Here is a 144,179-nt window from a genome sequence, read left to right as displayed (position 1 = left end):
TCACCGTCCACCTAAGTTTCTACAACATATCTTCTCTCCATTCCTACACAACCCTGCTCCTTCTGCTTTGAATGTTCAATAGCTACTCCACTGTCTTTGTTCTAGCCATTCTATACGTTACTGGTGGTAAAGAACCAACCTGCCAATGCAGGAGACACAGGTTCGATCCCAGAGCCGGGAAGATCCCCTGGAGGAGGGCATGGAAACTCAGTCCAGTATTCTTGCCTGAAAAATTCCATGGAGAGAAGCCTGGGTGGGCTACAGTCCATGGGGTCATAAAGAGCTGGACACAACTGAGCTACTGAACACAACGCACACATAAATACCAGGGAAGTTGCCACTTCCTTCAAGAAGTCTCCACTGACTTCTCCAATCTGGGTGACACACCTCTCTGCTGGATTCAGCAAATGGAGTGTTTACTCCCACTTTGCTGCTGCTGCTGCTAAGTCGCTTCAGTCGTGTCCGACTCTGTGCGACCCCATAGACGGCAGCCCACCAGGCTCCCCCGTCCCTGGGATTCTCCAGGCAAGAACACTGGAGTGGGTTGCCATTTCCTTCTCCAATGCATGAAAGTGAAAAGTGAAAGTGAAGTCGCTCAGTCGTGCCCAACTCTTAGCGACCCCATGGACTGCAGCCCACCAGGCCCCTCCATCCATGGGATTTTCCAGGCAAGAGTACTGGAGTGGGGTGCCATTGCCTTCTCCCACTCTAGCCCTTGTCATTTTGATTGTAATTCAAAGTTTCCCCGTGGAGACGTTCTCTGTAAAAGGCCACATAGTAAATATCTTACTTTGTGGGCCACAGATGGCTTGGCATGCTCTTTTTCATTTTAACTCTTGTATTTTATTTTCCTTAGGTTTTTTTTTTTTTTTTCCAACCTTTTAAAATAGTAAAGCCCAGTTCTAGTTCACTCTGTGTGTGTGTGTGTGTGTGTGTGTGTGTGTGTGTGTGTTAAATGCTCAGTTATGTCCCACTCTTTGTGAACCCATGGACTGTAACCTGCAAGGCTCCTCTCTCCATGGAATTCTTCAGGCAAGAATACAGGAGTGTTGCCATTTCCTCCTCCAGGGACTCTTCCCACCCAGGGACTGAACCCAGATCTCCTGCATTGAGGGAAGATTCTTCACCTTCTGAAGAGGCTGTTTGTTCCCGCTGGCCATAGTTTGCTGATGTTTGCTCTGGAGGTAAACTTCTTAAGGATAGGGGATCATATCTTCTTTTGCTTTGCATCTCCAGTGTAGGCACCACCCCTGCAGAGTGCTCAGAATGTAGACCTGAGTTCAGCTGCGAGCTGTATGTTAAGGCTGACTTTTCCTAAACTATTCTGCTTCCTTGAGTCTTTCTCATCTCCAACCACCCTACAACTTTTTGCCACTTTGTGTGTTTCAGTTTATTAAACTAAGTCCTTCAAGTTCAGCTGCTCCTCTGTCAACATGATGCCTTCAGTACAAGGCTCTGCCATGAAGTCTGTGAGTTTTTTTCGTTTTTTTTTTTTCTTTTTTTTCAAGAGAGATTATAGAAGCGTGTACATGGCTGCCTGTTTTCAACATGGAAAAGGTTATTTTGGCATGGCCAGTCCCTGAGAACTAATGAGTGCTGAGAAGGTTTTCTTTGTGGGAGCTCTCCCAACCCCAAGTTATAAAACCCAGTTTCAGCCAGGAATCTGGTTCTTAAACGGATTATGCATTTCACTTCCTTCTCTGTTTTAAAAGCATATTTCAGTAGATTTTTTTAAAATGGAGATATGCTGAGTTTGCCTCAGGAATACAATCCCTCTAGGACCCAAACAGGACTATGATCTGGGGAGTTAAAGGCAATCTCTCCTATTATCATTGCATCACCTGACATCTCTGGACATGTTCCCAACACCTGAGAAGTAGCCACCTGTCACCTTGACATGGTGAGAAGAGATAAACAGGAGCACAGTCACGGAACTGTGGTCTCATAAAATATATATATAGGACTCCTAATACAATATGGCCATACAATCCATAAAAATCCCTCATATCCATTTTTACAAACAGTCTACATCAGTGACTAAAACAAAGCAAGAAGCAACGACAAAATGTACACCTATAAAAGCAGGCTCCGGGTGATGAGAGATTCATCATAGGTAAACCCTCAGCACAAAACCCTCAGCCAAAAACACTTGCTGCCTTTCTCTGTAGCCGGTTGGAGACTCTTTCTTTCCGGCCCATCTGTACTGCTTTTACAGCAGCCTTGCATACTTACAGAGTGACAGCATGCCGCTTTGTTGCTACAAACAGCTCCCATAAATGTTGGAGCCAAGCGTGTCTAAACATTACAGCATATTAAACACCTTTAAGCATGATCCATAACCTTGTAATTGGTACCAAAATAACAAGACTTGTGTTTTCAATGGGAATTTGACTCTGTGATTGCTGCTGTCGATCTGTTCCCGGAGCACGCAGCTGGGAAAGTGGGTCACGGGAAAAGAATGGCTGTGATTGAGGCAAGGCACCTTGAACTCTTAGACTCTAAAAGTCATCTGGGCTGATGCCCATCTTTGATTGATGAGGAAACCGAGGCCAAGTGGGTTCTCTGACTGAGTCAAGGATTCCTGACTGTCTTTCAGCTTTCTTTCTCTTTCTTTTAATATTTATTTACTCATTTGGGGGGCTGTGCTGAGTCTTCACTGCTGCATGGGCTTTTCTCTAGTTTCAACGAGTGGGGGTTACTCTCCAGTTGTGGGGCACGGGCTTCTCATTGCAGTGGCTTCTCTTGTTGCAAACACAGACTCTAGGGTGTATGGGCTTCAGTAGTTGCAAGCATGGGCTCAGTTGCCCCAAGGCATATGGGATCTTCCTGGACCAGGGGTCAAACTGTGTCAGATGAATTGGCACCTGACAATCCATCCATTGGCAGATGATCCTGAACCACTGGACCACCAGGGAAGTCCCGTGCTCTTTTCATTTAACAAAATGCTTTTCTAGAAAAAGAAAAAAAACTTTTCTTGGTGTAAATAATAATTGCATCAGGTTGGAAATGACACAAGTTCAGTTTGAAATTCATCTCTGTTGGTCTAAGAATACGATGAATGGGATTTGGCTTTTGTTTTTGATCGGCAGTCTCCCAAAACATTTGTCTTTCTAAAAACATCTTTCTGAATCTGCTCCAGGTCCCCAAATCGTAATCTTTTCTTTAATTGTGATCTCCACAAGCCTTGACTAAGAGGAAATATGTTACTAAGAGGAATTGTGAGGTGTTACAAAGGATGCAGGTGGACATACAAATTTGAGCAAGCTCCTAAAGCCCACTTACCCACATTCATCCACACATTTATGTACAATCCACTTTGTACCAGTCTCCTCATCTGGAAATGAGAACGAACCCTAGCTATCAGGGTCATGAGAATCACATGAAATTACATTTAGAGATATCACCTGATTGTTTTCCACATAGCAGGCAGTTAATTCTTATGGTAAATATCAAGAGATGTAAAAACAGATGTGTTATAATGTATATAATTATTGTACATTTAATTTAAATGTGTTGCTGGTGGGAATGACAACCCTTTTTTTTTAGACTAAATTCAACAAACATATAAGTAGGCCTCAATGAACAGGTTTTGAGAGATCAAAAAATAAATTCAAAAATTACAATATAGTCCTAATTCATGACACTCTGGAGCATGGAGACTGGTACATAATTGGTTCTCAGCCAGTATTAGGGAAATTATAACACAAGATGTTACCACCACACTAACTGGAGTATATTCTTAATTAAAGATAGGTTGACAGCTCCCAGTGAATCTTTAAACATAGTTACTGAATATGCTTGTTAATTGACATCACATCCTATTAAAACCATTTTCACTGTATGTTGTAAGTTCTTTTGAGGACAGTGCTTCTGTTGAGTTGCTCAAAATAAGTGATCACTTTTCTGAAACTTATAAATCTTCCCCACATACTTTCTCCATCCTTCATCCCCTATTCCTGTATCACTTCGTTAAAAAATGTTAAAAAATTTTTTTGTTTTACACAGAAAATTGGCAGCCCAGTTTCTGAATTCACCACCAGGATAAAGCCCAAGATCCTTGGCTTGGATCTCCTTGTGATGGATGGAAGGCAGAATGCATGATGTCCTAACACTGATATTAATTTGGGGGAGTCAGGTTCTGATTTACCAGGGTCTTGTGAACGAGAATTGGTCATTGAAAGCCTTAATGTTTTTGTTTTATTTTGTCTTTTAATCTCCATCCAGGCTTGTGATTGAAAAATGCTTTCAGGACCCTTGCTTTTCTGGCCAGCAAAAAACTTACAAAAACGATTCTCATGTGGGGAACACTCAAGGAAAAAATGGATGTGTTTTCTTCAACACCTGTTTTCATTAAGTAAGGGGAAGGAAACGAAAGAACTTTTTAATGCTTATCAAGTAAGTGCCAGAAGCTTACATATGTTATCCCACTTTATCTTTCAACTCAGAGAGGTGTCGATACTGTGGTCCTTGTTTGGGACACCCTCTCTAAGATTTTAATGAAATAAGATTTATCTTTTAGAATTAAACTGTTAATGAATTTTACAGGACTCAAGTAGAAATTAAAAGTTACAAGAAAAAGAGAGAATAGTGTTTAGATCAGCACAACATGCAATCATGTTCATGTTAATTGATGTTCTGACTAAATAACAGTGTCCTGGGATAAAGGTACAGATCAGCCACAGAAGTTCAGACAAAAGAGGGACCCAGAGATAAACAAGAGCTGTCAGGGGAAAAGGAGAAACTCGACCAATGAATCGGGAGGAATCTTGGTTCGTTGCCAGGTTCTCCATTTTGTGGAAATGTACACCTGAGGCTATATTAACTCGATTCCATCAAACACCCAACCAGCTTCCCTTTTTCTGATTTCATGCTCAACAAACAAACCCCTGGTTGTAATTTGACTTCCACGTGGGTTTACCTACAGGAAAAGAAAGTTGCTGACCAAGCAGCTGCGAGGATTCTGGTCCAAGTCTTATTTATCTTGGGAGATTAATAAAATGGCTTTCTGATTTTATATGTTAGTCTTGTGATTGGTTACTATAAATAGATCCTCCTGGCATAATCAGGTTTCTGAATCTACCAAAGAGAGACCCACATCGTGGATGGGAGAGTATTTGTCAGGCAGTTCATGCCAAGTTGTAAGATCTCACTGGAATTAACCACTCTACCTGACACATATTACTTCAGCCAGGTGATAAGACTTGGCGTCAATATTGATACTATGTAGGCTTTTGACAGTGTGATGGAATTGCACTTTATCTCTGTGGTCTTCCTTCCAAATAGCTAAAATCTCTGCCTAATCATGAGGAAAAGATCAAACATTCTACAGAATACCTAACCCAAACTCACTGAACTCTCAGGGTTGTCAAAAACAATTAATATCCTGAGAAGCTATCACAGCCAAGAGGACCTAAGACAACACACAACTGAATGCAATGTGATATTTTGGGTGCCTACATGAGATTGTGGAACAGAAAAAGAATGTTAACTAAAAACCAAAGAAATCTGCATAAAATATGTGTTTTAACATCAAAGTATTGACATTGGTTCACTAACTGTAACAAATGTACCACATCTTTATGGTGGCCCAAGAAATCTGTTTTGATTATGCTGCATTTAGGAAAAAAGTACTTCTTATAGACCATATGTCCTATTAAAAAAATTGTGTTGGAAGTTGTGTGTAAATCTTCAGCCTTATTATAGTTAAGAAAACCATATGAAGAGTGAAGAAGGCTTACCTAGACCTCACAAGAGAGGAGAGGCTTTGAACAGAAAAGAACTTGAAAGGTCAAAGCTCACCCTGAATTTGTCTGATATGTTTTGGAGACTTGTAACTGAATTGCTTGGATGAAACAATCTGTGATGTGATTCTCTGCTTAGTAACTCAGGCGTTTGGGAAAGACATCGCTGTGGGTTAGTGTGACATGCTGTTTGCCTGGAGGAGGAAGGTGATGAAATCTAAGCTAAGATCAATGCTTGTGGACTACAGATGTGGTTTTCTGAAAGGCAAGTAGAGACTATTTAAAATAAGAATAAAAGAATATACTTCTCTCAGAGAGAAGGAAAGGAGGCTCTCAAGATAGAGAACAAGATTGTGAACTGAAAGATACTTCCTAAAGGATACGGCAAAGACCTCCTCTTCATCACCCATCCACCCATCCATCCCTCTAACCCATACATCCATCCACTCATCCATCCACCCATCCACCCGCCCATCCATCCACCCATACACCCATCCATCCATCCACCCATTCAACTGTCTTCTCTTCATTCATTGTCTTATCTGGGGCTCTGGGCACAATCCTATTTCATATTCCACTCTAAGTTATTGTTTCCTCTGTTGGATAAGAATAGTTATTCCCAATGCTGTCATCATATCTGCTATAAGATTTGTATGGTTGGGCTGGAGGAATTAAGAAACACAAGAGGAAAGGGAAGTAGCACTCCACATTTTCCAATCCCCTGATGCCAGCATAGCAGCAGCAGAACCACCTGAAGGAGGGTGACAGTCTCAGAGTTTCTGGTACCAGCTGGAAGTGCAGTGAGAGTTGTCCAAGAGGCAGCAGAAAGCAGCGGAGAGGAATATGCAACCCAGAGAAGCAGCTGCCCGTTGGAGCAAGAAACCGTTTTAAGACAAATCCCCCTCTCCCAAAATATGGAGGAAGGTAAGCCCAGTACTTGGGTTACACATGGATTATGTCAGATAATATATATTCTGCACATAGTAAGCACTGGATATATGGTAGCTATTAAAATAATAATAATAAATCTAAACGAATTCCACCTGTGGGACTATTTATCTGCGGAGGAATCTGGAGAGAGGTATAGCAGATCTGGGGGCCTCTGGGAATGGAGTAACATTATTTAAAACATCAACAAATACTGGAAACATAGAAACATTGAATGCCAGAGCTGGGAAACCTGAAGAAGCATTTTAGGTCAACACTCTCATTTTACAAATGTATAGACTGAGTCCCTGAGAAGTCAAGTGACTGGCTTGAAACCATCCAACATCTGTAGCAACTGAGCTGGACACGCTGACTTCCAATTGACTGGGACTTTTTAAAAATTGTTTTCAAAAAAATCATCCAAATCTAAGGTCCATAAATAAATTCAAGAAAATTCTGGATAATGGCTTTCTTAGATTTAGCTTAATGGGAAGTTATTGGCAGATATCGTCCCAGAAAAGTGGAACCATTCAGTGGGAAAGAAAGTGTATTAGGGTTTCAGTGATAGACATGAATTCTTAAAGGAATGAAAATTCTTCCCCAGAAAATGCTGTAAAGATGCCCATTTTGTGGGTGTCTTGAAAACTTGATTTTCTGTTTTCCATCTTCATACAGTCAGGAAATCTTGCTGAGATGCTAACAAGGGTCTGTAGACCTTCTCCACCCTACAGACATGGGAGCATGCGCAAGGAAAATGGACAGAAGCCCAGTGTCATCAGGCTCGTGGTCCATGGGATAAGGAGGGAGCCCCAGGCCAGCAGGTCCTGAGATCAGCTCCAGGGAGAGAGGCTGGTCTTGTGTGTCCATCAAAATCCTCTATCTTCACTTGGAACCTTTCAACTAGGACCATCTTTTGTCAATAAACATTCATCCTGGGAAGCAACCTTACAAATAGAGTAACACCATCACTGTCAGGAAGTCCTTGACCTCAAGTTTCAGAACCAAGACTAGCACATAATTTTTTTATTTCTAGATCTTCTTGGAAGGTCATGATGTTATAGCATCATTGTCAATCCCAAATGAAGGGATTGTTGTTGTCAATCCCAATTGAAGGGACCAAATTGAAGATCAAGATATTACAGCATCACTGTCAATCCCAATCCCATCACACAAAGGTCATTGTTATGTCTGGTCCACTGGTGTATTTGCCCTTTAGGTCTGGCTCACGAAATCAACTCTCTCTGAAGTAGTGGAACTGAGTAGTTTAATATGTTCTCTCATTACTCTAAATCCTGGTCAACCTCTTAATGACCCAAACTAGCCTATCTCCTGAAGTTTATTATCCTAACCTACAGGTTCCCTTGGAAATCATGTAGGTCGGAGCTCATACAGCCTACCTGAGCTTCTAAGTATGCAAGCCTTGTCTTCCCTTGTCTCCTAATTTCCGCGCCCCCCCTCCCCTCGCTTTGGTTGTACCACACGAGTGTTAGTTCCCTGACCAGGGATCAAACCTGGGCCCTTTGCATTGGAAGTGTGGAGTCTTAACCACTAGACTGCCAGTGAAGTCCTTAGGTTTTCTTTGTACTAAATGTCTTGCCAGGTCAGGGCCCCTCGACAGAGATCCTTACTTCAAGTGCTGCCTGGAAACTACTAATTGATACCAAAGGTTTTTATTATTGCCGTTGTTGGTTTTGTTTTGTTTTGTTTTTAAGGAAAACTTCCCCCTACAACAGGTGTTGGACAGGTTATACAACCTTGGGAGGGATGTGTGTGGTATCCTCGGGCATTTTTACAACTATAACAGCTATTCATGACATCCCTTGATTGACATCTAAGTTTGGTATGAGATCTGGTGCTAGCCAGAAATTCCCAACTTGGCAGATTTTAATGCTGCTTTAAGTTGCCAAGGATTTTGAGGCTGCTGAGTGTGGAGGGGAGTCTAAGTGATGCATGTCTTCTCATCCCATCTCTGTTATTTATTCAAAAAATACATACCGAGCTTATAGCATGTGTACAAGGCCATGAAAATGCAACATGGGGTCAGATAGTCTGGAATCCCCCCACAATGACACTCATGAGAGTCTACAAGAGCATTTGAGGCAGGCCACAGAGCCTTAGAAAAAATAAAGTGATTCCTCATCAAAGAACATGTGGAATTTCAAATGCAACTCACTCAGCCATTAGGCATGCTGACATATTTACTGAGGGAGTCAAAATTTTAGCTGTAAATAACATGACTCTCGCCATCTTGGAAAGTCTTATGAAACCCATCAAATGAATGTTTGGTGAGTATCTGGATCAAAGGAAGCCATCTTAGGACATAAGAAGAACCTTATAGGGGACCCAGACAGGAAAGAGGCTATGCATGTGAAGGCCAGGTTCAGAGGGCTGCCCCGTGGGAACTGTTTAGGCTCAGGGAAGCTGTCCTGAAAGACTTATCTGGGATGGCCTTTGGAATCAAGTGAGATATGAGGTGGGAATGAGCTAGTGATGAGACAGTTCTGAGCAGAGACATCAATGAAGAGCAATGGAGACCAGTTTTGGTCATGGAGTGAAGAAACCCTGAGCATATTTGCTTTGTACAAAAGGAGACCATACAGTCTAAAGTTCTGCTTCGAACACCGTAATGGGCTTTTCTATATCTAATATCAGTTTTGGCTACAGTATTGCAAGCTAGTCCTCTCAGGTGGCACGGTGGTAAAGAATCTGCCTGCCAACGCAGGAGACGCAGCTTCGATCCTTGAGTTGGGAAGATCCCCTGGAGAAAGAAATGGCAACCGACTCTAGTATTCTTGCCTGGGAAATCCCATGGACAGAGTAGCTTATAGTCCATGGGGTTGCAAAGAGTTGGACACAACTGAATGTGCACTCTGTTTAAAAACAGTTCAGTTTTATTACATTTCTCTAGGGACTGGCAGAAGCATTGATTACATGAATGACTATCTTGTGCTTTGTTCTGAACAAAGTATAACTTACAAAATCTTTAAAGTTTATTTACCATCAATTTGGAACAACACCCTGAATAGCCATTCCCTTAATATGCAAAAACTTACACAGTTCAGTTCAGTTCAGTCACTCAATCGTGTTCGACTTTTTGAGACCCCATTGACTGCAGCACGCCAGGCTTCCCTATCCATCACCAACTCCTGGAGTTTACACAAACTCATATCCATTGAGTTGGTGATGCCATCCTACCATCTCGTCCTCTATCATCCCCTTCTCCTCCCACCTTCAATCTTTCCCAACATCAGGGTCTTTTCGAATGAGTCAGTTCTCCACATCCGGTGGCCAAAGTATTGGAGTTTCAGCTTCAGCATCAGTCCTTCCAATGAATATTCAGGACTGATTTCCTTTAGGACTGACTAGTTTGATCTTCTTGCAGTCCAAGGGACTCTCAAGAATCTTCTCCAACATCACAGTTGAAAGCATCAATTCTTCAGCACTCTGCTTTCTTTATAGTCCAACTGTCACACCCATACGTGACTACTGGAAAAACCATAGCTTTGACTAGATGGACCTTTGTTGGCAAAGTAATGTCTCTGCTTTTTAATATGCTGTCTAGGTTGGTCATAACTTATCTTCCAAGGAACAAGCTTCTTTTAATTTCATAGCTGCAGTCACCATCTGCAGTAATTTTGGAGGCCCCCCCCCCAAAATGTCTCACTGTTTCCACTGTTTTCCCATCTATTTGCCATGAAATCATGTGTAAAGTTTACACATGAAAACACAATTTAAGTAACTTGAAATGTATTGCTTTCCATATATCTTAGTGTATTTTTTTGGTCATATTCGATTTGACTTGTGTTGTTGTTCAGTTGTTAAGTCCTGTCTGACTCTTTTCAACCCCATGGACTGCAGCATGGCAGGCTTCCCTGTCCTTCACTGTCTCCTAGAGATTTGGCTTTAGAATGACGTTTTTCATTTGATGAGAGTAGTGTGGGAATTGCTTTATTTATGCAATACATATTTAAGGGGAAAAAATATCTTTGTTTGTATTTTTTACTGCAGAATCATACAAACATCCATCATGGAAAAGAGGTTTCCATAGATAGCCTACAAATCAGTACTTTGCCAACAAAGATCCATCTAGTCAAAGCTATGGTTTTTTCCAGTAGTCATGTATAGATGTGAGAGTTGGACTATAAAGAAAGCTGACTGCTGAAGAATTGATGCTTTTGAATTGCTGGAGAAGACTTGAGAGTCCCTTGGAAAGCAAGGAGATCCAACCAGTCCATCCTAAAGGAAATCAGTCCTGAATCTCCATTGGAAGGACTGATGCTGGAGCTGAAACTCCAATACTTTAGCCACCTGACTCGAAGAACTGGCTCATTTGAAAAGACCCTGATGCTGGGAAAGACTGAGGGCATGAGGAGAAGGGGGATGACAGAGGATGAGATGGTTGGATGGCATCACCGACTTGACGGACATGAGTTTGAGTAAGCTCTGGGAGTTGGTGACGGACAGGGTGGTGGCATGCTTCAGTCCATGGAGTCCCAAAGAGTCAGACACGACTGAGTGACTGAACTGAACTGATACCCAGACCTTGTGTCATCAGAAGGTGCTATGGACTCAACTGTGTCCTCCCACCAAATTCATATGCTGCTGCTGCTAAGTCGCTTCAGTCATGTCCAACTCTGTGTGACCCCACAGACAGCAGCCCACCAGGCTCCCTTGTCCTTGAGATTCTCCGGGTAGAACACTGGGGTAGGGTGCCATTTCCTTCTCCAATGCATGAAAGTGAAAAGTGAAAGTGAAGTCGCTCAGTCATGTCTGACTCTTAGCGACCCCATGGACTGCAGCCCACCAGGCTCCTCCATCCATAGGATTTTCCAGGCAAGAGTACTGGAGTAGGGTGCCATTGCCTTCTCCACCAAATTCATATACTAAAGCCTTAACTCCCAAGGTGACCATATTTGGAGTCAGGGCCATTTTGAAATTAATTAAGGGTAAATAAGCCTCTTGAGAAACCTTTATGCAGGTCAGGAAGCAACAGTTAGAACTGGACATGGAACAACAGACTGGTTCCAAATAGGAAAAGGAGTACGTCAAGGCTGTATATTGTCACCCTGCTTATTTAACTTATATGCAGAGTACATCATGAGAAACGCTGGGCTGGAAGAAGCACAAGCTGGAATCAAGATTGCCAGGAGAAATATCAATAACCTTAGATATGCAGATGACACCACCCTTATGGCAGAAAGTGAAAGGAACTAGAAAGCCTCTTGATGAAAGTGAAAGAGGAGAGTGAAAAAGCTGACTTAAAGCTCAACATTCAGAAAACTAAGGTCATGGCACCTGGTCCCATCACTTCATAGCAAATAGATAGGCAAACAGTGGAAACAGTGTCAGACTTTATTTTTTGGGGCTCCAACATCACTGCAGATGGTGATTGCAGCCATGAAATTAAAAGACGCTTATTCCTTGGAAGGAAAGTTATGACCAACCTAGATAGCGTATTGAAAAGCAGAGATATTACTTTGCCAACAAAGGTCCATCTAGTCATGGCTATGGTTTTTCCAGTGGTCATGTATGGATGTGAGAGTTGGACTGTAAAGAAAGCTGAGTGCCAAAGAATTGATGCTTTTGAACTGTGGTGTTGGAGAAGACTCTTGAGAGTCCCTTGAACTACAAGGAGATCCAACCAGTCCATCCTAAAGGAGACCAGTCCTGGGTGTTCATTGGAAGGACTGATGCTGAGGCTGAAACTCCAATACTTTGGCCACCTCATGCAAAGAGTTGACTCATTGGAAAAGACCCTGATGTTGGGAGCGATTGGGGGCAGGAGGAGAAGGGGATGACAGAGGATGAGATGGCTGGATGGCATCTTCGACTCGATGGACGTGAGTTTGAGTGAACTCCAGGAGTTGGTGATGAACAGGGAGGCCTGGTGTGCTGCGATTCATGGGGTCGCAAATAGTCGGGCACGACTGAGAGACTGAACTGAATTGAAGGTCATAATTATAGGACACTGTCCTGATAGGGTTAATCTTTATAAGAAGAGGAAGCCAAGACTAGAGCTCTCTCACTCTCCACACACAGGTGAAGGAAGGACCATTTGAAGACACAGCATGAAGGTGGTTATCTTCAAGCCAAAAAGAGAAATTTCATCAGAAACTGAATTGTGACGGCACCTTGATCCCAGACTTCTCGCCTGCAGAACTCTAAACAATTAATTCTGTTACTTAAGCCACCCAGGAGAAGGTGTTTTGTTATGGCAGCCCAAGCTAAGACAGAAGGCATTTCAATAGATAAAAATTTCCAATTTAAGGACAGTCAATAACTGATAACAGTGATTCAGAAACCTGTGCCTGTTCATAAGGGCTATAAGTGCAAATATACCATGTGATGTTGCTAATATATTTATTTGTAACACATAGTAATATTAATGTATATTCCTATTTACATCTTTATAAACATAAAATAGGAAATAGCCTTTCACACATAGAATATATGGAATCTTTTTGTAAAAAGAAGGAATCATTTGTGTAACCGAATGATGAGGTTCCAGTGGTTGATCTTGGAAGCATGGTTCTTTGGGGAAAATTCTTTCATTTTGTGATTTCTGCATCACTTATCTAGACCAGATCTCTTGAGTGTCATCTTAAGAGCTCTCCATAACATAAATCATGCCAAATGGGTAGTAAAACGTGGTAGAAGGTAATAGGCTGATTTGAACCATTCTTCTTTCTGACAGTTCATGATGATACCTGCTCTGTGATGGTTGTAAGTCACAGAGCTCCGGTCTGCTCATCAAAGTTCTCTGCACACACTCCCATGTAAACCAAAGGGCTCATCAAGACTCATACAGAGCTGCAGAGCTGTAGCCAAAATTCAGCCTCTATACACGCGTACCCAGAGGAATCTTGGAGACAGAGTTTTGGGTGAAGTAGAAAAGAATAGTTTTATCCATAGTGGCTTAATGTCCTCAAAATTGCGAGTCCCAACCTGGAGAGGGTACTGAGGAGATTTACATCAATAGAAATGGCTCAAAGAGGAGCGCGTGATCAGCTCGTGGACATTCTTCTGATTGGTTGATGTGAGGTCAGCATCATCAACCTTCTTGTTCCAGCCAGTCTGATGTCTACGTGTTTGTGGGCTGCACACAGTTAACTTCTCCCTTCTGGAGAGGGTTTATCTGCAAAGGGGCTCTGTGCATATCTTGAGGTGGAACCAGGACCTGCCTCAAGGCTTCACTACTGTTTCTTGACCACTCCTCCCTTGTCTCCACTTCCCCTCCCTTCCCTGATTTGCTAAACAGTTGCTAGTGTTTGGACCTGCCCTTTGGAAATCAGGGGAGATATGGAGGCTGTGATCAAGTTGAGACTCACCTGGGTCACACATCTAGTTAGTGGCAGGGCCAGAATTGGACCCCAGGACTCCTTCTTGTTGTTGTTTGGTTGCTCAGTGGTGTCTGACTCTTTGCAACCCCATGGACTGCACCATGCCAGGCCTCCCATCCTTCATTATTTCCCAGAGTTTGCTCAAACTCATGTCCATTGAGTTGGTGATGCCATCCAATCATCTCGTCCTCTGTCATCCCCTTCTCCTGCCCTCAGTCTTTCCCAGCATCAGGGTCTTTTCCAATGAGTTGGCTCTTTGCATCAGGTAGCTGAAGGATTGGAGCTTCAGCTTCAGCATCAGTCATTCCAATGAAACTTGACTGGTTTGATCTCCTTGTTGTCCAAGGGACTCTCAGGACTCCTACCCTCCTGTTTACAGATGCTTCCCACATCTCACAGCCTCCTGGAAAATGCAGAGGAGGGTTTTAAAGAATCCACCTGAGTTTCAGCCATGAGACTTTTACTGTTGGACTCAATATGTAAGCAGAAAAGTTATGTGGTTCTTATTTTCCTCTGTTGAATTATTAATACCAAGAGCTGACCAGCATGACATTGAAACAACGCAAACTTAGTGTCAGAGTGGGTGGGGCAGGTGCAGAGAACAGAGAGGAAGAGAAAAATCACTGACTTTAGGCAACACTGCCTTGGCTTCAGGGCTTGCGGGCCTAGGACCAATTTTGGAAAGGGCTTTTGATTCCTTCCATGTTAGCTCTTGAGAGTCTTGGAGAAGATGCTGAAGCTGAAGCTCCAATACTTTGGCCACCTGATGCAAAGAGCCGACTCATTAGAAAAGACCCTGATGCTGGGCAAGACTGAAGGCAGGAGGAGAAGCGGATGACAGAGGATGAGATGGTTGCATGGCATCACTGACTCGATGGACGTGAGTTTGAACAAGCTCCAGGAGGTGGTGAAGGACAGGGAACCCTGGCATGTTGTAGTCCATGGGGTCGCAAAGAGTCAGACACGACTAAGTGACTGAAAACAACAACAACGTTAGCTCATCCGTGTGCCCACTGCTCCCTTTGCCTCCAGGCATAAGTAAGAAGACTCCATGAATATCAGCAAAACCCTTGCTTTATCACTTCTTCAAGCAGAAGCATTGTTTCAGATGAGAGGTCAAATTGTAAATGAGATGAGGGCTTCCCTGGTGGCTCAGAGGGTAAAGTGTCTGCCTGCAATACAGGAGATCTGGGTTCGATCCTCGGGTCGAGAAGATCCCCTGGAGAAGGAAATGGCCACCCACTCTAGTACTCTTGCCTGGAAAATGCCATGGATGGAGGAGCCTGGCAGGCTACAGTTAAGTGTATGTACTGGGATTGCAAAGAGTCGTACATGACTGAGCAACTTCACTTTGAGGCCTATAGATGGGATGGTAGGTATATGTGTTTAACAGTTTAACCAATTAAAGAACAGAGGTTTCACATTGGAGAAAGAAAAGAGCATCCAGGTTTTTCTGAGAAATGAATACACACAGCGATATAGGCTTTGCATTGTGACTTGATGACAGCTGAATTAACTCAGTTTCTCTCCTCCATTGCTTCACGCACTCACATTACTTGTCTCCTCAGTGGACAATTGACCTGGTGGCCCTTGCTTTAAAAAATGACATGAATTACATAATATTATTTTCTGCTTACAAGTACAGCATGCTCTGAAATTTAAAAAAAAAAAAAAAAACACTTTAAAATTAGATTTCTTTTTTGCCAGTTGATGCTAGTATTTGCTCCACTGGACCTGGTCATAGTAGAACTCATATATATATACATACACACATACACACACCTGCACACATACACACACCCTCACACAGGCACTAGTGGTTAGATCTTTTAAGCCCTTCTTTTCTGCACTTGAGCATCACTGATTCTATAGTATTTCAGCTTTTAGTCCATTGCCAGTTGGAATATAGGTGTTAAATACCTCACTGACATCTTCCTGCTACTCATTCTGAACACTAAATACCTTCATGGGGATTTAAAATTCTGTGGGCATCACCCTTTCCCTAACAGAGCCAGTGGCTTCATGAGTGTAACTCTCAGCTTCTACTGGACCCAGCTTTCAGCTCTGACATCAACACCAATTTCCAAAAACGACTGAAAAGACTCTTGAAGCACAATGTTGACCTCAGTTGTCTCCAGTTCTCTCTCTCTGTTCAGTGAGGGTCACCAAGAATGAGATGCACCTTGGGTCAAAGCAAACTGCCACAGAAATACAGATCAGACTCTCTTCCTATGATCTGAAACTAAAACATTCCTCTACCGTAAAATCTGAAGGGTCCCGAAGTTTCATCATTTGAAAACAGACAAACATGTTTTTCTTTTAAGAGAAGGCAGCGGTGACCCAAGTGTTTTATATTCATTCTCACCCTGGGGAAAAATATATTCTTGGAAAGTTTTTACTTTTTTGAGCTCATTCCAAGGATGCGATGAACACGGCTCGATTCTGCGGCTGTATTTCATGAAGTGTCATTATCCTTCTGTCAGAGCAACTAATGGATGGCTGGGAGGAAAGACACAATTTGGAGGCAATTAATTCTGCTTCAAGTCCCAATTCACTGATGCTAAATAGCATTTGAAACGCAATTCAAGATTTAGAGGCCAGTGGAAGTCTGCCTGAGCTGCTGCTCTTCTGGGCTCGTTCTGCAAGGAGCCTGCCTTTTGTTTCACTTCCTCTTGGTCCTGTGCTTGGGGCAATTAGATGGGTGATGGGGCCCCGGGCTTGTTTCTGCCCTGGTTTGCAGTGGGGAGGGAGCCCCAGGTGAGCTGGTGCCAAAGATCACTCCACAGGACCCATCCACGTCAGGACACATGCTGCCATCTGCTTGCAACACTGCAACAAAAACACATTTTGTTTCCTTCAGTGAGGCTGCTGGGTCCACTCTGCCCTGGAGATGCACCCAGCAAGCCAGAGAGGCTTCACACCAGCTGGCCAGCATTATCTTGAACCCAGGCAGAGCCAGAGGCCAACCCGAAGATATCACTACTGGGAATACAAAGGCATCAACTTCCGTTCGTGATTTATGAACAAGCGGAAATAGTCATAAAGCAACCTCTGCTGAGAGAGCAGCCATTAGCCCACCTCTTTCCTTCTTCCTCTTCCAGGACAAAGTTGCTGCTAGCAGCCCTGGGGAGCAGGGAGTCTGCTAGGAAACCAGCTCAAGTCAAGTGGCCTCCCCTCCCATCAATGCCTTCCAGAAAAGCCACTGGGTAACCCCTCACTTGCCCTGCCTCTAGGGTCTCACGTCAGACTCGGCCACTCCTTGTCACCACGGACTCCTCACTCAGCATCCTGTGCCTCTGTTTCCTCGTCTTTCTGCCGTACCTGTTGTGGTTGTTGTGCCCAGAACGATGGACTGCATTAAACGGTGCACACACAGCAGAAGCAGGAGATGTTAGTTATCATCCCCAGGTGGGGTTCCACTCTGACCACAGTGAGCGAGCCAGATTGGAACAGGGGGGTCAAGCAAATCCAGGGCACAAAGTCCCAGGGATGGGTTAAAGCCAGTGCTTGTGTTCCAGCGCCTACTGAAATCAGTGCGAGGTGGACCCATGCCCTGACAAGGGGGCCCCGGCTAACACATGGTGGTCCTCAGTGCCTGGCTCGGCTCCATGTAACTCACATATATTAACTGCTTGCCAATTTCACCACAGCCCTGGGAGGTTGTAACTGTTTGTATCATTTTCCTCATTTCTCTAATGAGGAGGTTGATGTCTTGTGGACATTAAGGAAACTCCTCGGGTCATCTCGGATCCTATGGCTGCCCGACTGGCTTGTAGCACGTGATCTCAACCACACCACCCTCCACCTCTCAGAGTCATGGAGGTGGACAGTCCTGGGGCCAGACGGTCTGAGCTGGGCTCAACCTTCTACAGCCTAGTTGCATTGAACTCCTTCGTTTTGCAGAGGCAGGAACTGGGGGTGAAGAGTCGGTTTTGGACGATGCCATGTAGTAGGGCAGCCTGAATCAGAGAGGTTGCTGAGAGTTCTAATTGTGCCGCAAAACAGCCCCTGACTTCAGAGGGCTCACTAATCACTAAATCACCCCTGGGTTTAGATTCCCACACTTAGGGTCCTGCCTCCTGCCTGCCTCACAAGGTGCAGGGAAGACCCCCTGGGTGACGTGCTGGGCATGGTGAGTGCTACCTGGGCGGAGGTGGGGCAGCTGTTCTTACCCAGTTTCATGCAGTTGAAGCGGTGGAGTTCAGAAGTCTGACCTGAAGACTGACTCCAACTCCAGGAGGCCTTCCCCTGCTGTCTACTGTCTGGAGAACAGAAATGAAAAACAAAGCCAGAGGTCTAGTGAAGCCCCCTGCCTGGACTTCACCCAACATGGTTTCCAGACCCTCAGAGCCAGGGTGGGTCACAGCAATGGGGGCAACAAGAAAAGGGGCTGCCAGCGTAACTTGCGGCTGCCACTATGGTAAACAGCATGAAAGTTTCTAAAAATAGAACTATCATATGACCCAGCAATCCCACTTCTGTGTATGTATCCAGACGAAACTGTAATTCAAAAAGATCCATGAACCCCAATGTTCATAGCAATACTATTCACAATAGCCAAGGCCTGGAAGCAACCTAAATGTCTGTTGACAGAGGAATGGACAAAGATGTGGTACATGTATACAACTGAATACTATTCAGCCATAAAAAAGAACAAATTAATGCCATTTTCAGCAACATGGATGCAACTAAAGATTATAATGCTAAGTGAAGTAAGTCAGATAGAGAAAGAGAAATACCGTATAATATCACTTTTCTGTGGCTAGGTGGACCTGAGGAAATGGCAACCCCTTCCAGTATTCTTGCCTGGGAAATCTCACAGACAGAGGACCTAGGTAGTCCATGGGGTCACACAGAGTTGGACATGACTGAGACAACTTAGCGTATGTACGCATGGAACAGAAATGGACTCACAGACATAGAGATCAGGCTTGCGGTTGCCAAGGGGAAGGGGGTGGAGAAGGGTGGACAGGGAGTTTGGGATTAGCAGATGCTAGCTAGTATATATAGGATGGGTAAACAATAAGGTCATACTGTATAGCACAAGGAACATTGAAAACATTCAATGTCATGTGATAAATCAGAAAGAAAAGGAATATGGAATGAATACACACGCACACACACACATATACACATATATACGGATAAGTGAATCACTTTGAAATTATCACAGCATTATAAATCAACTATACTTCAATTCAAAAAAGAAACAAGAGGGCCTGCCTATAGGAGGAGCATTGACAGGGCGAGGAGCCCTGAGTCCAAGGCCCGCCCCTCACCCATTGGCCTGGCTCTGTGCCAGAGGAGCCAGTGACCCTCTAGGCATGGCCTGACCTCCCCTTCCCAGATCCAGGGCTCAGGTTAAATTGGTCCTCTTCCTAGTTACTAGACGTCCATTCTCTAAGGCTCAGTTCATTTCAGAGTTCATTGCCAGGTGCTCTGCCGGAGATACACAGAAAGAAGTACACGGGGAACTTAGAAATGGGAAACCTGGAAAGTACCTGGCTACCATGCATGGCTGGGGGTGCACACAACATGGGAATTCTAAGAAGGATGTGGTTAATGCGGTTTGGGAAAGTGAAATGTTGAGCGCTTTGTGTATGTAAATGTGTTTCATCCTGAAAACATTCTCAGAGATGAACTTAGTTAATTTTGCAGATGGAGCTTCAATGACAAAAATCATGTACTCAAAAGGTCAGAGTTAGATGTTGGGATCTAACTATTGAAGCAAAAATCCAAGTCCTTGCTACTATCTCATTATTTCTCAGTGTTTATGGACTATCTACTGTGTACCAAGTACTCTGCAAAACATGTTGCACATATTAGCTTATTTAATCCTCACAGAACCCTTGGGAGACAGATAATATTAGTCCCAATTTCTAGCAAAAGGAAGCTTTAGTAGCTTGCCCACGGTCACATCAGCAAGACAAAGAGCAAGATTTGAACAAGATTTGTGGAGCTCGAAAACTATGCTCCTTCAACTACACCCTCATTTTCCCCTTTCTCTCTCTCTCTCTCTTTTTCCTATAAGTTTTAAACAAAACATTCCCAAATTCCATCAGGAGTTTGACAATAGGCTGCCATTGCTGCAAGTGAGCATAATCCTCACCATCCCTACCAGACCTTCTCTCGTTATTTCAGGGACCAAATATTACTTCTCGAGCCCTACATACCTTCCAGGTCCAATCACTTCTTATGATGGAAGACTTCTAGGTCAAGCAGCAGATTGGTGTTGTGACCTTTTCGTACTTAACCCCTAAGCATGCTGCCCACTGCCCCCAATCCAAAGTGACCACCTGTAACCCTTCCTTCTACCTGTGTCCCGCATCCCATCAGTTGTCAGATCCCTGATGTTCAAAGCCAGGCTCCACATTTCCACAGACTTCCTCAAATTCAGGGAACCCCTCCAACTACATCTCTCTTTCAAATCTCTCCATTGACCTCGGGTGCCAGATACATAACTTCCTAAAGAGCAGCAGAGGAGATATCAGGACAAACTACAGCATCGTAACTGAAATAGATAGTATGTAGAATGGGGAATATAGAGAACCAACTGGTTTAATGATTTTCTCCAGAGATTATGGAAAGGTGACAAAAATATCCCTTCTCATTCTGAGTCCAGGAAGAAACTTCTGAGCCTTTCCTCTGTAAAGGCAGCAAAACCTTATTTGTCAAAGAAGACTTATTTTTTTTTTTTTTTGATACAAAATCCACAGCCTCTGCATCATTATCGTGTTCGTGTGTGTGTGTGTGTGTATAATTTTATTTATACATTTATTTTTGGCTATGCGGAATCTTCACTGCTGTGTGTAGGCTTTTCTCGAGTTGTGGCCCTCTGTTGTATTTGCATTATTAAAACTCTCTCCTTTGATGGTTCTCATTTTAGTATCTTTCTTATCCAACCCAAAAGGTGATGGAACAGCAGTGCAGCAGCAGGCAGGTGGAAAGGAAGGCAGGTCAGTCCAGGAATCGTCAGCCAGACTCTGCTCCTCAGGTGGGGAGACAAACTGTTCCAGTTTGCCTGGGGACTTTCTCAGCCTTAGAACTGAAAGTCCTACATAATGAGAAACCCCACAGACGATCTGATGGACAAATCAGGAGGGTCAGTCACTCTGTCTTTCTAAGGTGAGAATAGAGAGGGGTAAAGATGTAAAATTAGTGTGAAAAAGCTACACTTTTCCTAGAGTTTCTTTTCTTTGGAACTAAGGAGACTTTCTAGAGATGGCAATCCCCTGGAAGATGTGCTAAAAACACAGATTGATGCTTTCAAATTGTGGTGTTGGAGAAGACTCTTGAGAGTCCACTGGACTGCAAGGAGATCAAACCAGTCAATCCTAAGGGAAATCAACCCTGAATATTCTTTGGAAGGACTTACGCTAAAACCAAGGCTTTGGCCCCCTGATGCGAACAGCTAATTCACTGAATGCTGGGAAAGACTGAGGGCAGGAGGAGAAGGGGATGACAGAGGATAAGATGGTTGGATGGCATCACTGACTCCATGGACATGAGTTTGAGCAAGCTTGGAGAGATGTTGAAGGACAGGGAAGCCTGGCATGCTGCAGTCCATGGGGTTGCAAAGGGTGGGACAGGAGTTAGTGACTGAACAACAACCACGTCCACCCCAGTTTCTGCTGCGGATGTCAGGGTAGAGTAGAGAATCTGCATTCCTGGCAAGGTCCCATGTGATGCTCTGCTCCTGGTCCCGGGACCACACTTTGAGAACCACCGCTCTCCAGTTTACAGATCTCCCCTCCAGAAAGTACAGGGTTCCTCCGACTGTGATTACACCAGAACCATCTTGCCACTAGGTCTGACCTTGTACGTGCCCACTGAGCCATTTTATTCTTGCTAAAGTCTTTATTGTTCAGAGAGAGCGAGTGAGTGCCAGGCCAGTGACGTGGCCACCACTGATTTATGAGCCTCCTGCAGCCCTTGCATCTTCAGGAGACCCTGGCATGCGGCTTTTGCCCTCAGAGCCCTGCGTTCGAGGGGGAACGAAATGAGAGGTCTCTTTAGAAAGGCCAGAGGGTGAAGGCTGGAGGGGCCGGGCGAGGCTGCAGATCACTGGAGAAAGACCAACCTGACCCTCTCCAAACCCACAACAAAACCTTTTCTTGAGTGATTAGCCCCAGAGAAAGGTGATTTGTTAAAGCCCGGGGTTCACCGCCTTTGTGTCCCGGGCCTTGGACATCTGGCAGGAGCCAGCGAGTCCTCTGATAGCGGGCTTGAGCCCCCATTCTCAGCCAGTGGACTGTGCATCATTGAAACACTGGCTACTTATTCTCATGCTAATCCGTGAACTCAGAGCAGATGCGAGGCGTTTGGTTCTGTTCTTGCGCGCTTGTAAAGAACTAATGCAACTATTTGAAAAGGGAAGGGCAGGGTTGGGCTGAGAGAAGGGTGAAGGTGAAGGGGGAGAGGGAAAAGGAGGGGACCGGGGTGAATTCCAGAAAGAAGAGTTTACTTAAATGACTTTCTCTCTTGGTGGGCAAGGCACTGCGTGCAGTTCATGCAAACTCCAGCCAAAGAAGTATAAGACAGGAAATGTGAATTAATATTAAAGCTGTGGGACACCTCCAACTGGCAAAGTGGACAATATTCATAGAATGCAAAGGAAGAAAGGCATAGAAATTTCTCTCCCAATAAGCTTTCATGAGTCTTTTTCTCTCTGTCTCATGCAAAAACTTTATCTTCTGGGGCATAGAAACTTTATTCCAGCCACTAAAGATTACAGGTGGCGCAGTGGTAAAGAATCCACCAGCCAATGCCTGCCGCCAACACAGGAAAATCCCTTGGAGGAGGGCATGGCAACACTCCGGTATTCTTGCCTGGGAAATACCATGGACAGAGAAGCCCGGTGGGCTACAGTCCATAGGGTCACAAAAGAGTCAGACATGACTGAGCGCGTGCACACACACCACACACACACACACACACACACACACACACACAGACACACACAGATTGCTTGACAGACTTATGGCACCCTTCGTTTTATAGTTAGAATGCCATTTGAAAATTGAGATAAGTTAAAGGGGAAGCTGGTAGTTGTTCAAAGGACTATGTCTCTATTTTTATATGCATTTCCTTTTTCTATCGATAAAAAGATATGTATAGATTTATAGAGAGAAGGACAGATAAATAACTTTCAAAGCTGTCAGGCATTTAATACTGTTATTCCTGTGTGGTTCATTTGACTAAAGTGCCTATATTATTGATTACATTGTAAATCTGTTAATGACAACATCGATTCTGTGGAATATCTAGATTTGTTTCCTACACTGTCATTAGGAAAATTCTTAAGGAGAAAGACTTATGATGCATTTGCTGATGGTGGACTGTCCCTCTTGCCCAGAATTTGTGACCTATTTAATGCACGCCATGGACACAGGCTGACGTCTGCAAAGCATGCCAACTCAAAATTGTTTACAACTCTCACCCAGATGTCCTCTCCAGGCCACCAGCTAGCATCACTCACTTTAACGGCTCTGCCATGTCAATAGCCTCTTCGTGCTCAGTGACCAGACCGCCACCTTCCACTCTTGAATCTTTCAAGAAGTCTCTGAAGTCAGAGTTGTCTAGACTTCCCTAGGGGTGAGAAGAACCTGGAATGCTTGTTACACAAAGACCTCTCTAGATGCCCCTCCACTACACACCCTTATTCAGTAGATGAGAGCAGGCAGGGGTCCTAGCACACCTGCCAAGAGTCCCAGGTGACTCTGATCAGCAGAAATCTCTGGATCACATTGTCCAAAAGAGCATGCTTGTGACAGTTGTGGGGTGAGCAGGGGTCTCGCATGTAACCTGAGCTGCATGCCCTCTGCCCCTTCTCTGCGAATGCTGTCCTCTTTTGTTGGGCAGGTGTTTGGGTGTATAGTATTTAGTTGTAATTTTTAAAATAACACACCTGTTTCTTTCGTGATCTAATTCTTCTTTAGTACACTTGTGTTTAGCCACCTGTGACTTCTGATACCTGGCACACCTGTTTTCACTGTACTGCCATTACCTGGAGCTTTTGTCTCCTGGTACCTGGTCCTCAGGTCTCTGTCTTGTAGAACGATGGGCACAGGGACATTTGGTGATGAAATATAGAGTACAGTAAGTGTATGGGCTTCCTTGGTGGCTTGGACAGTAAAGAATCTGCCCACAGTGCAGGAGACCCAGGTTCAATCCTTGGGTCAGGAAGATCCCCTGGAGAAGGGAAGGGCAACCCACTCCAGCATCCTTGCCTGGAAAATCCCATGGACAGAGAAGCCTGATGGATTACAGTCTGTGGGGTCACAAAGAGTCAGATACAACTGAGTGACTAACACACACACAGACAGTAAGCGTATAGTATTTAATTGTAATTTTTAAAATAGTGCCCCTGTTTCTCTCATGATCTGATTCTTCTTTAGTACACTTGTGTTTATCCTTCCTTTAGGCAGTGCAGTGGTAAAGAATCCGCTTGCCAAGGCAGGAGACACAGGTGACGCAGTTTTGACCCCCGGGTCGGGAAGATGCCCTGGAGAAGGAAATGGTAACCCACTCCAGTATTCTTGCCTGGAGAATCCCATGGACAGAGGAGCCTGGCGGGTACAGTCCATGGGATCGAAAAGAGCTGGATATGACTGTGAACGCAAGAGTATTTTCTTTGAGTCAGTCATTCTATAAAACCTTTTATATGTATTAACTCATTTACTGCTCATGTCAACTCAGTCATCATAGATATCATATTACTGTTATCCTCCTGACATAGATAAGGAAACTGAAGCCAGAAGCAATTAGGTAACTTGCCCAAGATCAGGCAGCTTACAGGAGGTGGACTCAGGGTTAAACCCAGGTAGTTCAACTCCAGAACTCAGCATAATATACACATCAGTTATCCTTTCATATAACCCCTCAGTTCCTCATCTGTAAAATGGGAGTGTTAGATTTGATCTGATGTAACCAAGTTTATTTCTGTAATGGGTATATGATCAGAAATTCATCTGTGTATAAATTCCAAGGATTTAAAAATAACTTTTACTGAATGAAGCATGTCTACATTTAGTGATTTTTAGATGTGACTCCACCATGATTCAACTGTACAGGGGGTATAATTTATACCTATTTTCTTTCTGTCAGCAATCCTTCATTATGTCAGTTTGGTGACGTCAATTTAATGAAGTGAAAGTTCAGCAGTTCAAGATTGTATGACTAACGACATTGCACTTCAGTTATAATTGGCACTCGATCCAAGGATGCTAGAGGTATACCTGGCAAGGTTAGTTCTGCAAAAGAACCAGTGAGACTGGTGGCAAATACTTGCTGCCCTGTGAGGTCAGGTGTGTTGGCTCAAGTGATAGAGAACGTTTGGTAACAAGCCTCTGGGACACACTGTTGGCCCCCAGGTCACACAAGAGCAGTGGGGTAGAGGAGTGCACAGCCAGGCTGATCAGCAGTGCATCCTTACTGATACCTGCTCAGCTTTCAAAGTGTGGTCCAGCATTGAAGATGCTGTAGGAGACCTGTAAGGTTTGGAGTGGATATAGATAAAGCATCTTGCTAGTATTTAGTGGGGGGTTGTTTGTTTTTTTAAATATCTATTTATTTACTAGGCTGCACTGGGTCTCAGCTGTGGCACGTGGGGTCTTTAGTTGTGGCATGTGAGCTCTTAGTTGCAGAATGTAGGATCTAGCTCCCTGACCAGGGATCTGTCCTGGGCCCCCCGCATTGGGAGGATGGAGTCTTAGCCACTGGACCACCAGGGAAGTCTCATATAGCTAGTATTTTAGACTTGCCAATTAGTAAAGAGTCTGCCTGCAATGCAGGAGACCCCGGTTCAATCCCTGGGTCAAGAAGATCTCCTGGAGAAGGAAATGGCAACCCACTCCAGTATTCCTGCCTGGAGAATCCCACGAACAGAGGAGCCTGGTGGGCTACAGACCATGGCGTCACAAAGAGTCAGACTCGACTGAGTCACTAACACAAACAGTACCAAAAAAGCAGCCTCTGTACTCATAAAAGCCAATTCCTTTAAATAAATGAATAAATAAAATATATGGAGAGAAAAATGGATGTAAAGATGCATATATGCATATGTGTATGGGGTTGTGACTTTTAAAAATGTATTTTTACTCTAGGCCAAGGTCAAAACCAGTTTTTAAAGTACTCCCTTAGGTCTTCTCATGACCAACAATTGCACCATCTCCAAAAGCCCTGTATCAGCACATGTTATTTTTCTAGTCACTCCCCTCAAAACCATTGGTTTTTACCATTTCTCACTGTTTGATGCCCACTCATACCTTCCCTTTTCTCCCACTCAGCTTAGATTCTACAGTTTTCCATGGAGTGGTTTTCCTACAATCCCTCCCTTAACTCCCTTTTCTTCTTTGACTTCAGACTATTTGACAACCTCCACTTCGGGGTCCCTAATCTTGATGCATTTCAGTTGCACCCAGGCAACTGACTGAACACAACTCAAGAAAACACAACTGTGCTGGTTTGTTGTTCATGACAAGTGCCACGTGGGCTTCTGTGCTTGCCGTATTTCCCGATAAACTCACTCTCCTGCTCTTAGACGACACAGTTTCACACCTTTGTGTTTGTTTTCAATCTCAGGCAAAATTCTATCCACAAGGAGGCTAAGGTGCCTGTCTTCATTTTGTTATATAGCTAAAGACTCCATGATAAACAGTGTATATTTTCTGACACTTAGTAAAGGTCTCATGAAAGACTTTAATTAACTGGGTTTGGGACCTTTGCCTGTTCATGAGCCAATTACTATGGCCAAGTTCTGGCTTTTGTGCCCACCCCTCTAAATCAGGTTGGATCCAGGCTTTCCAGGCCACGAGGACCAAGAATGAGGGGGTGCTCATTTCCCAAAGAGATATTTGGGGTGCCTACAATGTAAAATGAGACAGACTGTTCTTGCTTTGCACATGAGGTTCATAACACAATGCCCAGCAGGCAGCAAAGAAACATTAGCTCGATGCAAACAGCACATAGAAAAGCTTTGGGATGTAGACAAAGTTCTACCTAGATAAAAAGCTAAACCCTAAAAACTTGCATCACTGAACAATAAAAAAATGAAAATAAATAAAATATGATCTCTATTCTTGCTCAAGATTCTAGAACAGACAACAAAATACATCTAAGGAAAGAAGAAAAAAGGAAACAATAGAGTTACAAGCAAAAATCAATGAATCAGAAAATAGAAAACGGTAGTTTTACTCCTCAATTGTTTTCTCTTTTTGTTATATAAAATAAATAAATGTATATAACTCTGGCAAGCTTAGTTAAAAGTGATGTGTGTGTTGAGTCATGTCCAGCTCTTTGGGATCCCCTGGACTGTAGCTGCCAGACTCCTCTGTCCGTGGAACTTTCCAGGCAGGAATACTGGAGTGGGTTGGCGTTTGCTACTTCAGGGGATCTTCCTCACCCAGACATCAAACCCAGGGATCCAGCCCGCATCACCTGCACCTCCGGCACTGGTAGGAGATTCTTTACCAATGAGCCACCTGAAGGGAGGCTAAACACGAGTGTACCAAATAAGAATTAGAATCATGAAATAAACAGGTACAATGTTTTGAAAACTATTATTGAATACTATCCACCATTTGAATACTTTGATGAAGAGAATGATTTTAGCATGTTTTTAATGTTCATTGAGCAAATATTATACAAAGGAAACATAAACATATTGTCATAGAAAGAAATCAATTACGTACAGCAAAAACCAAGAATGCTCCCTTTTCCGTCTTTCTAGCACTCTTCTTAAAAATAAATACCGTCAAGAGTCGAGAGTTCATTTTTTCTTCCACTGATGCATTTACATATGTGTGCATTTATGTCTTCGGTGTCATATGGGAAAATCTACCTGTGAGATAATATTATCCACACTGCTCTTGGACTTACTTTTTCACTTAGGCAAATGAGTCGATGATAAATCTAGTGTTGACATGTAGATCTATCTCATCTGATTTTACAGCTTCAGCATGTTCCTTAGGAAGGTAGCCTTTTGTGTGACTTAAACCAGTTCTCTGTTGGACATTTAGGGTGTTAGCAACGTTCCTCTTATAAACATGAAAAATGAGCGTCTCTGCATCTTTGGGCTCAAGAGCAAGTATTTCTTTGGAATAAATTCCTGGAAGATTTTTATTTTGATGGAGGGTGGCAACTTGTCTTCCTAAAGGTCAACAACTAACTCTTTTTGATTTTTCATTTTGTTTATTCTTGAAAATATTCTCTGTCATCAACGTTTTTACTCTGCCAATGGGATGAGGACACCCAGTAATTTATCTCAGGCTTTCACTGCTCCCCAGCGGTAATTTCTATTACATATTGATCAGAAGACTTAAAAGATAAAGCTGCTTCCTAAGTTTTCATCTCTCCAGACTTGGGAATATTAGTACAATTTCTCAGGCTTATGTCCATTCACCAGAATGGTCTCTAAGGATTGAAACGAACATAGGCACAGAATCAAACATTACTGCCCAGCTCTATTCCAATTAGTTTTCCTCTTTTTCTTTCCTTTCTTTCCTTCTGGTAAATTTTGTAATGGGAGAAAAGTAGCTTGTTTCTCAATTTTTACTCATTTCTTTAGGTAATTAGTAAAAGAAATTACTGTGAAGATTTTCTGGGAAAGAGATTTTCTGTGAAGAATTTTCCATCTCAAGGGAGAGATGGAGTTGAATCTTTTGTATGAATACAATATTCTCTTGATCCTCACTGATGGTAATAATTTTGTTACTGAAAAGTGTTTTTATTGTTTCTGTTTTTTTCTTTTCTACAATTTACCTACAGATATTGTTTCTTCTTTTAAGGCAATTGAGTATCGATCTTTCCTGGTGGTTCAAAGGTTAACCAAATGTCATCACTGATGTTTGGCTATTTTGTAACCTATGAAACCAGTGAATTCATATCTTTCAAGTCTTGTGAGATCCACTGTTTCTCTGCCTATGCTTTTCTGTGTAGTTTGGGCACTGATAGGGTTACCAGGTGAGGTGGGCTGGCCCCTTGAGACCCAGAGCCTCTGAGAGCTTCCCCTTGCTAGACCAGACTGCACGCAGTGTGGGTGGGAGGGGCAGAGGAAGAAGGTTGAGCATCTCTTCCTGTCTCGTCACCCTGAGGAATTACCCCTCCGCTTTAAACCCACCTGTGACTGTGGCCTTGGGACCACACCGCAGCACACTCATCTTACAGCATGTTGGGTAGCACTTGGACCCCTGTATCTACTCCATTCTCCTGGCTTGCTTTCACACACTCAGCAACATTTCTGGTCTACTCATTACACTTTTTCCTTTCCCCTCAAAGGTAATGAGTGCTCAGATTACCACATTGATCTAAATTTTCATGAATAATTTTAAGGAATAATTACTGATTCAAGAAATGGTGGAAAATCTAAATATAGCAACCATGATTTTTTTAAATTGTCAATGCATACCCTTCCCCATTAGAGCTCCAGATCCAAATTGCTTTATGAATAATTTTTATATTACTCTCATATAACTTTTTCTACTCTTGCAGAGTGTGGAGAAAAATATAGACTATATAGAAAAATATAGACTTTTTGGATCATTTTAGAAATCCAGATTAGTCATAATAAAAAAATGACAAAATTGAAAACAATAAAAGTTTAGCCTTTTGAAAGAATATTGATATAAGCATCCCAAACAAAATTTTAGCAAAATACATACAATAGAAAAATAAAATAATAATAATAACAGCACTACATTACCAAGAAGGTGAATGTGCACACACTTCAGCATTGACACACATTGATGTCACATGAAATATTACAGAAAAGAAATAAAAAAGAACAGGTATCTCAGTATCTGTAGAATATATTAAACAAAATCCCAGTTAATATGTACTTCTACATTTGAAATGAAGTTATCTGGTTCTTTAATAAGATTTTTAAAAATCCATAATGGAAAAAGAACAAACATTACATTTTTAACCATCAAAATACAGAAGTATTCCATAAATAACATAAACAGAAGGACATCTGATATTTTATTATTATTTTGCATTTTTTATAGTTCTAACCAATTCAATGTGGCAAGAAAAATGAATGAGGCAGACAATGTGGAAAGCAGATTTAAAATTTTTGTCTACTAGAGATTAACTAGAGGTTAACTGAAAAACAATGAAACTAGTAAGAGTGCCCACTGTGGGTGTTGGTTACTGAACACATGTGGAAAAGGCAATAGCTTGCTTATATATCAGGGGGAAATCCTGAAAATATCTTGAAGAAAGATTTATTTACAAAATGATCACACATCTAACTCACATAGAAATAACCATAACAAAAGACGCAGGAATGTTACGAAGACAATGAAAAATTCATCCTGTGGCCATGCAATACAATTCAATAGAACAGAGTAATTGTGGTGCTCTAGAATACGGCATACAGTGTTCTTGGAAGGGATTACATTTATATGTATGTATATATATATTTATGTGTGTTTGTGTGTGTGAATTTCCTCTCAAGTTCAGTAAATTGAATTAAAGTCCAGTAAAAATGTAAAGAGCATATGGGGCGGGGGATGGTAATTGATATAACAAACTTCAAATTTCTAGGAAAATCAAGATGTGAGAATAGTCATCACATTTTGAAATGCTAGTTCAGGGTTTAGAGTCTCAAAGTGATAGTACACAAGTAATACTGCAATGATAGCATGTGATCCTCGTGGGAATAACAGTTGAGTGTGTGTGTGTGTGTGTGTGTGTATGTGACATAGTTGTGTCTGACTCTTTGCAACCCTTTGGACTGTAGCCCACCTGTAGCCCTGCCTGTAGCCCAGGCTCCTCTGTCCATGGGATTCTCTAGGCAAGAATGCTGAAGTAGGGTGCCATGACTTCCTCCAGGGGATCTTTCCAACCCAGGAATTGAACCAGCATCTCCTGTGCTGCCTGCATTGCAAATGGATTCTTTGCCCACTGAGCCATCATAGAACAAAGTAAAATGTTCCAGGACAGATATGAATATGGATCAAGTTAAATGTGGGCTTTCCAGGTGGCTCAGATGGTAAAGAATCTGCCTGCAATACAGGAGACCTGGGTTCGATCCCAGGGTTGGGAAGATCCCCTGAAGAAGGAAATGGCAATCCACTCCATTATTCTTGCCTGGAGAATTCCATGGACAGAGGAGCCTGGCGGGCTGTAGTCCATGGGGTCACAAAGAGTTGGACAGGACTGAGAGACTAATACTTTTCAAGTTGAATGTAGGAGAAACATGTCGTTTCAAGTCAGCAAGGAAAGAATAGTCATTAGGAAAACTAGTTCATCATTTAAGAAGTTTGAAGGTTAACTTGCAATAAGTAGAGAAATTGCTTAGGTAAGAAACATACGCAGAACACCCCTTTCCTGGTAATTTTCCCTGGTCTTGCTCATGATCTCTTAGGATATTTAGTACACTAGATTGAATTTCCCTGTTTATAAAGGGAAAAAAGAGATCTAATGATATACAAAGAAGAAACTACTTTTTAAAATCACTATAGAGCCATTCTAGAAATGTTATTTTTTTTTCTGGGCAAATGGGTCTATAAGAACCACATTCTTATACAGTCCGGGATTTGAATTATCCCACATTCTTTAAAAGGGTGAGAGCTGTGTCAGAGGCTAAGCTGTAAAAAGCTCAGACATGAGTTTGGGCTTTTAGTGTTTAATTAGTAAAGATAAGCTTTATCTGTGCAGCCCCAGCTAATATTATGCCAGAAGTTGAAAGGCAGAATGCTAGAGAGATGGGGTGTGATCAGATGGATAAAATGACCAAGTCCATGTGCAGAAACTATCAGCAGGAATGAATCTTGCACTCAGTTGCTTAATAATATGTCTGGAAAAGGTACACTATTGTGTAGAAACAATAATTGGAACTAAGAATTAAAATAAAAGCCATTTGTTGAAAGTACTTTGCCTCTGTATGTCAAGGCATGTTCTAATGAGCTAACTAAGCCTAGTGGTCCATACCTACTTCAGAGAGTGTGTTGTTTAGTCGCTCAGTCGTGTCCAACTCTTTGCGACCCCATGGACCATAGCCCACCAGGCTCCTCTGTCCATGGGATTTCCCAGGCAAGAATACTGGAGTGGTTTGCCATTTTCTCTTCCAAGGGCTCTTTCAGACCCAGGGATTGAAGCTGAAACTCCTGCGTTGGCGGGTGGATTCTTTACCAATGCGCCACCGGGGAAGCCCTCAGTGTTCAGTTCAGTTCAGTCACTCAGTTTTGTCCGACTCTTTGTGACCCCATGGACTGCAACATGCCAGGCTTCCATCTCCATCACCAACTCCCGGAGCTTGCTCAAACTCATGTCCATCACCGAGTCGGTGATGCCACCCAGCCATCTCATCCTCTGTCGTCCCCTTCCCCTCCTGCCTTCAATCTTTCCCAGCATCAGAGTCTTTTCTAATTAGTCAGTTCTTTGCATCAGGTGGCCAAAGTATTGGAGCATTGGCTTCAGCATCAGTCCTTCCAATGAATATTCAGGGCTGATTTCCTTTAGGATTGACTGGTTTGTAGTAGTTAAGAGAATGTAGTGGGCACAAAAAAATCTCAAGTTGGAAATCAAGTATTCACAAAGTAAATTTTTTATACTTTTGAAAGCTGAACTGAATTTCCATTTTTAGTGCCTATTTTAACAAGTGGCAAAAATGTAATCATAGTCCATTCTGGGTACCCTTGGACTATGATTACATTTTTTTGCCATTTGTTAAAATATGCACTAAAAATGGAAATTCAGTTCAGCTTTCAAAAGTATTAAAAAAAATTGGCTCAGATTGTAAAGCCTGAGGTAGCCTGTAAAGTCTGCCTACAATGCGGGAGACCTGGGTTCAATCCCTGGGTCGGGAAGATCCCATGGAGAAGGAAATGGCAACCCACTCCAGTATTTTTGCCTGGAAAATCCCATGGACAGAGGAGCCTGGTTGGCTACTGTCCATGGGGTTTCAAAGAGTCAGACACAACTGAGCAACTTCACTTTAACAAGTGGCAAAAATATAATCATAGTCCATTCTGGGTACCCTTGGGGTCTCCTCTGTCTCCCCTGCTCCCATCCCCTTATCAATCCCTCTGCTCCCACTCTGTTATCTCTTGTTTGGTCTTAGAGATGCTAAGACATCACAGACAGTCTGAGCTTGGGCCATTGTTACCGTCCATTGGGCGTCTGCCGAGCTGTACTTTGTCCTCCCAGTCCTTGGTCACAGCACATGACTATCACAGTTGCATCATGCCTTGTTCCTGACCTCCAGGCTTCTCCAGACCCTGCATCCTTATCTGGACCCCACTGCCTCCTGGTTGTTGCTTCTTCCGTGGCTCTGGCGTTTGGAGGGGGGAGTTGTTGCTGGTGCTTCCTGCTAAGGAATCCCACAGCCCTTCTCCTTTGCTCTGAGGTGGGGGATATCGTTGAGACTTGCCCTTTCTCTGGCTTTCCCTGGAGGCCGTTGCACAAGTCTTCTTGGCTCTCAGATTCCCTCGGCTCATCTAGAGAGTCTAGCTTCTGCCAGACATAATCTCTGGAAGAGGGCGGACAGGAAGCATCAGCCTGTTCCTCTCCTACTTTTTTTCTGACTCATATCTCCTTCTCCTGCAACACAGGAAAGGTTAAAAGTCTTTGGCACCCCACTCTAGTACTCTTTCCTAGAGAATCCCATGGATGGAGGAGCCTGGTGGGCTGCAGTCCATGGGGTCGCGAAGAGTCGGACACGACTGTGTGACTTCACTTTCATGCATTGGAGAAGGAAATGGCACCCCACTCCAGTGTTCTTGCCTGGAAAATCCCAAGGATGGGGGAGCCTGGTGGGCTGCCGTCTATGGGGTCACACAGAGTCGGACACGACTGAAACGACTTAGCAGCAGCAGCAGAAGTGGAGAACTAAGGAAACTCACTCAGAATCACCTTATCATTCACATCTATTGTTTATGCCTCACGTCCTTCTAAAGTTCACCTAAAAGATTAACTCGGTTTGGATCTTCTACCATAAAACTATGTTTTTTGTTTTTTTTTTTAGGTGGACCAATTTTAAAATCTTTATTGAGACTGTTACAGAATTGCTTTGGTTGTTTTATGTTTTGTTTTTTTTTGGCTGAGAGGGACCTAAGCTCCCCCATCAGGGATCGAACACACACTCCCTGCAGTGGAAATAAAAGTTTTAACCACTGGACCACCAGGGAAGTCCCTATGATATCTTTTAAATAAAAGAAACACCAATATTAGAGTGAAACAGAAAAAATTATGGACCGAGCCTAAAGGAGATCAGTCCTGGGTGTTCATTGGAAGGACTGATGTTGAAGCTGAAACTCCAAAACTTTGGCCACCTCATGCGAAGAGCTGACTCATTGGAAAAGACCCTGATGCTGGGAAAGATTGAGGGCAGGAGGAGAAGGGGACGACAGAGGATAAGATGGTTGGATGGCATCACTGATTCAATGGACATGGATTTGGGTGGACTATGGGAGTTGGTGATGGACAGGGAGGCCTGGTGTGCTGCGGTTCATGGGGTTGCAAAGAGTCGGACACGACTGAGCAACTGAACTGAACTGAGCATCCTCTACTTTCAGAAAAGAAACAGAGAAGAAATTTAAAAAAAAACTCACATAACCCACCTTAAATCAACTTTTAGCTCCCTGTAATTTATGTAAGTAGGCACCATTTTTAAATTAACTGTTCTTAATTGTTCTGATGCTTAGCTTTTATTGTACCCAGGCGATTTTGAGAACTTCAGTGATCAGCCTACTGAAAATGTCCCTTGATCCTTTTGCATGTTAATTCACCTCTTGATAAGGTGTATTTCCAAACCTGCACCCATTTCTTTCATATGTCACAGAATCGGAAAGAATTGACTCAGGACAGAAGCAAGATATGTGAGTAATTATCAACGTTTCCAATTATTTTTTTTTGCCAAATCAATAATTCATGAAAGTGACCATTTGTCAAGACCTTAAAGTCCTATCCCTCAGGGGAGGTGGGTCCCTGGAGAAATAGAACAAAGAAAATTCCAGATACATGGGTGGAATGTCCCCCACCTGGTCTCAATGTAAAGCCAGCCCTCACTATCTGCAGCTGAGGCTGCTGTCTGTTCAGAAAACATTTGTCCTCTGAAGTTCCTGACAACAGCGAGCCTTTATAAAGTTTAGGATTACATTTCTTGAAGTGTGTTCTGAGAACAATGAATGTTATGGGATAGGACGTGGGTAAGAGGAGTCCATGGTCCAAGAGGCTTGGAAAACATTGGACGAAGCAAATTTAACTGGTATCTTTACTAAAACGTCATCTCAGAGACTGTAACATGCTAATGTCTATTGGGAATGCTCAAGAGGGTACAGTCTTTCGAATTTATTCTATTGCAGAATACTTTGCTATGGAACACCCGCCAGGATTCGGGATGTAGCTGGGGAAACTCTGGCCTCTTTCAACACTGGAAATGGCAAGAAAAGGCTTGAGCATCCACTCAGAGGAAGACCTGCTAGGAGCAAGCCCCAGCTCCTACCTGGCCTTTAGTAAATATCATTAGTTTCTCTCCCTCATCATCCTTTCTTTTCCAAACTTCAGAGACTAATACTGGCCACTATCAGCAGTAAGACAGCTTCCCTGGTGGCTCAGCAGTGAAGAATTCGCCTGCCAATGCAGGAGACACAGGTTCAGTTCATGGGTCAGGAAGATCCCCTGGAGAAGGAAACAGCAATCCACTCCAGTATTCTTGTTTGGGAAATCCCATGGATAGAAAAGCAGGGTAGTCTACAGACCACAGGGTCGAGAACAAGTCAGGCAGGACTTAGTGACTAAGCAACAACAAAAACAGTGGAAAAAACACTTCTAAATATGGTTTTATAATAATTTTGCTTGTTTCTCAGTCTGGAAATACCACTATGCTCATCTCCACCTGCAACAATCTTACTCGATCTTCAACAAGGTCCTTCTTCAATTCCACTTACTTTGGGAAATCTTGGCCATCTTTCAGGGCATATCCAGGAGCTGGATATGAATCTGGTGAGTGGGTAGCACTGTCAGTCACTCACTGGAATACAGTGCACTGTTGCATTCTAAAGAGTGTGTGCATGTTTTGTCTCATTGAGATTACACGCCCCTAAGGCCTGTGTTTCCCCACATGCAGGACATTGGCTGCTTGCTCATCCAGATCCATGTCACCCCCTGCTTCTGCTCCAGGAGGCTCACCTGGAGAGCTGACATCAACAGGCTCCCAAGCTCTGTGGCTTCCATGATGGTTTGGCCACTGCAGTGCCAAACACACGCTGGATTTTGAAGACTTTGTATGAAAAGAAAGAACATAAATAACCTCAGTCATTTTTATATTGACATGTTAAAATCGTGTTTCTAGGTATGTAGGATATATTACTAAAATCAACTTCACCTGTTTCTTTTTACCGTGTTTAGGTGGCTACTAGACATTTAAAATGACCTATGGGGCTTGTATTCACGGCTTATGTTTTATTTCTAAGGTACAGGGCTGCCCTAGGGCTAGATATGGTGTGAGTGGTTCTGAGAACCCCAGTCTCCTACACAGTGTGGGTGTTTAATACCCACGTAAAGGAAATACCTGTACTTGGAATGTGAAAGCCATGTTGGAGCTGAAGCTAGAAGGGAACTTGGCCACCACCATTTCCAGATGGGAAAATCCAACCATGTTTGTAAACATTTATGGGATTGCACATGTTTTCAGAATAACTTTAAAATTATCTTCTTCTTCTTCTTTTTTTTTTCTTTCTGGTCTTACTTCTGCAAGTCAGACTGAAACACCTAGAGATAAACTAAATATATTAAAGCTCAACTAGATTGTTGACATCCAGTATTAGGACACAATGAGGCATTAAAGCTTGGCAGGACTTATTGCTCATCCTTGTAAAAGCTCATTGCTTTATAGCAGCAGAACCTAACAAACTCTTCACCAGTGGACAGAAAAGGCTGGGATTGGCACTTCATAAACAGAAAACCACGTCCAGCCCTCAGTATTTATCCAGCTGGCATACATACAGCAATTCCACCCAGGCACCCAGAGTCAGAAACCGCCAGATCGCCCTGGAAAGGTTATAAAGACTTCACTTCCACGTGAGATGGAGCGCGGGAAGGCAGGCGGGCCAAGTTCCCACACTGGGCAGCAGGAGCCCCCCGCACCCCGGCCCCGCGGCCGCGGCCAGCCCTGGGCAGCACACACCGGGCGCCGCGAAAGCCGCCCGCATGGCCTGCAAGGGTGAGGGTGAGGCGGCCAGGCTACCGCCCACATTGCGGGGCATCCTGCTGAGACCAGGAAACCAAGAAATCAGGAACAAATCGGATTGGAATTAAAAACCACCTCATGCAGGTTCCACGGGCCACCTCCCTCCATTAAACAGCAAGGCGATTTGTAGGCCTTTCTGACACGCTCTCTGAGGAGCGCGCGGAGAGGATGTAGGGTCAGGGGGGGCAAGCGAACCAGGAAACCGCTGCTCAGGAGAAAACATTTAACTCCGCATTGGGGCGCGCGCACGGTCGCGCACGAAAGCGCACACACACACACACACACACACACACACACACACACACACACACACACACACACACACACACACACACACACACACAACACACACACACACACACACACACACACACACACACACACACACACACACACACACACACCACTAAAAGAATTCCTTCATCAAAAACTGCGCCTATGGATTTGGAATCGGAGTTGATTTCTTTAAAAAAAAAATTCTGAATTTCTCCATTTGATTCAGTTTTTGGCTCGTTTCCTAAGAGATTGGTCCCTTCCAGGTCCAGGGAAACTTTGATCATCCTAAACTAGCATTCGGGAAACAATGAAATGAAAAAAACAACAAAGCACCAAAAGCTGCTGCGGGCAGAAGGCTTCGCCCGGGAATCCGCAGTGGACAGCAGGGTAGGTGGGAGGCGAAGCCGCAGCGAAGGAATCCAGTTCGCCCCGGACAGCCAGGGGCGCGGCGCGCGGCGCGGTCCCGGGAACCGCCACCAGCGAAACTTCGAAGGTTCGCGGAGGTGGGGACTTGGCGGCTCCGGGGTCAGAACGGAGAGACCCTGGAGGGAGGGACCCCGAGCACAGGCATCGGAGGGGTCGGGGCTGCGCTGGGCTGAGTGGCGTCGGAGTGGTTTGGGAGCCCCTGATGGAGCGCATGCCTCGCGGGGTGGGAGTCAGGTCCCGGGGATCCGGCCCCCGCGCCTGCCGGTCAGAAGTCCCAGGAGCCGCCGCAGACCCGGCCCGGCTCCGAGGGGGCGAGGCAGCCGGCTGGGGTGGAGGGGGCGGGGTGGGCGGAGTAGGGAAGGGGCGTCGCCTCGGTCGCCCCCGCCCTCCCCGCGGTCATTGGGCGGCCGCCGCGGGGTCCGCGCCACCTTCTCCCCGGCGCACCAGTCCGCCCCCCCTGCGCTCCTCCGGGGGCTGGTCCGGCCCCGGCCGCTGACGTCACCGACAAGTTTGCTGCCCTCGGAGCTCCACGTGTGGCGGCGGCGACTGCCCGGGAGGCGGCGGGGAGGCGGGGAGCGCAGTGGCCGCGGCTGCAGACGGGTCCCGCGCAGCCCGGTTCAGCCGCGCCGCTCCCAGGTGGGACCAAGAGCCGCCGGAGCGGCCGGGCGCGCACGGAGAGGGGCGGACGACTGGGCGCGGCCCCTCTGGCTCCTGCTCCGGCAGAGGGACTCGGGGGACCTCGCCCCAGGGCCGGGAGCGCGCACCCAGGCGGGCCGGGGACCGAGCAAGCGGCGGCTTGGAGGCGCTGTCCCCGCCGCGGTCTGGAGCGCGCGGAGCCCAGCGGCCCGGGAGCCGCGCGTACGCTCTCCGGGACCGAGCGAGGGATGCACGATCACTGAGCTGGGACGCGCGCTGAGAGGCTGCTCCTGCCGGGGGCTGAGACGCACTCCTTCGCCACTCGCCGCCGAGATCCCCGTTCCGGCAACTCTCGGGGACCTGGGGCGCCGAGCGCGGCCCCGGGCTGAGGACTTGGGCGAATCTAAGACGATGGTTTCTTAAGCACGGCATCACGTCCCCCTTCCCGCCCCCTCGACCGACCGGAGGCTGGGATCCCGCGCGCGGCTCTGGGCCCTCCATCTCCCGGAGGAGTCCCGGCTGCTGCCGCCTGGGCAGCTCGCACGGCCGCGGGGGCGCAGGGCGATGTGGCCTCGGTCCAGCGCGCAGGAGCCCCCGGAGGATGTCCCGGCACTTGGCGGAGTCCCGGCCTAGCATGGCCCGCGCGCTGCCCGACGTTGCCTCCGGCTAGGATGGCCCCTCCAGGCCCGGCCGGCGCCCACCCCACCTCGGCCGAGCCGCTGTCCCGCAGCGTCTTCCGCAAGTTCTTGCTGATGCTCTGCTCTCTGCTCACGTCCCTCTACGTCTTCTACTGCCTGGCCGAGCGCTGCCAGACCCTATCTGGCCCCGTCGTGGGGCGGTCGGGCGGCGGCGAGGAGGCGGGGACCCCGGGCCGCGGCGTCCCGGCCGGAGGCCCGGGGGAGCTGGCCGCGTGGCCCGTGGCCGCGCGAAGGAAGCGCCTCCTGCAAGTGCGGCCGCGGCCGAGGCGCCGGCCGCCCGCCCCGCGAGCCGACCGCGAGGAGGCCGGGGAAGAGGAGCCCCCAGGGCTGGCGGGGAGTCTCGGCGGCTCCGGGGCCGGGAGCAGCGTGGCCGAGACTCCGCCGGGGACCTTGGCCCTGCTGCTGGACGAGGGGAGCAAGCAGCTGCCGCAGGCCATCATCATCGGCGTGAAGAAGGGCGGCACGCGGGCGCTGCTGGAGTTCCTGCGCGTGCACCCCGACGTGCGCGCCGTGGGCGCAGAGCCCCACTTCTTCGACCGCAGCTACGACAAGGGCCTCGCTTGGTACCGGTGAGCGGACGTGGGGCAGGGAGTGGGCGGCCGGAGCTCGCGGTGGGGGCTCAGGAGCCCTTGGCGACCCTCACCCAATGCATCTCCCTCCCCGATTTCATCAGAGGGCAGAGGGTCACCAGTAGCTGTCCTTAAGACGAGGGATCTTTCCCCCACCCTGCCTCTGTCTAAATATGGCGAAATATTTAGTACTAAACCCCTGTATTTTCGATTTGCCATATAGACATTATTTCCACAATAAAGTGGATGAGGGCGGGGGGTGGATATTTTGGCCTTGGAGATATTTTTCTTTAGTTTTTCGGATTCCTTTCCCCCCAGATAGCCCATCTCTTCATTTTCTCCTACTCTGTGGAAGCAGAGAGAGAGAAAATGTCCCTGCCAAGTTAGAAACCTGCTCACCAATTACTAGATAAGTAACCTAGTGGATCCTTTCCCCAAGGAAACCTGTTTCTATTTCTCGTTTATCTTCTGGGCAGTTCCCTGGGGTTAATGCAGTTTTTGCCATCGCCTATTTATTTACTTATCTTAACTCTTTGCCAGAGAATTGTCCTGGGTGGTAAGTAATATAGATAATTGTTCTGAGTGGTAAGTAATACAGACACTTAAAGTGTCTAGAACTAGACTCTGGGTTTGGCGGTATGTATGTGAGTGTGTTTTAAAAAAGGCTTTGTTGGCAATAACTTTTGTTTAGGGCAAGGAAATTGCACAAAATGCCTTCTGTATTTGTGGGAAAGAGTACCTTTTGTCTCTGGACTGGCAGAAACTTTTCTAAAGATCTTCAAACAATTCCCTTTATAAATGAGGTAGCCGAAATTTTTGTTAAAGGAAGAAAAGCGGGGGGGGGGGGGGGGGGGGGGGGGGGGGGGGGGGGGGAGTAGGAATCTTGGTAACACTGTGAAAAAACCTTCCTAATGCAGTGTAGGAAACAAGGCTGATTTAGATCTTAATCTTAAATTTGCCAGTCTTCTCAAATTCGGACCACCTTTAATAACAGAATAAGCCAAACTCTAATAAATCTTAGTGTCACCTGGGTTTTGTTTGCCATAAAATAGTGGTGCTTTTTTCTCTCCTCGGAGCATAAGGAAAAATACGCTGAAATTTTCCATTTTCTAAAGTTTTATCTTATTCATTAAATGTTCCTTCTCCTTATTATTTTAACTGAAATGATATTAGAAAAGTTACAGCACCATTTAAGTATATTTCAAAAGCCCACTCAATTAGCCATTCATCCCCCAAAGAGAAATGGACATGATTTGACAAGTTTATTTACTTGAGAGTCAAGCACAGGAAGCAAATTTACAGTAACCCAACTCAGGAGAAAACGGTTTCGTCCTAAAAGTCAAACTTGAACATTAAACATGTTTCAAACAGTAACTTTCCATTTGTTGGAAAGAAAAACAAACAGCCTTCCCGTGCTATGGGATATATATCATTTAAAATCATCAGCCACTTAAAAAAATCCCCCTGTGTTTCTGTCATTTCTGTTGTATCCTCTGGGAAGTTCTTATAAAAATGACCTGTTGAATCTGGAAACAACAGGTCCTTCTTCTTAGCACAAAGGCAGCTCTGTTTTTTCCATCAAGGACACAAGAAAGACGTGATTAAAGACCCCCTAAAACTCTTATCTAAAGCAGTTTGCATTGAATGCGGCCCGGTACATGGCTGTAAGTGAACACATTTCAAGCCGACTGCCCCAAAACATCTAAGACAATGTTGGACTCTGAGGTGCTGTTATGTATGGTGAAATATTTAGTACTAACCCCCTGTATTTTCGTTTCGCCACATAGACTTTATTTCCACAAAGTAGGATTGTTTCTTCCCGTTTCAGAGATGAGTAGCTGAGGGTACAGTATATTCAGAGAGCTGGATCTTATTTTCCGTGGACCTTTCTGATCTTGTGTAAGAGAAGGAAGGTTTCAAGGTAACTAGAAACACAAGTTGTTGTTGTTTTTTTTTTAGAAGGGAGAGGCAATTTAGAAAAAGAAGAAAAAGTCATAAACTTTTAGGCTGCTCTCTTGCTTGGAAACTGGATGCATGCTGTAAAGTAAATATCTCCTTGGATTGTTTACTTGGGTAGAGGAGTTTTATAAAGCAATTTATGGTGGTTACAAAAATAACTGCACAGTAGACTTCATGGTTTGGTGGATTTAATTTTCTGAGTGTTGGAGCAATGTCTTTGTTTTACCATTTGCAATGGGCTTTTATTGGATGCATAAATTTAAGTTTAACTCAATTACATGGAAAACTCTTATTAAAAAAGTCCAACCTATGGAGGCTGGATTATGCGATTATTTAATGAAATTTTGCCACAGTTCTCTTTGATCTTGGTTCTGAACTTGGAGTTAGATGTTTGTGGAAAAGACTGAACACTTAAACATGAAAAAGAAAATCACGCACAACACCGTCTATTAGGCACGTTTTAGCTCTTGTGTTTAGGCAGTATTTTAGGTAAAGGGATTCCTTTTAGAGCTTCCTGATTCCGTCCCAGAATTGTAATATAGGATTTCTAACACACACTTATGAAATGCCACCCCTCCCCCCTCCACACACACACAGGAACAGAAAGAAAACCCTAGTCTTTGAGCCCTGAAGTGAGTTATTCCAAGCAAAAAAAAAAAAAAAAAAATCTGTACAATATTTTTTAGATGCTCTTTGACATGGGAGAATCATGCAAAATCTAGCCTTGTTTTTTCACCCCGTGAAGTTTCTCTCCATTTGCCAGAATAGTTTGTTGTGGCAGCGCCCCCTACCGTCCTGATGATGGCACAAATCTGTTGCTGATGGGAAGTTGGGAGAAAAATCTCTTGGAAATTGAGTTTGATCGTTTAAAACGCTTGATGCTAGGACGTGTCAATACATTTCTCTCTCTGGGGAAGAAAATTAATGGTACTTTTTAAACTACATCCCAGCAATAGTGTAATCAATAGTTTCTTCGTTTGGACAAGTGTGTAGCAAAGCTTAAGAAAACGAGTTTATTCAAAATCTCTAAAAAGGAAATTATTCATATTGATTTAAACTGTCCGAATAGTACTGTCAAATCAGTTAAACATAGGGACATTTTACTATGCCAGGGAATTTGTTAATGATAATTTAGGGAGCTCCAGTGGAGTTTTCTGGATATGAAACTCCGCCCTGATGGGGTTTAGAAAACATTCCACATGACTTAATTTAGCCGACATGCTATCAAGGACGACGACAAATGTCTGGCTCACGCATCGCTGGAAAGCAGTCCTTCGCCATGCTCTGTCTCCGTGTCCATTGGATGTGTGGCGGGTTCCTCGAGCAAAGTGGGGAATTGTTGCGTTAATTTCAAAACTTTAAGATTTCTTCTGAAAGTTAAGACCAGAGACCTCTGCTGTAGTTCAAGACCCGGTGAACTTGGAATTCAATAAGAACCCCCCTCCTCCACTCTGCTTGTATATTTGCACCAATTATAATGTATGGTTATTTTTCTCCTAAAAAGATACCTTAGCTTTTATCTTACCTCCTAAGATAAAAAATGCCTGTTTATAAAGTATTTAAAGATACGTGTGTGCGCTTATGCATACTATGTATTTATATATGTATGTATATGTTTGCATTCTGTAACACTTCAGTCTTTTATTTTGGGACAAGATAGTTAAGTGTTCCTTGTCTAATCTCTTATGCTAGCATGTCTCATTCCTATATTTTGATTTAGTTTTTTTAGTGAGACTGGATGATTTCCACAGAGAAAAATGTTGCCAATATTATTTTACTCCGTGGCAGTGGTCCCCAGCCTTTTAGGCACCAGGAACAGTTTGGTAGAAGACAATTTTTCCACAGACTTGGGGTGGGGGATGGTTTCAGAATTATCCAAGTGTATTCCATTTATCGTGCACTTTATTTCTGTTATGGTTACATGAGCTCCACCTCTGATCATCAGGCTTTAGGTCCCGGAGTTTGGGGATCCCCGTGTAGTATCCAGGAAGATCAGAGGTGACTCAGCTTGGAGTTCAGAAGATGCTTCTTTCCATGGCTTCAGAATGTGAAGCTCTCTGGCCCTTCCCGATCACGGCCTTGTTTATCATCCTGGGGAGAGGCAGGCTGAGCAGAGGCCCTTTCGGTTCGTATCGGGGGTGATGGGCGTCTCAGAGCAGCTGGGAGCAGCTGCAGAGCACCCCGTGTTCGCTTTCCCACCCTTGTGAGCCACCAGCCCTTCTGCAGGAAGGGTGGGGGATGAAATTTGAGCCATAGGAGTCTGGCCACCCATGCAAGGTCCTGGGGACTGCCATCCAAAGAGGCCCTGTGTCCTCAGAAGGGAGTGAAGGACCTTGGAAGGGCTGAAAGGTCGAGGGGGGAAGTGGGGAGAAGCAGCTTTGGGCCCCGAGTCCTGTGTCTTTGGAGGGGGAAAGGGCATCATTTGCTCCCAGGAGTCCTCAGTGACTGGACGCGTTCCATTGAGTGGGAGGTTGCAGACGGTGCCTTCGAGACGCCTCATGCTGCCATTTTGTTTGGCCTGGGTTCATCCCCTGGTAGACCTCCCCGGCAAGACAAGTTCAACAGTCTCGTCTCTGTGTGTGTGTGTGTGCGCGTGCACTCAGGTTTGTGCATGAACCCACATTCAAGAGCAGGCAGCCAGTAGGTGGACAGATGATAGAACTGATAACAGGAATGTTACTTAGTGGTTCGGGAACTTCTGAGCAGTATCAGACTCAAGTGAAACAGGGTCTAGGATATTGAGTCCAGCCATTAAAACAACAACAACAGCAAAGCCATGCTTGGTACAGTCCGGAGCGGGAATGCCTGGTGTGAGTGATTATTCGCTTAGAGTGATGAGCTTCATCACTTGCTGATAGAGCGTATGTGAAGCGCACGGCCATCTAGGAGTGAAAATCCTTTTGTCATCTCCTGCCTTCCCTTAAAAAAAAAACAACCTAAGAACGGTCTGGCCCAAATATTTGTCTCATGGAAATGTCTGTGGATGGGCCCAGAAAGAGGACATGCCAAATCTGTGTTCTGGAGGGGCCATTAGAACAAAATAAGCTTTTGCAGTTAATGACAAGAGGGAGTGACCTTACATAGGCCAGAAGCTCCCGTCTTAGGAGGAGAGTGTCACAGAGCAAACACACCCATTGATATAAACAACTAAGGCTTGCCTGTCTCTACGGGATGCGTTTGAACAACTGCACATCATACTTACCATCACTCAGGTTGCTGGGTCGGAAACTTCATAGATGTAGCGCTTTTCCTTAGGGAAAAGCTTTCCCTTTCTCCACCAAGGAACAGGAACTTAGCTGATAAAGAGCATCATTTTTCCATGTGCTTCCTAGTGATACTGGACTTGAAGCTTTGAGAAAGTTTGTTTCTCCTTAAGTGATGAATCCTTATTGAGGAAATGAGGTTTCTTATTAAGGCATATGCCTTTAATATTATAACCAGAGGAAATTGCACTTCAGTAATATTTTGGCTGCCTAGTCTTTGCGTTTGTAAGAATGTCTTTAAAATGTTTGCCAGCACTTTAAAATCTTTGCTAATTTGATACAGTTAAAAAGTCTCTACGGGCATAGGGATATTGATACAGTTAATAAATTAGCCTATATGAAATAAACTTATGTGAAACCAGAACCTAGAAATTGAGGAAATGCCGAGTTTAGAGATCTGAAGCATATTCCCAGCTGCTTGCCTCCAGTGATACAACTTCTGATTTTTTAATATCACTCATGTGGTCATGACTGTTACATTTAATCTGTGGTCCTTTAAAAGCTGTATTCCAGAAGTTCAGATTTGCTGTCAGATGGCTATAAATGTGGGCTTCCCAGGTGGCTCAGTGGTAAAGAATCCACATGCCAATGCAGGAGACTCAGGTTCCATCCCTGGATTGGGAAGATCCCCTGGAGAGGGAATGGGAACCCACTCCAGTACTGTTGCCTGAAAAATCCCATGGACAGAGGAGCCTGGCTGTTTACAGTCAATGAAGTCCTAAAGAGTGGGACGTGGCTTAGTGACCAAACACGCACATAGGCAGTAAATGTTTAAAAAAAGAAAAGAGGAAATATTTAGTAGGAAGGAAACTTAGTACTTGATGTTAGGCTTGTGATATTCTTGCAAACTTTTAAAAAAGAAAAAAAATCCTGTTCAGGGACTCTTGAGAGCAGCCCACTTTGAATGTGACATTTAGCGCCACCTAGTGGGAGGGAGAGTCAGCAAGGAACCCAAAGGGCTGAACTTGGAAAACTTCATCATGATCAGAGTATATTTGGTCTCCCCATTTTTTTAAAACAAAAAACAAGGAGGGAAAATCATGTTGGGTAGCACTTACAGCCTCTCTGCCTGAGCCCGCTCTTTCAGGCAGGGAGGTTATCCTTTCGAGAGAAATAAAAAAGACCTGCCTTAACAGTAAACCTGAAAAGCAAGGTAGAAGTGATTAGGAGATTTGTATTAGAAATGTGCATGCCTGAAAGAAATACCATATGCCCCAGATTAGTTTTGTTAGTGTGTTTTGCCTCTGTTTCTTAAAACCAGCTTCACATGAAAATACTTCCAGATGATTTTTATTTCAACATCAGTCATGCAGTCTTATTTCTTCCACCCTGTGGGACAGGCTCTTGAGGAGGGTCCCAGGATTCTTAGGGGGTGGCACCCGGAAGCCTGTTTAACCCTTGACATGCCTGAGATACACTTTGGAAGATCTGTCTGTGTGGGACAGTCTTATAGGAAGGTCCTTTCAGAGTTTCCAGCAGGAGACGGCTTCCTGTGAAGCCGTCCAGGGCCTGGGGAGCGGAGTGGGCAGGTACACAATACTATATATAAAATAGATAACCAGCGGTGGACCTACTGTATAGCACAGAGAACTCTACTCAGTATTTTGTAATAACCTATATGGGAAAAATATCTGAAAAAAACAGATAAGTGAGTGTATCTGAATCACTTTGTTCTAGAGGTGAAATTAATGCAACATTGTAAGTCAACTCAACTCCAGTTTTTTTTTTTTTTTTTTTTAAGTAAGCATGGGTGGTAAGGGGCTTATAGGAATGTTACAGTGGAGGAACCTGGCAGACCCTGCCCAATCCAGGTGATGTGGGTGACATCCCCTTGTTTTCCTATGGAGATCCTGTGTATGTGTGTGTGTGTGTGTGTGTGTGTGTGTTTGAGTCAGTCAGTCATGTCCAACTCTTTGCGACCCCATAGACTGTAGCCCACCAGGCTCCTCTGTCCATGGGATTCTCCAGGCAAAAATACTGGAGTGGGTTGCCATTTTCTTCCCCAGGGAATCTTCCCAACCCAGGGATTGAACCTGAGTCTCCCACATTGCAGGCAGATTCTTTACCATCTGAACCACCAAGGAAGCCCCTGAGATCTTGTATCCCCTGGTGTAGTACAGGAAGGAAGGCTTCATGTGCGGGAGTTTCTGGCCCCACCAAATGCTCAACCACCGTCTGGTCGTGAGAAAACATGAAGGGAGGGGGCAGCCACAAAATGCCTGAGCAGCATTCTTCACAAATGTCAAGATCGAAACTAGCAAAGTAAGGCTAAAACACTTGTCACCACTGGGAGCAGATGAAAGAGACTAATTACTAACGAGTACATAGAATCTGGTACCGTCCACTGGGTCCCGGGAATAGAAAAAGGGTGTTGATGAAAAACTGAGGGTATGTGACTGGAGTGTGTGGTTGAGTTCATGGTGTCATAGCAAGGTTAGTTTCCTGGTTTGATCCTTTACCAGGGAAGATGATAACCTCGGGGGAAGCTGTCTGGGTGAAGGGGTTTCTGAGAATTTTCTGTACTGTTTTGTTTACAATTTTCTTGTCTAGAATGATCCCAAAACCAAGAGGAAAAGAGCATCATTAACAAAGAAGGCAGAGGGGTGGGATGAGGGTTCAAGAAGGGCTCGAGAGGGAGGGCTTATATATGTACTTACAGCTGATTCATGGTACTCTACAGCAGAAACTAACCCAACATTGTAAAGCAGTTATACTCCAATTAAAAAAAAAAAGAACAGAAAAACAAAAACAAAGAAGGCAGCGGGCAGGAGGGCTCATTCTGAAACCCTCTACCAAGCGAGCCCCTTTGCTCCTCTCCTTCCAGCTGCCCCCACCCCCCATCACGCCCCCCAGCATGGGCTAGCGAGCTCCCCTCCATGCCAGCACCTGTTGCTCTAGACATGCTGATCTTTCCCTCAGCTTATTTCATGATAAAGTTGGCTCAGGGCTCCCCTTCCTGCTCTCTTGTCTCTGAAACATGGGCAGAGACAGTTTTGTGTTCCTTTTCTGTTCTTTGTGGCTGGCAAGTGTCACATCACGAGGGTATAAAGTCACCAGCCCTGACTGAAGCCCTCTCAGGCTGGAGAGCAAAAGCTTTGATGTCGGTGATGGGTTTTTGAGGACACAAAGCGCTGAAGTGGGAGTCAGAGGAAAATCTGACGTGGGCATCTGGCTTTGTATGTTGTTGCTTGCAATCAAGGAGGAGGAGTTGTCAGGGCTGGGGAAGCTGCCGATGTAGGTTAGAGGGATGGGTGGACCCATGCCTGTGGGTGCGCCTTAAGCTGGGATGACAACACAGTCTAGATTTTAGGGGTGAGCTTAAATATTCTTTTTTTAAAAAATATTTATTTATTTGGCTGCACCAGGTCTTGGGGCAAATGGGCTCTTTAATTGCAGCATGTGGGATCTAGTTCCCTGACCAGGGATCAACCCCGGCCCCCTGCATGGCGTCTTAGCCACTGGACCGCCAGGGAAGTCCCCTCAGTTTAAATAGTCTATCTCCTCACTTGACCTTGTGCTTCAACCTTTGGTTTAGACCCTGGCTTGTGAGACCCGCTGCAGCAGCGATGCAGATCTGGACCAGTTGCAGGTGTGCAAGAGAGGGAGGAGAGGAGAAAGTCCAGCTTCCATAGTGCTGGAGGGCTGGACCAGGGTGATCTGGGTGGCTCTTGCTGCTGGAACGGCTAAGCCTGGGATGCCAGCGTTATCAGACTCCAAGTTCCCGTCTGGGCGGCATACTGGCGTTTTCTGCTTCTGATTTTAAACACACAGTGGTGCATCGGAGGCTCTGACTTAATAGAATTATGAAAATCTGCCTCAGAACATCTCCTTTGATATTTTTAACAACTGTCAAAATAAAAATTACATTTTTACTAGAGCAAAACAAGAAAACAACTCTGGCTACATCTTGAGACTCAAAGAAGATAACAGTATTTCCTCTTAATCCTTGACTCACTTACCTTGACTGAATCTGTTTTATGAACCTGTGTCGTGCCAAGGACAAGCTATTAAATGCTTGTGTAGATAAAAATAATTTCTGTGATTTAATGCTATTCTGGGCTTGTTTGGCATTTTTCCACCTTAGGTGGCATACACTTTTCTTCATGCAGTTTGGAACTTTATAAATATACCAAAATATTTGAACCTGCAACGTACGTTTGATGAAATGTCATTTTCGTTTCTATTTCATTTATTTTCACTCTGATTTGTGTTATTTTCTTCCTTCTAATAACTGTGGGCTCAGGTGGTTCTTCTTTTTCTGATTCCTTGGGGGGTAAAGTTAGGTTGTTCATTTGACTTTCTTGAATGCAGGCATTTATCACTATGAACCTCCCTCTTAGAACTGCTTTTACTGCATCCCCTAAGGTTTTGGAGTGTTTCCTTTCCATTTTTATTTGTCTCAAGTTATTTTTAAGATTTACTTTTTGATGTGTTCTCTGACTCATTGGTTGCTCTCTGACTCATCGTGTTGTTCAGACTCTACATATTTGTGAATTTTCTATTTTTCTTCTTCTCACTGATTTCTAGCTTCATACCATTGTGGTCCGAAAAGACACATACCATGATCTCAAGGTTCTTAAATGTGTTAAGACTAGATCTGTGGTCCAGCCTATGACCCACCCGGGAGAATGTTCTGTGATGTTCAGAGTTCATCTGTAGGCATATCAGAAATCCTGAGCCATCCAAGTGATTTATCACTCATCCATTAAAAAACAACAATCAGCATGGGGGGAAAATCCTCTTTATTTAGTGGTCCTGATGAGCAAGTCTAAATGGCTGCATGGGGATGCCAAAATATTGTCAGGAATATAATGAGAAGGTGGCTGGCTGCTCCTGGAAGTGGGGGGCAGGGTGAGTTGGTGGTTGTACTCATTCCTTAGGATCTCCAACCCTGTGCTCTCTTTTGACTGTGGGAAACCCCCAACCAGACCACCCTGAACATGGCTGAGTCATCGCCAAAGTCCATCTTTCTTACTCTTTTCTGAAGTATTTCAGATCGACACTTTTTTCTTTAGAAGTGTTAATACTCCCAGTCAGGCAATAGCCTAGTTTTTACCCCCCAGCACTCTTCTGTTGATCTTCATTATTATTGTTATTAATAACTTTTATCTAATTATTCTGCCAATTGGTCATTAGTAGTGCCAGGCTCTATACTATAGTGGTTAGGTCATTGCCAAATAAGACATGACTGTCGATTTGCATTTCTTTGGTTCTAACAATCAGAAACTGTAAAGAAAATTGGAATTAGAAGGTATCTTAGAGATTGTCTTCTGCCTATGAAAAAACAGGGCGCCTTGCCTAAGATTAAACCAAAGACAAGCACTCAGAACTTCTATTTTTCATGGTAAAATTCTGGAGACTACAACTGGGAAACCATTGCTTGCTCTGAATTACGTAAATTTTATTTTGGAGGATTTATATCAATGGCAAAAATATTCCAGAGAATGGAACAATTGATAGCATTATTTTCTCTCCTTCCAAGACTGGTGATTAAAACAGTGAATCAAGTTGAGTCAGTGATCAGTTCATCTTTGCATTTCTGGCTTTCATCTCAGATGTTTTCACCAATATTTTGATGCTTATAGATTTTGGAACCCAGCTAGCACCATTGGCCTATGGATCCTCGTAAGTAATTTGTTTTATGGTTGTTACCTGTTTGTAAAAGATTAGTGGGAGAAATCCAAGTACAGACAGGATAACGTTTTCTTTTTCTCTCTTGAGCATTTGGAATAGGAAGTAATCAATCAAATTATAGGAATAAAATTCCTTTCCCTTTTTCAGAGTTCTCATTTGGATTAGAGCTCTCCTTTCAATAGGAACTATCAAAGTTGCCAGGCTGGTTTGAGTGACAAAGTCAAAAATGGTATGTTTGTTACGGTCATAAATCTTTGCAGATACTCATTACGCTCAGGTATTTTAAAGAGGGAACTGGATTAAGCTGCAGTGAAAGTTACATTCCCAGGGCTAACTGCTCCCCCCTCGTCACCTTTCTTAACTGAAGCCATGTTTGCTGCCAGTGGATGCTTTGAAAATTTCTGGCCCTACAAACAGGCTTCAGTGATGACGCGATTTCGTTTTACAAACAAAGCTGTCGAGTAAACAAATCTGGCATCTGGTCCTTTTTCTTAATTTTCTGCTGGACTTTAATTATTCTTGTAGTTCTCTTTCATCAAATGTTGTGGGATTTTTTTCTTTTTTAAGAAATAAAGGCTGCTTGTTTTTCTTTCCAATGAGGTCTTTCTCTTTCTTCTTGCTATAGGAGGACTTGAGATTACAACAGTATCTGTTAAAAAGGCTTTCCCCAAAGCCAGAGGGTCTGCTAAAATGACCTGCTAAGGTTTAATGATGGAAAGAAAATACATTTAATCTGTTTCATATTTATACGGGGGGAGGTCATGGGGAGCTAATGCTTGTGATGAAAATTCTTGGGGTTTTCAGGTGCACTTGCTTTGTGGCAAAGGGTGGCAAGTTGGAAGCAAATATTGGAGAAACCACTTCTCGGCTCCAGTTGACAGTTAACAGGAAGGTAGACTTCTAATTCGGAGAAGGCAATGGCACCCCACTCCAGTACTCTTGCCTGGAAAATCCCATGGACGGAGGAGCCTGGTAGGCTGCAGTCCATGGGGTCGCTAAGAGTTGGGTACGACTGAGCGACTTCACTTTCACTTTTCCCTTTCATGCATTGGAGAAGGAAATGGCAACCCACTCCAGTGTTCTTGCCTGGAGAATCCCAGGGACTGGCGAGCCTGGTGGGAGGCTGTCTACGGGGTCACACAGAGTCGGACATGACTGAAGCGACCTAGCAGCAGCAGCAGCAGCAGCAGACTTCTAATTACCATACCCTATGATTTCTCTAAAGAATCTTGGGATATTGATTTTTTAGAAACCATAGTGAGAAATAATTAACATATTCAAAACAAAAACTCAGAAAACCCAAAATTCTGCAAAGAATGGAGTAAATCAACCTCATCTGACCCAAAGTGGCTGCTAGTTTTTAGCCTTTGGCTTGCAGTGAAGATCCGCGTGAGCAACAAAAATCTGGTGCATACTAAGAGTTTTTCAAACTCTGAATTGCAAGACATTGGTGTATAATAAAGCCAATTACTATTTTTTAATGGAAGGGGTTATAATAGCATAAAATAGGAGAGTGAATCCCAGGTAGTAACCCAGAGAAATATTACCTTGACAAAGTTGCTTCAGGTATGAACATAGATAAGTAGATCAGGTGTGTGCAGGAAGGTTGGAGATAAAATGTACTTGTCAGTAGTGGATCTCATTAGAAAAAACTTTGAAAAACACTGGCCACTGTGAGCAGAGGTCCTGTGTGAAAAGACTGCAATGAACATGCCAGGGGTGTCCCTCCAGGAACTCACCTCAGTCTTTGTCCACCTTCTGTCTCCGGGCCCTGGAACTTTACCTCTCACAGGAGAGATTCACTGTTTGTTTAGTGAAACAAAAATGATGCCTTAGGTCATGGGTCAGCAGTTTTTTTCTGGAAAGGGCCAATAGTAAATGTTTTAGATTTTGTTAGTCAGAAGGTCTCCATCACAAGTATTCAACTGTTTCTTAGCAGGAGAGCAGCCTTGTTGTTTTTCAGTCACTCAGTCTGTCTGACTCTCTGCAACCCCATGGACTGCAGCACGCCAGGCTTCCCTGTCCTCCACTGTCTCCTGGACTTTGCTCAGATTCATGTCCATTGAGTTGGTGATGCTAGCCATCTTATCCTCTGTCGCCCTCCTTTTGCCTTCAGGCTTTCTCAGCATCACGGTCTTTTCCAATGAGTGGACTCTTTGCATCAGGTGCCCAAACTATTGGAGCTTCCTTATATAAATGATGGATGTGGCTACCTCCCAATATGTAAATGAATGGGCTTGGCTATCTCCCAGTAAAACTTTATTGACCAACACAAGCCTTTGGCTCACTGGACATGCTTTTCAGACTTCTAGGACAGGCTAAAAGCTTCATGTATGTCCCTGGACCTTCCCTTACTTTACTGATCATGTAACTCTCAGGTGAGTATCCATCATGGGAGATGTTGAGGATGCATGATGTAGCTGATGGACTCCCCACAAGGTATCACTCAGAAACTACAGCTCCTCTTGGCCAGATGAGGCTAGAAGAGTCCATTCTGGGAGTGGCCTGTGGGAACTTTTTGAAATATGCAGACTTGTGCAGGACGATGGCATTTCATGTAAAAGTGATTCATGTGCTCAATGACAAACATTTTACTTTAGAAAAGCCATCATATAAACAGATCCAAGAGGTCTTTGGTCTTTTTTTAATATATATAAAAACAGTTTAATAATGCAGTTTGCTGTTTCCTTGACTTCGTGTTTGAGTATGTGCTTAATTTACATACATCTTCCTCCGCATCTCCATTTTTCCTTCAGTCTTTTGGATGCCTGGGCATCCTGCGATGGGGTCACTTGACCTCTGTCCTGAAATGCAGTCCCACCATGTGGTTCCAGCCAACAGTTTGAGTTTGCAGGTGAGGAGTGAGACATCAAACTGGGATCAAAGTGTCAGGAAGGATTTTTGAGGCTATTTCATGGCATGTGTAGGGAGACTAATAATATTTTGATAGAAGCCAATATGCCTGAAATATTACAATTTCAATGCATAATCAACAGTAAACCATTATCAATGAGATATTTTGCATTTTTCATACAAAATCTTCCAACTCTCAGGTGCCTTTTATTTTTTAACACTTTATTTTTTAACTTTAAGTTTAAAATTTTTTAGTTGTGCCACATGGCACATGGATTTTAGTTCTCTGACCACAGATTGAACCCGTGCCCCCTGCATTGGAAGGCAAATTTCTAACCACTGCACCGCCAGGGAAATCCCTTTTTTTCTTTTAATTGCAGATTGGGCTCTTTGGATGGATACTTATGGCTTCCTGCATTAGTTTTTACACACAAGTAGCATCTGATTGATATTCCTATTTAATTTTCCTGAACATTCTGGGAAAAGTGCAGTGGCTAATTTCCAAGGCAGTGCTGGATGAGCCTATTCTAAACTCCATCACAAGGGTAGAAAGCAAAATAAACTTGCTTTAAGAATCCCTATCTTTTTGAAAACTCACTCAAAAATTCCCTGAAAGAATGAAGATATGTGAATACTTTGTGTTTTCTCTTACCAACACTGAAATTCAAAGTTTCAACCATGGATATTCTTTCATTGGTGACATCTTATTTCTTCTCGATGAATGCCTAATAGCCGACATTGTAATGCCTCTGATATTTTCCTTTTCACTGGGAATTTTGGTGATGATGAGAAAGCATTAAAAAATGGGAGGGGGAGAAAAAACTGAGAAAAGCAAACCAATGTATTCTTACTGTTTGACTCACAAATTTATTGCTTGTGGGAAAAAACTGCTTCTATAGTGTTCAGTGTAAGTTGATGGCAGTCATTTCTGTCTGGTTCACAGATTCTCATGGAGAAAGGACTTGGAGGACATTGCAAGTTGAAAATGGCTTAAAATAAGGATACTCGAGTATCTAAAGTTCAGAAGCTATTTTCATGGCATCTCTCTAGGTTTAGTCTTGGAATGTTGTAACTAATTAATCTATTTCACTGTGGTGGTCCTTTCTAGGTCACTCAGAAACTGAGGTGGGGGGCCTTTAAACAGCATGATGATGGATCAAGGGGATCAATTTGGAGAAGAGGAGGGAAGAGGAGTGTGTGAGACATGCAGAGAACTGTGGCAACCTCCTGCAGTGTTCTCACATGGGAAATCCTATGGACAGAGAAGGCTGGCGGGCTATAGTGCCTGGGGTCCCAAAGAGTCAGACACAAGTTAGCAATTAAAAAACAACAAGAACAAACAAGTTCAGTTCCTAGAGAGTTGAGATTTAGTACAAAGTCTGTGAAACTCAAACAGGAACTGAATATCACAAAACTAAATCCAGTCACACCATTCTGAGCCCACGGTGCCCTTGAGGGCTTCAGTTCAGTTCAGTTCAGTTGCTCAGTCGTGTCCGACTCTTTGCGACCCCATGAATCGCAGCACACCAGGCCTCCCTGTCCATCACCAACTCCCGGAGTTCACTCACACTCAACGTCCATCGAGTCAGTGATGCCATCCAGCCATCTCACCCTCTGTCGTCCCCTTCTCCTCCTGCCCCCAATCCCTCCCAGCATCAGAGTCTTTTCCAATGAGTCAGCTCTTCGCATGAGGTGGCCAAAGTACTGGAGTTTTAGCTTTAGCATCATTCCTGCCAAAGAAATCCCAGGGCTGATCTCCTTCAGAATGGACTGGTTGGATCTCCTTGTAGTCCAAGGGACTCTCAAGAGTCTTCTCCAACACCACAGTTCAAAAGCATCAATTCTTCGGCACTCAGCCTTCTTCACAGTCCAACTCTCACATCCATACATGACCACAGGAAAAACCATAGCCTTGACTAGATGGACCTTTGTTGGCAAAGTAATGTCCCTGCTTTTGAATATGCTATCTAGGTTGGTCATAACTTTCCTTCCAAGGAGTAAGTGTCTTTTAATTTCATGGTTGCAGTCACCATCTGCAGTGATTTTGGAGCCCCAAAAAATAAAGTCTGACACTGTTTCCACTGTTTCCCCATCTATTTCCCATGAAGTGATGGGACCAGATGCCATGATCTTCGTTTTCTGAATGTTGAGCTTTAAGCCAATTTTTCACTCTCCACTTTCACTTTCATCAAGAGGCTTTTGAGTTCCTCTTCACTTTCTGCCATAAGGGTGTTGTCATCTGCATATCTGAGGTTATTGATATTTCTCCCGGCAGTCTTGATTCCAGCTTGTGCTTCTTCCAGCCCAGCGTTTCTCATGATGTACTCTGCATATAAGTTAAATAAGCAGGGTGACAGTATACAGCCTTGACGTACTCCTTTCCCTATTTGGAACCAGTCTGTTGTTCCATGTCCAGTTCTAACTGTTGCTTCCTGACCTGCATACAGATTTCTCAAGAGGCAGGTCAGGTGGTCTGGTATTCCCATCTCTTTCAGAATTTTCCACAGTCTATTGTTATCTACTCAGTCAAAGGCTTTGGCATAGTCAATAAAGCAGAAATAGATGTTTTTCTGGAACTCTCTTGCTTTTCCCATGATCCAGTGGATGTTGGCAATTTGATCTCTGGTTCCTCTGCCTTTTCTAAAACCAGCTTAAACATCAGGAAATTCACGGTTCACGTATTACTGAAGCCTGGCTGGAGAATTTTGAGCATTACTTTACTGGCATGTGAGATCAGTGCAATTGTGCAGTAGTTTGAGCATTCTTTGGCATTGCCTTTCTTTGGGATTGGAATGAAAACTGACCTTTTCCAGTCCTGTGGCCACTGCTGAGTTTTCCAAATTTGCTGGCATATTGAGTGCAGCACTTTTACAGCATCATCTTTCAGGATTTGAAATAGCTCAACTGGAATTCCATCACCTCCACTAGCTTTGTTTGTAGTGATGCTTTCTAAGGCCCACTTGACTTCACATTCCAGGATGTCTGGCTCTAGGTCAGTGATCACACCATCGTGATTATCTGGGGTATACGAATAACTGCATGGAATCTTCGCTCAGCTAATATCGTGATTAAAATGAAACCAGTTACCCCATAGTCATCTGCCCTTGTGCGACAGAACTGGAGAGCGTTTCATTGTATGGCCAGATTACTACATAATTGCAGCAGTGGAGAAAGTAGAACACTTGAAGGGGAAGAGAAAGAGAAACACTTTGGAACAAATGCCTCAGAGGCCACCGATAAAGGGGCCTAGAGACCCATGTCGGGGGTGTGAGGTGGGAAAGGTGGTTCAGGTCTGGCTGGTGGGCGCCCTTGTTCTCCATAGATTCCTCTGGGGATTTTTGTGTATCATGGCATGATTCATGTCCAACAGATTTGTAAGTGAAGTGAAAGTCACACTCTGTCAGCGTGCCTGCTGGGATGACTGTCCAAGACAGCATAGCTAAAAAAGAGGGTTTGGGGAAAATATGACAAAATGTCAAATGTAATTTCTTATAACAGATTATTTGATTTCTTGGGGAGAGAGAACAGGAAAATCATGAGTGGCATGATATGATGTGTGAACAGAGATATACATATGTAATAGGTGATTATTATGAAGTCCTTACAAATCCTGGTAGCTCAGTTGGTAAAGAATCCACCATCAATGCAGGAGACCCCGGTTTGATTGCTGGGTCAGGAAGATCCACTGGAGAAGGGATAAGCTACCCACTCCAGTATTCTTGGGCTTCCCTTGTGGCTCAGCTGGTAAAGAATCCACCTGCAATGTGGGAGACCTGGGTTCCATCCCCAGGTTGGGAAGATCCCCTGGAGAAGGGAAAGGCTACCCACTCCAGTATTCTGGCCTAGAGAATTCCATGGACTGTATAGTCCATGGGGTCACAAAGAGTTGGACACAACTGAGTGACTTTGACTTCACTTACAAATCTGTTGGACATGAATCATGCCATGACCAATCCCCTGATTGTTATCAAACTACATCAATGGAGAGATCTATATATGTGCATATGTATATATATATTTGTGCATCCTGAAATTTCCAGATGTAGAGATGTTTGTACCAGCCCCTATAATATATATCTATATATATATATATATATATATATAGGGCTTTCCAGTTGGCACTAGTGGTGAAGAATCTGCCTGCTAGTGCAGGAGACATAAGAGATGTGGGTTTGATCTCTGGGTTGGAAAGATCCCCTGGAGGAGGCCATGGCAACCCACTCTAGTATTCTTGCCTGGAGAATCCCATGGACAGAGGAGCCTGGGATTCGATAGTCCAGAGGGTCCCAAAGAGTCAGACACAACTGAAGCAAGTTAGTATGCTTCAGGGCTAAGATATGTAGGTGTATATGTGTATATCTAAAAGTCTGTATTGATATATAGTTGATTCACAATGTTGTACTAATTTCTGCTATCCAGCAGAGTGACTCAGTTATACATACATGTATTCTTTTTATTCTTTTCCATTATGGTTTATCATGGGGCACTGAATACAGTCCCTCTGCTGTACAGCAGGACCTTGCTGTCCATCCATTTGGAGAGATTGTATTTTGACTCTCTTCTTGGAGGCATGTTTCCCCTTCGTTTATACCAAAAAATAAAAAATAAAAAAAAGCAAATAAATAATAGTTCATTTAAACAGCTCTGTTAGTATATAGACTTGAACATGGGACTTCCATGCAACTAGTCTTATAGGCTTAGCACAGTTTTAAAGGTTCCAGTGAAAAGGTTCAAAACAGGAAGTTCTTAAAAATTGCATTCTCACTAGATATGTAAACAATTTCAACACAGTGATGTGGGCGTCTGACTTCTGACTGCCTCTTATCAGAACTCAGTAGAATATGCTAGCGCAGTTTTTGAAAGCGTGGGCAAAATCATTTTCCGTAAAGAAAGTACTTTTCATTCCTCCCCAAGGCCTTACAGATCTGAACTGTTGAACTCAGACTTGAGTAATGATGTCCTATACTTTGCCAAACAAGTCGTTTCCCCGTTTATCACATCCATCAGAAGGGGAAGTGTCCCGCAGGACAGACTGTTTCCCAGGAAAGGCCTTTTCGTGTGTATGTGTCTGTTTTCTGAAGTCAAGGTAAGTTGAAAATCAGAGGAAAATTTCAAGTTGGTTTCCATATCGTTCGCAGGCGATGTTCACAAATCTGAGTCTGGGGGTTGTATTCTATTGGCACCGAAATGCTGAGACGTTAATTAAAGAGGAATCTATTATCACAGAAAAATAATGCAGACTGTTTAACAGCACCAGATCATGTAAAAAGGATGGAAATAAGACACAGTTGCAGCTTTATTAGACACAGCTGCAACTAAATAAAAAATATGTTGTAAATATTTTTTTTGAAAACTTAAAAAATTTAGGCTCAGAACAGTGTAACTGAATTTACTTTTATTGTATTTAATTCCTGTTTGAATTTCACAGAGTTTGTACTAAAGCTCTCCCTAGAAACTGAACTTGTTTGTACTTATCCCAAAATCAATTATTAAGAAAAAAGTACATGATCGTAAAATCTCATATTAGCATTGGAAATGACCTCCCGAGTCATTTGGCCCAATACTTATCTGATAGACCAAAGTTTATTAATATTAAAACGGCTCCATAGCTACTCTGGTCAACAAATCATCTCCTGATATATCTTAAAAAACTGATAACGTTTGTGTGTGCTCAGTCTCTCAGTCGTGTCCGACTCTGCGACCCCATGAACTGTAGCCCACGGGCTCCTCTGTCCATGGAGTTTTCTAGGCAAGAATACTGGAGTGGGTTGCCAGTTGCAACTCCAGTGCATCGTCCTGACTTAGGGATCGAACCTGTGTCTCTTGCATTGGTAGGCAACTTCTTTACCACCGAGCCACATGGGTTGCCCTTTCCTTCTCCAGGGGATCTTCCCAGACCAGGGATCAAACCCCCATCTCCTGCATTGTGGGCGGGTTCTTTTCCACTGAGCCACCGTGGAAGCCTGAAAGAAACACTAGAGGAATGCAGAAAACTGCACTCAGCTGAACTGAGTCGTGTGTCTACTCGAGTCTACACACACGTGCAGATACGTGCCTCACCTGTCCACCAGCCACCTCAGCTCAGCTCCAGTTCTGATTCACATTCATCCGTGTCTGGTCAACAACTTTCTGTCGCATTTTTGACAACCTTCCTTCAACACTTTACAATAACTCCCAAGCTGCAATCTTCCCAATGCCTACTTTCATGGAAAACATCAGGGCTTTTTCAAGGTCAAGTGTCATATTTATTGTTGTATCTATGAATTTCTTAACCAGTTCAGGTGTGTAAACTGTGCTACCCTTATTGTTAGGTGCCTACCTTTCAAAAAAGTGTGCCCCTGATAAAGTTCGAGAGTGTTGTACCCTTATTCCATTTTCCACATAAGCTCTGTGGTTTTTATGTTACGATTTTCTATAGTGGGGGATTTGGGAATGTGTACCGTGAGTTACAGCACAGCTGATTATATACCATCACAGAAAATGTAGCAGATGTGGCACAGACAAGCTTTGTACCAATCTGATGTATTTTTTTCTCAGGCATCTTACTGTGTATCACATATTTTTAAAATTTTGTTGGTCTAATTAGACTCAGGGCATATGTACAATTTGTTAGGAGTTTTATCATTTAGAAATTTAATATAAACATTTTCTAGCTACATTGTTAGACCTTTGATAAATGTTGTAATGACTTCTAAGTCCTCTTTTAAGAATATGTCATAATTTACTTATCATTTAATCACTTAGCCTTTAATCACTTTTTGCTTCTGTTCTGCTGCTCTGTCGTATCCAACTTTTTTGCAACCCGCTGGACTGTAGCCTGCCAGGCTCTTCTGTCCATGGGATTTCCCAGGCAAGAATACTGCAGTGAGTTGCCATTTCCTCTTCCAGGGAATCTTCCCAACCCAGGGGTCAAACTCATGTCTCCTGTGTTGCAAGTGGGTTCTTTACCCACTGAGTCATTGGGAAAGCCCAGTTAATCACTTTTTAATTTGGGGGCTATTTTACACAGTACTTTGATGGGTGTCTTTGTAGAGCTTTTTGTTATATTGAGTCCAACTTGTTTGGCATGAACTCTGAGAAGTAGAATCATAAGGTCAAAGGCTATAAATATTTGATACATATTGCTAAATTGATTTCCAAAATGATGGTGTGAATTTATACTCCTGGCAGTGTTGTACAGGTAGAAATGTGATCAAGTTTCTCTGTTTCCAGGATTCTCAAACACAGAGGAAAATTCCATCTGAACACGGAGACATGAGCCCTGCATCTGCAGGATCAGATGCTCAAAAGTGCTCTCTCGTTGCTTTTTCGGGCTCCTACCTTGTTCTTAGCACCCTGGCTTCTTTTAAATCTCCTTCTAAAGTGTCCAGGAGTGTTGTCTGGTCCTTTCAAGTCACACCCTTGAGACAGAGGTCCAGCTGTCCATCCCCTGGGAGACCTGCTCCTGAACCCTTCAGGTGATGACCTGGGACAAGTCCATTCTCCTTGTTAGGACCTCAGTTTTGTTTTCTTAAAAACTGGGTTCGACTCAGTGTTTTCTGAACATATTTGGAGACATCTTTAGAGACATGTTCTCAAGGAATTCATAGAGGTAAGAAAGAAATGGTAAAGGTTGAGGAGAAGGGAGATGAAGGCAGATGAAAAACATCTATCCCTCTATGACTTAGGAGAAGACTGATTTTCAGAATAGCATTTTGTTATGAAACATTTCAGTATAAAGTTAAAAGGATTTTATAGTAAGTGTACATCTACTCACTACCTGCTAAGTCACTTCAGTCGTGTCTGACCCTGTGCGACCAATAGACGGCAGCCCACCAGGCTCCCCCGTCCCTGGGATTCTCCAGGCAAGAACACTGGAGTGGGTTGCCATTTCCTCCTCCAATGTATGAAAGTGAAAAGTGAAAGTGAAGTCGCTCAGTTGTGCCGGACTCTTAGCGACCCCATGGACTGCAGCCTACCAGGCTCCTCCGTCCATGGGATTTTCCAGGCAAGAGTACTGGAGTGGGGTGCCATTGCCTTCTCCACTCACTACCTTGAGTCTATTTTTAACATTTTTTTATATTTCTAGTAATTAAAAAAATTTTTTTGACCACACCATGTGGCATGCTGGATCTTAGTTCCCCAACCAAGGATCAAACATGTACCCCCTGCATTAGAAGGTGAAGTCTTAACCACTGGACTGCCAGGAAATTCCCACTGCTTGTTTTGTTACATATTTTTCTGACAACTGTGGATTCTCTTTTGTTTTCACAATCCCTCAGGACACAGTGACTCCCTTCAGACTCCACGGGGCTCTGGGAAGGTTGGGGTAGTTTTGGCAGTTAGTCACTGAAACCATTGGAGTTGGCATATTGGTACCCAGCACCATCTTGGATGGTACCCAGTGCCATCTTAGATGCCCTCTGAGGGAGATTTTCTCCCTGCAGTTTCATAGAGAAGTGCTTATACTAAAATAATGCATCAGTTGCAGAGTGTAAAATATAAAACTAAGGAGACTGGATTAGAAACGACACAGGATCTGTAGATCCACATGAGCCAAGGTCATCGAAGCCATCTCACTATAGACATTCCAAGGTTGCCACCACACAGAGTGTGCGGGCGGGACTTTTTTCTTTTGGAATTCCCCTGAGGACCGTACAACTCCCCAGAACACTGGCTTTATTGCTCTGGGAGGCACACGCTAGTTAGACTAGTGACCCTGGTCCTCCAAGCCACCCCCAGCCCCCGCCTTCTCCCGTTAACTCCAGCTGTGGCTCTTGTGCTCAAGACCCATGAGCTTGTGTGGGCTGAAGTCAGGAACCCTGAGCTCCCTGGGTTTGCAGACATCTGAGGAGAGAGTTTGGATGACAGTGAGCTTCTCTTGCCTCTTTGTGCTGCTGAGCAACTCACCATCAAATGCCTGTGTCATCCTTTCCTTCTCTGTAAAACATGGCCAAGAGTTTTTACCTGGCTCGAGTTAGAGGGTTGTTGTGGTTTTTTTAAAAAAATGAGATACTTGGGAATCCCAAACTCCTGTAAATACATGAAAAGTACATGGGGTAAAATGATTTTAAATAACAGTTTGCGATACTGACGGAGGAGGGCTTGGCAACCCACTCCAGTATTCTTGGCCTGGAGAATCCCATGGGCAAAGAAACCTGGAGGACTCTGGCCCACCAGATCACAAAGAGTCAGACGTGCCTGAAGCAACTTAGCACAGCACACATGACACTGAAATAAAAGTAAGGCAAAAAAAAAAAGATTGAAAGAAGATGCATTAAATGCTGCTGCTGCTGCTGCTAAGTCGCTTCAGTCGTGTCCGACTCTGTGCGACCCCATGGACTGCAGCCTACCAGGCTTCTCCGTCCATGGGATTCTCCAGGCAAGAACACTGGAGTGGGTTGCCATTTCCTTCTCCAATGCATGAAAGTGGAAAGAGAAAGTGAAGTCACTCAGTCGTGTCTGACTCTTAGCGACCCCATGGACTGCAGCCTACCAGGCTCCTCCATCCATGGGATTTTCCGGGCAACAGTACTGGAGAGGGGTGCCATTGCCTTCTCCAAATGCTAGCATGCTGAAATTAGGTACCAGTGATGATTTCTCTTCCTGTTTCCAAAATTGTTTAGACAGTAAGTCCCCTGCAGGGGAACCTTCGAGTTGTGGGCTTTTAAAGGTGGGGAGGTGCGTCTCCATGTCCAGTTGTATCAGTTTGCTGATGTGTCTGGAGCATGTTGTCACATGAATGCACCCTCTACAAGTGGTGTGCTTGTGTGTCCTCTGCTGTACATCGCTGTGTAGAGTACAGCAGTGCAGGATCTTCATTTCAAGCCCAGGCTGTCCCAAACTTCCCAACAGAATCGAACTTCCCAAGAAATCTCCCCAAACAGAAGCAAACATAAAAGCAGTGGTGATGTAGCTGCTGCTGCTGTCCTTTTCCAAGTACGGTAAAAATGTTTTAGTTTTTGTTCGTTTTTAATGTATTATTTGTGTGAGAAGTATTATAAACCAGAGCTTCCCTGGTGACTCAGACAGTAAAGAATGTGCCTGCAATGCAGGAGTCTTGGGTTCAATACCTGGGTCAGGAAAATCCCCTGAAGGAGGAAATGGCAACCCACACCAGTGTTCTTGCCTGGAGAATTCCATGGACAGAGGAGCCTGGTGGGCTATAGTCCATGGAGCCACAAAGAGTTGGACACAGCTGGGTGATTAACACATACACATGTTGTAAACCTAATAGAGTACAGTATTATATAGCCGATTGTGTTAGTTTGGTACCTAGGCTGACTTGTTTGGACTTACAAACAAATTGGACTTCAAAACATACCCTCGGAATGGAACTCATTCATACATGTAGGGGACTTCCTACCTTTATCACGAAAAAGTGTATTAGGACTACGCATCTGTTGTTCTCATCATCTTAGGACAAAATGCAAGAAGTGACTTTTGTAGTAGCCAGTGGAAGAGGGAAGCCATCAGTCTTCTTGGGGAGAGGCTGGAACATCCCAGAAATGAACCTCCTTTGCCTGCTAGTAGCCCCGACTGCTGATTTATACCTTCTGCAGCCTACGAGCAGTTGTTTACTTTGCATCCCTGGGTAACAGCTGGAGTCTCGCAAATGTGTTGAGAATATTTGACTGTCAATAATTCTGGAAGGTTTTATCACGTTGGAGCTGTTGAGAGACTTTGAGAGGTTAGATTAACCGTTAGGTTAACCCACTAGCTCCTGTCTTCTGTGCTGTGCCACTTTCAAGGGGGGATTAGCAGTGCCCGGAATAGAATTCCCACGCCCCAGCTTCTGTGAGCAGGAAGGTGGGAGGAGTGGGAGATAGCCAAGACCCGATTTAGGATTTTAGAGCAGAGAATGTGGATACCAGCCAGGTGGCAAGGGCAGGCATCCTTGAGAGTCTTGAGTATGCTCTTTGGAAGTTCTGTTTTGCCTTTTTTACCCCAGGGGATTGGATGTACATCAGAATTTTACTTCCAGTCTAGTTTCCCGCATTAAAATTTCAGAAGTTGCTAGTTGTGTGAAATGAACATCTTAAAAATCTTGACTGGTCAAGTAAGTCAGATGGAGAAGGAGAAATATTGCACGACATCCCTTATATGTGCAATCTAAAAAGGAATGATACAAATAAACTTACTTATAAAGCAGAAATAAGCTCACAGACTTAGAGAAGGAACTTATGGTTGCTGGGGGAAGGGATAGTTAGGGAGTTTGTGATGCACATGTTCACACTGCTGTATTTGAAATGGGTAAGCAGCAAGGACCTGCTGGATTGCACAGGGAACCCTGCTCAGTGTTAGGTGGCAGCCTGGATGGGAGGGTAGTTTGGGAGAGAATGGGTACATGTATATCTAATGGCTGAGTTCCTTTGCTGTCTACTTGCAACTATTGCAACATTGTTAATCAGTTATACTCCCATATAAAATGAAAAGTTTAAAAAATTTGAGCTGGAATATAAAGTATAAATCATGGCTGGTTGTACAGAAAGAAGGGAATGGGATGAGCTGGCAGGAACAGGAGTGGTGACTCATCAGATTCAGTTTAGAGTCCAAGCGAGCATCAGGCTTTGTGCACACGATGGCATTTCAAGGAGTCTGCTTTGGGGGACTTCTGTGCTGTGTGCGTCTGCCGTGTGTTCCCACAACATACGCTTGACTTCAGTCATGAGATGTGGGACCAATACAGTCTCATAAATACAGCCTGTAATTATTTCAGAAACACTTGCAGGGGACGAGCCAAGATGGGAAAAGACATGCTTTCCTTTTGGCCTACCCTCCGCCCTTTAACAATAAACACACAGGGATGTTGCCGAAAATATAACAACCACCACAATGGCTCAGACAGTAAAGAATCTGCCTACAGTGTGGGAGACCTGGGTTCGATCCCTGGGTTGGGAAGATCCCCTGGAGGAGAGCATGGCAACCCACTTCAGAATTCTTGCCTGGAGAATCCCCGTGGATCGAGGACCCTGGCAGGCTGCAGTCCACGGGGTCGAAAAGCATCAGACACGACTGAGCGACTAAGCACACAACAAAAACACGTGCACCCAGCCAGAGTCCAGAGACTGGGAATTCCCGCCTGCCAGGGCAGTGCAGGCTGAGGCTGTGCCCATGGCGATTGCCCGGGACGGGGACCTGCAGCCAGAAGGTGAGGGTTCTGGGATGCGGCCTGTGTTTGCCAGGAGAGACAATGCAGTGACCCCTACTTCTGCCCAATGCCTTGACAAACCCCCTGCTCTTTGACCTCATGGCTCACCTCCCAGGCTCAGAAAAATGCGGTAGAGAACCTTGCCTTCTCAACAGGGCTTTGGGGAAAAGAAAAAAAAATCACCCACAAAAAATTCAAACCGCAGGTCTGTATGTTGGCAAGCGGTCTGAGCTTATACTTCCTGTGAATGTGAGAAGTACACACTGAGAGGCCAATATGAGAGCTGGTCTCAGGACTGTTGAGACCCCCGGTGTCTTGAGCAGGGGGAAAGAAACTGCTCTGGATTTTCTACAGCTTGGTTCCCAAGAGGCATGAACAACCACAGGAGAGGGTGTGGGCACCATTAGCAATTTCAGCCACTTGAGAAAAGAAGTCAACCATGAATGAAAGACAGGAAATCTGGCAAACCCCAGGCAGACCTCATAGATATAACACTCTGAAAGGTGCTTATAGCTTGTTTTAAATTATTAAAGAAGTTTTAAAATATGTAAAAATTACAATGAAAAAGTGTGACAGCAGAAAAAGATTTGGGAAAGGACCAAAGAGAATGTGGGAGGAACACTGGAGTTGAAAAAGAGTCAGTGGCTAGGCTAAGCTGCAGATTAAAACAGAAAAAACAAACAGTAATAACCAAGAGATCAATCTGATAGGTTTACCAAACACAAGAGCCAAACAGCCAGAACATATAGATAACTTAGAGATTTGATGAAATTACCAAAGAGATAACAGGATGGGGGACTGGAAGAGGATGGTTTATAGCCACAGAGAATAGACTTGCTAGGTCCAAGGTGCATTTAATAAGATGTCCAGAGAACAGAACATGAAGAACTTTCAGATAGAGTTAACTACACACAGATTTTTGCTGAAACAACTATTAAATGACATATTTTATCAAGAAAGACTGAATCCTTAAGGAAAGCATGATGTATTAAAAAGAAAAAAAGCCCTGTGGAGCCAAGAATTGGGTAAACATGCTAATGCATTGAAATGAAACTTAATAAAAGTGATAAATGGGTTGGATTATTAATGAGACTAAGAGGTGAGGTGGGGGCAGTGTTGACAGTAATGTTCACTTTTGATTTTCTTAAATTACTCATCAGGCAAACCATTTACATGTAACCACTGAAAGAATAACTTCAAACTGGAGGACAGTAAAATAAAATACGTAATAAACTCAGTCAACCCAAAGGAAGTAAAAAAAAAAATGAGCCAACCCCGCCCCGCCCCAAAGAATAGGAACAGTAAAACATACAAATAGACATAGAATCTAGAAAGCAGCAGATAAGACGGGATAAAACAAGTCCGAATGTATAATTTATCAAGCTAAATGGAAATGGATTAAACTCAGACATTAAAAGATTCTCAGATTGGATAAGTTTCTCAGAAAGGGAAGCCTCCATCACAAAGAACCTGGATCTTTGGAGAAAATTTCTACTCCTTTCAAACGTCCTCCATACTTCTGTTTTCTACACCAAGGCATTAAAAATACATGTTGCTGTGCACAGACTGAATAAAGATCAGAGTGTAGAAAAATTATCATTAACACATGTCCTGAGGTGCTGCTGATGGAAGAATGGCTTTTCTTGGATTAACATGAAAAGTTTCCTAAAATCAATCCTGAACTTTTTAGTTTCCTACAGAGCAGTGGTGATGCTGATTTTGGTCAGGGGGACCAGTCCAAATGTTTCATTGTATAAGAGTATCTTGGGCCATTCATTAATAATTAATTAACAAAAACTGTGCCCAGCATCAGTGCTAATAATTACGATTTTGTGACTTTTTAAAATGGGTGTACTGTTTTATTAACATTTAATCTTCACTAAGAAGGAGCTCAAGTATCTGCCTGCCACACGTTCACATTTTTAAAAGGAAGATAAAATGGACAGCTTTAAGGGTGCAATGTATTTGTCATTGCACAATATATTCAGCAGTTAGACAATCTAGGGGATGGTATAATTGGACAGCAAGAAGATCAAACCAGTACATCCTAAAGGAAATCACCCCTGAATATTCATTGCAAGGACTGATGCTGAAGCTGAAGCTCCAATACTTTGGCCACCTGATGCGAAGAGCCGACTCATTGGAAAAGACCCTGATGCTGGGAAAGATTGAAGGCAGGAGGAGAAGGGGACGACAGGTTGAGATGGTTGGATGGCATCACTGACTCAATGGACGTGAGTTTGAGCAAGCTCTGAGAGGTGGTGAAGGACAGGGAAGCCTGGCGTGCTGCAGTCTATGGGGTCACAGAGAGTCAGACACGACCTAGTGACTAAACAACAACAAGTAACTATACAGCACAAGTACAGTGAAAAGCTCTGAAATTGGAGGGAAAAAACCCACCATTTAGGACTGCACAGAGGTCCTTGGCTGCCGACACAGTCTCCCCTTGACTTCAGACTTGAGACAAACTGAGGGAGTCTGTCAGTACACAGCAACTCTGAATTCAGAACAAACAGTAACAGGATATATTGGCCAGAGCCAGTTCAGATTGTGGGGCCCGGCCCAAAGCCAGCAGGGTTAGCTGGAGGCTGAAATGTTGCAGCCGAGGCCCAAGAGAGCAGACGTCTTCTAAACATTGCTTGTTTCCCGAGAAGTCCCTCAGAATCATTTTCCCAAACAGGGAGTTTTGTGACTTTTAAATTGCCCTCTCATAGTTGATGAAAAGCATCTAAAGAGCTCAGAAACATATAGTCAAGACACGAAGGCACTCCAGCCATGCTCTTTGAGGTCACATTTCCACAGCCAGAAAGAGAGAGAACTGAGCCCTCACTTGAACGTGGGGGACCCGTGTCTCAAGAAAAGGTCGTTTCATGGTGCTTTGCCGGGCTAAATGTCTTTGTATCAGTCATTCCTAGAGGCAAAGCTGGAAAGAACCTTCTGAATTTCGAACCTATCCAGCTACTGTAGACCTAAAGGACGCCCAATGCCCCCAGCATCCCTCCCCCTGCCAGCCTGTACTGGAGCAGCAGAATGGCTGGACATTTGTGACCTTTACTTAGTTTGTCCAGATTCCGACTCCTAGATTACCCACACAGATCCTCCTCCAGTTGCCCTGATTCCGGCTGACGTAACATCCTTGTGCATCTCAATCTGAACAGGATGTGGGTACCGGCCAGCACACGGACCCTTCAGGTGCCTCCAAGAGCGGAGAATTCGCCGTCTTCTTCTGTAGCATACGGCCCTTCTAAGCCCTCCACTTCCCTGGGCTCCAACTTTTGTTTCTTTCAAAACGGTTGTCCCCCTGAACAGATGACCTGTGATCTAACCGTCCTCAAGGTTCGGGTGGCCTGTCTGAAGGGCTCATCATTTTCCTTTCCAAGTGGGGTCCATCCATCCCCAGATAAGACTCTGATGCTGGGAAAGATTGAGGGCAGGAGGAGAAGGGAGTGACAGAGGATGTGATGGTTGGATGGCATCACCAACTCAATGGACATGAGTTTAAGCAAACTCCAGGAGATGGTGAAGGACAGGGAAGCCTGGCGTGCTGCAGTCCATGGGGTTGCAAAGAGTCAGACTCGGCTTAGTGACTGAACAACAATGACAGCAATATCCCCAGAGGGAGGCGTGTTGGAACTAGTTTGGGGACAATGGGTTCCTCCCCACTGCCTTCCGTCTGCAGTGTGCATCACAGGCATAGGTATTTTTCCCACTTTCAGTGCAGCCCTGAGAACCTGAGGAACCTGGTTGAGAGCCCCTGTTGGGTTGACTCGATTCCGTTATCCCAGCAAAGTGAGCAAACAACAGCTGGCCGATTGAGCTCCTCAGGCTCTGTATCCACTCCTGATACACAATCCCCTTGTAAAAGAAGCTCGGGCCTTCCAGGCACCCGAAGTTAGAGAAAACTCATCTTTTTTATGAACTCGAATACAGTCCTGTCATAGTAAATATAAGATGGTTTACGGTCACAGGGCACGTCGGCTGGCTTCATAAACCCTGCCTCCTGGAGCTCAGCTGGGTGCCTTGATATTTGACTCTACCGATGGAGCTGGGCCCTGGTGGAAATGTTTGCCAGCGATTTCCATCAACGTAGAAAAACAGGACTTACAGCCCATAAATTCTCTGCCCGGCCGGGGGTGGGGGCTGGGGTTAGGTACGGAGGGGCCTGGGGGGAGGGTGTTAAAGGACCTCCATCCGGATAGTGTTTCTCCAGTTTTTGAATCTGTCTTTCACGCTGGACATTTTTATAGGGCCATTCAATCCCAGGATGTAAGGAGATCAGAGTGGGTGGGAGGAGGCGGCAATGTCAGGAATAGGATAGGGTTACTGGCCTCGCCCGCTGTTTGTCCGTGAGTGCCCGGCCGCTGCGCTGGTGACAGGATGTAACAGTGCTCACAGAAGGGGCTGGGGCCTGTCCATCTGTCTGTCGGAGGCAGATGGATCTGTCGGAGCGAGTCACCCTGGCTGGACTCCTCTGGGCCAAATCTGTGTCTGACTCATCTTCTGGCACATGTGGCAGGCTGCAGGCTGCAGCTCCCCCTCCCCTGGACACAGAGCCAAAGACACTGCTGGTCCGGTCCACACAGGACAGCACAGGAAGGCCCTGGTGGAGGAGACGGGGCGTGGGCCAGTCCCATCACTGGTCCCCGTTCCTAGGGTGTTTGACAGGCTGGGCTTTGCTGGAGGAGTTAGCTGTCCGTAGGGTTGAATTTGCAGCAGGCTTTGGCAGCTGTGGGTGTGTTTCTCCTGCCGGCTCCTGGTGCAGTGTGAACCCTGTCAACGCAAAGAGCTGATCCTCCAAAGAAGCTGCTGGCGGCTGAGAGCAGCACCAGAGCCTCTCCTGGTCAGTCCTGATCGGGACCTCTGTGCTGGCAAAATACACAACATTGTGGGTGCTTCAGTGCACAAAAGGGCTGCTGTTTGCGGTTGGGCCCATCTCCCGCTAGAATTCCCCAGTGCCTCCAGCCCTGGGGGGTCTTGGCCAGTGCCTTTAGGGATGCTCCTGGTCTGGCAACTCCTTGTGAAGAAGGCTTGGGAGAACATCAGCAGCAGGGAGAGAGACGTGCAGACCAGCATCACCTCCTGAGACAAGAAACTCCCTGACTCTCGGCAGTAGACCAGAATACTCAGCTGCAGCCTGAGTCTGGGCTGCCTTCCACCCAGGGCACTGGGTCCCCATGCTGGCTGCTTTCTGGAGCCACCTGGGGAGCTGGTAATACTGATGCTCTGGGTCTCCTGCAGAGACTCCTGTCTGAGTGGTCCCAGGTGGAGGCCAAAGCTTCTGGGACCATGCGCATGCAGGGTGGGGGCCGGCCCTGCTTAGATGTGTTAGGACCAGAAATGAGGGTGATGGAGACATTTGTTTCTGGTATTTTGTGCCTCTTCTACACCCACATCCCCTTGGGCTATAAGCATTTAAGGTTTTGTGCTCTCTTGCATGATCTGCTGGAATTTGTTCGAATTTCACCAACCTGTTCTCAGCCCACGAACGTGAGGCATGCCACTTTAATTCCCCTAACTTTGGTGTCTCTTTCAGTTAAAAGGAGAAAACATTGGAAAGAGTTTTCCTGCAGGAGTTTTATTGTTGTTTAGTCACTCAGTCGTGTCCTACCCCTTTGTGATCCAATGGACTGTAGCCCGCCAGGCCCATCTGTTCATGGAATTCTCTAAGCAAGAATACTGGAATGGGTTACCATTTCTTCCTCCAGGGGATCTTCCCGGACCAGGGACTGAACCCCCATCTCCTGTGTCTCCTGCATTGCAGGTGGATTCTTTACCTGCTGAGGCATTGGGGAAGCCCTAATTACTTTTCAGTAACCTTGTCATTTTTTTCAAGTGCTATTTTTGATCTTGGCATTGTGTAAATATTTTTGTGACAGTTACTAGACTTCAGTATTTAGCTTGTCTGATGATGAAGACTTTTATTCTCTGGTGTCTCCTTTATCCAGCTATTTTTAAAAGATACAATACATCAAGCATAAAAATAATACAGATAATTTATCATGTACCAGAACTGACATTTTGCCATATTTGCGGCAGACATAGGTACAGAAGGATATAGTTGTTTTCAAAGACATAAGCTGGTTGTATAAGTTAATGCAAGTCTCCCTGAGTCCCTGTTGGATTCCAGCCTCTCCCGCCCTCCCTTGAGGCAACCACCATCCTGATTTGTTTTTTTAAATCATTCACTTGCATATTTTATTTTTATTACCTCTTTATACTATAAATAACTGCCCAGTTTTTTTTTAATTTCTATAAGATATTTGAACATGTTATTCCCATTCATCCCTATAATCATTGTAGTCCTTTAATATTTTCAGCATTTTGAGTCTTTCTAATTTTTTAAAAACCTTCTCTTAAATGAGAAGATTTGTCTTTGACCTACTTCACTTAGTATGATAATCTCTAGGTAGATCCATGTTGCTGCAAATGGCATTATTTCATTCTTTTTATGGCTTAGTAATATTCCATTATTCATTTACTCCTTGGAAGAAAAGCTATGACAAACCTAGACAGCATATTAAAAAGCAGAGACATTACTTGGCTGACAAAGGTCCTTCTAGTCAAAGCTATGGTTTTTCCAATAGTCATGTTTGGATATGAGATTTGGACTAGAAAGAAAGCTGAGCGCCAAAGAATTGATGCTTTTGAACTGTGGTGTTGGAGCAGACTCTTGAGAGTCCCTTGGACTGCAAGAAGATCAAACTAGTCAGTCCTAAAGGAAATCAGTCCTGAATATTCATTGGACAGACTTGCTGAAGCTGAAACTGCAATACTTTGGCCACCTGATGTGAAGAACTGACTCATTGGAAAAGACCCTGATGCTGGGAAAGATTGAAGGCAGGAGGAGAAGGGGATGACAGAGGATGAGATGGTTGGATGGCATCACTGACTCGATGGACATGAGTTTGAGCAAGCTCCAGGAGTTGGTGATGGACAGGGAAGCCTGGTGTGCTGCAGTCCATGGGGTCACAAAGAGTCGGACACAACTGAGCAACTGAACTGAGCTGAATATTCCATTGTATATATGTATCACATCTTCTTTATCCACCCGTCAGTGGGCACTTAGGTTTCTTCCATGTCTTGGCTATTGTGAATAGTGGTGCTGTGAACACTGGGGTGTGTGTATCTTATTGAATTAGGGTTTAGTCTGGATATATATGCCCAGGAATGGGATTGTTGAATCATATGGCAACTCTTTTATCAACTTGCTTTTTCTTAGCCTGTCTTTATCCTTAGTATTTCACAATTTATCCATTTCTGTAAAGTCTACATTTAAGTTTGGTGAGCATAGGGGGCAGATATCACTTAAAACTTTCTTCAAGTTTTGTTTGTTTACTGTAAATCTTTTTTTTTCCTCTTCAAAATGTACCTCTGCTGTTCCTTTCTATTTAAGGCTTTGTTCCTTTAATTTTGTGGCTTCTCTTTCTAGAACTGATGTCTGTTGTTATCTGTTGACTCATACTTGAACATTCAAGGTTTTAGTCAGGCCTTTAATTTGCTCGAAAAATAGGGTGTGTGATTCACTCCAAATAAACAGGAGGTCCAGTTAATGAAAAATCCAGTCTAATTAAGTGATTCCGCAGCTGGGAGGTGGAGGGAAGAGGTGGCATCTCAGAGGACCCACCAGAAAAACATTCCCAGCCTGTCTTCTGACCCCTGTTTGTTTCTATGAACCTGCTGGTCTCCATGGCTGCTTTCTGCATGGGCTTTAGCTTCTTGGGAGTTTGCTGATTTTGTCTGTTTTCATTCAGTTTGGCTTAGTCGTCTCTAAAGTAGGTGATGTGACTGTGTCTGACCTACTTCCTCTGCCTCTATGTGCTCTTTCAGGGAAATTTCCGCTGTCCTGAGGGTTCTGCGGAGTGCAAGCCCTGTTGCCATTGAGTTTCTGAGCAAGTCTGCTTATTCTGTGATTTTTCCTTGCTGTCTCACCCTTTCTCCTTCTAGGGAGAGTTGAGGATTTCCTCCAAGGAAGCCACTACTCACTGCTCATACCTGCACTTCACTTAGGAAAGGTGCCCAAGTGTCACAGCCTTCAGTACCCGCCCTTCACATGATTCCACTTGCACCCTGGCTGCAGAAGTACCCTGGAGCTGAAGGCCGAGGCCACCCTTCACTGTTTTTCAGTGCTGAGCAAGGTTTCCAGATCTTTATCCTCCTTTTGTCATTTTGTCTAAGCCTGGATGAAGGATGTGAGAGGGAGCAATTTTAACAACGTCAGAGCTATCTTTTACCTTCATGATGGGCTCCTTTGCTTTTATACTTAGAAAATCCTGCTCCAGGAGTTACTGCAGGTGCAGCTCTGTTTCCAGGTTTTTATAGAAAATAGAGTATCTTCCTGTGCACACTTAGGTCTTTTCCCATCTGGAATTTCCTTTCGTGTGTGGTTTAAGGTACAGAAGGTGCTTTATTTCAAATAGTTAAGATTGTCCTGGCACCTTCTGCTGAGTATAATCTTTCTAATTTTCATGATTTCACTCAAAAGGGCCACCTTTATATCATAGGTGGATTGTGTCTTGTTTGAATGTGAGATCCATTTTTTACAAATGTATTCATTTATTTATTTGACTGCATTGAGTATTGTGACACACTGGCTCGGTAGTTGTGGTGCTTGGGCTTAGTTGCCCCAAAGCATATGGGATCTTCTGGGACCAGGGAGCAAAACTGTGTCCCCTGCATTGCAAGGCAGATTCTCAACCCCTGGACTACCAGGAAGCCCCCTGAATATGAGGTCTTAAATTTCACATGTAAGGCAAGTTCTTAGAGACTCAAACACTCCCCTGGGAGACCTTTTGATTGGGTCTGGATTGCTGCAGGGTGACGAGCTTCCACCCCGAGGGTCCCCCAGGGGAGGGGGACCCCTGAGGAGACTGCAGAGGTACAGCATCCCTCCTTACTTTCTCAGGAAGCCCCCCTCCAGAGTATCAGGACAAATTCCCTGTAGTATTTCAGGGCATCCTCTCTCTCTGTTGCCAACCTGAATCTGTGTATGTGAAATGGGTATTTAATGTTTAACATGACAGCCCTCTGAACAAGGGTGGATCGTGCATCTCCATTGGCAATTCTTAGTCTAACACTGTAGGAACCCTGGGGTCGGTTTACAAGAGCAGGGATTTGGGGAAGGCCCCTGGAGCAGAGTGGCTGGGGAGGGGGAGAACTGCATGCAGACAGCGGGCTCCACAGAGAGAAGTGGAGCCCTCAGGGTGCCAGGTGTTTCGGATCAGCAGGAATGTGGGTGGCAAGCTGGGGAGGAGTGGGTGACGGCCCAGGAGAGGTAGGGGGACAGCTGTCACTTCTGGGCTGAAGGGTTGGTTTATTGTTTGCTAAGAAGCCAGGTACCTGGAATGGTCTTAAGGGGAATTCAGGAAGAACGATTCATCAAGGTGAGGGTGCAGGATAGGTTAGAATGATGGCAGTTTGCCTACAAGGAGTTCACTTACGAACAGATCATGTAGTTTAATCCAAATAAGAAGGCAGAGAGGAGCTGAGGGTGGACAGATGCTGGCAGGAGGTGACATCTGTGCCAGGGATAGTGTCTTTCCCACAACCTACCCCGGCAGATGAGAGAAACCTCGATGAACTTCTTATCTTCCTGCTTAAGAAACGAAACCTTTGCCTTCTCTCTCTTTTGGAGGAAGGCTAAGCATGCTTCTAACGAATTTGCTTCTAATGAGGGCTTGGACATGACAATTTCTGAGTCACCAGCACTGGGTGAAGAAGGCCATGCACTGGTCAGGGCCGTGCAGTGACCCGAGTGCCCGGCGGGTGACCGCAACCCAGGACGCACACGTGAACCTTGAGTGCTCAGACGGCCGCTCTGGTCATGGCTGAGTCTGGGAAAACTTGGCGGGTTTGCCGTTCCCCTTGGAGCACTTTTATTTCTCATTTTTATTTTTTAATAAGCCTGATACATTATACATTGCTCATTTACTACTAAAATTGGAACCAGTAGAGCAATAACTGGCAATTACCTCTTTGAGTACTGTGAATTTCCCTGCTACTTGCCTGCAGTCAGCGAAGGCTCCAAGCTGCTCAGACTGCTGGACTCAGGCTGTGGCCTTTGCAGCTGGACCCGTGAAACTGCAAGCCTCTGTCCTGCCTGGTGCACAGGCTGGCCACTCAATAGACGACACGTGGACCTCTTGTTCACAGGGCTGGCCTTTGGGCCACAGTGATGCTTGCTCATGAGTCCACTCTGCCCCTTGGGAAGGGAAAAAAAAAGGATTTTAAATTTACTTGATCATGAAAAACCAGGAAGCAGAAGTCCCAGAGGAACCAAAAGTCCACTTCTCAAGGCAATCAAGAAGTACTCCTTGCTTCAGAAAAGAAGATTTTTCTTACCTGAGGTGCCTCTGGTCAGCTGATACTGATACTCTGGTCAGAGTATCTTTTGTCTTTTCTGAATGCTCTAGAGTTTTTTTCCCAGGCACAATATGAAATAGTGTTGATTTCTCAAAAAAAATCTCTCTTTTTACGTTCATCATTCCTAACCTCATTCCCTTACCCTTTCAAGTTGTTATTGTTGCTCAGTTGCTAAGTCGTGTGTGATTCTCTGCTGCCCCAAGGACTGCAGCACGCCAGGCTTCCCTGTCCTTCACCATCTCCAGGAGTTTGCTCAAACTCCTGTCCATTGAGTTGGTGATGACATCCAACTATCTCATCCTCTGTCTTCCCTCTTCTCCCTTTGCCTTCAGTATTTCCCAGATCGGGGTCTTTTCTAATGAGTCAGCTTTTTGCATCAGGTAGCCAAAGTATTGGAGCTTCAGCTCCAGCATCAGTCCTTCCAATGAATATTCAGGATTGATTTCCTTTAGGATTGACTGGTTTGATCTCTTTGCCATTCAAGGGACTCTCAAGAGTCTTTTCCAGCACCACAGTTCAAAAGCATCAATTCTTCAACGCTCAGCCTTCTTTATGGTCCAACTCTCACGTCCATACATGACTACTGGAAAAACCACAGCTTTGGCTAGATGGACCTTTGTCACCAAAGTGGTGTCTCTGCTTTTTAATATGCACCCTTTCAGGTACTTCCTTTTAAAGTTGTCACCGTCTTGGCCTAACCACCCACACTGTTATCAGATTTTCCTTAAAATGATACCCAGGAGGAATCTTATTCCTTTGGAAACCCTTACAGATAGGAACTTCAGAGCAAGGGATGATTTAATAATTTCCCTATAAAAATTCCAGACAGAATTCCACAGGAAAGTTAGACACAAGACAAGGGTACAGAAATATGGGAGCTGGAGACCCCAAGGAAAATCAGAGATTCGAAGGAAAAAGAACCTTCTCCATAAAGTAACGAGAGTTGGGGTCTTTCTGTCTCATAGATGAGACATCTCATCCAGTTGACAGATCATAGGCTTATTCTTTGGGGTTTTCTTGTTGTTTATTTTGCTTTGCTTTGTTTCTAAGACTTTCTGTTGAGTCGCGAATCTGCTCCAGGCAGGACCGAGGCTCAGGCCTTCACATGTTACTCAAGTTTCTGATTTTTAGCTTATTTCAGAAAGATTAGGTGCAGAAGCTGTTTAGCCCAATCAGCAGCATTTCCCCTTCTCAAGTTCAAGGGCTCAGACATGGCTGGAAGAGAGAAGGTTTTAGCCATACCTTTCTTCATCTGATGGCTCAAATGGTAAAGAATCAGCCTTCACTGCAGGAAAGGCGAGTTCAATCACTGGATCAGGAAGATTCCCTGGAGAAGGCAATGGCTGCCCACTGTTGCCTAGGGAATCCCACGGACAGACAAGCCTTACGGGTTACAGTTAATGTGGTTGCAAAGAGTTGGGTAGGACTGAGCAACTAACACTTTCACTTTTTTCTTTGCTTTAATTTGCATTTGAGAAGTTCCCCCCACCCAGCCCCCACCCCACCCGCCCCCAGACCGCCATGAAAAGTTAGTAATGAATGCAATACTGAATGGTCCTGATCCTGGAGTTGGTTCGATCACTCTCTCCCCAGCCAGTAGGCAGAGTTTTGGAGACAAATACATTTCAGTACAGATGGGGACTCTTTTTTTATAAATAAATTTACAAGTGAGCTGACAGAGCTAAAGCTAGCCACCTAAGAAGAGGTAGAAAGAACACCCCTTCCGCCCTCCCCACGTCTACTTTTCCCATGCCTTGAGGATTCATACCTTCACAGGGAGGTTGTATTGATCAGTGTCACAATCATATTTGCCCTGACATACCTTGGCACTTAGATGATAAGTACCATGGTCAGCCAAGGGAAAATTAAAGTGTTTGAAACTAAAATCAGCAATTGCCAGCCAGGTAGCCATCAGCTCAGGTCTAAATCAAGCCAGTAAGTGCCTGTCAGCTGGACAAAAAGAGGATGAGATGGAAGATCCCCTGGAGAAGGGAATGGCTTCCCACTCCAGTATTCTTGCTAGAGAATTCCATGGACAGAGGAGCCTGAGGGGGCTACAGTCTACAGGGTCACACAGCTGAAGAGACTGAACGCACAGGCATGTGGTCCTTAGAACAGTGCAGAGGTGAGATCCAAGCTGGGCTTTAGGACCATTCAGTGGAGAAGGAAACGGCAACCCACTCCCGTGTTCTTGCCTGGAGAATCCCAGGGACTGGGGAGCCTGTGGGCTGCCGTCTATGGGGTTGCACAGAGTCGGACACGACTGAAGCGACTTAGCAGCAGCAGCAGCAGCAGTGCTGTATGCTCGGTAGAAGGTGGAAGCCTATCAGGGGAACCTGAGCACGCTGCCGGAGCAAATAAATGGTGACCTTGCCTTAATTTAAAAGATTGCTCCTTTGTTTGTGATCGATATTTTTGCATCAATTCTTATTTCTGAAAATACTGCATAAACATCTTATTTATTCTGATGACTGAATTTTTGGTGCCCTTGAAATTTTACACCGGAGGAAAGTATCTCAGTCATCTTTCCCGGGTCCTGAATAAATCCCTCAGTTTGAATTTCTCCCTAAACCGAAACCAACCTTTCACTTAGGATTGACTCTCTTAACAGCTTTCATGTATAATATTTGTTGTTTGTTGTTTTAGTTGCTAAGTCACGTCTGACTCTTTTGCAACCCTATGGACTGTAGCCTGCCAGGCTCCTCTGTCCATGAGATTCTCCAGGCAAGAATACTGGAGTGGGTTGCCGTGCCCTTCTCCAGGGGATCTTCCCAACCCAGGGATCGAACCCGAGTCTACCACACTGCAGGCAGATTCTTTACGGTCTGGGCCACTAGGGAAGCCCCTGAGATCTTGTATCCCCTGGTGTAATGCAGGGAGGGGGGCTTCATGGGCGAGCTTTTCTTCTCCCAAATCCTTGACCCCTGTCTAGTCATGAGAAAACATGAACGGATGGGGAAGCCACGAAATACCTGAACAGCATTCTTCACGAATATCGAGATCGAGAATAGCGAAATAAGACTGATGCACTGTCACAGCTGGGAGGAGACAAAAGAGTGAGAAGTGGGAAGGGGGCCATCTGCAAACCAGGAAGAGCACTCTCAGCAGACACCGTATCTGCTACCGCCTTGATTTTAGACCTCACGGCCTCCAGACTGTGAGAAAAGAACGTTTGTTGTTCAAGCCACTCAATCTATGTTATTGAGTTACAGGAGCCTGAACCGATTGTGACAGTATTTAAGAGCAATACAGGGACAGAGTCATTGAAGACAGTGAGACTTGGACTTATTAGTATCATTAAATAGCGAGATGTTAAAAGGTGAGGCATAGGGTCAGATGCTGAGCAAAGGGCTTGAGATGAAGGCTTCTTCTCTTCCCCTGACATGGATGGGAGTGGAGGGCAGGTTTCTGTGTAAAAGACAAGGTCATATGATTTACTAGATCAGAGAAGAACAGTGTTTGGTCATCTCAGAGTCTGGTGTATGTTCCGTGAGGTTCCTAAGCAACCTGGAAAACATGAGTTCCACAGCGGGGTGTTCACTAAAAGTTGCATACCATGGGGTCTTGGAGCTTCATAGTACTTTTTAGAACATCACAGGGTCCAAAAGTCCTTAACATTAAACACATGTATCTCAACTGTCTCTGAACTTATCTGTCTATGAAATCCATGTTTTCATGCGCGTATATTTTAATATATTCAACATTTATTTATTGCACATCCTTACATGGCCCTGTGCTGGAAAGGTTAATTGTTCAGAGAATGCAGTTTGAAAAATGACGATCTCATCCAAACTCTTTATTTTTCGGATGAGGAACGTAAGCCCATGAATGGTCAGTAAAGGGAGGAGTTAAAGAGAGGGACTGAAGAGGAGGTCCAGTTTCCATAGGGAAGTCAGTGGGAACATTGTCTGCTGAATGATGAAAGCTGAGAAGAGCGACATGGAGCTGGCAGGAAGAAAGTAGGGAGGCAGATCCATTTTTTTCCCCCCCGGTGATGATAAAGGAATGAGACAAGATGGAAAAACCTATATCCCAGCTTCAAGGAGAGAGTCTGTATAGCTGTTGTTCAGTTGCAAAGTTGTGTCCAACTCTTTGCAAACCCATGGACTGCAGCACACCAGGCTTCTCTGTCCTCCACCATCTCCCAGAGTTTGCTCAGATTCGTGCCCATTGAGTTAGTGATGCCATCTAATCATCTAATTTTATGACACAAGAGTGAGTGGAAGGACTGGTGGAAACGAAGCAGAGAAGTACACACAGGGGATCCCATACAAAAGCACCCCCTAAAATCGATAAGAAGCTGGAAAGAATAATCCATCTGATACTTTTTAAGTTACTGGGCTGGATGCCCTGGGTGATGCAGACCGAGCAGGAGGCAGTCCCTTCCAGTATGGAGGTCTCTTCCATGACCTCACGGACAAGGTGATGCCACCCCAGATCCAGGATCCACATTCTTCTGTCTCCTGAGCACAGGTTGGCATATTTCAGAGGCCACTCAGCCACGGAAATGGGGCCAGTGGAGTGGGACAGAAAGAATGAAAGCCTTTTCTGTTAAGAGAGATGCTTAGCCCTCAAGTGTAGAGAAGGAAGAAAAGCTTTCTCAGGTCATGACGGCAAACCAAGGGGAGAGAAAAATCCAGAAATGAAAGCTCCGCCGTGATGATAAGCAAACCATGGGGTGGGTTACTGGGGAAAGTGCTCCCTGGAGCCAGCACAGGGTCCATGTCTCCATTCATTCATTGTCCCCTGGTCTCATTACCTGGACACTCTCTGGTGTCATTAAGATATCAGCGTGATGTAGGCATATCTGCATGGGCAGTTTAATGATGTCTGGGGAAGGCACGGTGTTTATTCATGGGTGATCTTGGGCAGTTGTCAGACTCCAGCCTGGAGATAAAGACGCCGGGTCTCAGGGATGTTAATCCTCCCGCTGGCACTTGACAAACACGGGAGCCGGCTATTACCAAACTGATTATTTCCATCATTAACAACCCATCCATCAGTCTCCTTTGCCCGACATGGCCACATGCATTCATCTCATCATAAACAATTATCTGACGAGTGCCGAGAATTGGTGCTCAGGGTGGAATTGCCCAACCTGGTCTGCCACAAGATGTAGCAAGCTGACCCCCTTGCTAGCATCCTCATTTCATTAATCAGATTAAGACAACAACCCACAGAGGGAGCGTCTTGTTAAACAACAATATCCAATCAGGGTTCCTTTGTGTTGCCCGCCTCTGCGGCTGCGTTTCCTTTCAGAAGATGAGGCTTTGCAGGGCCCCTTGGAAAACCCGCATCTTTGCTCTCCGATCACCCACCCATTTATAATAATTACTCGTGTTCTGAGGAGCAGGGTGTGCTGAAGGGCTGGAGTGATGGAGGCACCATCTGCTCCTTATCGCTCACCTGAGTCAGAGTCTCCTGACATCTCTTCTCCCCGGCAACATGAGCCCAGCGGAGCCAGTGAAGAGGCTGGGGCTGTGCCAGAGAAATGATGGATGGAAGCAGGGGAGACAGCAGCTCTGCTTCCGGGCAGACAGCCCTTTCCTCCAAAGGGTGACTCATGGCAAAGGCAGTTTTGCCCCAGTTACAAAGGTCGTCCCAGACCTAATCACGAAGGGCTGATGTTTGTTTCTGTGCGCCTACAGCTTAGACAGATCCCGTTACACCTAGGGGAAATAGAACCCTCTGTCCTACTTCCCCTCTGCTTTTTCTTCTCGTGTCATGCAAGGTTTCAGGGTTTGGTTTGTCAAGGAGTTTAGATGACTGCCTTTTCAATAAACACTTGTTTATGTTTTTAAAGCAAACCTAGAACAAGGAATAAAAACATTCATCCATTGGTATCCACGGGGGATTGATTCCAGGACCCTCCGTGGGTACCAAATCTGAAGACGCTAAAGTCCCATCTCAGCCTTCCGTATCCTCATCTCCATATCCATGGATTCAACCAGCTGAGTATTGCATAATATTAATTGAAAAAAACTCCCTTTGAATCCACACAATTGAAGCCCATGTTGTTCAGGGTCAGCTGTATAAACATGCAGGCAGGACATGAAGATTCATCTGATACTCTTTAGGATTTATCTTTAAGAGATGAATATCTTCTTAAAGAGATACTCATCTTTAAGAGATGAGTATCATCTTAAAGATACTCTTTAAGATTCATCTCATACTTTTTGTGCTGGATGTTCTGGGTGATGCTGACATGAGCATACTTCAGAGATACTACAGGTTTGGTTCCAGATCACCAAGATAAAGAATATTGCAATAAAACAAGTCATGTGGGTTTTTTGGTATATAAAAATTATGCTTACACTGTGGCCTATTAAATGCCCAATAACATTATGTCTAAAAATCAGTGTACATGCTTCAATTAAAAAATACTTTGTTGCTAAAAGCGCTCATCATTCTCTGAGCCTTCAGCAAATGATCATCTTTTTGTAATTCTAACATCAAAGATCACTGATCACAGCTCACCCTAAAAATATAATAATAATCAAAAAGTTGGAAATAGCATGGAGATTACCAAAATGTAACACAGAAACATGAAGTGAGCAAATGCTGTTGGAAAAAGGATGCCAATAAGTTTGCTCAAGGAAGAGTGCCCACAAACCTTCAATTTGTAAAAAAATTCAAGGGCGATGAAGCCTCCCAGGTGTAATAAAATGCATGCATATTCAGTCATGTCCAACTCTATGATCCCATGGACTGTATAGCCCACCAGGCTCTTCTCTCCATGGAATTTCCCAGGCAACAATACTAGAGTGAGTTGCTATTTCCTACTCGAGGGGATTTTCCTGACCCAGGGGTGGAATCCATGTTTCTTGTATCCCCTATAATCAGGTATGCCTGTTTATATATGGGTTAGAGTTAGGGTTAGGGTTTAGGGTTTAGGGTTAGGATGGCATTTCATTTGAAGACACAAACAACATGTTGAAGGTGATAATTAGTTTTCATTCATATAATGCTTCAATAATAGTCTTGATTTTCACAACAATTGTACTTGCTTTAAAAAAAGATTTGGGGGGACTTCCCTGGTTTTCCAGTGACTAAGACGCCGTGGTGCCGATGCAGGGGGCCTGTGTTCAATCCCTGGTCAGGGAACTAGATCCACATGCCACAACTAAGACCTGTTGCAGCCAAATAAATAAACATTGTTTAAAAAGAAAGACTACATTTAAATTTTTTTGGGAAGCTGAGATTAAGAGATGCCATGCAACTTGCCAAGATCGTGATCTGGTTAACAGTCATCTTTGATGAGAGGTCTCCTGAGTCCTATTCTTATCACTTATAGTCATCTTAGACTCATAGCAGTCCAACATTCTACATGATGTTTCAAAATCCTGACAAATGGTTATTTTTGTGAAGGGATCTCATTTCCCTTTGTGTAGAGCTCATTCTTCTTTTGAATAACTTTAACCATTAAAACATCTTTTTAGTAATCAAGCCCAAATCTTTATCTTTATAATTCTAGCAGATTCTAGATTTCCTCCTAGGAACACAGAGAAAAAAAAATTAGATTTTCCATGTCCTAGCCCCTCAGATCAAGACCTAATGTCTCCTGGAAATAATCTTCTTTCTGATGATTCCAGAGCTTAAGGTCTTATGGTTCTGTATTAGTTTGCTAGGGATTCTCAGGTGGCTCTGTGTGTGCTAACTTGCTTCAGTCATGTCTGACTCTACGACGCCATGGACTGTAGCCTGCCAGGCTCCTCTGTCCATGGAGATATTCCAGGCAAGAATACTGGAGTGTGTTGCTGTGACCTCCTCCAGGGGATCTTCCCAACCCAGAGATTGAACCCATGCCTCTGGGAACCACCCCGCCTTGCCGCCCCCCAGCCAGGTGGCTCAGCAGTAAAGAATCCACATGCCTATGTAGGAGACATGGGTTCAATCCCTGGGTCAGGAAGGTCCCCTGGAGGAGGAAATGGCAACCCACTCCAGTATTCTTGCTTGGGAAATCCCATGGACAGAGGAACCTGGTGTGCTACAGTCCATGGGGTTGCAAAGAGTCGGGCATGACTTATCAACTAAATGACAACAACCAACAGTTTGTTTGCTAGGGCTTCTGTAGTAGAAGACCACAGACTGGGTGGCTTAAACAGCAGGAAGGAGTTTATTTTCTCACAGTTCTGAAGGCTGCAAGTCCAGCATCAAGATAGTAGCAGGACCTTGCTGCCTGGCTTACAGATGGCCACCATCCCACTGTGTCCTCACGTGACCTCTCCTCTGTGCAGGAGCATCTCAGGTGTCTCGGTCTTGTCTTATAAGGACATGAGTCCTATTAGAATAAGGCTCACTCTTGTGACTTCATTTAACCTTCTCTGAATACAGACACTTTGGGGTTTAAAGCTTCAACACATGGATTTTAAAGAGACATTGATCCCATAACAGGTACCATTAGATCAAGGCTTTCATTTCTTCAGCCATGCTTTATTATACATGCAAAAAACTAGAGAAAACCAGCACTTTGCACAGATGCAAAAAGACCTGACATACATCTTCCTTATTGGAATAACCTTCAGAACTTGTGTCCACCCAATGAGAACTATGTCAACAGCTAACAGAGGGCCACCCCACCATGATGCTTGAAGACTTGAACTAAATCAACGGTGAAACTAATCAAGCTTATGATTCCACTAAAGGAGGAAAGTTCTCAAGGAGCATGAGTCTCTTGGAACTGGTGCTGTTCTGTAGCACAGGATGTAAAATTGGAAGAGTTGGCCCCTCCGGTCTCGAAGAAACTGGATTCAGGCCTGAATTTCTTATAATATGTTTGGGAAGGTGGAGAGGGTAATTATACAAACTAGCTCTTCCATTCCCAATGTGTATACCAAGAGTGAGTTGAGACAGTGATGAATTACCGAGGATGAGGTTAGAATAATTTAGTAAGAAGAGGTGGAAATCTGGTCTTTAATTCCTAACCTTTTGAGCTGCGGCTAAAATCCATTAATAGAACACGGATTAAGAAGTCTAAAGTACGATTACTCAGCAGCTCTCACCAGTGAATCACTCTGGCACTTGGGCCAGAATTAACATCTGAGGATTCTTTCAAACTTCATGGCTGGGTCTTTTTTTCTTTTTTCCCCTGGCTTGACTTCTTTTGTAGTCTTGGGCTCTTTAGCACAGAGATAGGAAATGTCTGGCATCCATTCAACACTCATTCAAACCACAGGGTAGAAGTATAAAGGAGGCCTTTGGGGATATTCAGGGTCAGTCTGAATAGTTCATATCATAGATTTCAGTAAAAAAAAACAACAACAACAACAAAAAAAACAGTTACACCATCAGTAAGGAGAATTGTATCACAATATACAAGTAGATTTAGCAAGATTTACAAATCCACATGTGTTTCTTTAAGCAGTAGATTTCAAATATTTGGTGACCTTAGAACTCTCGGTTCAACTGAGATTTTACACTGAGGCGAAATGGAACAAAGTTGGTGAAAGGAAAGTTGCTGTGCTTAAAGAAGGATGTGAGTCTCAGAGACCCACCCCCTTTCCATTTCCCTCTTCTGGGTAGCCCCCAATGGAAATAAATGCCAAGATCTTCTAAGAAGATAAATTGAATGCATTTTCTCTAGGAGGTTCTTATTCTACAGTGATTTTCTCCTGATGAACCACAGAGCATGTGTGAGTGGAAGCTGATCATTAAATAGTAAATCACACCTCTCCTTTAGTTTTGAAAAATATTTTGAAAATGATATGTGGTCGTCCAACACAAATGTGGAGATGAAAGGAATCAGATTTTCCCCGCTGCAGGAGCTTTTAAAACTCTCTGGCTGTTTAAAGCAAACTGCTGAAACAAGGTATATTTTATCAATTGACCATGCGTTTTTTTAATCCATCACATCTACAGTGTCGAAGATGGAAAGGACCCTAGAAATTGAAATCAAATGAGATTGTTGCTTAAAAGTGCTTTGTAACCTGTAAGGCCTTTTATAAGAATAAGTGTTGATGGCAATGATGTTTACTTCTTTTCTTTAACTGAACGTAAAACATTCCTTTGATGAGCACTGCGGAATCCGTTAATTGGAGCTCAGAGAATGGAAAAACATCTTGCCCAGTGTCAAGAAGCTAGTGACACCAGAGACTCTAGCACAGTATAGATTGTTGCTTGAGAATATTTTGATCAATTAGAAAAGCTTTGTAATCAGAGTCCATCAGAAATTAAAAAGAGAACATTTACTTTCTTTGTATAAAACTGCGTGTCATCTATACTAGAGATGTATCTCAAGGAACTGATTTTTGCTGGAACTCAAAAAGTCTATCAACCTGGACTTGCAAGTCTAAAATGTTTCCATGGAGGGAATTAGGGCTTACTCATCTAAGCCTGGGTGGCAGGGCAGGTACCCTTTCTTTGTAGTTCTGTGGTGACTTTGTTTTGAAACATATAAGATGGAATCTCATCTTCCATGGTTCATGGTGAGCTTTTAATATCACTGAACTACAGCCCAAATGATCTCTAAGAATCTTTTAGACCCATGGAAGCCCATATATTATTTTTGTTCCTGGAAATTTTGCCAAGAGATTCTTTTTTTTTTTTTTAATTTTAACTTTTTTAACACCAAAAATATTTTGTATTGGGGCATGGTAAAACAAAACAAAACAAAGAGATTCCTGTTTCTGCATTGTTGGAAGCCAAGGTTTCTTTTGAACCAAACAGGGCAGCATAAAAACATATGTTTCATTCTCTTTGAACGTGATTATTGAGTAGTTGAGAATTGCCCATGATCTGATTCCACTATACAAATTTCCTGCTTTATCCACAACTTGACTTCTGGTGATAGGACTGATCTGTAACTCAAACAAATTTGAAATGACTCAGTAATAGCAAATTTGCAGTGTTGTTTAAGGAAAAAAATGCTCTTCAGCAACAGGTCTAACCTGTGAAGTGAAATGATTGAGAATGACTGACCACAAATCTTCCCACTGATCTTTAGTACCTTCCTCTGAGCTAGGACCTCAGTTTAGAGGAACACTGGGTGATAATCTGGGATTGTGTCCAACAATGGCCACCAACAGTTCCTCCCATCCATATATGTGCATCCCTTTCTCCCACTGAAAGATGGAATCTGATAATCCAATAAGTTCTTCTCCCTTGGATCTGAGCTGGCTGTGTGACTTGCAGGTCACACAAGGCAGAGGTGCCAGTTCCAGACCTAGTTATCCATGTGGAGACCTGACAGCTTCTGCTTTTGCTCCCTTGGCACTCTGACCCACAGTGCAAGAAGGCCCACCCTCTGGAGAAGGAGTTCAGCCAGTCCAGCTCTTTAGCCCCCTCAGCTGAGGACCCGTACTTATGATGTTGTATGGGAAGCTATGTTGTTACTCTAGCCCCAGCTGAGATCCAAGATGAATAAAGCTAAGTGCTAAGTCACTTCAGTCGTGTCCGACTCTGTGCCATCCCATAGACGGCAGCCCACCAGGCTCCCCTGTCCCTGGGATTCTCCAGGCAAGAACACTGGAGTGGGTCGCCATTTCCTTCTCCAATGCATGAAAGTGAAAAGTGAAAGTGAAGTCAGTCGCTCAATTGTGTCTGACTCCCAGCGACCCCATGGACTGCAGCCTACCATGCTCCTCCGTCCATGGGATTTTCCAGGCAAGAGTACTGGAGTGGGGTGCCATTGCCTTCTCTGGAATAAAGCTACATGAGTCCAATTGACATCACATGGAGCAGAAGAACCGCTTAGCCAAGCTCTTCCTAAGATACAAAATGCTTTGTATTGCTTTCAGCATTACGTTGTGAGCACTTCATTAAATAGCAGTAGATAACTGAGAAAATAGGCCAAGAGGTTTCTGATGGATTTGGTTTGGTAGAATTTTCCCTGGCACTTCTCCTTCCTCCTGAGAGGCTCTTCTGCTTTTGTATCTTTGGATGCTGCCCAGACTCTTGGTGAAGAAAAGTGAAACAAAAACAAAACATCAGGGACCTCTCAGTGGTGGACCCTGCAGGACTTCCCTTCCCCCAGAATGGGGCCGGACTTGGGGCTGGAGGACCTGGGCTACCCAGTGGGTAATCTAAATGACTGGGAGTAAACCGCTGAGCCATTTCAGGGAATGGTAAAACATTTTTGGAAAAAATGGTGGGCTTGCCCTTGTAAGCACAAGGGTGACTGAGTTGTGCAGTACCACAGTGAGCTGCTGGATGTCTGACAATTAAGGGATAAGACATGTCATTTCTGTTGGGTAGAAAAATACTGTAAAATTGATGTGTCACTTAAAATACACAAATATGGCACTTAAAAAAATAGATATTTCTTGATAGAAAACACTTTTTAAGAGAGTGGTAGGGCAAAGCAATCTGCTAAAGAATGTTTACTGCGTTCATTGAAAACTCACTTAAATTCAGTGAGACTGTCGCCTAAGAAAACACTGACGTCCAGATTTTCATGTTATTGAAATATTGATGGTATAAAGTGGAGGCTGATGAAATAAAAGATCCTTATTATTTTCACTACCTTAGAATAACCTTCTACCTGTGAACCCCAGGGTGTGCTTTCCCAGTCTTCTCCCCACTCCCCTCATCCCTGTCCTGTAAAAGAGGCATCTCTACCCTCAGTTGACAAGTATCTGGTGGAAATTTTATAAGGTTTTTTCAGCGAGGCATCAGTTGTCTTTAATACTTGAAAGGAAATTGAAGGGAAGGATTCAATTACTCGTGTGAAAAATGAACCTTCTCCCCAAGGTTTGGCCACTGCTGGTGTGCTTGTTTTAAAGCTGAATTATAGGTGCAATACATTTGCCAGAGACATGGGCATTAATTTTCTCAAAGCATTCAAGACGGGGAGGACACAACTGGGGGGAGTAGAGAGAAAATAAGATAGTAAGAGTTTTACGTTGATTTATTCACCTTTGTGCAAAGTAGCAGGGACAGGCGGGGGACTGCTTCAGGAGCTGTGGAGGGAAGGACTACAGGGCAGCCGGCCAAACAGAAAGTCAGATTGTTGTTCTTAGATGATATAGGGTGGCTTTATTTCTCTAGCTACTTTATAAAAATACATATTCATAAAATATGCCACTGATGCAGCCGTATGGGCCAAGGCCATGCTGTTTATCCAGGAAATGATTGTGTCCCTAACCTGCCTGTCTGTTAGCTCATTCCTGTCATAAAGTTAAACCAGATCTGTGCAGAGCAGAGCCTGTGATTCCAGTGTGTTCAAGTCGAGCAGTGCAGAGAGATTGACTCACAGCCCGCCCACCCTCTGTGGATGGATGTGTGGATGGGTAGATAAATGGATGGATGGGTGAGAAGAGAGGCAGATGCATGGATGGGTGGATGGATAGTTGGGTGGATAGGCAGATGAATGATTAGATGCATGGATGGGTGGGTGGGTGGATGGATGGATGGATGGTAGATGGGTGGATGAGTGGATGATGGATGGGAGGATGGATGGGTGGATGCATGGATGGAAGGGTAGATGCATGGATGGAAGGGTGAATGCATGGATGGAAGGGTGGATAAATGGATGGAGGGGTGGATGGATGGATGGGTGGATGAGTGGATGGATGGATGGGTGGGTGGGTAGATGGATGGATGGATGTGTGGGTGGATAGGTGAATGGGTGGGTGGATGGATGGATGGATGGATGGGTCGGTGGGTGGGTGGATAGATGGATGGGTGGATAGGTGGATGGGTGGATGGATGGATGGATGGATGTGTGGGTGAATGGGTGGGTGGATGGATGGATGGGTGGGTGGGTAGATGGATGGATGGGTGGGTGGGTGGGTGGATAGATGGATGTGTGGGTGGATGGTTGTATGGATAGGTGAATGGATGGGTGGATGGGTAGATGGGTGGGCGGGTGGGTGGGTGGATGGATGGATGGATGGATGTGTGTGTGGATGGTTGTATGGATAGGTGAATGGATGGGTGGATGGGTAGATGGATGGGTGGGTGGGTGGATGGATGGGTTCTTGGGGCACAAAGTTGATGTGCCACAGGTCTGCATAGGTAAGCTGTCCCTCAGAGGTGGGGTCACTACATGCAGATGTGAGAAGCACTGGACCAGGGATCTGGGGTGGGTCTTCCCTCAGTCATTAATTATCTCCATGCAGGACCAGGTGTGTCCTTTGTGGGGCATGACACAGAATGAAAATGGAGGAGTCCTTGTTAACAAATTATTATGAAATTTTGGTTGCAACAGCAGAGCACTGAAAGGAGGGTGGAGCCCTTCTGAACATGGACCCTAAGAGACTGTGGAACTGATGTCCACAAAGCCCATCCTGACTCTGTGACTTTTAGGCAAGAAGCTTCTTCTCATATGGAGGGTTCTGTTTTCATGCCTTAAACCAACTGATTGGTTTAATGATATGGTTTAACCAACTGATATGTTTGGCAGCTTTAGCCATAGCTGGGGAGGGGGCGGTGGGGAAGGGACTGAAGTGCTCTTTGGTGTTCCTGAGCATGGGAAGGCTGTGATATGCTCTATGGAGAAAATCAGTGTGTTAGATAAGCTTTGTTCAGGCCCAAGTTAGTGTGTGATTAGCTGCAAGTTCAGTGTTAATGAATCAACAGGATATATTAAATGAGATGTATTTAAACAGAAACACACATAAGACAAGATGATATACTGATTAAATGAAGGGGATTTTGTGATCAGAGACTCATGGGAACCCAGTATAACAGCATGGTTCAGTATTTACTAATTCAGTGGTCGAAGGAGGCTGTAAAGTGCCTGGAGTAACAAAAATAGACTGCGTGGTTGAGAGTCCACCTGTTCAGGTGAAGGGTTGGAAGGGCAATGGAATGCATCCCATCTTTAAGGAGTGTCTAATGACACAACTGATCATTCATGACTCCTGCTTATTCCAAGTATCATAAATACATCATCTTTGAATTCTGAAAATCAGGCGTTTACAGGAACGAAGACACGGGTTGATAGCTACGAAGTGGCCCTTGCAGATGTCGTGAAAACAGTGGGTTATGTTTTCTCCCTTTTCATCCTGAGTCAAAACCAGTATGTCACTGTATTGTTTACTCATTGCAAATATTTCTTAGAAATAGTCGAAGCCACAAAGATTGTAAAACCACCAGAACCTGATTCCAGCATGCTGCTTTTCGATGTTCTTATCATCTTCTGCCTAGACGTCCCAAATCCCACCCTTTCATCTGAGGACAATGGAGGATGGTGGCCTTTCCCCATCTTAAGTGTCCTGTGAGCAAAGAGAATTCCTGAATTCTCTCCTAAACTCTGTGTCTCCAAGTTCCTTTTCTGCCTTGATCTCCACTCTGTTCATCTTCCATTCTGAGCCCTCGGGTTCTGGATCCTCCTGGAAGCCTCCCTCCCACCAGGATTTCTGCTTGCTCCTGAAGTGTAGCCTTCTTGTCCTGATTTTGAGAACAGTGGCTTCTTCTGGAACTTGCTTCCGGCCCCCGACAGCCTCAGGACCACACATTTGCCAACTTGAATTCTGAAATTCCATGTGGTCCCTCTCAGTCTTCATCTTGCTCCTCTGGGAGCTAGGAGAGTCCATCTGGGTCCCTGCCCCCTGTTACAGGACAGCCAGGTCTTTTGCAAATGCGATTGTAAGTGAGCACATGTACAGAGAATACTTGTGCATGCAAGGAGATTCCCTCCGCGTGCAGGAGCCCACCTTCAGCTGCCCCACTCTGGTCTTGAGAGCAATGGCCAGAGAAGTCACTAACTGGTGGACTGGGATACTCTGGCACAGAGTGGCCACCTCAACTCATCTGGCCGATTGTGTTTGCAAAGAAGCTTGAGTTTCAACTCTAATTACAGCCACTAATTCAGGCCTGGCCTTCTGATCATTCATCTTTTAAGTGTTCAGCTTCTGAATCCCATTTGGTTCCCTGTCCTTCCCCCACCCCCTCCCCTTGATGTGGCCAGAATGGTTAACTCAGACAATTAGTAAATGCTGAATCATTGAGTCAGTGAATGAAGCGAGTGTCTGTGTGAGGTATACAACTTCCTGAGTGGGTTTAATGGAAGCCTAAAGAGATTTTTCACAGATTCATGGGTTTTCAAAGGAGAAATTTGCATATTAATAAGAAGCTGTTCAGACTGATTCGCTTAATGTGTTTGGAGTAAGTATAATTAAATGTCAAGGGAGATATATCATGAAGTAATGGAGCTGAAGCCAATTTATCAAAAATAAGGTCTAGGGAGAGACATTTCAAATAATAAACAGTTCTCCAACCTTCCTTTTTAAGGTGATTTGCTTAGTCTGGGCCAAGATTTACACGTTTTTTGAGACTCATTCAGACAAAGATGCTGGGAACAGAGTGGGGGGGGCGGTGGGACAGAAGAAATGAACTTTTTTTTTTTCTATTCAAGTTTATAACATTCAAGGCAGTCTTTCCTGCCTGAAACATTTTAAGGGAATCAAACCTTTTTAATTTTTTCTGTCTCAGATATTGGGATGTGGTAAGATCAGCACCTCTGAGCCACCCCCCATGTACACAGCTGCCATTTGCAAATTCCTTGTTCTGATGAGAGGTTATATCGCGTTTAGGAGCAGCTGGTCACCCAGGAATTGCACCAATGACAAAAATTGGTTGAACATTGAAAAGGGTTCTAGATGTTGAAGGCGAGCATTTACTAATAAGCATGTCTAAGGAATTGACTGTTCTTTGAACAAACTCTATCCATGGGTCTTCACCTTGAATGTACTCTGGAGAGAAGCCAGGGTAAAAAGTACACAGATACCTTTTTATGCTTTTCTCTCTAAGTGTTTGAATGGACCAAGACATCCAGGGAAGTAGATGGAGTCTCTTGAATTCTGGATATCACTAAGGTGACCTTGGGAATAGATGCTTGAGCAGATCAAATGGAAATGGGTCTTGATTATGTTTATCAAACTATGAAGTCATTGAGGTCATTCCTGGGCAGACTAGAGTGAGCATGCACTCACCGCCCTTCTTCAAAGAGGTTTGGGGTGGGAGAGAAGGACTTGACTCAATGCTGTAAATTCACCGGATGGAAAAGAGGTCATGCCCACCTCATCCTTGCGTGTGACGCCAACAAAATGAAAAGTCACATTTACAAAATTTTAAACATGTTTCCACATGCAGTGACTATGCATGATGCTGACTGTAGCCATTGGGAAGATTATGTAGAGAAAGCCATTCGAGAATATAAGCTTTTTGAAGCACCGTTTAAATTTTGGTTGGTAGCAGTTTCCTCCAAGTTTTGCAAAGCAAACTCACCTTGAGTTTCATTGGGATTGATCTGCTTTGTCCTGTATCTGAACATGTGTTACCTAGGGTTTTTTTTTTTTTTTTTTCTGTTTTTTCAATTTATTTTCAATTGGAGGATAATTGCTAGATGTCCGTCAATAGATGAGTGGATAAAGAAGTTGTGGTACATATACACAATGGGATATTACTCAGCCACAAAAAGGAGTGAATTTGAGTCAGTTCTAGTGAGGTGGATGAACCTGGGGCCTTTTATACAAAGTGAAGTAAGTCAGAAAGAGAAAAACAAATATCAAATATTAACACACATACATGGAATCTAGAAAAATTGTATTGATGAACCTGTTTGTGGGGCAAAATAGAGATGCAGATGTAGAGAACAGGCTTGTGGACCCTGAGAGTGAAGAAGAGGGTGGGACGGATTGAGAGAGTAGCATTGAAACGTGTACATTACCATATGTAACATAGATTGCTAATGGGGAGTTGCTGTACTTAGGGTTTTTAGAATTACTTAGTATGACTTTGTAATAGCAATTCCCTTCTTGGCTTTAAGTCCCAACACTCCCTCTTACCCTTTGGGTAACTTGGGACAAGTTGTTGAGTCTGTCTGCACTTCAGTTTTACCACCCAGAAAGGTGGAAGCCTTAGAGATAGTGTATGTGAATTATTTTATTGTTATTGTGATTTTTGGCATTTGACCTGTGACCTCGTGAAGCCATGGTTTTTGGACCACTCATTGGTAAACATCCTTTACATTTAAAATGACCAGAGACATCGGACCTAACCAGGAGAATCCCCTGGGAACTTCATGTTGCATCTATTTAGAGCAATGAGAAGGAGGACATTTCTTCCCCTGGTCATGTCCCTTTTCCTAATGACAGATAGATTACAGCTCTGTTTTCAAATGTTTGTACAAAACTATGGCAGCTCTTACTCTGTGATCAAACCTGTGCTGACTGAATGAGGGGGGGTGGATGTCCAGAACCCACCTGCTTAACCTACTCTCTCACTTAGCTGCTGTTGTTCAGTTGCTCAGTCTTTGCGACCCCATGGACTGCAGCATGCCAGGCTCCCCTGTCCTTCACCATCTCCTGGAGTTTGCTCAGATTCATGTCAGTGATGCTATCTAACCATCTCATCCTCTTTTATCCCCTTCTCCTCCTGCTTTCAATCTTTCCCAACATCAGTCTTTTCCAAGGAGTCAGCTCTTTGAATCAGGTGACCAAAGTGTTGAAGCTTCAGCTTCAGTGTCAGTCTTCCCAGTGAATATTCAGTGTTTATTGCCTTTAGGATTAACTGGTTTGACCTCCTTGCAGTCCAGGGGACTCTCAAGAGGCTTCTCCAACACCACAATTTGAAAGCATCAAATTAGTAAGCATATCACTTAGTAGGGCATCCCTAACACATTTCCAAAGAGCTTTTAGAGCTGTATTCAGCCAAATTTGAATGCATGACTCACTGGCTTACATTTTCTCTAGCTGTGTGGGATGGATTTGCATCATTTTTTTTAAGTAATGTGCCATTTTGATCACATCCCTAAAACTTCAGATGGACACAGAAATACTGCCATGGGGTCACAGAACCCAAGACAGCTCTATACAAACATTCCTTAGTTTTGCAAAATAGAAAGTTCATTCAATAGATGACTGCTTGGCAACTCAACAAACCATAGGCCTGAAATTTATTATACCTTCAATGTGTGCTTCCAGCTTGGAGCTTTTCTTTCGCCCCTAGAAATACTAAATATAATATTTCCTGGTTCGACCATTCCCTGGACTTTCCACACCATGACCAGTTGGAAGGACCCTCCACATACCTAGCTGAGAATGAAGCCTATTTAACTTTATCCTTGAGTCCAAAGGCACCAAATTCAAAAATAAAAGATGGAATTTTGTGAAAGCAATGGTTTTGTTTGCTACTATCACATTCCAACAGGAAAGGCTTTTGAAATCCTTGAAGTCTGCCAGCAAAATATATTCCCTGTAATGGTACTTCTCTAGTGTTTGTGGGTGTTATGAGGGCAGGAGGATCTTATGGTCAAATATGAGTGGGAAATGGATTCAACCAACTTAAATGGACTTTAGTGGTGGACTTTTAAGGGTTATGTTTCTAGGATTTGCTGTGAAAAGTAAGTGAAATTTGTCATGCACAGTGTTTCCCCTGCGACAATGAAAACCCAAAGGACTATGTGTTTCTTGGGTTTTCGCAAATGAAGTTTGGGAAATGCCGTTTCGTGGTTTTTTTTTTTTTTTTTTTTTAATTATTTATTTTTGGTTGAACTGGGACTTCATTGCTGCATGGGCTTTGTCTAGTTGCGGCGAGTGGGGGCTACTCTTTGTTGCAGAGCTTGGCCTTCTCGTCGTTGTGGCTTCTCTTGTTGCAGAGCACAGGCTCAGGGCATGTGGGCTTCAGTAGCTGCAGCTCACAGGGGCTCAGTAGTTGTAGCTCATGGGCTTTAGTTGCCCATGGCATGTGGGATCTTCCTGTGTCCCCTGCATTGGCAGGTGGGTTCTTATCCACTGTGCCACCAGGGACGTCTGCTGTTCTGTTTTTTATTGAAACAAATTGTAATTTATAAAATGAAAACTTTGTCAGGATGGATGAACTTCATTGTTAGAATTTGATAGCAGTCTTAAGGAAGTTATTTTGGATCTCAATGGGCAGATCTTTTTTTTTTTTCTTCTGAATAAGTAAATGGGGATGGGAGTATTAACTGCCAGTTTCTTTCCTGAAAACACGAGCCTGGAGGCTGAATTTTACATGATAGATTGGTGTTACGATATGATTGATTTTGAGGTAACGTGGGACAAGTAATTCATTTTCTCCCTGACAAATAGCAGGTGGTATTCGTCCAAGGAAACCACCTACATAGAAGTAAAATGTCTTTTTTTTAGGGCTGTCAGGAGTACTGTGCTATGGAACTTTCTATATTTTATTGCTTTGGGTAGCTTATTCTCCCAGAGTTACCATTTCCACAGTCTACAAACCAACAGTGTTACTGAAAGTAGGGGCCAGCTGCTCACCGCTGAAAACAAATAGAGGCCAGGCTGATGGAAAGGAGTGTGTATGTGCATGCTGAGTTGTGTCCGAGTCTTTGTGACCCCATGGATTGTAGCCCCTCAAGCTCCTCTGTCCATGGGATTTCCCAGGCAAGAATACTGGAGTGGGTTGCCATTCCCTTCTCCAGGGGATCTTCCTGACCCAGGGATCAAACCCACATCTCTTGTGTCTCCTGAATTGGCAGGTGAATTCTTTATCACTAGTGCCACCTGGGAAGCCCCTGGTGGAAGGGAAAGTTTGCTTTATTTTGGATGCTGGCAACCTATGGGGAAGGGCATACACCAGTCCAAAGGCCAGTTCCCCACCCCACCCCCAACTGGTGCGCAAGAGCTTTTGTAGGCTGAGGGAGGGGGCTACATGCAGAAACAGCACAGTCAGCTCTGACAGTCATCTTGAAATTGGTCATCAGTGGTCTGACCAGTGTCATCTTGACTGTTTTAAATACAGTTAGTCTTCAGTCGCAGGATCAGTTTGTTTCCATTTCTTTGAGGTCAGTTCTTGGAATTGTGGCAGCTTAAGGCAATGGCACCCCACTCTAGTACTCTTGCCTGGAGAATCCCATGGATGGAGGAGCTGGGAGGGCTGCAGTCCATGGGGTCGCTGGGGGTCGGACACCACTGAGCGACTTCACTTTCACTTTTCACTTTCCTGCATTGGAGAAGGAAATGGCAACCCACTCCAGTGTTCTTGCCTGGAGAATCCCAGGGACGGGGGAGCGTGATGGGCTGCCGTCTATGGGATCACACAGAGTCGAACACGACTGAAGTGACTTAGCCTAGCCTATGTCGTGGCTACAGTCTGGTCATCATGTAGATGACTTCTCCCACCTGGTGGAGGCTTCAGTATCTATCAGACAGCTCACAGGATATGGCTCAGAACACTGTCTACAACCCTTGAGGGGGAACTAAATGTCCCTGGCTTTGTTTAATGACAAACTATTATTATTTGGTCTCCTTTGACTGTTTTCCTTTGTTTCTGTATGTTCTCACCACTGATTAAACTTATTCTTTGGCTAAAGTATTTTCACAGACTAAAGGCAGGCTGAGGCACTGGGGGCAAGGATCATAGAGTCCTGCTTCATTTTAACAGGACTGTGCCTACAGGGTTTCTGTGACTGTGGTATATCTGGGATCCTGTATTTTCCAGCTTTATGTTTCCAGTGCCCCGTCCTACCTCTACCGCTGCAGTTGTAAAATTCTCCATTCCCACACACCGCCCTTGGTCCCACATCTGCATCTTTATATCACTTGCCTTTCCACCCATTTCTCTGCTGGAAATGCTGAGTTTCTTCTTTTTCTACCCACTAACCCCCCCACTCATTCTTCAGATGTGCTAAGTCACTTTGGTCATGTCCGACTCTTTACGACCCTATGGACTGTAGCCCGCCAGGCTCCTCTGTCTATGGGATTTTCCTGGCAAGAATACAGAAGTGGGTTGTCATACCCTCCTCCAGGGGATCTTCCCAACCCAGGGACTGAACCCTTGTCTCTTAAGTCTCTTGCATTGGCAGGCGGGAAGGGCCTGGGAAGACGCTTCTAGCACCACCTGGAAAGCCCATTCTTCAGAGGAAACCTCAGATGCCACTTCCTTCATGACCATGTTTCCCCACATGGTTGGATTCACCACATCCTTTCCTGAGTTTTATGCCATATTGTTACATCTCATCCCCCATCATTCTTTGGGTTTTCCCGTAGGTGGATCCTGAAGAGGAGTTAGATGTATAAAAGATGACTTGGAAAGAGGCTGCCTGTGGAAGAAAAGGGAAAGAACCTGGATTGGGCAGACCCAGTGTAGACCAGACAGTCTCTGCCAGCCCCAGTGGTCGACCCATAGCCAAGATCGCTCATCAGAGGCTTACCAATTTGGGCTAAGCTTCTGTGTCACCACTTTGTCCAGTCACTGATCAAGAGCTGCCCGGAGCAAAGTCTGTGCTTCCTACTGGGATGAACCCTGTGGGCTCCAACAGCTGGGACCTTTCTGCTGGTCACACAGCCAGGCTGCAGGTCCTTTCATGAAGGGGGATCAGTGTTAACTCATCTCTGAGCCTTCCATGCTTTTTGCTGCTGATCAGAGTTTTTTAAATATAATTTTATTTCTTTGTTTATGGCTGTGCTGGGTCTTCACTGCTGCGTGGTCTTTTCTCTAGTTGCAGTGAGTGAGGGCTATGCTCTAGGTGCGGTACACAGGCTCCTCACTGCAGTGGCTTCTCTTGTTGGGCAGTATCAGGCTCTAGGGTGCCTGGGCTTCAGTAGTTGCGGCTCCCTGGCTCTAGGGCACAGGCGCAGTAATCGTAGCACACAGATGTACTTGCTTCACAGCATGTGGGATCTTCCTGGATCAGCGATCAAATCTGGCAGGCGGATTCTTCACCACTGATCCCCAGGGCAGCCCTAGTCAGTTTTTTTATTCTTTGACCTGAATACCCAGCATGTTAAAACTAGAAGGAATTTGAGCCTCTACATTTTACAGACAAGGAGGCAGAGAAACTATCTTATGATTTCCTTCATTCTAGGATCCATTCTGAATTGACTCTCAAATCAGAATCTGCTGGATCAATCCAACCATTCCCATTCTTGTTCCATTTCAATAACATTCAAGTATCCATTTTTCCAGCCATCTCACCACCCCTCCCACCCCGCCAGGAGGCACTACCTTTCCCCAGGAGCCAAGAGAATGAATGCTGATGGATGTCAGGGAAGAAAATGAGGGAATTATTTGTGATATCAGCACTTGGCCCAGTGGTTCAATGACACCTTTACAGAAAAATGCATTGACACTTTAAATATTAGGCTTTTGTGACTTGAAGTCCCCAAACAATTGCAGACAATAAGGGGAGATGAACCCACAAAGGCAGATGAGCTGTGGCAAGAGTTGGGAGTCTGAGCGAAAATTTTTGTTTCTTAAAGAAGGAAGATCGGTGGCAGAATGGGAGTTCATCGCAGGAATGTCTGCTAGCCGTCCTGGGTATCACTTACTCTTCCTGGGAGCTCCTGGGCTCTGGGGTCTTAGACGCACTTGCGGAGAGCTCTACACGCTGGCCGTGGGCACCAGCCCTTCCTCCCCTCGTGCGAGGTCCGCTGTGCTCTGGGGTGACGGTCTTGCCCTGACTGCCAACCCCATAGCAGGTGATATCTGTCTCCTTGGTCCTGAGGGCCCTTGATGACTCAATTCTCTCAAAGCAAACACTTTCCACATCAATAATTAAACAGATCAATTAGGGGGAATTTACCAAGTATAATCAGGCAAAATCAACTCTGTGCCCCTCGAGCATTCTATTTTTCATGCCCCGTTCCCTCCCTCCCCTTCCCCTGAAGTATTGTTTTGTGGACACAGAAAGTCTCTGTTTTGTGTTTTTATAAACCCCGGGCAGAAAAGGGGGGGAAAAAAAGCAGTTGGAAAGGATGGACGTGAGCAGTGGTAGGTGAGTGGAGACCCAGGCTGTCCAGTCTCCGCTCTCTCCTTACAGCTCCTGGGGCTTGAGGAGTGGACCTGGGGCAGGTTGTTTTGGGGACATGGGGAGGGAAATCCATGGGGAGGGGAGGGGGCCCTGGTCCCCAGAACGGTGAAGCTTTCAGCCAGAAGCAGAGTGTGTTAGCTGTTAGAAGGCTGCATATCCCACAAACAGAAAATAGGCTGTCTTTTCAAAAGGCTACGAAACATTGATAAATGTTTATCTGCTTGGCGACAAGAAGGATAATAAGTTTCCTGAAATGTTTAATGTTAAACTCACAGTTTGACCACAAGGGGAAAGTAATAATAAAAGGACAAATAAAATGAATGAAGCCACTACAAGATTCAAAACCATTTTCCTGAATCCCTGAATAAAAGAGGAAGTCAAATCAGCAGGAAAAGGCCATTTAGAAAAGGGACAAACAGTAAACTTAATACCTGTCGTACTTGTTCAGTCAGTGATGCACAAAGGGTGAATCCAAGTCCTCACATGTTTTCATATCAGTTAGCAAAGAATGAAATCAATATTCAGATTCAAAAATCAGAAAATGTGCACAATGCAAATAAAACAGTGAGAATAAATACGGTAAAATATATCAGCGAAATAAGAAAACATACAAAGAAAGTGGAAATCAGGACGGTTGTCTGGCTCCAGGATGGCTGTAAGTGTATGGATTGTTCACCCTTGTGATTGTGGGGCTGTCAGGCAACTGTTTTCACCTTGCCCAGCATCACAAGAGGTGGGGGAAGGTGTCCAGACCTTTCCTGAAAAGCACAGTCCTTTGTAATCATTATCCAAGGCACTGAAAGAGCCCGCCTCACCTTGGGAAATTGGTGGGGGAGGGGGGGCATTCTCTACTTGGGCAGCAAGGGCCCACCATGTTGTCAGAACCACCAGCCTTCACCATCCTCACTCACATCTTTGCTGCATTTGATTTTTGACATTGTTGGTCAGGACCACTTTTTAAAAGGTAGTTTTTTCCATCCCCTGTTTTGTCGTTCATCAACACCAGCCTTCTCCTTCCCGGCTTTGTTCCATCAATTGTTAGCATCCTAGACTCAACCACCTGATCCTGTTTCCTTCTCAAGAAACTAACCAGGTTCTTTGTCTTTTCTTTATTCCACCCATTTTCTGCACAACTACACGGCCAGATCTTAACATCACTTTTTTCCTAGAAAGGAACAAGTATTGGAGGAAAATGGATAAAACTTCTCTTGATCTTTTGCCTTATTCTATAGTCTTCAGTGCTGAATCCTTGAGACCTAGTTCCTCCTTTCTCCCTATGAACCTCCTCACTTGTGTAACAGCTCACTTTTGACTTTACCTCTTGACTCCAGTTCCTATCTTGACCTACTTCTCATCCATTTTCAAACACTCAGCATTTCTAGCTCATTTCAGATGTCTATTTCAGTTTGGGCTTTCCTGGTGGCTCAGTGGTAAAGAATCTGTCTGCCAATGCAGAGACACGGGTTTGATCCCTGGGTCAGGAAGATCCCCTGGAGAAGGAAATGGCAACCCACTCCAGTAGTCTTGCCTGGAGAATTCCATGGACAGAGGAGCCTGGAGGGCTACAGTCCATGGGGTCGCTAAGAGCTGCACATGACTTAGCATCTGAGCACACATGCACACAGGGAGCTAAGACTACCTGTGCCGTGCAGCATGGCCAAAAAATAAATAAATAAAAAGTAAAATAAGTGCTTTTCAAAAAAAAAAAAAAAGAGTGCTTTCTCTTATGTGAAGCTGTCTAATAGATTCTTATCTTGTATTTTATCGTAGTCTATTCTTTTAGGTGTAGGTGGCAGTCTTCTAAAGCAGTGCTTCCCAACCAGGGATGCGTTTGCTTCCCAGAGGATACTTGTCTGGAGACATGTTTGGTTGTTGTCATGCCCCAGGGGCCTGGTGAGAACCATCTCATCTAGTGGGTAGAGGCTTATTGGCTGCAATTGTTTGGGGACTTCAAGTCACCTGCTCACATCCTACAAAACACAGGGTCGCCCAGTACAAAGGATAATCTGTCCTGAAATGCCCATAGTGCCAAGGTTGAGGAACCCCTCTCTGAAGGGTTGTGTCCACAGATCTAAAAACACTTCTCTGCCAGGGTTACCAAGAAGGGGGAACACTGCCGCTAATAACACACCAAGTTTCTTCCAAGAGGAATAATAAGGACAAGTTTTGTCTTTCTGGCTAGTCTCATTTTTCCTTCCTTTAGTGCGTGGCATCCTCTTTCTTCAAGTGTGTGTCAACTAGTAAGACTTAGGTCCCCAAGGCCAGTTGGAGGTTACAGCTCTAATGAACACTCCTCCCGGTGTCCACAGAGCCTGATTCAGCACGCGGGGCGATTAGCAGGGTCAGGTTGGAACTAATGAGCTCCGAGTGCCAGTTGTGGCCATTGGAGCTTAGTGGGGCTTTGAGACCCAAAAGCCCTCGACTTCATTCTGACCGGCTTGGACTTCTATTACTTGAAAACCCAGGAGGGAGAAAACTGCTGAAATGGTAGTTTCCTCCCCATCAGGCTAATTACTTCTTTTCCCAAGATCAAGACTGTATTTGGAAGGGCTGAGACATCTGAAAGCAGAGAATGTCCTGCCTACTGGGGCAAGGAAGCAAGGGCTGTTGTGTGCCCCTCAAAAGAGACGAGCGATTAGCAAAGACTCTGAAAGCAGAACACGAAGTGGAGAGACTTGGAATAGAGTCTGCAGACCCACTCGGCCAAGAAGGAGGTGGTTGTGACTGGAAATGCCAAAGCCCAGGCCTGGGAGGTGTGCCCTCTGCTCCTGAGTAGGAAGAAAAGATGCCAGTGGGACTGGAAGAGTTGAGCAGAATGCATGAAAGGGATGGAGAATTTGGAAGGGAGCATATGATGTTGCTTTTGGGTGGCAAGTGTGAGATGGCCTCACCAAGCTGTCAGCAAACTCAGCCTAGAGGAATGTGGTTCTAGTTTTCCTATGAATAAGTGATGCATTTTATTTATCTAAATGGAAATGTGTTGCCTATTCTTGAGCATTCTTGTTTGTTTATTTTGGCTGCTCCAGGCCTCAGTGGTGGCACTTGGGATTTTAGATCTTCATTGTGGCATGTGGGATCTAGTTCCCTGACCCAGGGATCAAACCCGGGCCCCCTGCCTTGGGAGCTTGGAGTCTTAGCCACTGAACTACCAGGGAAGTCCCCAGTATGGTTAGCTGTAATCACTATGGGTTGGTTTTACAGATGTGCACTGGTTAGGAAGTATTTTAGAGGTTGCTCTGGCTCAGAGCGTAGGGTCCTGGATTTTTTTATCCTATTTAATTAGTAGTGCTCAGTCACTTCAGTTGTGTCAGACTTTTTGCGACTGTATGGACATAGCCCTCCAGTCTCCTCCATCCATCGGGATTCTCTAGGCAAGAGTACAGGAGTGGGTTGCCATGCCCTCCTCTGGAGGATCTTCCCAACCCAGGAGTCGAACCTGCATCTGTTATGTCTCCTGCGTTGGCAAGCATGTTCTTCACCACTAGCGCCACCAGTGTTGGGCAAATTATTGTATGTCTCCCAAGCCAGGCTTTTGTAATATTTAAATGCACGGTTGGACTGGTGTCTTATGTAAAGCTTTGTTTCTCCTTGAACTTACTATGGATTGAAGAGAACTGGTTGATAACAGAACTGTCCTGTTAGAATAATTTCTTTACGTCTTCACCCAAGCTGAATTAGAAATTAAAAGCATACCAGGGAAAGGGGACTTAATAACAAGTCAGAACTTTTGATAATATCATATAAGAAATGAATCGCCAGTCCAGGTTTGATGCCGGATACAGGATGCTTGGGGCGAGTGCACTGGGATGACCCAGAGGGATGGTGTGGGGAGGGAGGTGGAAGAGGGGTTCAGGATTGGGAACATGTAGCGGATTCTTGTTGATGTATGGCAAAACCAATAAAATATTGTAAAGTAATTAGCCTCTAATTACAATAAATAAATTAAAAAAAAAAGAAAAGAAAAAGAATTATGGAGAGTGCCAACAACAATGGTATGTCAGGCAGTTCTTCATAGATCCTTTGCAGGCTTCTTAGCATTTTGAAGGCAAAAGTAGGGAGATGACAGTAAGTGACTGAATTTGATTTTTATAATGGGGTTATTTCATTATTTCCATTAAATGAAAGAGGAAGCTGAGACACCAAGAAATTAAGACACTTATGGGTCACATAATTATTAGGAAATGGAACCAGATGCTTCTAGTCCCAAACTTGACCCGTTTTCACAGTATTTTTCCATCCAACCACTTCTAAGTTCTGTGCTTCATACCAGGGGATGGTCTTCTGATACTTTGAATTTTATGGTTATTTTAAATGCCTTGAGGGCAGTTGACAGTATTTGTTGAAGCTTAATAGGAAGAACAGTCCAGCCCAATCAATGAGTTTCTAGTGCCTTGTTCTTTTTCTAGACTTGATGAAGGTTAAACAATAACAATATCTTCTCCCAGATAGTCAGCATGAAGGGAATGAAATAACTATATACATCAGTATCTAGGTGTTTACAAAAGATCTCTCTTATTTTCATCATCTGAGAGTCCAAACTAAATCAAGCTCAAGGGGTTTGAGATATATTATTGTTGTTCAATCGCTAAGTCATGTCTGATTCTTTGTGACCCCATGGATTGCAGCACGCCAGGCTCCTCTGTCCTTCACTATATCCTGGAGTTTGCTCAAATTCCTGTCCATTGAGTTGATGATGCTATCTAACCATCTCATCCTCTGTTGTCCCCTTCTCCTTTTGCTTCAATCTTTCCCAGCATCAGGGTCTTTTTCCAATGAGTTGGGTCTTCACATCTGGTGGCAAAAGTATTGGAGCTTCAGCTTTAGCATCAATCCTTCCAATGAATATTCAGGATTGATTTCCTTTAGGATTGACTGAGAGATCATATAGCAGTTGGCCATTTCTGTGGCTAAAAATAAACTCATCGCATCACCATCACATCATCAGCTTCACCATACCGAGCGCCTTCAGCTTCTTTGCTCATGTGTGCAGCATCTTGGGTAGCTCTAACAGTTTCTCATCATGGCTTTTCTCATTCCTAGGAGACACAAGCATTCTCTTGATGGCCTTACCCACCCCCAACAGGAGCCACACACATCTTTACCAAAAAATAGGCTAAAAAAAGGTTAAATGGCTCCTTCACTCATGTCCAGACCATCAGTGTGGCAGACAGGCACCAATGCTGGCCATTCAAAACATTTTGCAAACCAAACCAGTGCTGTAACCATGTAGACTTCATTTTAAGACATCTGGGATTAGGGTCTATTTTCTTATTTACTCTGCTTTTGGCATTTTAGGACTGAGTTAGGGCTTCTCTGTGGCTTGGTGATACAGAATCCATCTGCTAATGCGGGAGACATGGGTTCTATCCTTGGGCTGGAAAGATCCCACATGCCGCGGAGCAACCATGCCCATGCATCACAGCTACTGAGTCTGCACTCTAGAGCCCGGGAGCCACAGCTACTGAAGCCTGCACACCTTAGAGCTCGTGCTTCACAACAAGAGAAGTCACCACAATGAGAAGCCCTTGCCCTGGAACTAGAGTGGAGCCCCTAGTCTGGAGAAAAGCCCTTGCAGCAATGAAGACACAGCACAGCCGTAAATAAATAAAAGTGTTTTAAGAATGAATAAGTTAAGGAAGATGAGTCAAAACAGGAGCAATTCTATTTCTTGGAGGGTACAGCAATACTTTTGGTGTTGGGACATGTAAGTTGATCAATAATTCCACTCACTAACCTGTTAATAGTTTGGTGAGCGTCTGTCCAGATTTTTGGTAAGCCCATATTATATACCAGTACATCATGTCAGTTATTATGGCTAAAATCATGTTTCATAACATTACCACAAGACCTCAGAGACATATGGACGCTTACTTGACAAGGCTGCAGGGTTCTTCTGATCTGGGCTGGCCTGAGATTGCAGCTGGCCTTGCTCACATGTCCACGTGTCTGTGGTCAGCTGTGAGTTGACCAGATGGCTGTCTTGATCTTGCCAGGGTCTACCCACATGACTGGGGATTCAGCTGGCTGAAGGCTGGTCTTGGGTAGGCTTAGCTGGGATAATTGGGTGACTGAACTTTGTTCCGTTTATTGTCCACCCTCCAGAAGGCTCGTCCAGACATGACCTCACAGTGGTGGCCAGACAAATGAGTGGAATGTGCAGGAGGTTTTTCAAACCTCTTCTTGAAATAACTATACAACATTATACGTTGTATAATGTTATAACTATACAATGTTGATGCTCATTGACCAAAGCAAGCCACATGGCTGAACTCAGTATCCAGTCATGGGAAAATAGATTCCATGTTCATAATGAAAAAGCTGTAAAAGTCATGGCAATTGGCGAGGAGAGTGACAGGGACCAAGAATTGGGGCCATCAACACACTCAGACCAATAATGACTGAAACATCCTTTAACACACGAGTGTTTTTTTATCATCTGTTTTTACACATATGAGAAAATATCCTATCATTTTATGGCTTATACGACACTGAAGATCTTTCTTCATTTGAAACAGATACAGTTATATCTTTTTAACCTTGCACAGTGTTTTTTGGATAGCATATACAGAGTTTTTACCCAGTCCCCTAATGATGGGCATATAAATTGTTTCCTGTTTTGGGAATTTGGGGATGGTGCTACCGTAGACACACATTTGCATAAAGTTTTCTGTACTGACACTGATGTTTCAGTACATTGAACCTATGGAATCCCTCCTGTTTTATCCTCCAGCGAGACTGAGCCACTTGTAATTCCCTGAATGTGTCACCACCTTCTGCGCCTCCATGCTTCAAACCCTGTTTCTTCTAAAATCCTGCTTCTTGGTCCCCTTGACCGATAAGCTCTAGTGAAACCCATGAAAAAGTGAATCTGCATGTAACATCACTGGTGATTGCCTTCACCCCCACCCTGCAGGGTCTCAAGTTCATAGTGTGTGCAACTGTACTGTTATTCCAGTCTTCACGGAGGCATCACTGTATTTGTGAAGCCTTCTCTAAATCCCTTAGGCAGATCCGGTCCTTCGCTGAAAATCTAAGCACTCCTATTACAGTCATTGTCCCAAACCCCTTTGCTATTCTGTCTTTCTGTCAAGAGGGTAAGTTCTTTGAGAGCAGGGCTGCTATCTTTCTGATTCTCATTGTTCTGTTTTCTGGTGGGGTGCTTGACCCAAGTGGACACTTGACAAAGGTTTGCAAAATAAAAATCTTACACTTGGGGTCAAAACTAAAGGTATAATAATAATTCAACAGATCCTTACTTGTTCATTCACTTAACAAATAGTTATTGAACATGTGCAGTGAATTGGTGTTTGAAATGGGAAGATGGCAAGAATGTCAGTGTGATTTCCTGACATTAGATGGTGTTTTGAAAGACTCCTTATGTCAATATAAAGGAAATAAAATCTAAGAAAAAGGCATCTCAGGAGAAAATAATAGGCCAAAATACATAACCAGGAAATGTCTTTAGAAATAGCATTCCTAATAAATGTCTGGGAAAATGTTCACTGGCTTAAAACATAAGTATTAAACATTTAAAAATTATTTCCATATATTTATTGGCATTAATTATGCAATATGCATAATACACAGTATAAATGAATGCATTAGAAGACATACTTTAATATATTGAAGTAGAACTGAGATATCTGAAATAATATATTAAAATTCAGAGATAAAGTTTAAATATTTTCATAGAAGACCAGTTTGCCGTATGATTCAAAAACCTTTAAAATATACACACCTTCCCTTCTACTTAAAGGAAATAATCAAACATGAATGAAATGTTTAACTTTGGAAACAACCTAAGTAGCCAACAGTAAGGACTTGGCTGAACGCTTCGTGGCGGTTCATATCATAGCACACTACACAGTCATTTAAATTAAGTCAGTGTATTTAAGGTCAGGAATTTCCTATTTCTAAGTGCACAAAAGCAGTTCAGAATGGTTTACATACATAATGATCTCATTTCACAAGTGTTACAAAGAATTGCATAGAATAGCCTTGGATGGATAGACTTCAAGATACTACATCTGAATGTAGAAGAATTTGGGGCCTCTCTAAACCAAGTTTTCTACCATGAACCTTTTCAATGTGTACATTAAATTTTTTTTTTTAATTTAGTTTTTAAAAAAGGCCTTGGGGACTTCCCTGGCAGTCCAGTGGCTGAGACTCTGTGGTCCCACCGCAGGAGGTCCAGATTTGATCCCTGGTCAGGGAAGTAGCTCCCACATCCCCAAACTAAAGAACCTGAAGGCTGCAACTAAGACCCAGTGCAGTTCAAAAAAAAAAATGTTTTGAAAAGCTGCTGTTTTTCTCTGGGATCACACCCTGCAACCTGCGGTGGTTTGTTTCCCTGAACTGATAGGAGAGAGATTCCTTCCTGCTCCATCACACAAAGGTGGTGAGAACACGCCTGCAGCATCTCTGCCATGGAGCGCCTCCCTGTGAGTCGCTTCATTTCCAAAGTCCAGTTCCTGGGGACCCTCAGGCTTGTTTGGAGTCAAAGCTTTGTCTGTCTGCCTTTTTTCTCTGTGCTGACCTCTCTGAGGCCTGGTGCATCCTCTTGGTGTGCTTAACAGGTCCCTGGACAGAACTATTCACGCATCTAAATATCCCATGCGTCTAAACATTTCCAAAGTGATAAACCAAGCTAATAAACGGCTAAACAAAATATATTCTGTTCTTCTATTTTGATAGAAGAAATATTTGAATTTGAAATACTGCTTAATAACAACAACACAAAAAACAATGATGCTTAAATCTATTGTTTTTATGTGTCTGAAAGTTTAGGCAAACTACTAGAGGTAACTCGATTTAATTGTTATTGCTCAGTTGGATCTATGGATGGACCAGCGATGTGTGGGTGAGTAATGAATGGAAACACACACACATCATGAGCAATTACATCTTCTGCAGTACAATTCATTTCTCATGCTTCATTTCAGCAAAATACTAATTACATTACCGTCAAGATTTTTATGATAATTTTGTTCTGGTGGCAATAATGACCTAAAGCAGGGGTCGGCAGACATTTTCTGAAAAGGTCAAGATCATAAATAGTTTAGACTCTGCAGGCCATCTGGTCTCTGTCACAAGTACTCGACCTGCCGTCCAAGTTCAGAATCAGCCACAGACTCTCCGTAAGCAAAGGACCTGGCTCTGTGTTCGCTATTCGCTACTGAGACAAATAGCTGGATTTGACCCACAGGCTGCCTGGTCCCTGTTGCAGCCATGATTTTCTCCTCCAGGGCCGCACAGGTGGCAACCTTGTCAATGGAGTGGATCTGTGGACCCTCACTGATCGCTCTCCCAAACTTAGTTTTGTCCATTTGCCTCACTTCACAATGATACCATGATTTTGGAGATTGGTCTCATCTCACCAGAGTGAGATTATTTTGGAAGTTCTCTCAGTGAGACAGAACATAGGTCATTTTTTGTAGCTCAAACCCAGGGAAGCTGATGGCAGGTCCTGATGGCACATTTTAGAAAGAACATCCAGGGAGGCCAGGGCCCCAGACCCTGAAAAATCACAGCTTCACGTTGATTTTTCCTGCTTTGAACTTTAAAGGCAGAGCTTTCTATGGTGTGGCTCAGTGGTAAAGAATCTGCCTGCCAATGGAGGAAACACAGGTTTGATCACTGGTCTAGAAAGATCCCACATGCCAAGGAGTAACTAAGCCCATGTGCCATGACTACTGAACCTGTGCTCGAGAGCCCACATGCCACAATTACTGAGCCCATGTGCTGCAACTACTGAAGTCCGAGCGCCCTAGTGCTCCGCAACAAGAGACACACTGCAACTAGAGAAAGCCCACGCACAGCAGTGAAGACCCAGAGCAGCCCAAAATACACACAAATAAATAAATAAACTTTGCAGGCATATTGCTGAGCACCCACTCTGTGTCCAGAACCTAACAAACAGAAATCAAGGAAACCAAAACGAACAACAACAAAAAATGCATCCTTATCCAAATGTAACAAAGAGGTTTTCTAAAATGTCAAGGTTTTTCTTATCCTGCCCCCACGTGTCTCGGCTGCTCTACTGTCCTTAGATCGTCAATTTCAAGCCACGAAAGCACATTTCTTGTGTTATCTGTAGTGGCACGTATGCGAAGGGCTGATAATTCCAGGCTGATGAGAGGATCCGTCTGCAGCCGCACAGAAGCTGACAGCCCTCAGACCAGTCATTTATAAAAGCCTGTCTGGAGCCAAAATGAGCTGAACTGGGGGTGTGCATGGCTCTGGCCATGGCTGCAGCCCTCGCTGTGGCTGCAGAGCTAGGAGAGCTGCCCCACCCTCAGCCCCCGCCCTGCCCGCCCCATGAGGAATTCCATGTCTCCTCTGGATGGTTGATCTTGGAACATGGTTAAAAGTACCAGATAGGATGAAGAACAGCCCTTCCTTTCATTGAGGCTCGTGTTTAATGCATCATTCCTGCCTCAAAAGAACCACAAGGGAATTTCCTCTGCAGGGATGAACTTTATTGTTTAGGGAATTGAAACCTCAGCATGGTCAAACCCAGAGCTCACTGTCTTTCTAGAATTTGAGAAGAATTTTGAATCATGGAGACAACAGTGAACCAGGGCTCAGGTGAGCAGGGTATAAGCCAAGCCTTGGGTCCACCTAGCTTTGGGTTTTTTCAAAGTTTCCTGCCTCTGTGAAATCACGAGGCTGGGTCGGGGGGTTGCTTTGAGACTCCCTCCAGTTATCCCTCAGTGATGCTGCCCCCACAAGAGCGCAGTCTACCTACTTCCTTTTCTCCAGCTCATTTTTTTGTTGTTATTTTTTGTTTTTACTGTATATTGGAATATGGTTGGGGGCTTCCCTGGTGATACAAGAGGTAAAGAATCTGCCTACAATGCTGGAGACGCAGGAGACCAGGGTTCAATCCCTGGATGAGGAAGATCCCCTGGAGGAGGGCATGGCAGCCCACTCCAGTATTCTTGCCTGGAGAATCCAGTGGACAGAGGAGCCTGGTGGGGTACAGTCCAGAGGGTCCCAAAGAGTTGGACACAACTGAAGCAAGTTAGTATGCCTCAGGGCTAAGATATACAGATGGATATGTATATATCTAAAAGTCTGTATTGATATATAGTTGATTCACAATGTTGTACTAATTTCTGCTATCCAGCAGAGTGACTCAGTTATACATACATGTATTCTTTTCCATTATGGTTTATCATGGGGCACTGAATACAGTCCCTGTGCTATACAGCAGGACCTTGCTGTCCATCCATTTGGAGAGATTGTATTTTGACTCTCTTCTTGCAGGCATGTTTCCCCTGGGTTACAGTGCAAAGGGTTGCAAAGAGTTGAACATGACTGACGCAACTGAGCACACACTCAGAGTATAGCTGATTTACAATATTGTGTTTGTTTCAGATATACAGCAAAATGACTCATACACATATATCTATTCATTTTCAAATTCTTTTCCCATGTAGGTTATTACAGAATATTGAGTATAGTTCCCTGTGCTCTACAGTAGGTCCTTGCTGATTATCTATTTTATATATAGTAGGCGTTGTATGTTACTCCCAAACACCTAATTTATCCCTCTTCCCCCAACCTTTCCCCTTTGGCAGGCATAAGTTTGTTTTCTATGTCTGTGAGTATGCTTCTGTTTATAAATAAGTTCATCATTTTCTTTAGAGTCCACATATAAGTGATATCAAATTGTATTTGTCTTTATCTGACTTTCTTCAGCTTATTCTTGATCTCTCTGTCTTTCTGTAATCTTTCTCTCTCACACACAAACTTCTAAGAGTTTATAAATATTATTTAGGCTCTAGATCCTAATTTAATTTCAGTTTATCTCTGTTTTCTATCGGCTCAGTTCAGTTCAGTTGCTCAGTCGTGTCCAACTCTGCGACCCCATGGACTGCAGCACACCAGGCTTCCCTGTCCATCACCAACTCCCAGAGCTGCTCAAACTCATGTCCTTCGAGTCAGTGATGCCATCCAACCATCTCATCCTCTGTCACCCCTTCTCCTCCCGCCTTCAATCTTTCCCAGCACCAGGGTCTTTTCCAGTGAGTCAGTTCTTTTCAATAACTCCAACTCCAATACTGTTTTCTATTGTCATTTTTTATAACTGGATTTAGAAACATTAAGACATTTCTGTTGTTCAGTCACTAAATCGTGTCCAACTCCTTGTGACCCCATGGACTACAGCATGCCAGGCTTCCCTTCCTTCACTGTCTCCCTTAGTGTTGAAACCTGTGACCTGGACAGAATAATGATCATCCCTCCCTAGCTTGATGCATAAAGAACAGCAGATGTCCAGAGATAGATCCACTGTGGACAGGTGGAAAGTCCCTATCTTTTCCCAGGTCCTCTCTTAGACTCTGGTTGTCTTTATAGATTCTGCCCCTATTATTAGGTGGTCTGTTCAGTCTAGCTTTTAATGGGGTTAGGGCTTTCTTTCTGGGTATTCTTTTATATTTTGAGAGGACCTTGGGAGAGGTACCTCAGTTCCCAAGAGCCAGACACCGTTTTAGAACAGAGTTTGGGGGACTTCCCTGGTGTCTAGTGGTTAAGACTTCATCTTCCAATGCAGGAGTGTGAGTTCGATCTCTGGTCTGCTAGCTGAGGTCCCACATGCCTCGCGGCCAAAAAACCAAAACCAAAACAGGAGCAATGTTGTAACATTCAATAAAGACATTAAAAATGGATCACATAAAAAAAAACCTTTAAAAAGAAATAAAAATAAAACAGAGTTTGGGATGCTGTAAACGAGGTTAGAAAGGATATTTTCAATCTTATGAACACATGAGTTTCCCAATGAAGTAAACTTAGAAGGAGAAAATAAGAGGGTGGAGCAATGAGCCTTGTAAGATACTGGTCTATTTTTGTATTTCCTAAGAGTCCATAGATGAGAAAAATTATAGAATTGCTTGGGAAACTCTGAGATCCCACACAGACATCAAGGATTATGGACTGAATTTATGATCCCAGATAACCCTTGCCTCTTCCCCTTCAGGACTGCCCTTCTCCATGACCTGGATCCAGATGTATTTTCTGCCCTTTCATGAGGCTCCCCCACATCATCAACCAAGAATCCTTGACTTCATTCTCCTCCCCTGCAGTGCCAAGGAACATTGTGTTGCTTTCTTGAAATAAGCTAGTTTCCTTTGTCCATAAGCCCGCGGAGAATGAGAACCATCTCTTTCTGTCTCTTTACTTGATTGTTCAGATGTTTAGAAGGAACACTGGCTTTCAGGGCACTGGGAAATGTATCCGCCTTTAAGTCTGATGCTTGGATATCTTGACGACAGTTTGCTTATCAGATTTGCCCATTGAGATTCGGTCAGTGTGGGAGCCGGTTCCAAAACCATATATCTTCCTTTCCTACAGAAGCCAACTCAAAAAAATCAGCAAAAGGGAGTTTTCTTTCCAGCCTCAGAAGGCATGTTTGGAGTGGAGGTCCACATAACGCCAGCAGGAAAAGAAATATTGCCATAACTGCCCTTGGCCCAGGGGACGCAGGCCCGGCGGCACGGGGGTTACCCTGCTTCCTCTGCTCCCAGCTCACGCCATCGGGGGCCCCCCTGGGAACCACCTTCATTCCATGGCCATGAAAAGAGCATGTTTTCCCTAGAATTTCCTGCTGCCGGAGGTTTCCAGAAACAGACACACAGTTCTGTTTGGCTGCAGAGACTAAAAGAGAAAAAAAAAAATGTATGTGTACATGGGCCAGATTTATTTATTTCTCAAGGTAAATTACCTTTGCCTTACAACTCAGGTCCTTCCCCTACAGAAGAAAGCCTTTGAAAAACAGGCAGTGTCTGCGACCTGTTTGCAAGATTCCAGACAGAATGATTCACGCTCTTGAGGTGGACAGGGAAGTAGTGCCTGTAATATTCCCTCATTGTGACAGAAGGTCAGCGATGGATCTGCCATCTGCCAACAGACCCCTGCCCAGGTTGCCTGCCCAGGTCCAGGAAGGTGGAAGGAGCGTGTGCTTTGGGGCAGAATGGACCTGGATTTTCATTCTGTCCCTTTCACTCATTACTGTCTGTCTTTGGACAACTCGTATTACCTCTCTGAGCCCATTTCCTCCTCTGAGAAATTATGCCAGTAATTCTAGCTTTTCACTGTTGTGAGATGCAGGAAAGAATATATCAGATCTCGGTCTATGGTAAATGCTAAGTACGGGTTCCTTTGCTTCTGTCTTCATCATGTTCTTCCTAAGACACTTGGAATTGAATTCTTGACTGTCCTGTGCCTGTTATTGGTCTGTTATTGGTAATTCCTGACTGTCCTTTTCTGTGGATTTCACTTTCTAGCACTGACATCTTGTTTTGATGTTTTGACCACAGAGGATAAGTGGTGAAGAGATGTGTCTCCTTTGGGACTTCCCTGGTTCCCAGGGTTTGGTCCCTGGTCAGGGAACTAAGATTCCACATGCTGCATGGTACAGCCAAAAAAAAAAAAGCAGATACAGAGATGGGTCTCCTTTGACCCCGCCTTCCTGAAGGCAGCAAGATTACTCAGCTGGTGGATGGGCTAGTTGGTCTTTCTGCTGCCTCCAGGCACCAGGGATATGCCAAGACAGCCTTCATCTGAACCAGCCTCAGCACTTTGCCTTGGTGTCTGTTACTGGAGCTGCATTCTTTTCAACCTCATTGATTCTTAAATCAATTCTGTTGATGCCAAGTTGTCCTGCTTAATAATCTGCAAAAATCTTTTTATTTGATTGGTAGTCACACATCAGAAGAGATCAGCAAGTGTGAGGCTGGGTGGAACTTTCAACCTAACAGGTTACTAATGAGTTAAAGCCCTGAACATACATGGAACCTTAGAGCTGGGATGGCCTCTGAGACATGGGGGACGGTGGTCGTATTTTGCTGATGAAGAAACCAAGGCCCAGAGAACTTAAGTGATCCACTTAAGGTCACATAGCTTTTAACATCAGAATCCAAGCTGAATCCACACTTCTATTCCCAGTTTTGAGTTTCCTATGAAACTCCATTTTCTTCATGGAGATGTATGATCCATCTGAGCCATGTTTTAGGATAAAAGCAATCATATGTTGTCTTTTGCCTCCATTAGAATTTTTAGGCAGATATCTTTTTTTTTCCCCTCATGTGAAAGATTCTTTAGTATCTTCTATTTATGCATCATATAAATTAAGTGATGTATTTCTTCCAATAGTTATTTTTTAAATAAAAATAAGGACTGTAGCAATGGTCTCATTTTTTTTTAACTTTTTTTTGTATAGCCAATTAACAAACAATATTGTGACAGTTTCAGGTGACCCTCAAAGGGACTCAGCCATCCATACACATGCATTCTCCCGCAAACCCTCCCATCCAGGAGGCCACATAACATTGAGCAGAGTTTCTTTTGCTATGCAGTACAACTGCATTTTTGTTTTGCGATCTGTTTGGGGGGCTTTTTTAAAGTAAAATTTCTATCATTTTCCACCTGTAAAGCTTTGGGATCTTCTTTGAAAATGTCTCCTCTGTTCGCTCCATAAATCAGTTGTGTGGCCCCCTGTGTCTGCCTCCCATCAGTATTCCTCCTTTTCTCACCGCCTTTTTCTTCCTCACTATCAGCCCCTAACCCAGGTCTTCAGCTCCTCAAGCTGGGATCACACTGGAAGAGCCTCCCCAGATATATCTAACTACCTGCAGGGCTTTCCTGATCCATCCTGACTTGTACGCTGACTCAGATTTAATCTCTCACTGATGTTAATCACACCCTCCCCTTTTCAGTCTAATTTCACGCAGCTCCCCTGTTTCAAACAGACAAATTCCTTCATCTGTGTTCAATTTGGGCCTTTCAGCCTCTTCACAGCCACCCTATGGGGTAACTTTCTCACGTTATCAGGGTCTGCATCCATCGAACTGGCTCCATCCAAGTCACCTTCTGCATGTCCTTTTCCTATCGCTCTTGTCTGCTGACTTTTCTCTCATCCTGTGAGACAGGGATAACCTGGCCACAGGCACGGGGAGGACCATCCATCACCTCCCATAGACAACCATGGTAGCTTGGACCTGCTGCTTTTCCTGCCTAAATCTCAGCTTCTTCCTCCGAAAAACTGGGAGCATAATGTCTAGCTTATCTTACAGGAGAAAACCATTGATAAATGTTTTGCAAGCATACCACATTCTTCAACTATCTCTGCGCTTGTGTCCATACAGTAGAGACACATCCTCCATGACACTGAACTCCAAGGCGCTTATAAGTGCTGGGAGAATCTCATTTGGGACAGAGGTCAGGCAGCTGCTGTTCTGATAACTTACCCGGGGTGAGGGGCAAGGGGTCCCTGGGAGGACCACTGGTTCCTAGAGATGGGAGCTCAAACCTTGTCCCTTTATTTACTAAACTTCCACAAATTGGAGATGTAGTTGGTTTAGCAAATGCCCTTTTTTATAAGTTATTTACTTATTTTTGGCTGTGCTGGGTCTTCACTGCTGCACAGGCTTTTCTCTAGTTGCAGCGAGCAGGGGCTACTCTCTAGTTGCCATGCGTGGACTTCTCATTGCACTGGCTTCTCTTACTGTGGAGCACCGGCTCCAGGGTACAGGCCGCAGTGGTTGTGGTGCAACGAGCTTAGCTTCTCTGTGGCATGAGGGATCTTCCCAGACCAGGGACTGAACCCTTGTCGTCTGCAGTGACAGGCAGATTCTTTACCACTGAGCCACCCAGGAAGTCTCGCAAATGCCCTTCTTGAAATCCATGTGTTCCTTGGAGAACTGTAGAAAATTGGTCCATTTATTTTTATATGTGCTATAAGTTTTTATTGAAGTATAACACCATTCAGCAAAGGCCTCAGATCCTAGGATCCGACTCAGTGATGTTTCACAGGGTGGATACGCTCATGTCAGCAGCACCCAGATCCTGCACTGGGTATTCCTTACGTTCCAGAAGCCCCTGTGGCCTCTTTCAGTCACTAATCCTCCCCCCACCAAAGGCAACAGCTGAGCTGACATCTAACACTACAGGTGGGTTTTGCCTGTTTTTGGGCTTTTTATAGGAGAAATCATCTAGTGTATACGTTTTTGTAACTGGCTGTCTAATTCATTTCTATCGATACAATTTGATGTCTTTGTCTTCTGGGTGAGTTCTTTTTTTAAAGAAATCAGGATAAAATAGACATAACATTTGCCATCTTAGCCATTTTTAACTGCCCATTTTAACTGACCATTTCCCAGGTCAGTAGCAGTAAGTACATTTACATTGCTAAGTGATCACTCTCCTGAACTCTTTTCATCTTGCAAGACTAAAATCCCCATCAAAGACAAACTCCCCCTCCCCCTGCCCCCAGCCCTGGCAATCACTGTTCTACTTTGTGAATTCAGCTCCTCTAGGGACCTCATACAAGTGGGATCATAGTCTGTATCCTTCTGAGCCTGGCTTATTTCACTCAGCATAAAGGCCTCAAAGCCCATCCATGTTGCAGCAGGTGTCAGAATTCTGTTCCCTTTTAAAGGCTGCGTAATACTCCACAGTATGGCTAGATCATGTTTTGTCTGCCCACTCAGCCTTCTGTGGACACTTGTGTTGCTTCTACTCTTTGGCTATGGTGAATTCTTTTTTTCTTTGGGGACAAAGAAAAAAGTGTGCCACGCACCTGGTAATAATCCTTCATTTGCTTGTGAAACTCCTTATTCTTGTGAAACTCCTTCTTCTCCTTGACATCTTCAGGAGAAAACAAATAAGCATCTCTAATTTTTCTTTATAATTCTAGTTTCTACCCTTTTATCCTACCCATTTCTACTATAAAATGTCTCCAAATTATTTTCACTCCTGCAAAGTGAATGGAACAGCCAATCCTATTTGCCTGGAAACTAAGGCGTCCTAGGACCCACCCTGTCTGTTGCTCACTGGAATTTCTCACCCTGAACCCCAGCTTGTCTGGTCTTTAGACAAACCCACATGTCTTCTCATTGCACTCACCTCTATGCTCCCCTCACTTGCCCAGTGTTTCCGAGAAGCTCTCATCGTGCTCAGGTGGCCCTTCCAATGTGTGTCCCAGGCTGAGCCCTTATACAGAACAGTCATAGTACATGCTTCACTCGGGTAAGGAAGGAAAATGTCCAAATTCACCTAACCTCTTTGAAATACTATATTCCAACATATATGTGCAGTTTGTTTTGTGTGATAAAGGAGCTCTTTTCTGAGCATTAAAATTCAAGTTGCAATAAGGAAACGAATCTAAGAATTTAAAAGGGAGATGGCTATTTAAAGAATTCTGAGATGAGTCGTGACTGCAGCCATGAAATTAAAAGACGCTTACTCCTTGGAAGGAAAGTTATGACCAACCTAGATAGCATATTCAAAAGCAGAGACATTACTTTGCCAACAAAGGTCCATCTAGTCAAGACTATGGTTTTTCCAGTGGGCATGTATGGATGTGAGAGTTGGACTGTGAGGAAAGCTGAGTGCCTAAGAATTGATGCTTTTGAACTGTGGTATTGGAGAAGACTCTTGAGAGTCCCTTGGACTGCAAGGAGATCCAACCAGTCCATTCTGAAGGAGATCAGCCCTGGGATTTCTTTGGAAGGAATGATGCTAAAGCTAAAACTCCAGTACTTTGGCCACCTCATGCGAAGAGTTGACTCATTGGAAAAGACTCTGATGCTGGGAGGGATTGGGGGCAGGAGGAGAAGGGGATGACAGAGGATGAGATGGCTGGATGGCATCACTGACTCGATGGACGTGAGTTTGAGTGAACTCTGGGAAATGGTGATGGACAGAGAGGCCTGGCGTGCTGCGATTCATGGGGTCACAAAGAGTCGGACACGACTGAGTGACTGAACTGAACTGAGATGAGTCCTTTTACAAAGCAACAATTCTCAGCAATATAAGCCTCATCAAGGATTTACTTACACTTGCATTTCTTCCTTTATGAAGAAAGAAGGTAGCAGGCAGCCCCTAGTTCACTCGGACTCCCCATCCCATCCACTTCCCTCATCCTGAAGATGACAGTAATTAATGTGTTTTTCCTCTGAAATCCTATTTTAGCTGTTTCCTCTTCAAACTCCTCCTACTTTGGATAGCTCTTTTCCTACCCTATCAAGATAATTTAAAATAGCATTTCTTTTTTTCAGGGATATGGGTAATATTTCCTCTGGGCTGGCACAATCTATGACTTTAATCTCTGCTGACAGGCCGCTGGGGAGTCTACTTCTCCCCAGGGCCGGAGGGCAGGAAGACTGAGATTGCCCACCAGCAGCTCCCATCTGAAGGGTGTTATCTCTATTCTACTGGCAAAATACGAGGTCGAGTGCTTAAAGGTCAGAGATGATAGGAAAGGAGGCAAGAATGCTGACTCTTTTAAAAAAATCTTGGAGTACTCCTCATCATTTCAGTGGTGTCTGATGTGTGCTTTTTTACAGTCCAGAACTTTTTCACACATTTGATCCAATTTTCTTCCCTGAGATAGTCCAACAGTTTCTGTATAGATCTCCTGGCTCATCTTATAAAAGTGTAACTTAGCTTCCAAAGTAGTTTGGTCTAGCCGACTTCTCAGTTCCATGAAGGGGATATATATGTGTGTGTGTGTGTGTGTGTGTGCTGTTTTTGTTGTTGTTTAGTTGTTAAGTCCTGTCCAACTCTTTTGTGACCCTATGGACTGTACCCCTCCATTCTCTTCTGTCCATGGGCTTTCCCAGGCGAGAATACTGGAGTGGGTTGCCCTTCCCTTCTCCAGGGGATCTTCCTGACCCAGGGGTTGAACCCAAGTCTCCTGCATTACAGGCAGATTCTTTACTGCTGACCCTTGAGGGAAGCCCATACATGTGTGTATGTGTGTAACGAATACACAGATTTTGTCACTGTGAATATGTATGCATACACACGTATGCAGTGACAAAATCTGGATTTTGTGTGGCCCCAGCATTACACAGGCAGTCAACCGTCTGTGTCTCCCTTGTGTCAACACAGACCTCCCTGGTCTTTGCTTTTTCTTACCCAGACCTTCAGCTATGTCTAAGAAATGGGGGATGGGGGCACAGTTAAAAGTTCTGAAAAAGGAATTGCAGATATCTTAAATCAACAAGGAAAAAAGCAAGAGGAATCAGATATCTAATTATCATTTCTCCTCCAAAAGAAAAGTAAAGATAAGCTGACTAAAATATCAAAGAAAGTAAATTGTGAGGAGATCTGTATAATTAAACTAAGCCAGCATCAGTGGCTTATTGCCACGAATGTTGAAGAATTTGTGCCAGGTATAAATGCACATGGCAACAGATTGTTTGTGAAGCAATTGACATGATGTCTGAGATAAACGTCAAAGTAATTCATTTAGGGTGATGGGGGAGTTGACATAGAGGGTTAGGGAGGAAATGAAATTGGCAGTCAGTTGCTTTTTGAAGCTGGATGTAAGTTACGTGAGATGTATGTTATAGTACTGTCTACTTTGGGGTATATTTGAAATTTTTCATAATATACAATTAGCAAATACACAGGAGGAATAAAATTATAGGAAATCAAACAAAAGCAGACACATGTAACACACAGTGCATTTTTTACTACAAAGGTGAAATAGAAATTAATAATTATGAATGAAACCAGCAAGTCAACCATCAGAATTTAATAAAAGTAAAATCAATCCTAATGCCTGGACCAAAAAGAAAAAGTATCAAGTGCAATTACTAAATATTTGTGAAGTTATGCAAATGACCAACAGTGCATGTTGAAGTTTGGGGAATTTGACCAAGTCTGTACTTGAAAACAGTAACTTCAAACAGTAACTTCAAAATGTTTTTATTACTTGAGAGAAATTATAATAAGTGAATGTTTACATTCAGTTAATTAAATTGGAAGAGCAAAGCATGAATAGAAAAAGAATAAATGTCATTAAAAAAGTAAAATGCAAATAAGTAAATTTGAAAAGTCATCTACCAAACTAGAAAGAAAGGCAGGAAAAAAACTCCACAAAATTATAGTTGAGATAGGGCATAAAACTTCAACTACTCAACTGGGTGATTTTTAGAAAAATATTAATTGACAAAATGCACTGAAGATGAAGCAGATCATTACAAAAAAAACAATAACCACAGGAGAAACTGTAAATGTATTTGAAGATCCTAGTCCCTTTCTTATCCTCAACCCTTAAAAGCACCAGTATTAGATGACTTTGGGCTTCCCAGGTGGCGCTAGTGGTAAAGAACCTGCCTGCCAGCGCATGAGACACAAGACTTGGGTTCGATCCCTGGGTTAGGAAGATCCCAGGGATCCAGGATTCTTGCCTGGAAAATCCCCTGGACAGAGGAGCCTGGTGGGCTACAGTCCATGGGGTCACAAAAGAGCTGGACATGACTTAGCCACTAAACAACAACATACAGATACCTATTTCAAATCTATGATAAATAGTGGATTTAATGGCAGTACACTTTTGGAAAAATACATAGGTTTTATTTCACCTGCTTGTACTTTTGGACTGGCTCTGAAACCCATCCTTTCTCATGCTTGAACTAGGTAGCAATCTCTCCAACAGGACTCCAACAGGAATTTTTTTTTCCCCCCACATGACAAGTGATTCTAACATTTGTCAGGAAGAATAAACAGACAAGAATCATCAAGAATATTTTGAACAACAGAGTCAGAATTTACTTTGATGTACATGAAAATATATTACCATAACACGATAGTAACTTAACATGACAGTTGGGCCAACAGAGAGAGGGACCACGATATTTAAACTATTATAACGGTGGCATTTCAAATTATTAGATGATAAAAGATGAATTATTTGATGTTTGTTATGGGAAAGTTCAGGAATTATAAAGAGAAATATTTTGTGTGCTACACAATGATATTATGTTGATTATAATTTATTTGTTTACAAGAAAACCACAAAAAGGGCTCAGGGTATTTTAACACCATCTCACTGCTGTATAATTGTGTTTATTACAATATTCTAATTCACCTAAAAGAATTTGATCAAGGTTATTTTCTTACCGCCTTGTGGGTTGATGATTATAAAAAAATTACATTGCACTTATTTTGTGCCAGGCACTTTTGTAAGCTATCGAGGTATATTAATACCTTTAATATTATACAACATCAAAACAACCATAGGAGGTTAAAATAGTATTATTATTTCCCATAAAGTACATCCGCGAGCAACTAGGGATGCAGAGTGTCTGTGCAGCTTCTCCGAGGTCACAGTCACATACCTAGTAAGGGCAGCGATTGGTACTTCAACTCAGGCCGCCTGGCTCTGGGTGCATAAGACTTCTGCTCTCCTAGAAAGAAGCTCACGGAGTCTATTAGAGGAAGGCACTCAGGCTCCTGGCTCTAATGTGCCTTTCTGCTCCACTCAGGCACGTGAGGTTCTCATGGCAGATGTTCAGAGCCCTCTAGAAGCTGGATAGGGCAGAAAATAAGGGAGAGGTGACACCAGAAGAGGATCTCAGAGAATGCTGAATCCTATTCCTTCTCCTATAAACTAAGGTGCCTTCACATCTTAGGTGGATAGAGGATATCTGATCTCCAAGCTTCAGAGGGACGTTCCTGTACCTCTCAGCTCTAAAATTCGGCTTGCATTTTTTCATGTTTCTACAACTGTAATTAGATGGTGCCAGGATTAAAAGTGTCGACATTGCAGCCTGATGCTCTATGATGACCTAGAGGGGTGGGATAGGGGGACGGGTGCGATGAAGGGGCGGGTGGGAGGGAGGGGGTATGTGTATACCTATAGCTGATTCACGCTGTTGTACACTAGGAATTTACACAACATTGTATAGCAATTAACCTCCCATTAACAATCAATATTTTTAAAGTGTTGACTTGGAGACGTGTGGCCAAAGAGCTGTGACCTCTGACCCGCCCTGGTCTGTTTGCTCCGCGCAGGGACCTGATGCCGAGGACCCTGGATGGCCAGATCACCATGGAGAAGACGCCCAGCTACTTCGTGACGCGCGAGGCGCCCGCGCGCATCTCGGCCATGTCCAAGGACACCAAGCTCCTGGTGGTGGTGCGGGACCCGGTGACCCGGGCCGTGTCGGACTACACGCAGACGCTCTCCAAGCGGCCCGACATCCCCAGCTTCGAGAGCCTGGCCTTCCGGAACCGCTCGGCGGGCCTGGTGGACCGCTCGTGGAGCGCCATCCAGATCGGCCTGTACGCCGAGCACCTGGAGCGCTGGCTGCGCCACTTCCCCGCCCGCCAGATGCTCTTCGTGAGCGGTGAGCGCCTGGTGCGCGACCCGGCCGGCGAGCTGGGCCGCGTGCAGGACTTCCTGGGCCTCAAGCGCATCATCTCGGACAAGCACTTCTACTTCAACCAGACCAAGGGCTTCCCCTGCCTCAAGAAGGCGGAGGGCAGCGGCCGCCCCCACTGCCTGGGCAAGACCAAGGGCAGACCCCACCCCGAGATTGACGCGCAGGTGCTGCGGCAGCTGCGGGATTTCTACCGGCCCTTCAACCGCAAGTTCTACCAGATGACGGGCCACGACTTCGGCTGGGACGGATGAACTTATAATTTAAAAAGAAAAAAGAAAATATCAGAAGATAATATATTTTTTTACCAATCGGTAGAGAAGAAGCAGTTTAATATTTGCGCTGCCGATATTTGTTTCAGTATTTTTTTTTTTTTCATGAATGTTAAAGAGATTGTTCTCCTCTCCACCCTCACTGGCATGAACAACCAACCGCAAAGGTTTCGAAAAAAAGGAAATCTGCACGAATCTCCATTTTCCATCTTTATTTTATGTTTTACGTTCACCGTTATGAAGTATGAGTGTCAGTTACCATTAAAACTTTCAAGAAATCCCTGAGAGTATAGCTCACTCTCTTTTTTAACACAGCCCAGATAAAATTGCTATCTCTCCTGATGTTTTTCTCCCTTTACTTTTGTTCCTGTGCCACTTTATCTTAAACCTTTTCCCGATTAATAATTCTGTACGGTTACCCATCACTTCTCGGATATCACAGTGTTTTCAACTACATCTTTCTTGATCCTTATACTCAGCTGTGATTTAACAACAGAACAGGAAGGCTATTATCCCCATTTTACAGATAAAGAAACTGAGTATCAGGGAGGTTAAGTAATGTATCTTACCGCCAGATGGTAGACCCTTGACAAAACTCCATCTTCCACTTATTCCCTGCTTTGTGCCACTCTTTCCAGGGAGAATGGGAAAGGCACAGACATCCTTTAGAAATGCTTGGCTAGTTTGGGGAGGGTTTCCTGTTGCTTTTGAGTTCTAGGCAAGCCTTATGGTGCTCAAACATCTTACACAGTTGTGCTCAAGGAAACTACTCTGTCCTGGACACAATGTCTTTTAAGCAGTCTTGGCTTGCTAAAGCACCCCAAGAGGTGGAAATCCCAACTGAATTGAAGTGAGGGGAATTACTGGATTGTTGCATGGAGAACAAGGTGGCTACTCACACTAGGAGCAGGACAAACTGTGGTAGGGGCAGAATTTACCTATTCTTGTTTTGATTACTTTATTTTTTTTCTTAAAAACCCATTCAGTAAGAGTTTGCAAATATCAACCTCAGTTTTTAACCTCTTTTTTTTTTTAACAAAGTCTGCCTCTGTTATAACATCTTATTTCTAACCTTGGAGCTAGTACTAAAAAAAAAAAACAAATCATCTTATTTACAAGGCCCTCAGTTTTTTATGGGTGGAGGGAGGGCTGTCACTTTGTCACTTTATTTTTTCCCATTTCCTCTTTATACCAATTATAATATTCATTAATATTTGGAAAATACTCTAAGAACTGCAGATATGGGTAAAACAGTGATTTTTTTTTCTATTCTCCCATCTGTTTCTGCCTGTTCCCCATTTAAATAGCTCAAATAAATCAATAGTTTATTAAGAGTGTTCCTTTCCTCTCTGAGTGGGCATTAACCAGATTAGCATTAATGGGAATTAAATTGGTTTAGAGAAGAGCACATATGCACAAACTATATAAAACATTTATAATTAGTCTGTCAGCAACATTTTATTACAGGTTTAAACCCAAGAGGAAAATGTCTCCAATCTCATGGAAGTTTTCCATGTCTGCTAAAACATAAAGGACCAGACACTCCAGTATTCTAAAACAGTATTCTTTTTTCTTCTCAGTTTTGTCAATCAAAAGAACGTAACATTGTTTTAAAATATGAGGTTTTATTGTGCATTTGACAGAGATGCTATTATTGAGTGAATTATGTATTTCTTGAGAAGTCTAACACAGGATTAAAATGAAGGAAAAAAAACAAGTTTCTAGGTATCCTATTCTTGCTTTAAATCTCTGGATTTATTTATTAATTCTCTTTTATGGGGGTTAAGTAGACCCCAAATCCAGGTCCCCTTTCCCAACTGATCTCCTTCCCTTCTGCACCCTCAACTTCCTGACGCTACAGCCTGTTTTTTTTTTTCCTACTGGAATCATGACTACCAGCAATAAGAAATGCATTTTACACTCTTTTCATCTTTTCTCTTACGTCTGTGCTTCTGATTCTCTCATAAGCATTTGCTTGGCCTCACCCAAAGGTGGCTCGCACAAGGAAACAAACACATCTAACAACTGTATTCAGCAGCCTTCATCTTTTTGTGTTAAGAAATAATAAAAGAACAGAATTGAGTGCAAAGAACTTCCTCTTGCATGTAGATGTTTTGTTTTCTCATGTGACTTTTTAAATGGATGACTACAGAACATTCCAGGAAAACCTTCTAAGATTTCATAAGAATGGTAGATGTTCTTTATCCTAACCAAGTGTATGAATATCTCAGGTCAGTGTACCCCAGAATAGGAATTTTCCATTTCTGCCTTTATGTGATATTTCCCCTTGCTGTGTGTGGACTTGGACTCAGATTTCTTTTGTCCATTTGGCTACATCACATAAGAAATAGGCTGTGCTCTTGATTTGAGCCTCTTAGTCACCCTTCCTCCAAGCTGTCTGCTCCACAATCATGTCCACTGACCTCCTGCTCTCCTCTCAGATGTAGAGAACAACCAGAGGTCTGCAGCTTCATTCTGAATCATTTGCTTTTGAGGCCATGCCTACAGTGTATAAATTCTTCTGATTAGTAAGAAATTCTAAGAGAAATAAATTTTAGTCTATTGACTAGAGATCAATAAGCTTCTAGAGAATGGATATTTATTATTTCTGGAGTATTAATCCCACTCCAATTATCTTATTTTCAAAGATCCTCAAAGTTAGAGTAAACCGTGACAGTGATCAGGATTAAATCCCCATTTGGCACTTGAATCCTTTCTTCTGCTGGTTGTGCAGGGGTTTAAAACACTGATGTGTCTATCAATTAACTTGATTTTTGCAGTTGTAAAGAGGATAAGTGAAAGTGAAGTTGCTCAGTCGTGTCCAACTCTTAGTGACCTCATGGATTACAGCCTACCAGGCTCCTCTGTCCATGGAATTTTCCAGGCAAGAGTACTGGAGTGGGTTGCCATTTCCTTCTCCAGGGGATCTTCCCGACCCAGGGATTGAACCCAGGTCTCCCGCGTTGCAGGCAGATACTTTATCATCTGAGCCACCAGGAAAGCTGGCTGGTAAGGAGGATACGTTTCTTCCAAACACTTCCATCCTGTCAGCTGAGACCTGCCAAATCTGGTACCTATGCAGATAAGCAGCATTTAATATGTGAATAAATAAAATCTGCCTGTACAGCAATAATATAATAGTTTATATGAATGTAGCAGATTACCCTTAAAGGCATCTTTTCTCCTTAAATCAACTCCTATTTCCACTCACATTCAGTCATTGTACAGATGAGAAAACTAAGTTTGGAGACAGTGGTTCTCAAAAAAAAGCAATTTTTCATCCCAAGTGATGTCTGGAGATATTTCGGGGTTCTAAATAAGCATGGTAGGGTATAGGGTACTCCTAGTGAATCAGTGCCAGGGATGCTGCCGAATATCTAACAATGTACATGAGAGCCTTCATCACAAAGAATCATCACACCCAAAATATCCAATGGTGCTGTGGTTCCCAGCTGAAGAAGTAAACCAGTTACAGCTGGTGTGTGTCCAAACCAGGTCTAAAAAGACAGATTCTAATTAATGCTTGACTGGTAATTCTTTCACTCAGCACTCTAGGTTTTCTCTTGAAAACATTTCTTTCTCTCACTCTATAAATGACTCCATTATAGTAAGCAGATCAGAGTTTAAGGGTGTGCTTTGTCAAGAGAAGTACTAAAGAGAAACTTTGCTGAGCTGGGTTTTTACAACTGAGGCACAGAAACAGATTGTAACAAACGGATTGCTGCATTTCTGAGAAGTGGAAACAGCTTCACATGAAAAAGTATCATTAAACATTTCTAGAGTATTTCTCAAGTTCAAGTCTTACAGCTTCAGTCCTCCTCCTTGAGAGTGCCTTGACAGTATTTCTTGTCACCTGATGCGACCAAGTGTCAGGAGATAGAGGTAAATGCCTGGGTTTATGTTAAACAGCTAAATTCAGATGGACCTGCGGTGGTTTATAATTGACCCCTAGTGGATGAGTAATAGCAAAGGAAGATGAGTTCTTACTGTTACATTTTCTACCAGGTCTTTGATGTGATCACCGTAGAATCAAAGAGAAGGTATGGCTCCCCAAATTAGGAAAATATGGAGTTTTTCAGCCCACTGAAAGTCTTAGTGTAGGAACTCCCCTGGCAGTCCATGGGTTAAGAATTCACCTTCTGGGACTTCCATGGTGGTCCAGTAGTTAAGAATCCACCTTCCAATGCAGGGGACATGATTCAATACTTGGTGGGGAGAAGTAAGATTGCGCATGCCACAGGGCAACTAAGCCTGAGCACCACAGCTAGCAAACAATGCAGCCAAATAAGTAAAAAATAAAATAATTTTTTAAAAAAGAATTCATCTTCCAGTGTAGGGGATTCAGGTTCAATCCCTAATCGGGGAGCTAAGTTCCCACATGCCTCGTGGCCAAAAAGCCAAAACATAAAACAAGCAATATTGTAGCAAATTCAATAAAGACTTTAAAGAATGGTCCACATCAGAAAAAAATCTTAAAATATATATATATATTTCTTAGCATAGAAATAAAACCCCCATCTATGCTCATGTTGCAGCCGATAATCACTGAGGAATAATAGGACTTTCAAAACCCAAACATCAAGAAGCATCAGTGTTGCGTGGAGTTTGTGGTCCTTGAAATATCTTCATCAATGTGAAAACAGATTTGCATTCAGAGTCTCAGCTACACAGGTGAGAACCATGGATAGGAAAAGCACAAACCTGTTTGTCACATCATGAAATTTTGGAAACTTTAAAACTTAAAAAAAAGTGAATTTGGGAAAATTATAAAGCAGTGCAACCTCAAATACAGAGTAATAAAATAATGGATTTTTATTATGTCAGGAGGAAATAAAGCTGAAAATAGAAATCGCTTCTAATATAGGAATCCATTGTGGGACATTTAAGATATTTAGTGAGTATGTTTCAGGCTATAATCCTAATTTTCCAGTTAAATTGCCAACTGTTGGCTGTGTTCTTTTAATAGCTATATGCTCAACATCTTAACTCTCCTCTAATTTCACTGTCAAAAGGTAATAAGAAAGAAAGATCATTGTTCTGCTCTGAGCCCTTTTCATTCCCATCATCCTGGGTCTGATCTCTTAGGTACGAAGGGTCAGACAGAATGAAACGGCGTCCTTTGCTAGCTCTGGCTGGCTGGTATGTAATGAAGCTAGATTTCTGGCTTTCTAATTCCTCAGAGGCGTCAAGGTTACTGTCTAGTCCACACATTGTTAAACTATGGTCCACATGTTTCTTATAATAAACATCGAGTATTTATCATCCTTGGGGGCTTCTTTTCATTGCAAAGAGAAGTGATGTAGATTTTCCCCACCTACGTCTAAGCTCCCTGCTCTCTTCCACTTTCCAAGTGCCTTCTCTCCGCCTTCACCTACCTGTGTCCACGGATCCCTGGTGTCCTCATGGGCTTCACCTACTGGCCTAAGTTCTCCCCGCTCTTCACAGGCATCGTGCTACATGCTGTCCACTCCACACTTCAGATACTTGCAGTCCACCTAAGGCAGCTGCTCTCAGCTTCAGCTCTAGGGAAAGTAGTCTGTTTATCTGATACAGACAGCAGGAGAGACGAAGGTCAGATGGGTTTCAATTTCCCCAATGGTATTTACATTAGGAAAAACAGGGCCCACAGGAAGATGGATGAAACGGAGGTGAAAGTTGGGGGCACGCCTTTGACTGGAGCTGGAGGTGTTCTCGGAAGGACACTTCCCAGGCCTCCAGGGCCCCGCCCTTCATCCTTGACCTGAAGGGCCAAGGTCAGCGACTTGCCATTCCACTCCTGAAAGGTCGTCTGCCTCTGGTCTGGGCAGAGGCATGTTTCTCCCACCTGTTTTCCCACAAATCCTTATCTAAGCTCGGATTTCTTTATTTCAAGCCTGCAACAGCTGGTCAACCAGGGAACAGTAGGAAGTGAGAAAACTTGACAGTCATTTCACTGCAGTATTTCAGAGGGAACAGAGTTCTTGATGAGTTACCATCAACTGATACCTCTAGAGCCAAACCTAGTTCTTATTTCAGACCACTTGATCTTACCCTTTAAAGCTCAGATCAGTTGTTCTTTGTCACAAAGAGTCCCAGTAAATAGTCTAGAATAATAATAACTTACCTTTATATAGAGTGATTCAAAGCATGTTTATACTGTAGTTAGGCCTGAATAGTTTCTTTCACTTCTAAATTAAAAAAAAAAAAGTTTAGTCTGTTACAGCTTGCCGGGGTCCAGCCCCGGCTGATCCAGGGAGTTCAAAGCGGGGATGGCATCGGCGAGGATCAGGATACAATAGCTTCAATTATATATTAATTAAAGATGTAAAGAGTAATAGAATGAGGATAGCTCAGTAGGAAAATTCAGTGGAGAAAAGAGGCTGAGTAGCTTGGTTTACGCGGGAGACCAATAAAACTTCAAGACAAGAAGCTTGCACCACTTACGTAGGCCGCAGGCGTCCTTCCGTTCTCCCGAAGGAGAGGAGACACTGAGGCCTCCCCAGTCGGATCCTAGAAGCCCAGGCATAATTAGTAAGCATGATGGTTCCACGCTCCAGATGGAGACTCAGCCAGAGTGAGAGAGCGAGCGACATGGGGAGACCAGTCTTTCGAGGAACTGATCCCAATTCTTTATTTTCCATGGTCTACTTTTATACACTGAAATAGTATGCAAAAGTCACATGGGGTCAGCAGTCCTGACTTTTGTCAAAGTCAGGTGCTTCATACAAATGTATACAGAGGTCTTAGGGGTGTTACATCATCTTCTGGCCAGGGGGCCTGCTGACAATTTATGACCCTCTCCTTGTGACAGCAGTCAGTCAACCAGGACACTTATTTCTCCAGGGGTGATTATTCTTAAAACAGATGCCACCCAAATAAAGTTACATTCCTATGGGGTGAGGGTGTAGTGGGTTTTAGTTAAGGAAAGAATTTACTTAGCCTAAGGTCTAATGTGATTAATATCAAAGGTTAATACTTATTTCTTCTATATATTCATTAACGTGTGTAAGGGCAGGGGATGTGGAGACTTAGCAACAAACATTGGCTCAACAAATGAAAAACCCTTCACCAATACAATTTCTAATCAGCCCATTATACTAATAGTTTTCTAACTTTTCTAAGGAACCTGTTTTTAGAAGGTTTAAAGCATCTTGTGCCTCTCACAGTTGGGAGGCTGTGAGCAATCACATGTGGCCGGACAAGCCTGTCAGGCAGGCTAGAGAACCTTCAGAGGAGTTTGTAGGTTAAAACACTCTTGTCACGCCCAGGAGTTTTTATTAACTGGAGCTCTTGGTTAACTCCTTCTCCGAAAGAGGTGGTGGGGGACAGCCCCCCGTAAAATCAGAGGTGTAGGTGGGAGCACAAAGTAGTAAAGCAGGCAGGCTCTGGTTATGGGGGTAGATGCTCGAGGATTTCCAGGGGGACTCCTGAGGCTCGATCCCGCCTTTGCGTATGTCGAGCCTCCTTCCTCATGACCTTTGCCACGGGCGGAGTGCCTCACTCTGGCCCCCAACAATAGCTCTTCAGCATTTCCAACAAACTCCACATGTCCCATCAACTGAATAACTTACAAATATCTTTGCACCCTTTCCCCCTCCCCGCCCCTCTTGCTTCCATATCATTTCTCTTCTAGGTGACCTCTTACCCCTCAACATTTTATTGTATCTAAATCCTATACCAAAAGTCATCTTGCATCCTTATTTTTTTTTTAGATTCATTCCTTTCTTTTCACTGAGACTCTTAGCTGTTACTTTTCACTTTTGGTAACCACCTGGCCTCAAAATCATACGTTATTTTTTATTTCTAAACTTGGCCTTGATTCTGTCTTCTTTGATCTTCTTCACCTTTTATTAGGATGTGTCTTTTCATTTTGGGCTTCCATGGTGGCTCAGACAGTAAAGAATCTGCTTGCAATGCAGGAGACATGGGTTCGATACCTGGGTCGGGACGATCTCCTGGAGGTGGGCATGGCAACCCACTCCAGTATTCTTGCCTGGAGAATCCCATGGACTGAGGAGCCTGACAGGGTGGCAAAGAGTCAGACACAACTGAGTAACTAACACTTTTCATTTTAGGAAAAGTTCTTTTTAGAGAAAAACACCCTTCCCTCCAGTATCCAAGCATCTGGCATTGAAACCTTTCTTGAGGATGCAGCTTTCTTATCCCTTCTTATCCACAGAGATGCAAAAGCACCAAGCAGCCTCAGCTTTCAACTGTAAAATGATTCTGTACTCAACACATCCAGCTCTTCTTCCACCCAGCCATAAATAATGAGCTCCTCTTCAGACTGTTTGGCCCCTGCTATTTGATGAGGCCATTAATAAAAAAGTTCTGTATCAACAGAATGGTAAACTCGACTAGCCTGAGCCATATATATTGAATATACAGAAAAATTGGAAGCAGATCTCTTTTGACCAGCCTCATCCTGTCTCCTAACTCAAGTTGCAAATCTCCCACATGATCATAATGTCCAGAGTCCATCTCCCTCATCAGTCCTTCAGCATGTGTCCTTAGCTCTCTCAGCAGTCTCTTCCCTGCTTTTTCAGGCCAGTTTGTTCCAATGACAGCTTCATTATTTAATTGACTCTAGCTTTAGTTTCTCCAGCTTTATCATCATCATTTTTATTGTCCCCTGGGCTTCCCTGGTGGGTCCGTAACAAATCTGCCTGCAATGCAGGAGACTCGGGGTTCAATTCTTAGGTCAGGAAGATCCCCTGGAGAAGGAGATAGCAACCCACTTCAGTATTCCTGCCTGGAAAATTCCATGGCAAGAGGAGCCTGGTGGGCTACAGCCCATGGGGTCGCAAAGAGTCAGACATGATCGCATGACTAAACCGCTACCACCACCTTTTTTTTCCAGTATTGTCACCATGATGTCTGCTATGTGTCCAAAACTGTGCTGCCCACCTTTGTCTGACTGTCACCTTTCTAACCAGTCCTTCTCATTTCCTACATTATTTAAAATTTTCCCCATTCATTGCTTCAGGTCAGGGATATAGCCATGCTGATAAATAATAGGATTATACATTCATTAGATTTACCTAACACTTCATTAAATTCATTAGATTTACTTGACCCACCAGGCTCCTCTGTCCACGGGGTTTCCCAGGCAAGAATACTGGAGCGGGTTGCCATTTCCTTCTCTAGGGAACACTTCCTTCTTAAATAGACCATGAAAGGAATCCATGGTTTGTCCAATCCATCCATTTTCTTAACCCTATCTTCTTTCTCTCTCTCTTCTTTTTAAAATGATGTTCCAATTCGTCAGCTCTTTCTGTGCCTTCATGATGAAACCCCAGGTCTTGTGGATAATTTTGTGAATAGTCTTGATTTGACCAGAAAGGATGAAACCTTGCATGAATCATTCAGTACCACTAAACCTCAATTTTTCTCATTTTCTTTTTAAATGCACAGGATAAACTGTACTGTCAAGTTCATTCCAGCTGAAACGTCTGGAAGCATTTTATGGCTGGGGCTGTCACAACGATTTTTCTTCTGTCTCTTAAAATGATTATCATTTCCATCACTTTATCTATTTGCCATAGTCCACTGAAAACTGTCACCAATTGGACTTCTTGGAAGTCCAGGGGTTAAAACTCTGGGCTACCACTGCAAGGGGCATGGGTTCAATCCCTGGCTAGGGAATTTAGATCCCACATGCTGCACAGCACTGTCAAAAAATAATAAAAATAAAATACAGTTTCTATATCTGTTCAATCATTTGTCCAACTCACCAAAGATTTTTTAAAATTGTGACTGAAATTTGCTTTTATTAATAAGAATCAGTGCTAGCTGGGCCGCCAGACATTCCCTTCCTCTCTTGCTTGGCCACATATGTCAATGTCAGAGGAGCCACGACTACTCTTGAACTGTGAGTTGCTTCCTATTTTTTCTGCTGCCCCGGTGTTCTCAATCCTTGACTCTACAGCCATATCTTTTCTAGATTCTGGAAAAAAAATCTGTTAAAAAAAAGTCCTTAATAACAGTTTCTAAACTGAGACTCTCTTAATCCATCCATTTTTGGCCCTTTAATTTACAGACTACCTCCCACCTTGAACAGTAAAATATAGCTATGAAGAAACTTATTCATTCTGGCGTTAATCATTGCCTCCATCATCACTTTGATCTGGTCCAGACAGACCATGATTTTCCACTGACATATGCTATTTTCTGTGGATTTTTTTACTCTGACTTTTTCTACCAACTGCACCATCCATTGCCTGCTCGAGAAAGAAAGAAACAGAACCTCACTCTGTGAATCCTTTACAACTGAGAGAATCACCATTGATAACCTTTTAGAAATGAGGACACTGCTTCTTGCCTCTTGTGTAGCCATACAAATGCCTTCTGAGTCCAGTGCTTGCCCAAAGATCGCCATTGAATGACCTGAAAAGACAATGTCTATTATTTTATGTCCTGACATCTAAGGTTTTAATCGTTAAATACAATTGGCTTGAATTTGTGGGAATTTACCTAGTTTCCAAGGGATCTTTGGAACTCTCTTTTTATAAAAGGATCTTTAAAAAAATTCTTTGAAACAATACACTTAAAATCTACCGTCTTAAACCATGAAGTGTATAATCTGGTGTCATTAAACATATTCATAATGCTGTTGGGTAGCCATCACCACCATCCATCTCCAGAAATTCATCCTCCCAGACAGAAACTCTAAACCTAAAACTCTAAACAATAACTCCCCACCTCCACTCCCTCACCCCAGGTAGCCTCTGTTCTACTCTCTGTCTCTGTAAGTTTGGCTCCTCCTGGCACCTCATAGTGCATGTGTGCCCAGTCACTCAGTCGTGTCCAACTCTTTGCGACCCCATGGACTGTAGCCCGCCAGGCTCTTTCGCCCATGGACTTCTTCAGGCAAGAATGCTGGAGTGGGTTGCCATTCCCTTCTCCAGGGGGTCTTCCTAAACCAGGGATTGAACTCAGGTCTCCCGCATTGCGTGTGGATTCTTTACTATCTGAGCCACCAGGGAAGCCCAGTGCCTGGCACATAGCAAATACGATGTAAGTTTCAGCGTTTCTAGTAGCTATTGTTTAGAAGCCTTACAGACTCCCTCTCTATCTTTTAGGACATGACCGTTTGTATGAATACTTTTACACAGGTATATCCCTATCTTCCTATGCATTTCCTGGCCTCTCCGCACAGATTATGCAACTTGGGATAACTGCTGTCCATTTTAAGATTGTTTCACCCTGAAATTAGAAGACTGCTCAAACACACACTGGAAACTTCTGAATCCTAAAGTTCTCGAAGCAGAGATGGAAGGAGAGAGGAGTAGCATAAACCCACTGACGGAGTTTGTGTTTGAGAGTCCACAGTCACAACCCCCTATTTTGCAGAAACAAATCATGGGCAGTGAGGAGTCCACCTAGGCTTGCTGACTCTAAATTATCCAACAGGAAGCAAACCCTCAGAGTTACGTGGTGGAGGGAACCGTGGGTCTCACCAGAGAAGGGCTGTCAGAAGCCACAAGGAGCAGCCCCCATGCCCTCATGGCCCCATTCTCTCTTGTGACTTTCCATAAATCCTTAAAGTTCTTAGAGGCTCACCTGGCTCCTCAAAGAGTAGGTGCTGCTGCTGCTAAGCCGCTTCAGTCGTGTCCAACTCTCTGCGACCCCATAGACGGCAGCCCACCAGGCTCCTCTGTCCCTGGGATTCTCCAGGCAAGAATACTGGAGTGGGTTGCCATTTCCTTCTCCAATGCATGAAAGTGAAAAGTGAAAGTGAAGTCACTCAGTCGTGACCGACTCTTAGCGACCCCATGGACTGCAGCCTACCAGGCTCCTCCATCCATGGGATTTTCCAGGCAAGAGTACTGGAGTGGGGTGCCATTGCCTTCTCCCCAGAGCGTAGGTGAGATGGTCTTAAATGTTCCCATAAGCTCTCAATAAGGATAAACAGTTGTTTTTGTCAAACTTGAAAATAGGATGGCTCAGTGAACTATTTTATTTTAATTGTGTCCACGTTAAAGTTTGCTCAAGCCTTTTGATGCCAAATATTAACTTTTTTTTTTTCATCAGGACCCCCGAAGGTGGATCTTTCCATGTTCATCACAGACTATTCCTCAGAGCCCCTGAGTTCAAAGGCACATCCTCTCTAAGACCCTTGCAACCACACGGCAGAGTATTAGCTTTATTTTAAGAATTCTTGTCCCTGGCACAGGGATGGAGCAGACTTAATGTTAATACCAGTGTATATCACACCCTACTTCTGTAATCATCAGGTATTGAGACAATATAAGTTCACATTTCTTGTTTTTATTAGAAGAGGAAGGGACTTACCTGAGGGTCCAGTGGTTAAGACTTTGAGCTTTTAATGCAGGGGTCTCTGGTTTGGTCAGGGAGCTAAGATCCTACTTACTGCACAGTGTGGTCAAAAGGGGGGAAAAAAAAGAAGGAGAGGAGGAAAGACGATGGTTTGCAAGTTTAAAATATATTGAGTTTTCAAGTGATAACTTTAGGGGAAAAAAAGCCTGATGAAAGAAGATAACTCATATACTGTCAAGGGTATTGTTCAACCTCTCCAAATATAAACTAGGTTAATCAAACTGAGAAGTTGTATTTATCAGACTGTTTTGAGGTCATGGAATTAATTCATGATTACAATTGCAAAACCTCAACATGACGTAAATGCTCTTTAGTAGCACTTCTATAAAATGAAGATATTTACCATGAAATAGGACTTATGTGCTATGAAATAAAACTTTACAAGGCTCCCAGCTTTACAGACTAGAACTATTAGCATTTTATATATCTATCAAATTGGTTAAAGAGTTTTAGCTTCTCTGCCTTTTCTGAAATAAAAAGTTGTAATTTTTCGAGGGTATGTCTAGGCTTCCTAGGGCTTTTTGCAAATATATGAAGGTTCATAAAAAACAAGCAAATTCATCGTTTGCCTTGATGGTTGGGTTTCATTAAAGCCGATGGCATGTGTTTATTTACTTTCTTCCCCCTGGATTGCAAGGGCAACTGAAAGGAGACCATTGGTGGTAGTGGGTGTTGATTCAATGTAATTTATTTTCTCATATTTGTTGAAGTAGAAATTATATTTACATATATGCTATATTAAGAGGGCACTCTATTTGAAGTTCCAAGTTGTTTGGTTGTATTTGATGACCATTAACAAAGAAAAAAAGCCTTTCAAAGATCCTTAAAAATATTTTTATATGACTATATCATCAAAAAGGTAGCTTTTATGTGCTTTGAATTTTCTTTTCAGTATTTCAAATTTTGCCTGAGACAGTTGACCTTTTCTTTTCCTCTGAGCAAATATAGTTTTTCTTCTGTTTTCAGTCCATAATTTTTGATTAGTTCTTACAAAGCTGCTGAGGTCTTTTATTCAAAATGTTTCTCTGAGAATTTTCTTAATTCTTAAATTTTCTAGTAATTTAAACTAGACACTAATGTTGAATGTCTTAATTACATTTAATGCATTAAGTGTAAATTTGCTGTGATAAAGTTACAAAAAAGAATATTATAGGCAATAATAATAAATTGAAAATTTAAGCTTAAGGGTCTTCCTTGATGGTTCAGTGGTTGGGAATCCACCCTTCCACTACAGGGGGCATGAGTTTGATCCCTGGCCAGGGAACTAAGATCCTGAATGCTGCTGGGAATGGCAACAACAACAAAAAAAATTAAGCTTAAAACGGGAAAATCCCATTTTAAATATATTTATTAAGTTGCATCACTTTCTGTCTCTTTCTAGTAACAGGAAATGTATGTCTTCTGTGATAAAGATTTAAAGAGTTTAAAACACCTGTTTTTATGTACTTTGTTGGCTACTTTCTGTTCCATGTTATTCCTGTTTAAAAATAAATTAGATTTTGTTTGTGTTTTATATTGCATGTAACAAACGGCATCCATTTCATACAGTACAGGGTCTATTGCTGGCATTCACTGGCGCTTACTTATGGGACAGTCTGTCTTATTTTACATGGACATTCGAGTAAATTAATTCTGACCGAGGGCCAGTATTTGGCGAAACTCTTCTCTGAGTCTCCAGCCTCATCACTGTGGACCATCTCTCAGGGCAGCAGTGTCTGACCCGCGCCTCCCAGGATGGATGGGATTATTGCTGGCGATGTGAGGGTGTGAGACAGCACAGTGCCGCCACAGAGCAGCGTCTCAGAGCACAGGCGTTAATGAGCCGGTTTATCGTTTCGGGTCCCTATTGAGGGGTCAGTGGAGGTCATTGGCACCACTGTGGGGGATGGATGTCACCTGGCTCCCCTGTGTTGTCCACTGCCTCCCACACTCACAGAAGATGCCATTCTCCGTTCATAGTGCAATGACGTATCGAACCCTGAATCCCTGGAAAATCCTCCCCAGGCACATGCTTAGAGAACCTACTACCAAGCGGCCAAAGCTGCTGCACATGATGACTCTATCTGCATCCCTGCTGTAGACCTCAGGGCACGAACTCAAGGGATCAAATGGGAAACTGAGGCTGAGAAAGAAAGATGGACAAGATCCCTGGGGTCTCAAATAGTATGAGACCTCTTTGATAGTATGTTCAGCTTCATCACATTTCAGCTCCCCAGACCTACATCTGGAATATAAGAGCCCAGAGATATGTGGGTTTCCAAAGAGTACAGAGTCAGATGATGGTGCTTTTAATTTGCTTCTCTTTCCTGTGTTAATGGAGACATCAATGACATCAGATCCTTAGAATTGTTGTAAAGACTCTGTAAAGTTGTGTGCATCAGGTTCTGAGAGCAGGGCTTGGCGAGTGATGGGTACTTGATAAATGTCAGCTGTCACTGGTATTCACATCACTTAAGACGAAACAGTTCCCCTCCTAGTGAGGTCTGGGGGGCCTCTCTTGTGTGGGCTCAGGGGAACCTCACCCCTGCTATAGGGACAAGGCATGTGAAAGAAGTGAAAAACTCCTCTAAGTTTACCACCTCATGTCAGAATAGCTACATCAGTGGGGTCTATAGTCTTGAGTGAATTTGAGTATATTTCCCCCAGGCAACCTGATCCTGGCCCTTCACTGTGCTTTCTGTTAACTTTTACTTCTCCTCCAAGAGACTTTCACAGGAAATGTGGTTTTAAAAGTGTTGGAGGAACTTGTGAGCCAGGACCTCCTTCATTACAGAACCCAGGTGAGTAACCAGGGCAGGAAGACATCTGTTCCTTGGCACTCGACTGCCCCACTGGGCACACAGCACCCCCACTTCAGGGGAACAGTTCATAGCCAAGTCCCTTCTCACCGCCATATGCCCCCATAAATCCTGCACGTACTGTTCATTAATACCCGTGTATCATGGGATGCAGCGCTTGATTCATTAGCCACTGGTGAAGCTAGGAATCCAAAGGCCTGCCTTTTCTCCTCTGCTTCATTATGTTCAAGAGCAACTAAGAAAAGCCATGTTTTCATCACAGGCTTGGCCATAAATGCCCTTTCAGTGGGCGAAGCTGTAGCCTTGAGGCAAAAAAAAAAAAAGGGTCAGGGGTTTCTATCACATTTTCTGGATGAAGATAACGAAGGCCATTGTCAGAGCCTTTTGGTCTGTGTCTCTCAGAGGAGCCTAGTAGGCTACAGTCAAGCTTCCCTGGTGGCTCAGTCGTAAAGAACCCAGCTGCCAATGCAGGAGATGAGGGTTCTATCCCTGGTCTGGGAAGATCCCCTGGAGGAGGAAATAAATGGCAACTCACTCCAGTATTCTTGCCTGGAGAATTCCATGGACAGAGGAGCCTGGCAGGCCACAGTCCATGGGGTCATAAAGAGTAGAACATGACTGAGCATGCATGCTTTGAGATGGACCATTTTTAAAGAACTTTTTAAAAAAAAAATGTTTTTAATGTAGACCATTTTAAAAGCCTTCATTGAATTTGTTACAACACTGCTTCTGTTTTATGTTTTGGTTTTTTGGCCAAGAGGCATGTAGCTCCCTGACCAGGGATCGAACCTACACTTCCTGCATTAGAAGTCTTAACCATTGGACCACCTGGGAAGTCCCCTAGAGACCACACTTTTGTAAAGAAAACCACCAAGAAGGTTTCATGAGTGAATCCTATTGTCTCCTCTTTCTCTGGTTGTTCATCCCTCATTCACATAGCTGTGGGGACCATCTTTCTCCGTGGCAAGTATCAGGGTGCTGGCAGGCTGTCTGGGCCAAGTCAACTGACCTCCAGAGCTAGCATTGTACAACTCCTGTATCCTTTTCATCCATGCCAGATGTTATATCCACTGTCATCTTTTAATGCACACAGCATCCTGGTCAGAAGTTTCAATGTCAGATTGTTTCTGGAGAGTTGTTCAGTTGCTCACTCATGTTTGACTCTTTGTGACCCCATGGACTGTAGCACTCCAGGCCTCCCTGTCCTTTACTATCCCCTGGAGTTTGCTCAAGCTCATGTCCATTGAGTCAATGGTGCCATCCAACCATCTCATCCTCTGTCGCCCTCTTCTCCTTCAGTCTTTCCCAGCATCAAGGTCTTTTATAATGTGTTGGCTGTTGGCATCAGGTGGCCAAAGTATTGGAGCTTCAGCTTCAGCATCAGTCCTTCCAGTGAATATTTAGGGTTTATTTCTTTTAGGATTGACTGGTTTGATGTCCAAGGACAGATCAATGAAAAGGATCCTGTTTCTTTATGTTCCTGACTTCACCCTACCACTACAGTAATGTTCTAGAAACTTCTTGTTCAAAAACTTTTATTAATCCACTATTTGTCTTCCCATATTGGTCTGGATTTTTTTTTTTCAGATGCTATTTGTTGTGATACCTTTCTTCCTTTCCTGCTACCCATCTGACAATCCATGTGTCTGGCTCATGCCTTTTGGAATATTCTACTCTTGTTCTCCTTCCTCCTAATTTCTCTGCAGGTCATCACACTCTGACCCTTTCATGGCCCTGTTGAAATGCTTTTTTTCATAATCTTTCCTTCAATCACTCCATGACTTTAGCTACTACCCTTCTCTGAGCCCTTCAGTGAGCCTCTTCTGATTGACACCTGACAATCTCTCTCTCTTTTTTAATATATTCTTTTGATGTTGATCTTGCCCTCTGATTGTTAGGGATGGGGGAGATGATCTTTGCACAGGAGTCCACCCTCCCCCCCCGCACCCCCTCCTGTTGCCAGCACCCAAAATAAAGCAAACTCTCCTTTCCATCCACCTGGTCTTTTTTATTGGCTTTTGAGAGGCAAGCAGTCAGACCCCACTTTTGGTTACAATGTTGGTACCTTGAACTCAACCATGATGAGAGTATTTACACTGCGGAAATTAGCAAACACTACATATATGGCCTTTCTTTTCTTTTTTTCCTGAGAGAGCTAGTTTACCAAGTTCCACTGAAGCAAGTCCATCTCTGCTTCTAAAGACAAATATAAAACAGGATACCTGCCCACAGGGGTATTATCTCATTTCTCCTAAAACAGAAACTGTATCCTATCTCTGCGAGGCCAAGTCCATATGAGGAAGCTGAGGCTTGCAGCTGACTTCTCCAAGGGAAAGAACACTGAATGGAGCCCCAAAATCATCTTGATCAGCATCTTAGTTCCACCCAGGTCTGACGTTATGGTACCACATTTTTTCTGCCCCAGAGTCAGATGAAGCTAAGCAAGACGAGGGGGAAAAGTCAAATGGACTGTTTAACTTTATAAATGATTTTGTTGTTTTTCTGTTTCTAAGTCCTGTCTGACTTTTTGTGACCCCATGGATTGCAGCACATCAGGCTCCTCCGTCCTCTACTGTCTCATGTCCATTGAGTTGGTGATGCTCTCTAACCATCTTATACTCTGCTGCCCCCTTCTTTTGCCTTCAATCTTTTCCCAGCATTGGGGTCTTTTCCAGTGAGTAGGCTCTTCACATCAGGTGGCCAGTGTTTTAGAGCTTCAGCTTCAGCCTCAGTATTCAGCTTCTAATGAATATTCAGGGTTGATTTCCTTTAGGATTGACTGGTTTGATCTCCTTGCAGTCCAAGGGACTCTCAAGAGTCTTCTCCAGCACCACAGTTCAAATGAAGTCAATGAATGCTTAGGATAGAAGGAGCTGCTTCCACCCCAGCCTCTTGTACATTTCCACGTCATGCCGGCCCTAATGGGGAGTGACAGCTGATGAAAGCTGCTATTCATGGTCATCTGAAACAGCTTTTCCTCCCAGATGAAATTCGGTGTGGCATGAGTCTAAACATGCAGACCAAAGGCCGGGCGAGTGTATTCCCCAGGTCTCTAAGGGCTGGCAGAGGCAACTCAGTTTGTGAAGGGGGCTTCCTGAGAGGGCATCACACAGCCCCAGTGTAAACAATAGGAGTCTTTGTGCCCCACCCCCCCGGCCCTGAGCTTAGTCCCGAGAGGGTGGTCCTGGCCCTGGACTCTGCCCATCTCAGGCTCTCCTCTTTGTTTATAATCAGCAGCAGGCACTAGGGTGACTTTCGAGTTCGGTGACTCATACTTCCCATCACCCTGTGGAACAAAGCTGGGATTTTTCCTCACTGCCTCCTAGGTGAACCACATCTCTGCAGGGAGTCATGTTGGGTGGGCGACATGATGCTTCAAATCCGAGATGGCTATTCTGACTCCTTGTCTGGAAGAACCAAGAGCGAATGCATGTCCAGCCAAAGGGCTTTTTGTGTGGAGTTTGGGGACACTGGGTTATTCCAGCAAACTGTAGATGGACCTTTACCAGCCTAAGGCAAGCAGCCACCCCTTGGAACAAGAAGCCAGAGCTTCTACTCTGAGTCTTGCCATCTGACACTGACGTGAAGTTACAAACATATGGTTTCCATCAAAACAGAGTTGGCTCTATTCCATCAGCCTCTGGGATCCAGGGACTTAGAAACTAGGGGCGGTGTGGTTTCTCATAGTGAGAGGTTGGGCACTTGGAAGGTGTCTGGACATCGGGGCCAGGAGTTGAGTCCATTTGGAAGAACCAATGCACAAGCTCCAAGAGAGTAAGCATGGACCAAAGTGGCAAGATCAAGAGAATATAAAAGAATGAAATCCTGCCATTTGTAGCAACACCGACAGACCTAGAGATTGTCATAACTAGCTAAAGTAAGTCAGACACAGGAAGACAAAATACAATGTCACTTATATGTGGAATCTAAAAAAAATGGTACAAATGAACAGATTTACAAAACAGAGAGTCACAGATGTAGAAAACAAATTTATTGTTACCAAGGGTAAGGTAGGAGGAAGGATAAATTGGGAGATTTGGATTGACATATACATACTACTACATATAAGATGTATGTGTGTTAGTTGCTCAGTTGTGTCTGACTCTTTGCGACCCCATGGTCTGTAGCCCACCAGGCTCCCCTGTCCATGGAATGCTCCAAGCAAGAATACTGGAGTGGGTTGTCATTTCCTTCTCAAGGGGATCTTCCTGACCCAGGGATTGAACCTACGTATCCTGTATCTCCTGCATTGCAGGTAGATTCTTTACTGAGCCTCCAGGGAAGCCCCATATATAAAATAGGTAACTAGTAAGGACCTACTGTATAGCAGAAGACACTGCACTCAATGCTCTGTAATGGCCTCTATGGAAAAAGAAGCTGAAAAAAGAGGATATATGTATATAGATAACTGATTCACTTTGCTATAAACCTGAAACTAGTACAATGTTGCAAATCAACTATACTCCAATGATTTATTTTAATCCCCCAAAAGAAGAGTCTAGGGCTGAGAGAAAGCTGATTTAGTCCCGGCTTCTGCTTCCATCCTGACTCACCTATCAAGACGCTTCTTCTTCCTTGCTGTGAGGTTCAGTTCAGTTCAGTAGCTCAGTCGTGTCCAACTTTGCGACTCCATGGACTGCAGCATTCCAGGCCTCCCTGTCCATCACCAACTCCCGGAGCTTGCTCAAACTCACGACCATCAAGCTGGTGATGCTATCCATCCTCTGCTCTGTTTAAACTACCAGAAATTTGGTTGTGGGTGCCCAGCCAGGAGAGGTGAAGCATACTGTACATCACACTGGCAAAGGCAGGCCATTGGGCTAAGAAACCACAGCAAAACATCAAGGTTTCTCTCTTTGTGTTTCCCGACTCCTGCCCTACCCTTGAGATCCCTGAGGAATGATTACTCATCTCAGGCCAAACTCACCTTCTCAGACATCTTGTTTTCTCCAGCTAATCTTTTCTCTTTTAAGATCCTATGCCACTGTTTTATTTTTTCTATCCCCAGGAACTTAAAACTATGTACAGATACTCAAGAAATAAGTTCTTGAGTGTGTAAATTTTAGGATCTTTCAATTCCCATAGTGCTGTGTTTCAGTGTCTTGCCAAGTGCCCAGGCAGGGCGTGTGTTTGTGTGTGTGTGTGTGTGTGTGTGTGTGTGTTGGGGGATGGAGTGTCTGGTCCTCAGTAGAGCCAGCATTCACTGGGTTTTCCTTCCTTGTCCCGTCATTTTCTACAGTTACTTGACCATCCAGTCTGTTGTTTCATCCTTCCTGCCACAGACAAAGGTCTCTTCATACACACCTGTTTGGCTCCCAGTTAGCCTTTTCTGTGTTTCTCTGGTCAGGGGGTGGTGTGCAAGGCAAATACTCACCCACCCTCTGGTGCCCTTCTTGAGCCTGAGGACTCTGAGTCCTCGAGACACCATCACGGCCATTTCTCCCCTAGAGCATCAGAGAAAGGGGTTTTAATCTCCCCAAGCTCCACAGGGAAGACAGACACAGATGTCACAGCTGCACTTCTCCAGCGCCCCCGGAGCTGTCATCCTGCCGACCGGCCTAAGGACCAGGTGGGGAGAGCGGAGCTGCGCCACTCCTAACCTGGCTTGAACCTCCTTTCTCTCCTCTAATGGGAGAAGGAAATGGCACCCCTTCCAGGATTCTTGCCTGGAGAATCCCCATGGACAGAGGAGCCTGGCGGGCTACAGTCCATGGGGTCGCAGAGCCAGACACAGCCAAACATGAGCGTGAGATGGTTGTCTGAACTCATTTCTCTGAAAATACCTTGAATGTAAAGTAGACATTATGAACCAGGTAATCTGGGTGAGAAAACTGAAGCCAAGGAAAAGGGAATTACTCATCCAAAATGTTCTGCTAGGGAAAAACAGCAGACTGACTTCTGTGGAGATCCAGTTTCCCCTTTGATGAGTTTAATCAGA

The 144,179-nt window shown here is 44.0% G+C and overlaps 1 protein-coding gene across 1 annotated transcript; it reads left to right on the top strand.

The window, feature by feature from the left end:
• The first annotated feature begins 39,211 nt into the window (after positions 1 to 39,211).
• On the top strand, positions 39,212 to 125,217 carry HS3ST3A1 (heparan sulfate-glucosamine 3-sulfotransferase 3A1). Its single transcript, XM_019982517.2, has 2 exons — positions 39,212 to 39,807; positions 122,486 to 125,217. The coding sequence occupies exons 1-2, from the start codon at positions 39,212 to 39,214 to the stop codon at positions 123,105 to 123,107; spliced, it is 1,218 nt and encodes a 405-aa protein (XP_019838076.2). The 3' UTR covers positions 123,108 to 125,217.
• Positions 125,218 to 144,179: the final 18,962 nt, after the last annotated feature.

The sequence above is a fragment of the Bos indicus genome, chromosome 19, assembly GCF_029378745.1.
Source record: "Bos indicus isolate NIAB-ARS_2022 breed Sahiwal x Tharparkar chromosome 19, NIAB-ARS_B.indTharparkar_mat_pri_1.0, whole genome shotgun sequence".
NCBI classification, from domain to species: domain Eukaryota; kingdom Metazoa; phylum Chordata; class Mammalia; order Artiodactyla; family Bovidae; genus Bos; species Bos indicus.
This window is presented reverse-complemented; position numbering and strand designations above follow the sequence as displayed.

What these genes read in the sequence shown, in the direction of transcription:
- HS3ST3A1 (XM_019982517.2), top strand. Translation starts at nt 39,212, where the DNA reads ATGGCCCCTCCAGGCCCGGCCGGCGCCCACCCCACCTCGGCCGAGCCG. An exon ending in AAGGGCCTCGCTTGGTACCG is followed by an intron (nt 39,808 to 122,485) that starts GTGAGCGGACGT and finishes TGCTCCGCGCAG; the next exon opens with GGACCTGATGCCGAGGACCC.